The 143776-nt window shown below is 43.9% G+C and overlaps 1 protein-coding gene across 1 annotated transcript; it reads left to right on the top strand.

Annotated features, from left to right (window-relative positions):
• The first annotated feature begins 29839 nt into the window (after nucleotides 1-29839).
• EPHA4 (EPH receptor A4) lies at nucleotides 29840-133436 on the top strand. The gene is made up of 18 exons (XM_033068587.2): nucleotides 29840-29978; nucleotides 30910-30977; nucleotides 35301-35964; nucleotides 70590-70745; nucleotides 85807-86145; nucleotides 106691-106815; nucleotides 107983-108142; nucleotides 109175-109286; nucleotides 114405-114463; nucleotides 115232-115345; nucleotides 115526-115711; nucleotides 119552-119613; nucleotides 120143-120352; nucleotides 122862-123011; nucleotides 125350-125543; nucleotides 128730-128885; nucleotides 129173-130047; nucleotides 132256-133436. Exons 1-17 carry the CDS (start codon nucleotides 29888-29890, stop codon nucleotides 129285-129287), a joined length of 2961 nt encoding a protein of 986 aa, XP_032924478.1. The 5' UTR covers nucleotides 29840-29887; the 3' UTR covers nucleotides 129288-130047; nucleotides 132256-133436.
• Nucleotides 133437-143776: the final 10340 nt, after the last annotated feature.

Raw genomic sequence — 143776 nt, 5'->3', positions numbered from 1 at the left:
CCAGTCCAAATTTATTGCCAAAGATAGATCCCCATAGGAATGGCAAACTATCCACACTGTTTCTGTGCTGTCAGATACCACACTCTGCCAGCTATCCAAACAACTGCAGGCAGGGGGCCAGGGAAAACATATTATAGCATATTATAAAACTCTATTTTGACTTGCACCTTTGTTAAAAAAACAGGAGACTGAATTTTAAAGCAATAATAATGGAAGAAATGCTTTTGAATTGGAGACCTAGTAATCTGAAGGTAATTCAGTGACCCATCAGACTAATCACATATAAAATTCTGCAGTCAGTGCAGGGATGTGAAATGCAAACTCCTACACCTCACCATTAATTTCTTCTTTCCTTTATGATTTAATATTGGGCAATGATGAAATATGTCATCCATAACGGGAGAATTGGATGAAGTGATTTTCCAGTAATTAAAACAATGTATGGAATCTGGGTCAGTTTTCCAACAAAATACCCAACATAAATTGATTCAGAGATAGACTAATCCATGAAACATATGATTTCAGTTCATTATCTGATTTCTGAAATGCTGTAGTACCTGAGGATCTTGTTTTCATTATCTAGGCAGATGGAGAGTGACCCAAATTTATTTTAAAGTGAGAGGGGTGCATTGCAGTCTCCCCATGATAGAGAGCATGCTGGACATGATTGAAGAGAGTGTCAAAACTTCAGGAAGTTCAGTGTGCAAGGAGGGGAAAAGCATGTTAAATCTCTTCTCTGTCCCTTCTCTTGAAGGAATTTTCTGAGTTGCTGTGGTGTTCCCTTCCTCTCTCCAGTAGTGATGGGCCAAGTCCCTCTTGCTGTAGCCATGCAGTTGGTTTGCTTGAAGCCAACAGAAATATTTTTCTAAGTAACAAGAGTGGTCTCCAGCTGCACTAATTGCACTCATTTTTTTCTCTATTCATCCAAAAGACTGCCCATTGATTTCAGTGAGCATTAGATGTAGGCTTTATAGCTTATTTCATTTTTACTATGGTAAATTCCTCCTGGTTTCTGAAATGCTTTTCTGGCAGAAAGTCTGCAAGATCATCTAGACTGCAAGTAACTCCCTGGTAGGATATTTAAAGTTTGGTGTTTGTTTGTTTCTTTTGGGTTTTGAGGTGTTTGGGTTTTTGTTTTTTCTTTTCTTCATGGCAACAAGAGCAATAATCCTATTTGAAGCCAGACAGTTCCCCTGTTTCACTGTCAGTAATTTCAGCAAAGTAGATTGTGAGATTTTGTTTTTCAAAATTAGGATCTCTGTAGTCCTATTTCATTAGAAGAATTACAGATTTGTAATAAAGGATTTGAAATCACCCTAATTTAATGGAAGCTCTTTCTATTATGAATGATAGAGCCAATACATGACTAATCAAATATATTTGTGCACAGAAGGGAGATTGCACAGGCTCATTTGTCTTTTTATCCATGTTTTATATTGGCTATATTATACTATTTTTTTCCATTTTGCTTTTACCTTTTTTCTGAGCTTCAACTGAACAAATTCACTTAGGGTTCATTATAAGACGGTCCAGGAGTAGATTACATAGTGCTTAATGGATTGTATTTCTGCAAGACCATTTAAAATGCATTTATTAGGGAGGTTAGGTTTATAGAAAATTAATACAAATATCAAAAGTTTTGTAACATTATATATGATTTTGGGCTCCATAGTTTAAACAGTTTTGTGTGAAGGTCCATCATCTTTGAAGACCATGCAAGTGATATGTAAGTGAAACAATTGCTGCTTTCTGTAGAGCTTTCAAGTTATACTGTTTGCTCAAGATATTTTAAAAATTCAAGAAGTCTTATAAAAGTTAATTAGGTCTTTAAAAAAGTGAAGTGTAATCAAAGAGTTTTCGTGGCTAGATTTCAGTGCTAGTCTGGTGGCATCAATTGCATGATTAAAAGTCACTCTTCTAATTTAGCTATTAGACAATCATTAGCCTGACTAGTACGTATTGACTGCTGCACTTAGCTCTCCGCTCATACTACAGAAGGGGAAAAAAAATATAACAGCAGAAAGGAATAATTTACTGATGACAGCTCTGCTTAACAGTTCTCAGTGCTGTTTTGGTTTTTGAAACATTTTTCCTTTCACAGTAAACGCTCACCTTGGCATTTAGAGATGTAAAGCCTGGTGGTTGTTAGAGCAGACTGTGGCTGGGGCCAGGTTTCATGCTCTGGATGAGGCCAAATGCTCCCTTTGTATCTCAGGCTCTGAACTCACTCCAAAGTCAGGCTGTACTTTTATAGGAGGAGAAGGTAGAGTTTTATCCTGCTTCTGAGACCCAGAAAGCTTGAAAGCCGTACTTCAGAAACATTCCCAGCTCCTATTGAAACCCCTCCATGTAACAGCTTCCTCCTGGAAAGGACTGATGTCAGTTTGGGCTGGCTGGTCCTGCCAGGCTGCAAACCCTGGCAGGGGTCTGCAGCCTTGAGGCTGAGCAGAGTCCAGCTGCAGCCCCTGAGGATGGCAGCAGTAATAGGAATGCAAAAAGGAATTTTTGACTTGTTTGAAGATAAGGGGGCCATCTGCCTTCAGGTTTGCTTTTCTACAGGTGGCACAGCCAAGCTCTGGATGCAGTTTGCCTCCTGCCCTCCCTTCCCAGGGACTCCTCCTCTGCCTGAGCCTTCCAAACATCTCCTCCCAGCCTGGGAAGGAGATGCACTGGACAGGACTCTGCTGGCAGGAAGGCAGGAATCTTCCATCTCCCTCTTTGCCAAGCCTCCTCCTCCAGGCTGCTCCGAGCTCACCCAAGCCCTCCCTCACCTGGGACACCAAGGCACAGCAAGGGCCAGCAGTGGAAGTGGGTTCCTCCTGGAGCTAGGGCACTCCTGGGCAGAGCTCTGCTCTCTTTGCATCTCTTACAATATTTGTGGAAATGAATCTTAACTGGGCCCAGTGATGGACAGCCGAAACCCTGTCTGTTGTCAGTGCAAGAAATGGGTTCCAGTGAAATCTAATCAATGCCTTAATTTAATTTGGGGCAAATTTCTCCCTTCTGAGTTTGTAGTGCCCTGATCAGGCTATTTGAAGATGAAGCTCTGTATCACCTGTACCAGGGCTGATAGCTGCTGCTGACAGCTGATACTTCCATTCTTCCTCAGCCTGGCCCCGTGACCACCCTTTGTGCCAGGCTGTTTGTGCTGAAATGGAGCTCATCATACCTGGGATGAGCACAGAAAGCTTTATCATCCACTGCTTCTGTGAGGCTTGTTCTGTGACTGCACTCAGCAGCACAGTGAATATCATCCATAGTAAGTAGCTAATTTAGCATCTCCTTTCTGAAAATGTGGTAGTGATGAATAATCAGGAAAGATTTAGATGATCAGGAACTTAGGTACTTTTTGAAAGGCTGACAGATGAAACTGAGATTTCCTGTTACAATATTCTATGTGTATTATATAATGCTAAGTGCCTATACAGCAACTTATGTTATAAGATAACATGAACATTGTTGCAACTTAACCCCGTGTAATGCATTTTTATTTTCTCTGCAAGTAATCCTCAATTAGTTTCCTTGTCAGTATGATTGATTGATCCTGATTGAAGAATCTTTTCTTGTTAGAGAATACCTTTTTGTTTTATAATTTCCTAATTAGCTCTGAATCCTGCTACTCCTCTTTGTAAAGAACTGATGTCTGCCAGACGTAACTGCCCACATAAATGCAGATCCCTTTGAATATTGCCTCACAAAACTTTCTTTTCCATGTCAAGAGACATATGTGCCACACAATAAAGCTAAATGGCTTCAGCTAGGAAAATGATAAGCATAGAAATACTTGTCTCAGATAAAATACCAACCTGCCCAAGCCTCCCTGGCACACACAAGGCAGGAAGATCTACAGCTGCAGGACCCTTGTGAGCAGCATCCCTCCATGCTTTCCTTGGGAATTTAGTCCTGAGCCTCAGGTTGTGGGGTGAGAGCAGCTGGCTGCTACTGGTGCCTATTTTTACATCTCAATCCCAAAGTATCTCAGTTCTTCCCTACTTCTGCTTCCCTTCAGCTTCCTTCCTCACTGCAGGGCTTCTGCTGTTCAGTGGGCAGTTTGCAGCTTCAGGAGGGCTGTGCACAGCAGACGTGGTCAGTGTGCAGAGGGGCAGAGGGGGCTGGTGCCCCAGAGCCCTGCCAGGGCTGGGCACAGCTGAGCCACCCTGCCCTGTCCTCCCAGCACAGCACTGGGCTCCTCTGGTCATGCCACCAATCCGGACTGCTCCTGGAACAGGGACCTGACCCGCAGGAAACCAGAAAATAGGACCAGTCGTGGTTTTCTGAGGCTTTCAGCTGGATAAAGGGTTTAGATCAGCTTTGGACAAGTTTCTGAGCTCAAGCTTTTGTGGGGCATGAATCTTTTTTCTACTCACGTCAATGTGTTTTGGATCAGGCCCCTGGTTGGGATAGGCTGACGCCTTTGATATATTAGCCTGTTGCTGATTAAATGTATATTTCACTTTTTAATTTTCACTTTTTGGGGTAGCCATCACTCTAATGGAGACCCATTTAGCCATTGCTATAGATCAAAACCCAAGCTTGCTCTGTGCCGCTATGGATTTTCCATGGAGCTGCCCATAAGAGCCTTGTAGTTATTAAATCCTTTGTTTTGCTGTCAATTAATGATGGGTAAACATCACTCAAGGAAGGGTGGGTTGGTTTTTTTGGCTTGTTAATTAATCAGTGAGCCCCTTCTCTCTTTCCTCTGTGCTTTCCCTCTCCTTTCTGCGCTTTATTTTATATCTGTCCTGGTTTCTTTCTAATAGTAGCAGGCAGCTGTACAGCGTGGACTTCAGAGCTTTAGCAGCAGAACTCTGTGCCTGGATCAGTCACAGCCTTACAAATCAGAACAATCCCCGGTACGCATGTCCAAACAGGACATGTCCCTATTTCATTTTACTTTATTTTGCAGCACTGCTTTGCACACAGCACACACAATGTCCTTTCACATTAAGAAATGAGTTAGGTTTCCTTGATGACTCACTTTCTTATTAGGTTACATTTGGTATAACTGTTTAGGGCTACCTCTAATTATTCATATAATATTGTCTTATGTATGAGGATGGCCCATTTTCCACTAATTTCTCAACCCTGTTTTTCTTTCTCTAATGGCATATGACCAGCTCCTAACGTAAAAAGAAAGAAAGGAGGGTGAATAAAAGGATAGGGAAAGAAAAAGAACTCTGCTGTACAACCGAAACGGGTAATTATGCTCCTCTAAGCACATCGCTAGAGCCCAGCTGGCACAATTAAAGAAATAGCTGATCAGTTCCAGTTATTGATTCTGCTAACATGTTTGTTCACGGTTGCTTCTTGTCTAATTAGTTTTTTCTGCTTTCTTAGTCTGAAAGCATACCTTTTCAGTCAAATCTGTTTTCAGGCATCAGATAGCAATGCTTTATTTAGACCACTTGCTAGCCATTTATTTTAATGCAACAGTACTTCTGTTCACTTTTTTTTTAACCCTCTGTGGGGTTGGTTCTTTGGGATGGTGTTGAATTTCCTGGAGCATTTTGAGATAGTCTGAAATTTAAGATGAGGCTTCATAGCAGTGAAATGAACAGATCTGAAAGTAGGGGTTAGGACATCTCTTGGGAGCACCTAATAACATTTAGGTACCTCTTGCAGGTTGTAAGAAGTTAGTGGCTGTACTGGGCAATTAGGAAAGAATGAATGCTAAGGCCCCATGCTTGCATTCTAACTGGCAATTTCAACTGCTCAGAGACTCTCCTGTTTACCTGAATCTGGCTTTTCTTTTCTGTCTTTTGAAAAAACTGATCCTATGTAGAAAACAGTACTTTGACAAAATGGCCCTTCTTCACAAAATGGGGACTGGACAAAGAAAAGGGGAGTGGGAACTTGGTGAGAATCCAAGTGTACCAGGTTTTGTCATTTATGAAGTGTAAATACATAGCTATAAAATGCTTTTTATTTCAAATACAAATTTTACATAAACGTGAAGAGAACTGATACATCAATTTTAGCTATTATCAAACAAATAACAACTTCCCTCCTGTAGAATTGGATCAAGTGAAAACATTTAGAAATACAGCTTTTTGCCCTGACTCAGAACAGCAGCAACAACAAAGAAGAAGAAATCTTGGACTGTGTTGCAGGACATAAAATCTATTTTCTAAGCAGCCCTGGTTCTGGTGTTCCATTGTGCTGCTGAGCAGCTCTCACACTGCATCTCAAGCACAAATGCATTTCAGTTCTGGATAAAGCTTTATATATTTCAATGAACAGTAAATAGATCATTGTGGTCTGAATGACTTTTATATTTAAAAACACCAAACGGGAAAGAACACCCTGCAGTCTCCATGACACAATGTATGTGTCTGCACACATGAATGAACACAATAGTCTAAAATGGATAGTAGTAGCCTGACAGATTTAAAGGTGCAGAACATAGGAAAGATGCCATAACTCTCTAACTTAAAAGTGTTGTTCAGGCAGTGATTCCTTCAGAAAAGAGAATTGCTTGCTGCTTTATGCAAAGAGATTTGAGGAATTGCACTATCTGGACTGAGAGAATAAAAATTCCTTTTATGTCTGTTCAAATCATGTTGTTTTTAGGATTTCTTTTTGGGTTAATAGAACTGTGTAAGTGCAGGTTGTTTTTAACTGCTTTCAGCACCCAGATATATATATATATATATATATATATAATATATTGCTGTAGTCCTTGTCTTTGTGATTGACATAATTCTTTCCTGATTTCCCATTTTCCACTAAGGGGGAAAGCCAAAAGGTATTTCAGCAGTTAGCAGATGAAACCTGTACCCTACCAATCTGGTCATCATTCCAGGAGCACACAGCACAAACATCCAAAAGTTTTTGACACATCTTGGCTCCATTGCTTCTTTCCTGTCTGAAATATTCTGTGCAGCTAAATCCCAGCTCTTGTCCCAGCCTCCCTCCCTCTGCTCCCTGGGACTCTGTGCCCCTCCTGGCAGCTGAAGCCACCTCCTGCAGATACATTCCTGCAGCCACACAGCAATCCCAGTGTGCAGGTGTGGGGAAGGGAGGAAGGAAGAGGTGCTAAATGTAACTGGGGCAGGTGCTGCTGCAGACTGGGATGTGCTGGGGAGGGACTTGGGGGATGTGGGGACCTGCAGAGGGGGGCTGAGCTGGGCACAGGGTGTAGGACAGCATTACCTACTGCTGGGGGACTTGTGCTGTTTGGTGTGCCTGGGGAGCAGGTGACACACCGGGAGAGGCCATCAGAGAGCCAGCACCAGCCCCCCGGTCAGCCAAGGGGTTTGGGGAGCTGAGCCCAGCTCCCAGCTGTGTCACAGGCTGCCTGGGCACCTCCAGCAGCTAACCTGATTTCACTGTGCCTCGGTGTGCTGCCTGGGAGATACAGAAAGTGGAGCAAACGTGCTTTCCACTGCCCGAGGGGCTCTGTGGGGATGGAGCTGTGGGGTGCAGGGATGTGAGGGGCAGGGCAGCCCGGGCAGTGAGGAGCAGGGGCTGCCTTTGGCAGGCAGGGCTGGGGCTGGGGCTGTGCTCAGCCAGACGTGGGGCTGTCTGACCTGTCTGCATTGAGCCTGCAGCTCATTGTGGTGAAGCTTTCTCCTCTGCCTACCATAAAAAAAAGATGTAAATTGGAAGGGTACAGCACTTCTCATAAAAACTCTGTGCATTTATATTTAAACACTGAAGTCACACCACTCCCTATTGAAAAGCCCTCGGCTCCATTGTTGCACATGACTAGCGCAGAAAGAGGCCATTATACTCAGCAAAAATGTATTTTCCTTGCTCATTTTCCTGGAAACAAAACCTCCTGAGCTCTGGTGGCACAAGCCTCACCAAATGGTATTGATAAAGAGGGAGAAATTGCACATGGCACCGAATCACCGGCTCCGTCTGAGAGGGAGGGAAAAAAGCCCCGAAATATGGCAGCAGATGCCTGGGAGATTGCCTTTGTGGCTAAGCAGAACAGTTTACCAATAAAGCTCTCTCTGGCTGTTATAGTTGTGTTCAATAGCAATGACAGCTGTCAAGGAGCTCAGGGACTTGCTGGGATGCCTTCAACATTTTAATCACTCCAGCAAAGGCACGGAAAAACTGTTTGTGTTTGGAGCATTGTTGTTGTCATATGATGTTTAAAAAGAATTGGTAATTATTATTTACCTGAAAATGAGAGGGAGCTTTTAATTGTTGCAATGCAGCTCTTGTTTCTGTAAACAGAAAGGACAGGTCCTCTCTCATTTAAATGTTGAGCAGTTAATTGGTGAAATACATAGCCCCTTTTAGTATCACACTCTCAATCTTCAAAAGATGAACTATTTTTCCCTGTGAAGCTCAACTGACAGATTTTAATATTCCATTAACTTTACAGTTTTACTATAACATCGCATCTTGAGACACTGGGGCACTTTGATTCAAACTGCAGGAAATTAATTTTCTCTCTTTTATTATACCACCAATAACTACCTGAAAAAGAGAAACTTTAAAACTCCTGGTGACATGAGTATAATATGTAAAAATGACAGGAAGAATTATGAATTTTATTTCCATAAGAGAAGGAAAAAGGGAGGGGGGGGTTGTAATTATAGTGCTGAACCATTGTATTCAATCTGAAATTAAGATACTTTTCTAAGACATGAAATTCACATAGTCAAGAAAAGATTGTGATGGAAATCTCTGCAGTTGACAGGTATTAACAGTTGTTAACCCCTTTCCTTGCAGCCAAAATGTTTTGACTGAATATCTCTGCAAAAGAGAAAGAAAAATCACAAAATTTGGTGTTGGGAGGACTGAACTTTTTGATCTTGGCTAAAATGACCACAAATTTTCCTGGGAAGGAAAAAAAATATAGCTGCTGACTTGAATTTTAACTCCCATCTGAATGAGAGTTCAGCTTCTTGGTAATATTCTACTAGGGCAAGAGTCTGAAAATATGTTGAAACACTTGGTAGTTATGGCTCTGTCTTAGCTGTTGTTTTATAGGCAAATATAGATTATGTAGATGAATATAAAATATTGCTTCATCTATATTAAGCAGGAATATATATTTTAAGATATGAGTATTTACATATTCCTTGAACACAGGCAAAAAATAACCATTTTGGATTTAGAGAAACCAGATTTGGATTTAGAGAGACCAGATTTGGATTTAGGGAAACTAGTCTGGCCGAGCAGCAGATGAGAAAATGAAAGTTTCTGAAATGCAGTAGTGTAACCCATATTACTGGGCTCATGGAAGAACACATATGGGAGGATTTAAAATGTCTTGGTTCTATTTGCTTTCTAATTTCAGCTCAAATGGGGATTTCCAGGCTCCCATGCCATAGAATTATTTTTTAAATGGGATTACACACATGAAGGTTTCTTTCTATTTACCTTAAATTTACACAGAAAGGACTTTCCCATGGAGTATTGTGTTGGGTTGCACAAGGCTGGGATGTCTGCACACCATCAAAGACAGCAAGTGACATAATTGCTGCACAATTTGTGGCTCAGGTTGAGAAGGCACTTCAATTGCAGGGGGAGGGATCCTGCCAGCAGAGAGAGTTTGGTTGCAAAGTATTCACTGGTTCTGCTTTAAAATGAGAGTAGCTTGGGGAAATGCTTGTCCATAATAAGGAAGTGAGATTTCTGCTATGTTTTTGGAAGGCAGGAGAAAATATGAGCGTAGCTTCTGAGGAGATTCCAAAGAAACACTTGCTCTGTCTTGCTGGAATTAAGGCAAATAGAGACTAAATAATTTGCAGAGTCTGTCTTCTCTTTTTCAAGATAGTAATATCCTAATAATATTGTGTCCTCTTAGCTCTATCCTAATGAAAAGTTTGTTCACCATCTTAATTGCTTAATGAATTCTTGTTTACACATAATTTAAAAAAATGAAGAACATATTTTGCTCTTACTTTCTGTGACACTTACTCCATTGGATTAGGGATGACCTGGCAGTTACAGCTTCTGTGTGCTATTTTCACACAGCTTTTAGCAACCAATCCCTGCACCTTGATATCCATGGGTGAAGGATTAGTCATGTGGAGAGGAACCTGCGCAAAGTAAGCAATGTGACACTAATATTCCCTGCTGAGATAAGAACTCCACTTTCACAACAGGATGAGTGGAGAGGTAATTGAGATCTCAGGGAAATTAGTTACACACACACTGCAGGCAGTGACTCTGGCACTGTTGCTCTGTGTCACCATAACATGGTCGCTTTAGCATCACTTCCACGTGTTTCATGGGAAGACAAAGAGGGATTTACGAGCTTGTCAGTGCTGCAACGAAGTATGAACATACTGCTGCTTGAGAATTCCACTGAGATCTGGCAGATAAACTTGGGCATTTAGAAACAACTTGTCCAATGAAGTCTTCTGCCCCTAACCTATATGTTTTCCATAGCTTGAGAAATTCTGGTGTGAAAGTGTTGATTAATCTATATAAATTCTCAGGTAGAAGCTGTCATTCACCCTTAACCAGCCTGGTAGCCTTTGTGATGACTCTGTGTTTATTATTGATATGAAATGTTGTCTCTGAGGCCATAAAGGAGAGCAGAGGATTCTTCCATGGCTGTGTCACAACATAGATCTGCTGTCACCTCTCTCCTGTTTCTGCCAAGCCAACACAGTGGAGGGGAATGATAAATGCAACTGTTTCACAGTGAAGAAGTGGTTTTAAGTTTTGACTGAATTTGGGGTTTGAGGCAGTTGTTTTAAGTAGCTCTGACCTATCCATGCGTTTTCTTTCATAATTGGAGATCCAGCTACTCTTTCAGCTTAACCCCCATGAAATGCTGCAGTAAGTTCAGGTCATCTTACTATGGTAATTCTGAGCCCTGGAAATGTTACTCCTCTGTTCTGCTTTGATAACTAGAGAAGAACCAGCTTTAGTGAAACAGAATTGCATTTTTACTCTCAACCACAAGTCCAGATCCTGTTGACTTTAAGTGCCAGAGCTGTCACATGCTTGTGTGCCCACTGAGGAGCTCCTTGCTCAGCACCAGAGGCACCACTGTGCAGGGTGCTAGCAGGACAGCTATGCTTTCACTGTTTTAGTATTAACAGTACAGGCACCTGAAGAGATACAAGTATTTATTGCTTCCTTTGATTTATTTGTAAACGCTTGTTGTGAGGCAAGGCTGCTGCCAGGCTGCTTTGGAGAAGCTTCCAGCACTGACACGGCTGCAGAGCCTGGCAGGGCAGTGGGGGCTGTGGGACAGCATGTCCCTGCTCCTCGTGGGGCTCCTGCCACACTGTCCCCTGCCACGCTGTCCCCTGTCACTTGCCTGTTGCCATGGAGAGCAGATTTGGTCCTGCACACTCAAGGGTCCCGTGTGGCTCTTCTCTGCCAGGGTTATCTGCTGTCACTGTGGTCATCACAATAACTGAGCTTTTTCTTCTTTATTTTTTTTTAATACACTCTTCTCTGTACCTCGTCTCATTTTCAGCTGCCTCGATACACTCTTGGTGTCAGCAGCATGATGTGATACTGCTCGTTTTAGCTGGGAGACAAAACCCTGATGTGCTCTGCTCACAAAATTGCTGGGTACTCCTGTATATTCTGCAAGGTTACTTAGGGTACATACAGCACTGTTTCACCTTTTGTCTTTAAAGTGATGTAGGATGAATATCTTTCAAATGGAAAGACAGGCGACTGGAAAAAAAGGGGGAAAAACAAGTAACAAGATCAAAGACATAAATAGAACAAAATATGCACAAGAGATCTCATCTGAGATCAAAGATGTGAACGTAATTACCATGAATAAGACGTGCAGAACTCACCAGAACAGAATGGTTTGTGTGCCTGGAGAATTGTGCAGAAAGAAACCGTTCTGTGGGAAATGGAGCGCTCCGCAGAGTGACGAGGGGACATTTATTGTGCACTGGAGGGGGAATTGCAGCAAAGCCACCGTTCCAGCAGGGCTGCTCATTGCTGCCTGACCCTGCGCAGGGCTGCAGCCACCGAGGGAGCTCAAGAGAAATCTCTGAACCTTTTATGTTAAAAGATTCTCATCTGGGGCAAAACCCCAGCTCTTTAACCCTGGGAGGTGTGTTGTTCTTAAACAGACGTTTTCAAGGGCAAATGTAGTGATTGTGTTAGGAGTGCAGTTGGAAGAAAAACAATTGCTCTGTTAGGCTTAACACATAGAGGAATTGTGCAGAGCATAAATCATTTCTTTTCACCAACCCTGTTTGGTCAGGGATTGTGATTGTATTTTTGATTTTTATGGCTGTTATGTACACGTGTCCACTGGCCCTAACAGAAAATCCTTAGAAATGCAATAAATAAATAAGAGACGTCTAGAAGAGAGTGTAAGAAAAGTTACAGTGACTGAGCTGAAATTGCAAGCTGCTGATTCTTCTTTATGAGCTATATGCTGGTCATAGATAGAAGAATATTGTTTGATTTTTAGTGGAGTTACTAAATAAATGCCACTGAAAGTAGAAAACAAAAAATAAATCTTTCTTCTTCTTTTTCTGATAATGTAGACCTGGATACTGATGACTCCTTCCCATGTTTCCAGATAAGATGTGCCTTTGCCATGGATATCTCAATCCTGATGAGAGCATGGAAACTCAGAAAGTTGTAGGAGTGGATTTTGGTTTACCCCCTCTCTCTTTCTGTTGGCACAAAACAGAAATTCAGATGCAGGTCTACATAGCAGGCTTGTTTTCACTGGGAAAGGAGGTCAAAAAGGAAAATCCTGTATGCTGAGCCTACTGTCAAGGCTTATTTACATGGAAACATTACTAGAACTGTATTTAGCATGTAGATGATTTCAACAGTAGCCTGGTCATCTTTGTACAGAAATATTTCCTGTAGGAGCCTGAAAAGCATGTGCAGTCTCTAGAAATGGGTATTTCCACTCCATTCTTCCAACTGCTTTGTTTTTGGGAAGAGCCCACTGCTGCCCATAGGTTCTGCTGGCTGTGGCTTTGAGTCCAGCAGTGGGAGAGCAGCCATTGTCTGTGTCAGATCTCATGTGGATCTGTGAACTGTGCAACCTCCGATGGAGACCCTGCTTTCCCATGACAATTATTCCTGTCTCCATTGCAAGATCTCCAGCAGCAGTCAAGGTGTGGTACTGTGCCAGCTAAAGCCTTCAAAGGGTCATTTCTGCACAAGGCACATTTCCTCCTCCCATGGCAAAAAGGTGGGCTTATTCTGCTAGAGGTGCATTTGCAGGTACTGTAGAATTTTTATGGTCTAACAATAAATCGAGAAGTGTGTAGTTTCCATCAGACAAAAAATTTGTTTTCTTAATAAAAAATGTACAGCTTCTCCTATTTTCTTTGGAAGAACAAACCCAATTCTGCCTTCAGTCATATTCTCAAGTTCTTTATGAAATAGAGGGATACAGACTAGAGGTGTAGAAATTGAATTGAGAGACTATTCTGTCCTTTTACAGGAGATGTTACTTCACAAAAAGTGCTCTTTCCATCTTCGGGACAAAATTATGAATGATGCATTATCTTATCATCAGTTACTGTCAGATTGGAGACTGAGGAGAGTTTATTTGGTGATGTTCATGACTGTTTCTGTTCTCCTGCAAGCCCTTGCTTTGACTTCAGTTATCTCAGAAATCTGCAAACTTGCTCATAATACAAATTTTTTTTTTTTTTTTTTTTTTCCAGCTTGGAGGTGTTTCTAGTATTCACATGCCTTCAAAAGAGCAAGTATGCCCAAGATTGTGGGAAGCCTGTGGTAGGTGACTATGCTTGAGAAAGGGGCTGGATAAAATGACCTCCACAGGCTCTCTATTTGTAACTGCTCAGTCTCTTCATTTGGATTCAGGTGATAGAGCACCTGTCCTGTTTTATTCTATAAATGTTATCTGTTCTCAAAACAGGCTCCCCACAGCAATGGTGCTCACAAAATCTGTAAGTGTTTTAGTCTAGTATGTTTAGTTGTTTTCTTTAGAGAATACTATGGATTTTGGTTCAACTTAGTGCTTAAATGCCAAAGGCAGGCACACAAATAATCTTGAGGAAGACAAGAGTGGTGCTTTTATACTCAATACTTAAGCTTAAGGGCTTGGCTGTATAAAATCCATCCTCTTGATTTTCAGTAAAAAGTACTGAGAAAAGCACATAGTTTGTGCAGCAGAGAGGTGAGTGCATGGGAGTCTTTACCTTTTACATGGCCTTGGAAACTCTGATGCTTAACTCTGCATTGATGAGTTATCTCTCAAAAAACAATTTAGTAATGAAGTAAACTGGATTTTGGACAAACACCATCTTGTCCAATGACCAAATAGGTTTTCTTTTGTTGTTTTTATTTTGTTTTGTTTTAGACTGAGCTGTCTAGCCTGTTTTCTGGGCTAATACTGACTGAAGAGAAGCTCTCCTCCCCATCACCTCACCCTGCTATACAAGTATTCAGTCAGTTCAAATATTTTATTCTTACCTGAGACCTGCTGTAGCTCATGGCAACTCTTGGGGATCACAAGGCAGCTTAAACACAGTGTGGCAAAAGAAAGCCAAAGATATGCTCTCAAATATCCAAATATATTTCCCTTTAGAATTTTTTTTACTCATTACACCAAATTATATCACATACATCTGAATGGTAAGATTGAGATTACTGTGCCCAAAGCAGTAAATGAATGTGACGGGACACTGAGGGCTTGTCCCACCCTTGCAAAGGCAACCAGGACAAGGACCACTCACATTGTCAGGGCACACTGGCTCAGCTGCCCTCTTTCAAAAACCCACTCCCTGGCTTTTCTTGCATTTAAAAAGTTCTACACATGCACAGCATTTAAGTGAATAAAACCAGTGAGAGCTGGGTTTCAGAACAGGATCAGTACAGGTCAGGCCCTTGTTTCATGGGTGGCAGTGCTGTCTCTGCAGCATGGCACCTCCTGTTTGAGCTGGCACTGCCAAAATATTTTGATCTGCCCTCTCCCTAAAATTAAACCCTTCCTTGCAGTTCCAGCAATGAAAACAGTTTTTTACAGGGGGTGTTAAGATAATGCAAGCCTTAGTTTAAATGGGAATCAGACCTGGAGTGTGTGTATCAAGGACTATTTGAATTACATTCAGCACTGTTTATGGGTTCTCAGGAGTTGCAGAGCCTGTTAAAAATGAAATAAAGCTTATGGAAAGGGGCTTATGTTTTCTACTTTGCTGAAAAAGAAATACGGAGGAAAACATATTTGTGCCTGTTCAAAGGCTGCCCAAGGACAGCTTTCATTCTTTGTGACCCAGTTACATTAAATGCTTTCACAGGAACTCCTCAGATACTTATTAAAAAAAAAAAAAAAAAAGAAATAAAAAAGAAAGGAAAACATAGATCAGTGCTTCTGATCTTCACTCTGAGGACACATCCAGGCTTGGAGCCATTGACAGATATCTTGCATCCCTTGTTACCTGTACAAAAATTAAACAAAGCAAGAGATGAGCAACACTGAATGAGAAATTAACTCTGGCCATGAAACTATTAAATCCCATAGTTTAGGATCATTTAGTTTTTTAGAAAAAGTGCAATCACTTGTAACCTTGGCAGCACAAGCTGACCTATTGCTCTTACCCTCTTTCTTTGGTATTTTTTCCCCCTTTTGGCACAATGTGAATCCTTTGAGTATTTTGTCTGGTATCACCAGACCTCCGCAGTCCAGCTGAAAGTTTCCACTGACTTTTGACAGGAGGTAGGAAATTCTGCGTTGGGCACACAGTGGCAGTGGTGCTTGTCAGACAGGAGCCAAACTTCTTCTGAAAATGATGGGCTTCAGTGTGCCCTGTGACTTGAATCCTACTAGGTGTATACGGGAGCTGATCCCTCTACAGATATTGCTGATAAATGAAGTGTGCTATAGACTTTGTTACATGCTACCTAAGCCCCAAATTAGTCTGTGCTTGGAGGGACAAAAATTAAAACTCTTTCTGCTACTTCTTGGTATTGTATCTGACTAATGGTGTTTGGTGCTATTTGAGGAAGATGAAGCTGGAAGGATTTCTTGGGAGTTGTGGTACATCCCTTTCTGTGTGCCAGGGCTTCCAGAAGTGAGAGTGCACAGCGCTCCAGAGAGGAGCTGTGTAGGGCAGCAGTACTGCATGCACTCAGTGACAGAAAAAGCCTTCTGTGGAAACCTGAAATCCTTTCGGATATCTTCTTGTCAGTGACTGAAGTAGTTGCAAATATTTTCTTTTTGGTGGTGTTGCTTTCTAATGGAGGAGAAAATACAAAGTCTGTTGTAATTGCTTGCTGTGATTTGAAGAAGTTATTTGCTATTCACTATACTAATTCCCCTATTAGATTCGCCAAAATTAAAAGGACTTTTAAAAATTCAGTGTTTTCTTGATACACTGGATTCTTGTGTTTTTCCATCATATGAATATTGAGTCATTGATATTTTATGTGTCACACAGAATGGTTGAGATATCAGAGAAAGCTAATGATTTGCATAAGCATCCCAGAGGCATTTTTGGCTTCCCGGCATGCAGAAGCTTTACCCTGTTGTCTTCACACAGAGGCTGCTGTAATGCTGCATGCCAGAGATGATAATTCACTTTGTGAAACATGATCAGAAGAACCTTTATGGAGGTGTGACAGATGCAGCTGTAGCCATCACTTGAAGCACTTTTCCATAACCTTAAAAATGTGTCCCCTTCTGATTTTCTTTCTTGATGACTTTTTTAGGTATTGTCGAGTTGCAGCTGTCATGGGCTATGAAATTCCTAAGAGAGCAAGGAAATAAAAAGGTTAAAGTGCCCACAGCCACAGTTTCAGGACTTAATTGGACACTAGCTACTCAACTATGAGCATTCCCCCAAAGAATGGTGGAGTTCTTGCAGGCTTCAAACAATGGAGATGCGTGGGTTGATGCCATCTGCAGCCTAGGGCTGGTGGAACAAAAAGATGTTTGAAGAAGGGGGAAATTCTCAGAGATATGGTAGAATGGGAACGATCTGAAAGTAATCAATCATTAGGGTGACATAAATCACAGCACACAAGAGCCCAGAGCCAGGAGATGTCAAACACCGCCCGCAGCGCATCAGCCTCTGTGGCATCGTCACTTTTGTGTGCTGTGCCACTGCTCTTTTGTGGGCCATCAATTTGGAGGGGTGATGAAACCCGGGAGTGGCGGGCTGGCCCTGGCTGGCTAATGCAGCTTTGTGAATCCGCACCCAAATGTGCGCGTGGGGCGCGTTCAGGCCGTGACCCCAGCCAACAATCGCTCCTGAGCTGGGTGCCAAACCCGCCAGATGTTGCTTGATCTCATAATTACGTTAGCTCTGTTGCTCCAGTGCAGCAGCATCAAAACAATACCAGCCAATCTGGGGCACAAAGAGAGGCTGCAGCTCTCATGTGGTCATCTGGTCCACGCTTGACATTTTTTGCCTAAAGCTCTCATATGTTAAACTTAATTTCTTCTCCTTGATTATAAGCAAAATGATCTGTGCACAATATTAAAAAAACATTTATCAGCTGGAAAACAGCAAAAGGCATGGCATAAACTCATATAAATGTTAATGAAAGGCAGACAAAATTGAGCAATAGTATTGTATTTTTTAGGCTTTTGTACACTTTTACTTAAGAGACTCTAGGAGAGGAGGTTAGAACAGGATTGAAGGGTGAGCACAAATAATACTGTTTTGAAATTTACACTGACTCTTCTTATTGTTTAAAATACTGGTCTGGAAGTTCTGTTCAATGGAACAAGCATAATCATCCTTTAACTTATTCTGATATTGATCATCGGATCAATGTAAATCATAAATCCCTTTATTTCAAAAGAAAGGCTCCATCTTTCTACTTTTGCCCATAAAAAAACCTCATGAATTTTTGGCTGCCTAGCTCTTTCCAAGAAACCATACAAAGTGGTAAAACAAAGACTGTGATGGTTGTCTAATGAGGTCTGCTCCTCTGAGTTAGGGTGATGCTATTAGCATGGTCTACAGGGCAGTCTGAGCACAAGGCTCCAGGTCCCAGCACAAAAATACTTGAATGCATAGGACTCAAATTATCCTTCACTTTGTCTTATTGGTCTTTTTAATTTGCTAATGTAGAGCTGAAATACAGCAAGGGTGTTTTTATCCCATTTTTGTCAGCCCTCAGCCCAAGAGCTCACCAATGGGCACATTGCCCCTTTCCTTCCTTCCCTCCTGCTTTCCTCCAAGACCTGTGCCTGAGTTGTTCAGCACTGGTGCTGTACAAAGGAGCAGTAAGGCTCTGCACAGCCCTCTGTAGTTTTCTGCTTTTTCAAATAAATGTGGTGAGTTCTCATCAACAGCAACTGTTAAATTACAGCATTTTCCTTCCCTCTCAGTTGTGAGCTTCAACACATATCTCAGACTAGGCACAAGGAAAATTCTAGCACAGGATAGGAACTATCAGCTAAAAAGGTTTTCTGAACAATACAAGTTGGCCTCAGCATGCCCTACTAATATTCTCCATCTTGCAGTATTTTCATTTCAACTAAGAATATAAAGTCATGGCACACATAAGAGAAATTTTATTTCCTGTACTACTACAGTTTTTTAGCATAATGGCCCATGTAGATCGGTGGGCAAATATTACATCCTAAAGTTTCAAATAATTGCCATCTTTATGTTTCATATCTGATCTTTAATAAATGTTGTTTTACACAGTGCAATTAGACTTCAGGATGTAAAACTCAGGGTAATCCAGAACCTTTTTGCAGAGCTGGGTATTTTCAGGGTGCGCTGACATCTAGATTCTGATCTAACTAATGGCACAAATCTGAAGCAATTTCCTAGAAATCAGTACAATTACATCAGCACAATCCCCATAAAACTAGGATGAGAGTCAGACCTTTATTTCTTTTCCAGCCTGCTCCAGAGATATAGTATTTTCCATTTAGTCAACTGAGGAGAACTGTAAAGGTATAGAAAGAAATGATAGAACTAAATTTTACTATTTAACATATGGGAAACTCGGTTATTATTTTACCATAAGCTTACGCAGGAAAAAGAGCATGCTGCAGTAAAATGGAAAAAATTCAACTCAGGTGTTGTATCATGAAATCCAAGGAAGTGACATCAAAGATTAAACCTGGCCCATTTACTTTTAAGCTGTTTTGTTTAAGTATCAGATTTTACGTCTGGAGATTTTCTCTACTCTGTGAATTTTATTCCTTTTTGTAAGCATAAAACTGAATAAGGCTCAAGAAGAATTTATTTTGTTGCTTCAGTACCAACACAAGACCCTGATGTTGGCCCTGGAATTCTTTTGACAGTTTTGGGTGCTGGGTACGGAGCAGCTGCACGCTGGGGTCGGTGTGCACAGCAAATGTGGCGCAGGGTGGGTTTAGCCCAGCTAAAAGTGTTGTTTGCCCATGGGGAGCCCTGGCTCTCCTACTGCCAGAGCAGCCTTTTTGTTCCAGTTGTCTGCACTACCTGGTCACAGAGAGACAGTAATTTTGTGTGGGATAACGTTGTCTCTTGGTCATTCTCTGTCTGGAAAGGAGAAGTGGGAGTGCCAGTGCTGTCTGGGCAGGCAGAGGTGCCAGGGAGTCTCCTCACAGCCCCTGAAGCCACAGCCTGTTGCCAGCTCTGCTGCCTTCCTGGGCTGAGAATTGTTTCCTTTCATTCATCTCTCTAGCTCAGAAGAGTGACAGATTCTAGGGAAACTACGGGAAAACTTCCAAACTCTTGTGGGAGAAAGTACTTGGTACACGGAGGTCTCCTTTGGGACTCTCTGCCCTCACCCCATCCTGGTGTTCTCTGCAGCATTCACCTGGACTTTCAGGAGCTGCAGAAGTTCACAGGAGTGTACAAAGTTTGGTACCAGTAAGATGTGAATCTACCATGCTAAATTTTGTTCCCAGTCCAAAACTGAAAACTTTTTTTTTATGGGAAGAAGTTAACTGGAACTGATGAAGTTTCTTTTCATGGATTATTTAAGCAGTACAAGATGTTGTTAATGCTGAGTTTCTTCCATGTTATTTGGGAAAGTATGTCTGATTATGTAAATTAAAAGTTACTGCTTAAAAATATTTTGCTTGAGAGATTGCAAAGGCAACACAGTAAATGAATTAAGATCAGAGAGTCTTGCTCAAGTGAGAAGATTGCATAAGTAACCGCATGTGTTATTGAAAAATACATACTGTTTACAATGTATTCTTGCAAGATCCTTAAATATTTCACTTTGAGGTTTGCTTGATATAAAATATTGCATTTGTTCAAGCTGTCTCACAGGCTGGGACCTAAGCTGATTTGCAGCTACACGCGGATTAAAACCACTGTGCTGTCCCACTACAGTTTTGGATTTAATTTGGTTAGTTTCCGTCTTTTTAAGAGAAACAAGAGAGTTTTCAAACCAACAGGCATTGACTGCTTACCTAATTAAAAATGTATCCATCTGCTGGTGGCTGACTTGTTATTCAAAGCATGCAGATCTAAGTAGGTTGATTTATTTATGAAGACCTTATGACACTGAGAGATATGCACTCAAAAACATGCAAAAATAAATGTGGCTGCAGATGGGTAGACACACAGAGATCTTTATGGGGTTCTACATAACAGATAGAGAGAATTTGGAAAATGTGCTTGAAAGGGAAGATCCTTTTATGTTGCTTTCACGTGTTTAACATTTAGAGCTCAAATAACAGAGCAGCCAGAGAACATGTTGTGAGATAACTCCAGTCTAAATATCCTATAGTGCCTTTTAAGTTGTCACAATTTTTTTCTGAAAGCTTAGTGTGAGTGATAGACTCTGAAGCAGATGCATTTTAAGCAATGTTTTATTTAGAGAACACTTTAAAGGGAATTTTAATTAAAAGAGAAAAAAAAATCATTAGCACTCACAAACACCATGCATTGGAATCAGGCTAAATGCTGTCTTCTTATATTTGATTTTATTGGTATATTGGTAAATGTCTCCCAAATTAAGTTTCTCTGCTCAAGATTTGGAAATTTCCAAGTTCCAATGGATTAATTCTCAATGCTATAAATATTGTTGCAACCCTCAGGTAAAATTGGTTCATCAGTTTATGAGCTCCAGGAACTCCCCAGTGTGCTGAAGCCATCGGGTATTTCCAGGTGGGATGTGGAGCTGCTGGTGCCACACTTCACATCATTCCTGGGCAGTTCCACTGCTGTGGGACTTGTGACACTGCTGCAGAGGGAGTGGTGCCCCAGCTCGCTCAGAGCTCTCTCCAGGAGGCTCTGTGTGCAGTGGTCTGCATCTGCCACCTGAGAGGTTTGGGGAGAATGGAGAATGCTGTGTCTGGGACAGCTCTGGAGTACCTTTATGGCCTCTGGTTCTGTTTACAGCACAGTTTCTAGTGAGTCCTTTTGGTTTTCCTTCCATCCACGTGCTTGGCAGCATGTTTATTCAGGTTTTCCCCATTTGCATGCTTGTTTGTGTTCATTGGTAAAAAGAAAAATATCAAAAATAGACTGAAAATACTTCTTTACAGACCACCTTGTCATGCTGGTATCCTCTTAAACTGAAACTGTCTTGCACTAGATGATAAAGTTGCTTTCAGAAGAAATGTATTTCTTACCAAACCATGCATTGACAATTGTGCTCAGCTTCACAAAAAGATAATTCTCCAAGGTCAGTTTAAGCTGATTCTCCAATATATACACTTTCAGATTCCCTTTGAATTGCTTTTTGTTTCCATGTCAAGACAAACCTGTGGGTTTTCTAGGGCCAACAAAATATAGAAACATGGTTTGTATGTAGATTAGCTAAGGAGGATATTAGACTGAGCTGCCTTTTGGTAGGAAGCCATCCTGGCATTTCTTTGGAAAACTTGAGAGCTGTTTGAATAATCCTTATACTAACAGATGTCACCACTGGGGATCTGTTTTACTTTTGCAGTGCTTTGTTTGAGTATCTTGCTGGCATTTTTTTGATATTTTGGAATGGGGTGTGGATGTGTGTGAAGCTCAAATAAATCTGTATTTTCTTTTACTTGATTTCTCCCAAAGATACATTTTGATGAAAGCTTCAGATAGCAATCAAGGGGGAAAAAAAACCCTATAAATTTTGCTATGGGTGTTCCTTTTGTGCATAAGGGAGAGGACAAAAAAATGACCAAGAATCCTTTTCTTTTGTTTCCAACACATTGCAAATGACTGTTTGCTGTTTTCCTGGTCCCTTGCAAGCCCTGGAAATGGGGGCCAAGGGATCACAATGGGTCAAGGCAAATAGTTAGTCACACTCTCTCCTAGAATTGAACCCTTTGTTCAAGCAAGGCAAGCAAGTTTTCCACTACTAATTTTGGTCTGCACTGGAAACTGTGGCCAGTGTGGCTGTGTGAATAAGGATTAGTAATGGTGAGTGGGCACGGGGGGTAGCTGAAGGGGTGGCATTTTTGTGCCTGTAAAAGCTGTAGTGGCTGTGCATTTCTCCCCAAACTTAATATTTTTGCTGTTTACCTCAGAATACTGCAGGACAACTTCATTGGAAAAAAAAATATCACTGGGAATATCAACTGCATACATGTTAGTAAAGTCTTACAATTGACTGTCTCAGTAAAACAACACCAATGAGTAATTTCTAATGGAAATCTGGCCTTAATGTAGAACTCAGGGAGATGTGTCCCTTCTCTTTATTGCTGTTACCAACCTGTGTACAAGAAAATATACTCAGGGTTTGGGTCTGACTTCCATTGAAAGAATGAGATGGTTACTGCTGAAGGAAAACTCAGAAGGAAATGGGACACACAAAGAGTGTTTGCAGCTGGAGAAAAATTGTTTGTGTTGCCTTTGGTGTAGAGAATAGGAGGAACTAATTTACAGGTCAGAAATTTAAAAATTCTTAAAATGAGGTTCATGACTGTGAAACGTGTAATGCAGGTATAAGACCTGTGAACATCTTTTGTTCTAATGCAACAGTGATGTTCAACTCCTTGAGAGTGGATTTGAAGTCTGGTTGTGCTAAAAGCTGTATAAGAATATCTCAGTGCATGACAAGACCCAGCAGATGGGTATAAATAAAAAGAGAACAAGGAAATACTCTGGCAGCATTAGCCGGCACTACAAACCACCTTATTCTCTGAACTCTTCCAATATCAGTGACAGCAATAAGGAAAATAATGGCTGCCACTTTCCTAATATAGAAGTGAGGGATGTTTTCTTTTTCCATTGTCCTTGCAGTTTTTCATCTCTGTGCCTACTATTTTGCTTACATGAAATTAATCCAGAATTTGCAGTATTCTGCTATAAAATCAGTGCAAGTACTGAACTAGAGCACAAATGCTTCTTTCAGTTAGTGGTTCCCTAAAATAGGACAAGTAGTTTTTTAGATAATAAACAACCATTCTTTGGTATCTACAGGTAATCTGAAATCAGGACAGAGAAACACAGGCAATCTTCAGATCCTGAGTAAGCTCACCATTATTAAAGGCTGGCCAACCTCTAGACCACAAGTTCCACACTTCTTAGGGATGTTACCACAAGGAACTGCACATCTCCACGTTCTTGGCAACAATGGCACAACAGGCACTAGATGCCTACAGACCCCTCTGGCTTTATTTAGTATCACTGTTTCAATGTGGGCAATCTCACACATCCAGCTTCAGTGGCTGTTTCAAGGAGGTGTGTGCACAACTCAGAGCAGAGCCCTTCTCCCAGAGGCAAACTCACAAAATTAATCTTTCTGCAAATGTATCAATCATGCCTGCATGTATAGAAAAAAAATGTAAAACTGCCCTCTTTTTGGAACAAAAAAACAATTATTATTTAATTGTAAAGAAGGGCAAAAAAGAGTCTTCCCTACTATTTAAAACAGCACACATTAAAAAACAAGGAGGGGATTGGTATTTTTTCTTACTTTGCACAGTTTTCTCCTATATAGTTGCTAATATTTTGTTCATAATAATGGGTGGACCATCTCAGATAGGATGGTTTAATCTGAGTTAATTAGGATTTACACTCTATTAGAAGTGCCAGAAAGCTTCAGTGCTCTGTAGGGAACCTGTCTCTGGTGCAGTTTGATTGGTACCATCATTGCATAAATAATCTCTGAAAAGATCACTGTCTCTGAACACAGAATAAAAATGAATTAGAGCTCTGACACTCTATTCTTTTGACAGTTTTACAAAAAAGACAATTCAAAGATTTTTGCACAAAAATCATCTTTATTTATACCAAAATTTTACTGGTGCAATTAAAGTAATGCTTTATTCTTTTTAATAATACCTGCAGTAAATTATGGCAGGAAATTCCAGTATTAAAAAAAAAAAAAGCTGGGAAACACTTTGTTTTAATTTATATTAATTTTAGATTTATTCGGTTTTCACATGAAGGGCCCAATTCTGCCTACATATTAAGCTGTTAGTAAAATTCAGCTTTACTTTAGAAGCTGGAATCCGGTTCAGAATCTTAAACTGCGACCGTATTCCTGACAGAGAAAATCCAAGTCTGCCTGACTGATTGTTTTTCCCAGCGCAGAAAAACGGGTGGGTGCTTTTAAGGAAGCCTAGATGCAGTTTGTGGTTTGAGCTTTACCTTTCCCAGGCAGCTGAGGCTGCTCTGGAGCTGCTGCAGCAGCTTCCCCGCGTTTCTGGCACAGCTCTTTGGCTGAGGTGGTTCCACCAGGGATGGCTCACGCTGCCTCCGAGGAGCCCTTTGGAGGAGCTGCCCGTGACCACCTCTGGCTGCTGAGCTCTCCTGCCCACATCTGCATCCCTCCAACTTCTAATTTCTGGGAGCTGCTGCCGCTCCCAAATGATCCTGAGCGAGTGAGAAGCACAGGGCTGAGGACGGGCAGTGCAGAGACCGAGATATTCGAAAGCAGTTTGTAATAATTAAGGTGTCTGTTAACCTCCACAGCTTTAAATAACCTTTCAGTGAAACGTGGGCAGGCACATTCCTCCCTGTGCACTGCAAACAACCTGCAGCCTTAGACAGTTATTTGCTCTGGTTTATTGGTCACACTTTCACAGGAAAAGCCTGCAGGTCTCTGCTTGCCCCTGGCCTTGCTGAGGGTGAGAGCTGTGGTGAGCTAAGCCAACACCTCTGCTGCAGAGGTGGGAGCTTGAACTGTTACATTTGGTGGGTTTATTCAGTGAAAAGCAGTAATACCTGTTCTGGCATTTTGGTGCATTTATTTCTCTGCTTCATCCCTACTGATTTTACCTTTTGCCAGTGTGCCCTTTTATGTTTATTTATTTTAGGAAACATAATCTGCATTGTAAAGACTCCCGGATTTGTAAATAGCTTTGCTGATAGGATTTCGTTTCATGGAACTGGTAATGGCATATTATAAATTTTAGACTAACTGTGAGATTTGAGTTGTGTTGCCAGGACCAATGTAATAAAAGATACGACTTCAATTGTCATTAAAATCCTGTTACATTTCACTTAACGCTTCTCTAGTTTCCCTTAGCACTGCTGGTTAGAAAAGGCAAAAAATCCATGCATCTGTCTGTCTGCATATTGTCAAGTCACGCCGTGTGCCTGCTCTGAATAAAGACACTGTCACAGGTCCTGTAATCAGCATCAAGGCAGTAATGAATAGGAAAATCTTGTGATGATGATCATGATTAACAAAAGGAAATGTAAATAATCTACAGTGCCTAAAGCTCACTTTTTTTGCAGAGTGGATTTGCAAGTGAGCTATAAACCTGATCCTTTTCTTATTGAGGTCAGCAGCAAAACTCCTGCTAATCCCAGCTGAAACAAAATCATTCTGCCAGCTTGATGTTTATAGAAATGCATATTACCTTCACGGAGATGTTCTCCCGCTACGGCTTTTTGTGTTACAGCCTGCAACTTCATCTAAAGCAACCACAACCTGAGGAACAAAATCTTACTCGTATCAAATAAAAAGCTGTTATTCAGAAATAGCTAGCAATAAATTTTGTCAAGTAATCTACTGGCAAACGTTCAGTACTCACAGATCCAAAAGAATCAGTAAATCCAGGGAGGGAAAGGCTGGGCACATCTGAGCTCTTGCACTGGGAAGGAGCTGGCAGTGACTCTCTGGTGCCAAGCCTGATAAAGGTGCACCTTTGGGGCATTATTTCCTTTGACAATGGGACTCTGTGTGTGAGTCTTACACTTCCTGGGGTTATTTTACACTCTTTTGCAAATAGCCAAGTAGTGTGGAAGTTGTGTGGGAGTGGAGTAAATAGGATCGAATTTTTGTAGGAAAAGGCTTTTCAGAGGAGACTGGGTGAATTTTTCCTGCAGGCTGTGCAATTGCATACTAAAGGAAGAGCTTTTTCTTTTTCTTTTTTTTTCTCCTTTCCCCCTTCTAAATGTAGTGCTGGGCCTCAGGAGGCCCATGAACACACAGAGCTTCCTACTGAGGTTGTCACTTGACTGACAGCAAAAAGCTTCTGGGGAGATGGACGAGCCTGAGTAGGTGGACATAGAAAAATGGAGAATGTAAAGATAAAATAAAAATAGAACCGAATGTTCATCCAAAATCACAGCCCTTTCAGTGGCTTAGTGTAACGTATAAACGTTGTGTTTGTGATTGGAAAAAATATAAAGCAACTCTGCATGTATAAGCATACATGTGTGTGAGACATTTGATATCCATTCAGTGTTCTGTTAGAAATTATATTAACTACAGAGATACATCCAAGACAACGCCCTTGTGTCAATGCCCAATTATTTATACACCAATATATTCCCTCAGTGCTTTAAAATACGAGGAGAACAAATTGTGAGTGAGTAGGAAATATAAAAATATTTCAGTCCTTACATTTCTAGATGATTTACAGTTTCTCAGAGGCTCCGTGTTTGTGTGTTCATGTGCCTGTTTGTCTCTACCCCTCGAGTCCTGATCTCTAAATAATTCGGCTGGGGTTGACCTCGCTGAAGCAGACAGGATCAAACATTTAACACACTGTCATAATTATTACAGCGTCTGCTGCAAGTGAACACAGTTTCACTGAGGAACTGAGACAAATACAAGGTCTGAGACAAATACCAGAGACGCTGGCTGTGCTTTATTGAGCTGCATTAAATTGACCGTTTAAATGGTGTAAACTTGATGATGGTGCAAACATGATTAGTTCCCATCAAAGCCAAATCACTCCTGATAGTGAGTTACAATAACACGAGTTGTCAGGCTGGCAGCTGCGCAGCCTGCTCAGGTAATAGGCGTTTAAGACAAATGTAACAGCCCCAACGGCTGTAACAAAATTTTAAGGAATAAATTTTGATGTCAGATACTTTGTTGAAGGGTGGAGTTACTGGCTGAAGCCGAGAACAGGATTTAGTCCAAGTATCAATGACATCTGTTAAAACCAAGCTGGGCTTTTACGATTCGTTGAAATGACACAAAGTAAGGAAATTGTGATGATTTTGGCAAGACTTCTTAAAAAAATCCCACATACTGGAGCCAAAATACAGTAGATTTGGTAGGACTGCAAACATTTTATTTTATGACATTTGCAGGCCTTTTTTTTTTTACATTGTCTGTGTTTATTTTATGCGACTTTTCTTAACAAATTAAAATTGCATTAAATTACAGAAAAAAATTTAAGGTTTCAAAGCATTTTATATATTTTTAATGACGACTGACTCTTCTGGCATTGCCACAAAAATAACTTTAATTAAAAAAAGAAGGCGTTTTGATGCTTCACCATTCCCATAAAGTTTATCCTGACTAGTAGTAGATCTGTCAGAAGCATCAAAGATGTGAAAAGAACATTCAGATAGTTTTAATTGAGGACTGCCTATATTTCTGTGTAAATAATAAAAAAGGCACTAAACCTTTTCTTCCTTCTCATTAGGCCAAGAATTCTTGTAGATAATTAAAGTCAGGAAGTACAAGTTTTAACAGTTGCATTGACTGCGCTGCACTGTTTTCTAACGCCCATTATCCAAGCAGCCGCTTAAAAGATTTATTTTCTACGGAAAGAGAAAAAACCACCAGCTATCTTTGCAAGGTTATCTTTAAGCTTCTGCCAGTGGGAGCTCCAGAAGAAATGTTCAAGGCTAAGGAAAACAATCTGAGCCTCAGAAATAGGAAACTCATTGTAAACACCGTGTTAACAAACCTTCTTAACAGCGGTTTTGAGTGCCAAAAAATGCATCCTCCCTAGATCTTGACCTGAAATTAAACCGGGTGAAAGATATTTTAAGCAAAAAGTGTCAGTAAGGGTGTGTTTGTAAGTATTGTGTTTCACAGATATTTGAATTTGGGGAAAAGTAGAATGATTTAAAGAGAGAAAGCAGCAAATTCTGAGCAGGCGTGCTCCCTGATGCACAGAATTGTTAGTCAAACTTTAAGTCGCTTTCGAAGTATTTTTTTAGCTAATCGAGCCCGTAAAGCGCTTCTGTGCGGAAGCTACAGCTAACTCTGGCAAGGATTCCTCTCATCCCAGGCGGAGGAGAGCTCCTCGGAGAGTCTGGGCGCGGTTCCTGAGCGCGGGGATGCAGCCGGGGGCAGGAGCCGCTCCCGCACGGAGCGGGGGGTGCCGGGGGTGCCCCCAGGGGAAGGAGGGCTGCTGCCCCCAGGGAGAAGGAGGGCTGCTGCCCCCAGGGAGAAGGAGGGCTGCTGCCCCCAGGAGAAGGAGGGCTGCCCTCAGGGAGAAGGAGGGCTGCTGCCCCCAGGGGAAGGTGGGCTGCCCCCAGGGCTGCCACCCCTCCGAGTCTGCGGGAAACTGAGGCAGCGCCGCCAAGAGCCGCGGACGGGAGCGCGGGGGACTCGAAGAGCGAGGAGCGGCCGGTTCTGGAGCTTGCCGAGGCTCAGGCGGCGGCACGGACAGCGTTGGCACGGACAGCGTTGGCACGGACAGCGGCGGAGGGACAGAGCACCGCGGGGGTGCGCTCGGCTTGCGCCTGTCCCGCAGCGCTGTCCCGGACTGACACAGGTCGGGCTGCTCAAGCACGGTGCTCAGCCCACTGACGCTGCCTGACCCACCCGAGGCTTAGCGGGCTTCTAAAAACTACGGTTTTGTCGCCAAGGCGCATTTAGAGAGTATTTTTTAAGAAGTCAGGTGTTCGGAGCGCTCAAAGCAAAGCGGGGCTGTGGCTGCACAGCGCAGGTTCCCGGGGACAGCCGAAGGACATCAGCCAACACAGGTGTCCTCGGCTGGGCGCGTCCCGGGTACGAGGGGGAAGTGCACGAGCTTGAGCGTCCCGGTGGATCTTAGCGTAGAGAGGGAATCGCCGCGAACCCGGCTTTCCCAGCAGCCCGCCCCGCCTGGCCGCTGCCCGGTGCATACAGCGTGAGCGATTGGCACCTTCGCGGCGAGCGCCGGGGCCCGTCCTCTGCCGCTCACCGGGGAAGCGCCGCTCAGAGCGGCCCATCCCCGCCCGTCCATGCACATCTCTGCCCGTCCATGCACATCTCTGCCGGTCCCTGGACACCTCTGCCAGTCCCTGCCCATCTCTGTCGGTCCTTGTCCACTTCTGCCCGTCCCTGCTCCTCCCTGTCCATCCATCTCTGTCCGTCCCTGTCCATCCCTGCCCGTCCCGCTCCCTCCCGGTCCGTCCCTGTCCATCCCTGCCCGTCCCTGTCCCTCCCGGTCCGGCCCCGGGGAGCCCTGCCGCGGGAGCCGCTGCTCCCGGCAGGTGGCGCTGTTGCTCAACGGTGGCGCGGGGCCGGGCCGGGCCGGGCCGGGCGGGGCGGCGGCAGCTCCGGGACGCTCCCAGGACGCTCCCGGGACGCGCGGCCGCCGCGGGCTCGGCGCGGAGCAGGTCCGTGTGCGCGCCGCGGCCGCAGCTCCCCCGCCAGCCTGCCTCTCCTAACTTTGCCTTTTCGCCTTTCCCGTCATCGTCCGGAGCCGGGACGCTGCTGAGGTCGCGGAAAGCCCGCCGGCCGTGCCCGCCCGCTGGGGCAGCGCTCCCGCACGGCCCCGCCGAGCGCCCCGCAGCGCGGCTCCCCGCGGGGGCGGGGCGGGGCGGCGCGCGCGGCGCGGAGCGGGCGGCGATTGGCGGCGGCGCCTGACGGACGGGCGGGCCCCGCCCCCTTGGCAATGTCTAGCGCGCGCCGCGCGCCCCATGTAGGCAGTTATTCCGCTGGGATAGCGCGGCCGGAGCGCGGCGGCGGCATGGCCGGGGTCCCGATCTGCGCCCTCCTCCCACTCCTCGTCGGCGTCTGCGGCGCCGTCACCGGCTCGCGGGTCTATCCCGCCAACGAAGGTGAGACTTGCCGGCGGCCGCGCCGCGCGTTCTCCCGGCGGGGTGCCGGGGCAAAGTTCGGTGTCCCCGGGGCGGGCAGCGGTGCTGTCCCGTCCCCTCCCCGCCTCGGCGCTCCGCTCGCCGCCGGGACGGCGCTTGTCCCGCGCTGCCCCGGCCGGTCGGTGCCCGTCTGGTCGGTGCCCGTCCGGCGGCCGCGGAGCTGCCCGAGCGGCGCTGCCGGGGCTGCCCGCGGTGCCGCACAGGTGTCGCGGGCGGAGCGGAGCGGCCGCCGCCTGCCCCGCGCGTCCCCCGAGCCGCCGCTGTCCCGGCCCGGCTGCAGCGCTCCCGCGAGCGGCGCCGGGGCGGCCCCGGAACGGAGGGCGGCTCACGGAACCGGTTCTCCCGGGAGCGCTCGGCGGCTCCGCGCCGTTCCCCGGGGCCCCGGTTCAGCCCGTTCTGCGGGACGGTCCGGCGGCGGCTCCGCGGGGGATGCCCGCGGCCGTCCCGCGGTGTGGGCGGGCGGCGCCGGTGGCCTCGGGAACCCCTGGCAGGTCTCTCGGTGCCCAGCCGTGCTCTCAGGCTCCCGGGAAGTGCCGGCTTTGGGCCGTGGCTGGCATGCGGGCGCGCTGTCCCCGGCGGCAGGCGGTGCGCGGTGCCCAGCGCCGGGAGCGCTCCGAGCGGCGCTGCGCTGCCTCTCGCAGGTGCCGCCGCTCCACGCTCCGCTCCGCGCCCCGAGCGCCTCCGCCGCGCCGGGAAACGAGCGCGGGGATCCTCAGAGAGAGTTTGGAAGTGTTTGTAAGATATCGGCGCGGTCGGAAATAACATTTCATTTCAAGGGGAAGGTGGATGCGATCGTGCTCCGCACATATGGAAACGTTCAGGTAAACCATTTATTTTAATATTGCCTTCTGGCAGCTGGAATTTAATCTCTTTTATTTGTACCTTTCTGCAGTTACCTTGCTGGATTCCAGATCAGTTCAGGGAGAGCTGGGGTGGATAGCAAGTCCCCTGGAAGGAGGGGTAAGTTTTAAACCGCTATCTGATCAAAAGGGTAAAGGGGGTGATTAGTAACTTTCAGAGAGTCCTAATGGCTCGATTATTGTTGATTGTGGTGAGGAGGTCAGATTTCTTCCCTGGCTTACCAAGTGAATTGCTCTTTGTTGGAGAAACTCTATACTCCCTTTGGATAGTTCTGTCATGGAATAAGTGGAAACCAAAAGGGCAGAAAAGAGGTTTCAGAATTAAGAGATTGGTTGAGGCATGGGCTTAGATGTCTATTTAAAACTGAAATACCAACAAGAAATGTGATCTGCCGGCTGAATTGGCATTCTTGACTGCTATTATTTTATCTGTGGACTGTCTTGGCTGGGAGATGTTCAGGGCAATTGCTGTTCTATTTCTGGATGAAAGAGTAGGGATCAATATACACGATAGACCTTTTGTTGTGATGGGACAGTTGTCCTGTTTCAGGGTGTAAACATCGTGTGTTTTGGGTTCTGAGCAGATAAAGTGCAGCACCCAGTGCTTGACTGTGTTTCCTTGGAGTTTCTTTGTATGTACTTTTACAATTATCTTGTTGAACAGAAGGCTGCTCCAATGCACTGCCCAGCGGTGATGTGATGATGTTAAGAGGTTCATTGTGCGCTTAGAGTCCCTTTGCTTAGACAGCTGCACATAAGGTAGCTTTATTTTTTGGCTTAACTCTGTATTATTGGATGCTCCTTGCTGCTGCCTCATCTGTGCCCTGACCTGCAGGGTGCCCAGTGCCTCTCTGGGAAACTCCTTCGAATGTTGGACTCTGGAGTTGCTGTGATCTGGAGGAGACCGTACTTCATGGGACATTTTCTTTTAATAAGCAATTAGAAAGGCTTTTTCTTTCTGTATATGAACAATATAAGCAAAAATGCCAGCAATGCCCACTAAACATGAATGTAAAAAAAATCTCAATTCCTTTTAATATTAAATGACTAAAAGCAGCTTGGACTCCTTAAGCAGAAGTAACTAAGTCAAAGTGTTTGAAAAAGGAAAATCTCAAAGATCAGGACCTGTGCACAAGATAGCACTGGATTCTTCAGAAAACCTACAAATTTACTGTTTTTTTGTGTGCGTTCCCACTCGTAATTAGAAGGAGCAGAGCTAAGGAAACAGCAGTGAGCGGAAGGAATCCGAGGCTGCGTTGGCTGGTGATGCATTATGCATAAGCTCTGAATAACCCTAACACGGGAGAATGGGGGATTGTTCTGCTCCCCCATTGTTGTTCTGGGTGAACTTGACTACAGTCCTGGCTTGTGCTCCGCCGGAGCGCGCTGTGCTGTCCCCGAAAGTCGCTGCTTCAGAGAGTGGGGATGTGATTGGCAGGCCCCTGGCAGCGCCCACGGTGCACATTCAGTGCTGATTGCAGGCAATTGGCCCCATCTTTTGACAGCGTGGAAAGGTACAGCTCTATCTGGGTGAGTCGGGGCTGTGTTAGTCCCGCACCCTGGAAGTGTTGGTTAATGAGACGGGATCTTTCGGACAGCTCTCCGAGGGAACTCTGCACTGTGCGTTAGAACAGAACCCAAAATACAAGTTTTAATAAGTCAGCAGTGGAATCAATGATCAGAGGACAGCTGGATATTATTAATGGCTGTTGGAGTCCCCCTTTCTCCACGTGTTTTATTCTGAAAGCGCCATGCAAGCTTGAGAAGGAGCAATGTGTGCTCTTATTGTGGACGTGACTCGTTTCACTAAACCTACATCCGTGTGTTCTATTTTTAAGCCTGTAGTGAAAAATTTAAGAGTACATGGTCTGTTTCTGAGATACAGTGCTTGGAAAGCATTTATTTTACTTCATATGCTGCAGATTTATTTCAAGCAGCAGAAACAAACTCCTTTATCTTCCTGGGAAGAATTTGTCCTTCAGTATTTTTCTTTAACTGTGCATACTTTATTGTCTGTTAAAAAAAAGGTATTTTTCTAGATCCAAACCACATTGTTCTTGGGGTGTGAGGATTGTGTGGATAGGAAGGGCTGAAGATAAAAATTTAGGCATTTAGCAGTGACTAGCTATATAGTAGCCCCGGAGGAATTAATGAATTGCATTATAAATGTAATTAATGATTTACTCTTGCATTTCACAGTTGAAAAGCAGGTTTTGTGCTCAGAATGTTTTAATCTGCATCATTAAACTGTGGGAAGAGCTCAATTATAAAATTTAATTTCAGCTTGAAAGCAGAAAGTTACAGCTTTGACCACATACTTAGAATTACGAGTCATTTACAGTGTCTGGAAATCTTGGGCTGTAGTTATTTTCAGCTCTGTCAGAAAGATGCACTTGGGTTTGTTTTGTATATGTGTGTTAATGAAATAAGAAACCCAGCTCTGTACATTTGTGTGTCGGTCAGCAGATGGGTGTGTTGAGAACACGATCCAAAAACTGGCTGAATTCGGTTGCTGTGTGTCTGTTGACCTCAGTGGTCTCTCTATTGAATCCTATAGCAGCATCCTCCATTGTGTAAATGCACTAAAGGAAATCCCATCAACAAGTATTATTTCCCTCTGCTTCTTCCTTTCTCTTGTACCACACACAATATTGGTAGCATAGGCAATCTGAAGATAAGCAGAATGGAAAGTGATGGATCATAAAGACAATATTGTAACAGTGCACTAGCTCTGTGGTGCTCTAAATTAAACAAGGCTGTCTTCTTCCTAACAACATGTTACACTTTACATTGATAGATGACTTTTTAAGATTTATTTCTTCCTTTTCTCTGGAAAGGAGTGACATGCTGAGTATTGATTTCCCCCCTCCTTCATTTTAATTTGCAGTTATCTCTAGGCAGCAAATAAAATATTATTCTTTCTGCTCCTAGTGACTCATGGTGCTAACTGCTGTCATTCTATAAACGGATTCAGCTAAGCTGGAAGCTTTTTAAGTAAAAATCACTTGCATAAGAGCAATCCTTTGGAGAAGAATGCAGGATATTATACAAGAAGCCCCTTCATCTTAAGAAGGCTTCTGTTTATCAAAGCCATGGCTTCAGTAGTTCTGAAAAGCACTTCTGAAAAGTCTCTTTAAAGTTTTTCTAAGGATAATTTTATATGCTTCATTGTATTGCCTGCAAACCTAGTCAGCATATCATTATCTAATATTTGTATAGGAAGGATAAATTGAATAATATAAATGGAAGTGCTATGGTTTTGCTGTTTGGTTTTTTCCCCCCTGGAATGATTTCTTTTCATAATGCTCCTACTTTCCCTTCTCTCCCTGCCAGTAGAGCACTGTGATAAACTTTCTTCTGTCTATGATAATACTTGGAGCAATTTTTTTCAGAACTCTTGAGTATGTGTGCTTTCCTTTTCTGAGTTCATTATGCTGAACACCTGCATCTCCTTCTTCCATACCCACCTTGGATTACAGGTTGTTGTTGTTTCATAATCATGTGACCTGGTTGGCACTTCTGAAGGTGCCTGAACTTGATTTGAGGGGTGTAACGATTGTAAAGAATGCTGCTATCCTGATCTTTCAGCCCTTTCCCTCACTGCTGAACTTTTTGGGATTTTGATAATATGAATTCGGCAGTACCCTGACTTTTCCTCCAGAAAAAAAGATGTGTAGTATTGCTTCTTTTTTTTTTTTAATCTTCCCACTAGTAAGAAGCTCTGGATAACCAAGTTATGGTGGTGCTACTGATAGACTGATGATATTGTCTTTTTACCTGTTTTTCCTTCTCTAAGAGTTACCCAGGGCAAGGACCCAGTTCTCTGTAGACAGCTATTTCTGCCCAACTGCAAAGTAGAATTTATTCAGTCCGTCTGGGATATTGGTAGCCCAGGAAAGTAGTTGGCAGCTTAGAGAAATAAGGAATGGCTTAAGAGTTTTTAAAGTAAGTGGTAGTGATGCTTGAAATGAGGATGTCACTCTCTTTGTGGCTAAGTTGTACTGTGTCACCTGTTGGATATTCCCAGGTGCAAGGCAGGGTCCATGAGATATCTACTGCAGAGAAAACACTGTTCTGTGAGTCTGCAAAATTCTGTGTGCAGCCCTGCTCTAGGCAGTGTTCTGTGGACTGAACTGTACTGCAAGTAAACCCAGTCAGCTGAGGGAACATCCTTGGATTGGTTCAGAGGCCCTTAAAAAGCATGCTTGCTCCTCGAGGCATGAGGATTTGGAATTTGTTTCTCCTGAACAGATGCTTCCTTTAATGTCCAAGTTGGAGTCCTGGCTGTGGCTTGGTCTGCCAGGTTGTTTTTTGGTCTGTTTGTTTGTTTCCCTGTAATGGAACAAGTGCATGTTGTTTGTTGTGAAGCTCTGCTGTTCCTTTTAATCCTGATGTCCATTTCTCGCCGTTTTCCTCCCTGCAGTGGGAGGAAGTGAGCATCATGGATGAGAAGAACACTCCTATCCGCACCTATCAAGTCTGCAACGTGATGGAGCCCAGTCAGAATAATTGGTTACGAACTGATTGGATTCCCCGTGAGGGGGCTCAGAGGGTTTATATCGAAATCAAGTTCACGCTAAGGGACTGCAACAGCCTGCCTGGTGTCATGGGAACTTGCAAAGAGACTTTCAACCTTTATTACTACGAATCAAACAACGATAAAGAGCGTTTTATTCGCGAGAGCCAGTTTGCCAAGATCGACACCATTGCTGCTGACGAGAGCTTCACCCAGGTGGACATTGGTGACAGGATCATGAAGCTGAACACAGAGATCCGGGATGTGGGCCCGCTCAGCAAGAAGGGGTTTTATTTGGCTTTCCAGGACGTGGGTGCCTGCATTGCTTTGGTCTCAGTCCGTGTGTTCTACAAGAAGTGCCCGCTGACGGTTCGGAACCTGGCGCAGTTTCCAGACACCATCACTGGGGCTGACACCTCCTCTCTGGTGGAGGTTCGCGGCTCCTGTGTCAACAACTCGGAGGAGAAGGATGTGCCAAAAATGTACTGTGGGGCAGATGGCGAGTGGCTGGTGCCCATTGGCAACTGCCTGTGCAACGCTGGCTACGAGGAGCGCAACGGAGAATGCCAAGGTAGGATGAGCCATATTGTACTGTTCATTAGGGCTTAGTGGAATGCATAATTGAATTGGAGATGAGAGCAAATGGACTGAAGCCAGTGATTAGCAGCCCTGTGGGATGTGGTGGGACAGAGGGGTTTAATGAAGAAGTCCAATAGCTCCAGGTGGCAAGGCTAAGAATTATATAATGCAAAACAAATGATAGTGCTGTAATAGGCAGAAGGTGAAACACATTTTCTAGCAGACGCCGAAATTTGATTTGGCTCGTGATAGTCACCAAAATGTGGGTGACTGCAGAGCAGTGCAGTTGGGCTACTGCTGTTTGAAGAGACAAGTCTTTCACGGGAACTTTGTTAAACACATGAAATTCTGGCAAAGTTGGCTTTGGATAATGCAGTAGGTTAAGAACCAGTCTGGGAGGCAGGACAGGACTTTTAGCTGGATTACTTTCCTACTCTAGGAAGTGAAAATCTTTGGTGTTTTACTTTGTTGCAAATTTTAGCACTAAATACCCTTTGATATTTGACACTGCTGCCTTTGTTAAATATTTTCATTTCTCGGAGAGTCTCTATTGTCTGTTAAATAATAGAGGTGCTAGGATACTCTTAGAAATGCTAAAAGTCTCCACCCCACCCTCCCACACACACACACCATCCTGTGTGCTGCAGAATTAGGGATTAAAGTTGGTATAAAAGACAGATTCGCCTAAAAGAAAAAGCCTCAATACCTATATTATCTTTGCCTCCCTTTTCTGGCTAAAGAAGCTGTACAAGGTTAGGGAAGGAGAGAAGAGAGTTTATAAATAAAATATCTTTAGCCTCTGCTTTGGAAGTCTTGCTCATGTAAGCATAAATTAAGATCAAACTTAAATGGATTCTTGCACAGGTCAGTGAGCTTAATTTTGCTGGGTGCTGAATTGAAGGTGCTCAGCTCCTTTAGGGATTTGGAACCATGTTTATAGAAAAGCTTCTTTGGAGTCGGTTGCCTCATCTTCTTGGTGTGTTTTTTACTAGAGCATTTTTATCATCTTGAGACTGAGAAGAAGTTAGCAAAGCAAGTAACTGGCTGCTTTTGTGATGGACTCCTGAAAAAATGGTGTCTTTTGAATGTCCTACTTGATTTCTTTTAAATGGTAATTTACAGTCAATATGAAGTTCATTATTATGCATCAAAATTAAATTTTGTTAGGAAAGAACTCCTTTGTGAGAACTTCAGCCTTCATTTCCCGTGTTTTTGCTCAATGGCAGAAACCTGATGTGGCATAGTGGCAACAAAATTGCCATGGGATGAAATTGGAGGAGTGAAAGATGAGGGCATCCTGTCTGGGGTAAAATATTCTGGGTTTTTTGGTTGGTTTTTCCATCCTGTGAGATGGAGACTTGAAAGCCTGTTTGCCACAATGAGTGTGAACCTGTGGCTGTGGTACTGCCTGGGTGCTGCCAGGGGAGCCATTGGTGGCTGGGGAGATGCTATTACTCTTTTACAGCTCAATAACTTCAGAGCAAAGCTTCCTGACACCTTAGCAGCCTGGGTTGTGAGAGCAGGAAGTGAAGTGGGGAGGCTTTTATTGGTTTATTGCACAGAGATGATTCCACCTTCTCCTAAAGACCTGTTAGGTCAGCACTGCATCACTCTGATTGACACAGATCATCCATTTCTCAGTGTCAGCAGCCCAGGTGGGGTGAGCTAATTGTCCAACAAATCCTGTGTTCTTCAGGGGAAACCTCTTGAGGTTTTGCTGATGGGCAGTGGTTATAGTGGCATGCTTTTAAAGTTTATTTTTGTAGTGTTGGACTAGACCTTGGGGATGACTGTCAGCTTACCTCAAGGCTCTCAGCTGCATCTGGGGACATTTGGGCTCATTCTCCATTTCCCAATTAAAAGAAGATCAGGTGATGCCATATTGACAAAGGTGTTGGAGTTGTTCTGTCTCTTGGGCTCTCCAGAGTGAAGTTGGCCAGTGCTAGTCACTTTGAGAGCGTCCGAGCCAGCGTGTAATTGAAAGTGCTAAACCCATTTCATCAGCTGTTGCTTGTGGTTTCCTCTTCTCACATTTGCCATTCTCCAGCCAGAACAGTTAGCTGGGAAGCTCCTCCTGATGAATTCATGAAGCTCACCAGAACTGTGCAGCTCCTCTCTGGTTTCCAGTGAGGCTGTTAAAGCAGTTTGGCCTTTGACACTACTGAATGAGGTTTCCTCTTTTCTTTCCACTCTTAACTTAATCGTTTAGCTAATGTTCTGCTCTGACAGGTTTTTGGAGGGGAGGAGGAGGATGAAGTGAGGAGGATTCCTGTGGTTTTGATACAGAGGACTGGGGGCAGGGGAAGAGACTTTGAGTTTGGGAAAGGCTGTGAAAGGGCTCTGGTCTGGGACGGGAGCTGGTGAGCAGGTTCCACCTCAATTGTTTTTCAATAGGTTGACTGTGGCAGGACAAATACAAGGAAAGGTCAGAGGTTGTCCATTTCCTCATCCATCTTCCCCTGTGATCCTGGGGTCAGAGTTAGGATTGATTAAGATCTTAAATGTTTAACAAAAGCTCAGTGGGCAGGAATAGCTCGGGCCAGTGGACTGGGGATTTGCACTTGTTGGGAGATGGCCAGTCTGTGCTGGAGCTCCTGTTCCTCTCCTGGGACCTGCTCCCTGCCACACACTGCTGGGACAGACCAGCTGGCCCTTGGCTTGTCCTGAAAGCTGCTTCAAGTTCACTCACCCTCCCCAGTTTTAAAATATGTTTTCCTTGAGATTCTTTTGCCTAATTTCTGATGTGTGTGTGGGAAGCGTAATGGAAAGCCTTTTCACATCTGAAGTTCTTGTAGTGGGAGTTAATGACTTTCTGACCTCAAATGGGATTTTTAAAAAATTGTGTTGGTGGTATGGAGGTGTTTGAATATGATGACAAAAAATTGTCCTTTTTCTGACTGCTGTTTTTTTCCAGTTGACTTTATTGATGATGATTGTCTTACTGAATATCTCTAAGTGTGTGTCTCTATGTATATATGCAAAAACCTGGGACAGGAAGGAAAAGGAGCAAAGTACTTAATCCATATTTATTTGGGAAGCTTCACAGGTGTATGAAGTATCAGTGGTTCTGCAAAATTGGTCCCAATCAGTAGAAATTTTAGGTGAGCTCTGATTCTTTGTGTGCAGGTGAACGTGTAGCTGTGAATTAGATGCAAAAAAAATCCCGATTTGCTATTTCTACTACTGTTTATTCTCTCTCCAATCTTCTACGTTAGTGGCTGTCCATTTAGGAGAATATGAATGTGGAATATTGTTGATGGAAGATGACTAGCCCAAATAGTGCACATCTCAAGGCTAAGGCAATTAGTGCTTTAGGGCAAAGCTGAGACATAAAGTAATTTTAAACTTCACTTGTACTCATCATTGTTATGTAAATTGTTTTGTTACACATTAATAAAATGTGGTTTGGATTTAGTTACGATTTCCTTATGATAAAACACGTATCTTTCTAACTCAAAGGAGGAGGGAGGAAAACAAGCTGGAAGGGAGAAAAGACAGATTAAAGAAGCAATAGACTGTAGCCATCTGTGATGATTTTGATGCTGTGAAATTACAAATCTCAATTTTAGACCTGCCATTTAGTATAAATATGTGAGACAGTTGAGATTTTTACTGTGATATTGTAAAGGTTATGAGAGCCAACAGCTTTGTCTTCATCTACACTTGCTTTTTCTGAGTTGTGAATTGGCCAATTGGCAGAAAATCCAGTGTCATTTAAAATATGGCTCAGTCCTGGTTTCATAGCATTGCTGTTTTTAGAATTTTCCCTCAAACTTTGATAAGAGCATCCCTAAGAAGCAATAATTTGAATGATAAGATTCTTTTTATCTTGGAGGCTTTGAAGAGTGGCTGTGATCATTGAAAGCAGCAGTTCAGTTTACATCAGAAGTGTACAGTCTAATTATATGTTTTTCTGTGATAAGATTCTTGGATGGTGGGTTTAAGGGTGGAGAAGTAATTTGTGTGTACTTTCCCATTTCAGTCATAGATAACTTTGTCAAAATAGCACTGATGTACAGTCTGTCTGCACAAAAGGGTGATCAGAAGGGTGACTAAGACTGTGCAGATTTGAGAATTCAGAAGGATTTTTTTTCAGGTTGATTATTTTTGGCAGGGGAAAAATGCACAGACTCAACATGTTACGTTTTAAAAGGAGCTGAGAAGATGGAAGCTGCAGGCGGGGCCTGAGAGCGACACTGAAACACAGTCTGTCTGAACCAAATTTAGTTGGTTCTCTTCTCTGCTGGTGTGGTTATGCTATGTTCTCATGTAGCTCAATAGATCTTCCAAGGGTTACTCCCTCTGTGATTCTCTTGTACCACCTGGTGCATTTCAAAACCTGCATTTAAATGTCATTGCAGCAACTCCATTGCTTTTCTCCTGCCTGGCCTCCTCAGAAGTCAAGTTACAGTTGTCAAACAATTGTCCCTTGGTGTATTGCTTGGAGAAGGGCTGTGATTGCTTCCTCTTGAATTTCTGACAAGGCTTCTGCTGTCATGCAGGGGAGCAGTGCCTGCTCCTTATTCTGTGTTACTGGTGCAAAGCACAGCCCTCAGAATCAGGCGATGAGCTTTGTGGTGGTAATGAATTTCATGGTAGGTCTGGGTAGTCCTCTGTGGGACTTCCAGCCTGTCTTCAGGGTTGTGTGTTCTTTTGGGATTAAAAAAAAGGCAACCCAAAACTTTCCAGACAACTCATCCAGTGTGTGATGTGTTCAGTATTTAGATCCTGGCTGGGTAAGGGTTATTATCTGTCTAATAATATGCTCCACTGAGCTTGGTCTTTACTGTGCTTGTGAGTAGTGATTAAAGAAATACCAGCAGTACTCTAAGGTCTTTTAAGACTGCATCAAAAAGCCCCCCAAACTTGTGAGATAAATCTTATCTGGTTTCGTGCCATTATGTGACATCCTTTTCACATGTTGCAGGGAGCAGGTAAGGTCACACAGTGTTGTGAATCAGAGACAATTAACACTCCCATGACTAAACGGCCATTTTATGAATATTCAGAGCCTGCTTCACCTCCCTGGGAAGCAAACATGTTGGTTCCCTTCTCCTTCCTCCTGCTAGAGACCAGGGAAGCTCTCCCTGTGAATGGGGATTGGCAGCTGTCGGGCTTTGCCTTTTGCATGCAGCAAATTCCTCATTTACATCATTTGTATACACCCTCATGAAAAGTAGCACACCCATTTCCCCATTTCACAAAGGAGATAAGAGCTTCCTTTGGAAACACCAGCCAAAATCTTCTGTTTATGCACCGCTCAAAAGATTTGGATTTAATGCAAATGAATTCTGTTTTGATTTTTTTGATCTCTTTGTTTAAGAGACAGTGTAATATTTGCTCAGCGTGCTCCTCATGCCTTGGCCATGGCTGGCTGTCCCTCTGGCCCCCTGTGCAGCTCCCTTGCAGCTGCTGTGTGGGACAGGGCTGTGCTCACACCCTGGCCAGCCCTGAAACCTTGGCTGGGTGTGGAGCACCCCTTGCCATGCCTGGAGGGGCTGCAGGCCCTTGGGTGCCGTCTCCTCCAGATGTTCACCAGGGATCCCCCAGCCCCTCTGCAGCTGCAGCCCCACTGGGGCATGATGGGGTTCAGGGGCTGGGGTCCCCTCTGGGCTGCAGGTGTGCACTTAGGACATCAAAAAGCAGCATTGCATTCTGACATTTCCTGTGCTTTGTGCCCAGTACTGCTCAGGCCTGGGCTGGAGCTCTTCCCTTTGCTGCCTTGGCCCATGGCTGTAGTGTGGTGAAAAGGGGCTCCCAGCACTTGGGTAAGTAAACATGCAGAAATGCTCTGCTGTCTTTATTTATTGAATGAAAATAATCTGTGAGAAAAGTTCTGCTTTCTTAAGCCTCATGATTATACAAGAACCCATATTTTATTTTATTTTTGGTTTTAGTGGCTTTCATTTCTTTTTAACTTTTCTTTATTTCAACTTTATTTAAAATTGCCTTTGGCTTGAAATAAAGCTGAGGCTCATTAAATGCTCCCAAAACACAGGCTTGTTCAGAATGGATTTGTTGAAAGGTTTATTGATATAAGTTAGAACACATGCTGCATGAATGTACTGTATTTCTTTAAAGGACTGGTTTTCATTTTGTGTCTTTATAAATCAGTGGTATGAAATTGGGACCCCGATCGTGTTGGGGCTACATCCTATAAGAAACCAGAAGGAAAAACATGGTTGTGGGGGGTTTTCGTTTTTGTTGGATGTCCAATTAGTGTTTAACTTGAAGGTAATTTCACAGGGGTAGTAAACTGCTCAGTGTGAAACCTGGTGGCATAATTAAATGGAGGAAAGGCTCTTTAAAACAACAAAGGAACGTGCAAAAACTTTGCTTTTGTCCTAACAGTCACCCAGAAGGGGAGGTCATGCTGTTCAAAGTACAATGTGGATGGGCTATTAAGGTTTGGAGGGGAAAAAAGCAAAAAAAAAAAAAGCTATACTATACAGTTGGTATTTACTTTGGCTCATTTAGTCATGGATGCCTAGAAAAAAACCCATTTGCTGGTCTGCTTTTTACACTTCTCTTAGATGGTTGAGTTTAAATCTCACCAGTGTTGGGTTAATCTGTACAAACCACTGAGAGAGGTGTGCTGGGAAACAGGATTTACATTCCCGGGGCCTGGTGCTGCCCAGCCCAGCTGAGAGGCAGCAGTCTCAGCAGCCTGGGCTGGGCAGGAGGAGCAGGAGGAGGAAGGATGCTCAGCAGGCAGAGCATGGAGGGATGAAGCCTGGTAACTCCCAGAGGCACACAGGATGTCTGTGGCTGAGATAAGACCAGAGTGAAGGCTGGATGTAGCTGCAGATAGCTTCTACCCCTCCTCAATTGTCAAAAGTTTTTGCTCGCCTTTTCCTAATGAGGGACCCATCTTGCACATCCTTAAAACATCATTTGAGCTAAGGCAATCAATACTTATTGCTTCTGCTTGTATATGTGAAAGCTTTGTACAGCCACACTACAAAGCTGCAGTACAGTGTCTTAATTACCCAGATAATCCTGTTTGCTTGTATTTTTAAACTATGGAGCGCTGGGTAATTATTCAATTCTTAATAGAAGGCAAATGGCAATGTAAACAATAATTAGGATGTTAGACTAATGTGCTTCAAAGCAAATTGGATTTTTTTTCATACCGTTCAGCATGAAGTCCCATAAAGCTGACAATTTAGTGGCAAGGAAGCAAGTTCCATTTTGCTTGTATTTTCTGGTGTTATCTCCTCATGCCTTGTTTCTGTGAATGGGTTTGCTGTGATGCTGCTGCCTGCTCCAGAGCAAAGATGGGCTGATAGTCAGTTCTCCCCATTTGCCTGTTCCCTCCTGCAGGGGCTAGAGGTGAGCAGCATCCCCAGCTCCCTCCTTTGCCAGGGCATGACAGTGTGGGGGGAGCTGGTGCTGCTGGTGTAGCCAGCACTGGGCTCAGTGGGCTGAGCCCACAGGGCAGGGAGCAGGTTGAGCTTGGTGACTTAAACTCTTCCTGCATGTGGAAATAAAGACATATTTCAAGGGAAATTCAAGTTTTTGGCTCTTCCGTCTTTGCAAACAGGGTAACACGCTGTGGGTCAGAACTGCAGCTCTTTATCTCCCCCAGCTTGGAGAGCACCCTTGGTTTTCACAGCTCATGTCAGGTTTTCCTGCGAGCACGATGTGAGCCACAAACACTGATGCAGAACACTGAATAGGTTTCTGTTCTGCCTGCAAAACTTGTGTAATGTAACACATTTCAGTACTTGGCCAGAGCGTTAATTAAACCCTGCCATTTCATCCATTCCTCTCATTGTGTTAGCCCGTGATTGAAAGGCCAGTGTTGGTAGCAAAGGCGTCAGTCAATAACGCTGCTGCTTCCCGAAATACTTTAATAATGTCTCTGTCACACCGAGGGTTTTGTCTGCCCTTCTCTGTGTGTTCCCAGCAGCCTGAAGGGAATGAACAATTGCCTTTATTTTCCCCATTATCAATGCTAAGAAAGGCCAAAATGTTCTCCAGCGTTGATGTTGAATTACAGAAATTGAATTTCAGAAATTTAATTTTAAATACATTTTATTCTTCTCCTAAGAAATGTGTGTGTGGAAATCAATGGAACACTTCCAGAGGTTATGGCTGAATATTTTTGATGCAAGTAGAGGTTATCTTTATAGTAAGGTGTGCACTTAGAGGGTGTGGATTTTCTTATTTTAAATCCCAGAGGGTTTTTTGCCAGGCCACATTTTAATAACCCTAATTAACAAGTCTGTCTTTCCATACATCAAACATCTCTGTCTGGGGAGCTGAAGAATACCTGCCAGTGCTTCTGTGAACTTGGGGCTTGAATTCATTTGTTTTCAGTTTAAGTTTTTCTGCTGCTGAAAAAGACATCGCTGCTTTGAAAACAGTTTCCTTTTGAAGTGTCCAGCCTGGCAATGACTGAAGCAGCCACTGGGCAAATTAGCATGTTAAAAGAAGTGGATCGATACTTTTTCTTTGCCTGATCTCTGCCGGGGCTGGGTCTTGACAGCCCTAGCTGGGGTCTGGGCTGCTGCACCCCGGCATTTCAGGGGAGTCATCACTAGTGCTGTGGCCAGTGTCAAGCTGAGAGTGCTTGATCTGCTGCCCAGGATCTTTCAGGGATGGCCATTTGAAAATGGATTCCAAGGAATTGATAGCTTTGGGAAGATCAGACAGCTTGTGTAATTATAAACAGGATTAGAAGGAAAGTGGAGGGAGAAATAGGAGAAGATCAGTCACAGGGCACAAGTTGGCTGAACTCCTCCTCTGATGCTTGAGTTTTGTTGTACTTAGCTGCTGTGTGTAGAAGATTTCTTCGGGCTTTTTGAAGAGACAAGTAAACACGAATTAAAGAGCGAGTGTGTGGGCAGTCCCTGCTGTTGCACAGAAGTGCTTGGAGGCAGTGGCTGCTGGATAAGAGCAGCAGGAGATGCTTAGATCCAGCTGTGTTTGCTGACAAGCTGCAGAAGGTGGTTCTGGCTTCCCTGTGTGAGCCCAGCCCATGTGCCTGCACACCTGCAGGGGCACCCTCCGGGAGCTGGTGTGGGATGCTCTCTCGTGCTTTCTCCCGTCTCTCACTTTGCCAGACTCCTGCCCACCGACACACACCTCCCTGGGCCTTGGGCAGAGCCCAGTCTGCTCCCTGAGCAGAGACAGCCCCTGCCTGGGGAGTGCAGGCAGCACCAGAGGTTCCTCCTGTCCTCTGCTGCTAGAACAATGAACAAATGATTGCAGCAATCAAAATGGCTCTGGAGCTCTTCTGAAATGGAGACTATTTCTGGAGAGGCTTCCTGCGGTCTCACTCACCAGAGGTACCAGAAGATAGCAGAGTTGTGTTGCTGTTTCTTTTTAGTGGCTTCAGTGTTTGCATCTTGCACATCTGCCAGCCTTCCCTTAATCTCTGAAGTACCCCAAAGCAGTTATTAGGTTGACACATTTTGTTCACTCATAATTAGTTCTTGGATTTCCTCATTTATTTTTGTGGCGATCAGTAGTGTCCAGGGTAGAGCTAATAAGACAGCTGAAATCAGGACCAGGTCCCTATGCACACTCCACCTGCTCATTAATCAAGGACTCTGCAGTTAATGAGTGTAATTTCCAGGTAATATTTAATCTTAGAGTAGCAATAGTTACACTTAATGTGAAAGAACTTTTTTTGTGGTTTGTTGCTGAAGTCATTCCCATGGCATGTTAGAAACCTCTGCTACTCCCAGGTGCAGTTCTGTCAGGCTGGCCCAAATTTGGACTACTTCCAAAAATCCATACAAGATGAGAATACTGGATCCAGTTATTTAGGCTGGACATGACATTTTGGTGGGTGCTGAGTGCAACACACACTCCTATAGATGTGGCTGATAATGTACAGTTTCGTAATGCTTTGAGGTTCAAAGGCCTCTCTACATGGGGAAGAAAGTTGAAAGCATCAACTAAAGGGGTGAAGTCAGTGTATATAACTGAAGGTGCATCACTGTTTCCATCCTTTTTGTCTGAATCTACCCCGTGCAGATCCTTTATCCATTTAGTTGATTCACCTTAAAGCTCTCAGTGGCTCTTTGAAGACATGCTCTTGGTGCCCAGTTTTAATGTGCCCAGAATTAATGCACTTGGTAACCTTGAATTCAACACACCCAATAGCTTGGGAAAGTGAGCTCAAAGGGTTGTGGGCACTGTGAAAGCATCCATTTGTAGCTTTAGGATTCTTTAATTTGGGAGAGAAAGGAGAACCAAATGCACCTACAGTCCTCGCAGCAGAGGGGAAAGGAGCACAGCCACAGCTTTGCCAGAGAAAGGGGCAGGAGCCCTTGTCCCCTGTGAAGAGCAGCACTGGCTGTGACAGAGGCTGGTGGAGGTGCCCTGTGGGTTGGTCCAGCACTGCAGGGACCTGCCCTTGTCTTAACAGGGGTGGTGCAGTCCCAAGAGCAGTATGTGGCCTTATTATCTCATCTCCTTCCCATTAGGCTGTGCTGGGGTGGTGACTGTGCAGAGCTGGCATTTTTGGCTCAAGATGAGCTGTAATTGGGGTATGAGAGTGCAAAAGGAGATCTCCTCCCCCTTTCCTGTTTGGCTGGGCATTGGTTTGGCTGTCTGTGCAATCAGAGTACCCTGCTGCTCTGACTTGTGCTGAGTTTTTAGTAGCTCCCAGCTCACTGTGGGGATATGGGGACAGGAGTTCTGCCCTGCATATTCCTCTGCTTCTTTAAAGGTTGCCACTAACTCCTCTTTCTTGTGGCTTTGTGTTTAGCTAGACTTTTGCAGTAATGCTAATTTGACCTCTCTATACACCTGTATTAAAGTTTGAGTCAAAAATGTAGTGTAGCAAAGGAGAGACATTTTTCCGTGGGATTGTTGAGCTCTTTGAGAATGCCGAATGACAAAGTTAACTCTTGTGCAAACATTGCCTTTTATTTGACTTTGTAGTTTACCCTTTGAAATACAAACATATTTGTGTCAATCAGCAAGTCTCCTTTCCGGAGTTCTGGTTGACCCTGTGGAAAGAAATGTGACTGTGCAATTATTAAAGGTGAGGCCTTCTCTTTAACAAATGCTGAGTAATTGCTATTCACTCCTCTCTGTGCCTGTGCCATAAATGACAGTGATCTGCCCTTCAGCCTGGCTAAATAACAAGGAAGATACTTGTTTGGAAGGAATAATTCTTCAGAAATTTGCAATGTGTCAGAAGTATTGTGTCACAGGGACTTGTGGGTAGAAGAAAAGTTGTCTGTCTTGGCTTAGAGTGCAAGAACTTTAGTTGGGCTTTAAAATGCAATTAGGTCAAATACTATATCTGTGTCACTCAGAGCTAGTAGGGCTTGTCACAGTATAGAAGAGGGCAGAATTTGCCCATTTTAAAAAAAATCTGAAGTGTTTATGGAGGTGTGATACTCTGACAATTTACCTGCACCTCTTTATGATTAAAAGGATGAAAGCCCCTCCTCTCCCCTGCCAGAGTGTTGGCAGGGATTGGCAAAAGGCTCCTGATGTATCCTGGGAGTATTTCCACAGTCTGGAGACTTGGCCCTGCTTGGTGCCACTGCTGTGATTGATTTTGTCCAGGGAGGTTGTCAGCCAGATAGTGAGGCTATGGATGAGTTGTGCCAATGAAATAGAAAATTAGACCTCATCACTATTTTTGGAAAATGGCCCTTGTCCTTTGCCAGGTATTTTTTTTCTTGCTTTTTTTTTAATGTAAAAGCCTTCTGAAGAGCCAGAAGTATGGCATAAATTCAAGTTTATTAATCATTACTAATGCTTTATATAACAGAGATACTGTCAATCACTGCTGATTTGATCTGTGTCTTCTTTCTGTATTAGGTTTTAATTCCTATATTTTCATTCAGTTTATCTGTGATTTCTCAAAATAAATTGTCTATTGCCCTGAATTCAGCATCATGAGTCTTGCAGGCAGGCTTTCAATAACAAGTAAGTCCTGCTGGTAAGGTAAGGGGAAATAAATTCTTGAGAGCTCTTCTCAATTTATTTCTTGAAGAGATTTTTCAGAAAGTAGTAGATTCTGTTTTACCTATTCACATCAACGAGCTTATTCTGGCCTTTCTCCAGAAGGAAGTAATTGAAGCACTGTGCATTGGCTAAGTAGTCCAGAGCTTGATTGATGGATTTGTAGCCCTTAAGCAGGCATAAGAGACTAAAGCATCCCTTCTGCCTATGTTAGGGCTTATTGTCCAGTTCAGTTTCAGTAGTTCAAAGGTTGGAATTGCTTAAAATTGAAGATATCTTGAAATGTCTCTCACCTTTCTTCTTTAACCAGAGGTGCACAGAATTTGGCTGTAAAGATGGAGCTGATAAACAGGGCAAGAAAAAATGGGCTTAAATGGCAAAAACAAAACATTAGGCTAGACCCAAGGAAAAAAAATTCTCATAATTCCTGAGATCTCTAGTGCCAGTGCAGATTGCCCAGGAATGTGGGGGAATCTCAGTATCAGAGGGTTTTCAGAATAAGTTAGACATCCGCTATTGTGGTTTAACTACAGGTTATCCTCCTGTGGGACTGGGAATAGGCTGACTGGGATCATCTCTATCCGTGTCTCTTGTGCTAAGTGCTCTTGTACAGTTGTTAGGGGATCACCATTGTCTTACAGGTGGAAAGCAGCTCTTGAGGTCTGACCTAGTGAGAAAGCCTTGATCAGACTGTCTCCTGACCTTCCCTCAAGAGAAACTTTTTCATTCTGAAGAGGTCTCTTGGCTTCTAGAGCTCTTGCTGTGCTATTCAGCTTTCCAGTTTAACCAGCTACTTCCAGCTAAACAGAACCTTCTTTAGGTGTCTTGGACAACCCTCTCTGTTTGTTCCAGTCCTTCTTGGAGCCAGAGGGATCCTGGACAGGCCCTGGCTTTTTTCATGGTCCTACACATGAGATTCACAGCTTTGTTTTACTGGCCTTAGTATTCCCTCTGAGCATCTGAGCCATGGAAATAATAGAGAATGTCAGGGATGGTGTGGAGTAGCTGTGAAGAGCTCTGCCTGTTGCTGGCTCACCTGGAAAGATGAGCAGAAATGCTGCTTCTGCCTGGGTCCCTCCCCCTTGCAGCAGCACTGCTGTCCTCGCTCTGGAGCCTCCTGGAACAGCCCAGAGCAGATGTGTGCAGCAGGAGTGGTGCTGCCCTCCTTGCTTTGTGGGTCTCTGCTGTAGTTTGGTTGATGTTGCACTCCCTCCTGTGCACCTGAGATAGTTGGCAGATGTATCTCAGCTGGCTGGAAGGTGGTCCCCTCAGCCAAAGGGAGCCTTCTCTTTGCATCCAGGGTGGTTTTAATGTGGAGCACATGTGCTCACTACACATTGAATAAACAAGTAACTCCTGAGGAGATATTGTCTGCTCAGGTGCAGTCCTGTATCTGTGAGGATGTGGAGAAGGGATATTAAAATTGTTTATGAGGTCAGAGCTATAGTGAGCCTTGCACCACCTTTGAGTTACGATATCATTACCTGAGCTGCGGGAACCAAGAAATAAAACCTTTTATAGTGAAATATGAGGAGTGCTTATGATTTTGAAGTATAGAGAGAAAGAAAAATGTGCATTGTGTCCTAGTACCTTTTTTTTTTTTTTTTTTTGCAGGGGTTTGTTTCTGCTTACTGGTGACACACATAAAATGGATATGGCATTTGTTAATAATGTGTGTGCTAGAAAAATACTCTTTCTACTAGTTCATTTCTTTTTTGGGTCAGGTTAGGAAAAATGTTCCTTCCTAAAAGGAAAAAATTATTCAAGTTTATTTACATAAACATGCTATTATGTATCTACCTGGTCCCTGCACTGTTGCAAGTCCAATCCCTTGGTTTCATTTAGCACGCTGTGCTTCCTGTCCTTTCTGTGAACAGGTTTTTTTTCTGCCCTGGAGTAGGAGCCATTATGACATTCATGCCATATGAAAAATTGCACCTAAATCATTGATGGAACAGAACAGAGATTGCTGAAGCAACATTGATTAAGCTGATTATTTTCAAACACATGAGAGCAGCTAGCAGTTTACATCTTTTATGAGACCCAGAAACTGTTTTTCAAGGACTGAAAGCACTTAGTGATCTGTAGGTAGTGACCTATCAAAACATATTTTGACAGTTTTTTGTATTGTCCTGCCTAGATACTTGTCTCATAAATCACTTTTGTGGAATTAAACAACACTGTTATGAAGTTATGTATCTGGAGAGTGAGAAAGAAATTAAAAGCCATGAAGAAAAGAGAAGAAAGTGTAGATGTAGAAATGGAATGAACGTGGGCTATCAAACAGAGATGTGCTGTGGACAGCAGGACAGGCAGCAGAGGTTGTCCTGGGAGAAACTGAGAGACAACTGCCATGTAGCAAACCAGTATTTAGCCAAGTTAACTTTCGGTTTCTTTTAGAAAGTAGATTTTGTGGTCTTGCTGGTGTGCTGTTATGTCAATGACTTGCATCAAAACTTCCTCAAGTCAGAACATCTGTTGCGGCCAATGGAAAGATTCCTCTTGACTTTAATGTGCTTTGGATCAGGCCCAAAATGCAAATAGTTTTTCTCTCATCCTTTGAAGTCTTTAACATTTCATGGGCTCCCTTATGTTATTGGTAATTTGCACCAGAAGTATTTTGCATGCAAATGAAATTTTGGCAGTAACAATGACTGCATTGGTGAATATGCATGTAGGTGTATCAGTAAAACAAATTTTGCTTTTCAGTGTATCAAACTAAAAATTTCTCTGTAACAATGAGTTGTTCACAGTATCTACAGCTGCAATCAAATGTATTGACAAATGCATGTAAAAGACTGTATAAAACTGTCAAAGTACATTTTGATACATCTGTATAGAGCTGATTGATTTTTTCCTTTTTTTGTGGCTTGTGCAGGTTAATACATGTTTTCTATATGAAACTGGCATTTGTCACTAACTTCATAAAGCACTGTGGATGTCATAAATTTGAATACTGTAATTGAACCTGAATTTACTATGGATTTATTTAGCAGATCAAAGAGTAGCTTCAACCTACAACACTCATTTTGTTTGGTAGCATAAACTCCTGAGCTTAGGGAAGTGCCAGAAAGGACTGTTCCTTTGAATTATGTGAATGTGAGCAAATCACTGGGTTTCTAGTTTTTAATAAAATTGCAAGTGTATTTTTTAGCTGAGGGATCATGCTGATTTTAGTATAAACATTTTGAAGTTTCTTAGACTCTTAAAGACTATTGCAGTGGTCTCATGGGTGAGTGCAGTACCCAATATAAGGCAATAAAATATGACAAGTTTAACATGCCCCTGTTTGCTTGTTATTAGGAGCTCACCTTCTCATGTGAGGTGGGTGCTTTGCTCCCCAGTACCTGCCCAGTAAACCTTGTCTGAAAAACACTGAGTGCTAATGAGAGTAACATCTTCTCATCGTGGGTTGTCACCTGCCCTGGCCCCTGGGATGCTGTTCCCCATTTAAAAGTCATCCTCTCTTGCTCATCTGCTTAGTTTCACCTGGTGCTGGCCCAGGTTTCTGCCTGAGCCCTGATTTGCAGAGCAGTCCTGCTGAGTCCCAGCAGGCTGAGCTGAGGTCTCATGCCCTGGGGCCTCAGCCCTTCCTGCTCCCTGCAGCAGCTGGCCCTACCTGTCCTGCCTGGGCTGGCTCTACTTCAAGGGCACAGCCAGCCACTGCCTGGCAGGAGAAAGGGAAAAACAATTTGTGTTTCTAATTGCCCTAAGATATGATTACGAGCATCTTTCCATAGCAGAAAATGTCTGCTGAATAGAGTATTGCAGGCAGGGCTTGTCAGTGCTGTTGGGAGATCACCGTGTATGACTGGAAATGTAAAGAGTTAGTCACTCTTCTTGTACCCCAGGCTGTTATTTAAAGCTCTTGCTGGGAATGCCATTGCAACAGGGAGGGAGTAGCAGGAAATAAGGGCTGGGGTCAACAGTGATGTTTCCCAAGCAGAGAAGGAGGATGTGTCAGCTGAGCAGAGGTGGCAGTGCCCAGAGTCCTCACCTGAGCTGCAGGGAGGGTGCTCATGGCAGGGCTTGGCTGTGGGAGCTCCTGCCTGGTTTTGTGCAAGAAAGAAGCACATAAATAACCAAAACCTGAAAGGGGTCTTTTGTAGAATTGTATGAGATTGCCCAGCTCATAAAAAACACCAGTTGCCAAAAATACTTGTCTGTTGTCAGTGAAAGTCTTTAAAGGAAAGAAGTGTCTTCTTGGTTCTCTGTGTTTACTTTTATGTTGATTTTACCAAGTTTCATGTTGAGAAAGAGGAAAGGCAATGAGTATAAGGGGAGGTAGCATTTCAAGTCACAGTATGTGGCCGGTGGCTTTACTGGGACAGAATAACTCCGGCAAATTGATGTACCTGAAGTGCCAAGGCCAGCGAGGGTTTGGCTAGCACAGGCCTGGGGCAGATGATGCTGATGGGAAGGGAAGGAGAGGAGTGGGGCTATGGGCCAGGCTTTGCTAAGGAGTGGGGCTGGAGGTGCTGCAGAGCCATGGCTTTCCCACAGGGCTGCTCTCAGCCTTGCAGGGCCGGTGCAGGGGGCAGGGCAGGCTCTGGAGGAGCCAGCAGCAGCCCCAGGCTGCCCCGTTCCAGCCCGGAGCTCCGGGCTCCTTGAGCAATCCCCAGCTCAGAGGGCACCGCTCTCTGCCTGCAGGTGCTGCTGTGCAGGGTGGGGCCCGAGCCGGGCTCTGCTTTCCCTCCCCAGCTCCCTGCAGGCTCCTCTGGGGCACAGCCTCAGCCATGGCTTCAGGAGAGCCCGAGGGACGGGTGCAGTGCCATCCATGCAAATCCCTGCTTTGAGCTGCCCTGCTCCAGCCCAGGCGGGGAGCTTTGTGCTTCATGGGCTGTTCCATTTGTTTAAACATGCTGCTTGTATTTTCTGCAGGCAGGCGGTGTCCCAAATTATTATGTACCATGGACTCTTTAATGTGAATTTGAGGGTTAACTTTGATACGAGCTGCATAAGCAGAGATTAAGGAGCTGCTTCATTCTTGGCACAGGCTTGGTGGTGGATACTGGCAGGGTTATCTAGTTAATTTTTGAACTCTCTTACTTCACCTGAAGTTAAAAGCTGATCCCAAACTGCTGATGACATCTGCCTCCTAAAACTAGGTGGTTAAATCTCAACCCATCAGCTTTGGTAGTTCAGGGACACTGCTCAAGCCCTACTGTGACACCCAAGCATGTTTGAAATTCCCCTCACAAATGTGCTGTTGTGTTCCTGAGTCACTGCCACCCCTCCAAAGAGTCAGCAAGTGACAGTGAGAGCTGGGTTCTGTCCAAATTAGCATTCCAAAATAAGTGTGAGGTATTGCCCAATTAATATACTCTGCATTACCTAAGACCATGAACAGCCTCTTTTGTGAGGACCAAAGATGTCTTTATAGAGAAGTAATACAAAGATGTGTTTAAATATGCGTGGAATGTGTATTGGTTATTTTAAACACTAAAAAAGCCTGGTTATCTGGGAGACCAAGGACACTTGCTTTATTGTATTGAGTCTTACAACATCTTTGAAACTTTTCAGCTGGGTAAAAGTCTAGAATGAGAATGTTCTCTTAGGGCTGAATCACATCAGCAGTATTTTATTGGCAGTGCAGAGGGCAGGATGGGAAGAGGAGGGTTGTCCACCCAGTAATGAGATAGGTTTAAAGTGCAGAAATTAGGGGTTTACATGGTGTTTGTTCCCTTCTGCAGTTTGGGGTGGGGGTTGTTTGGTTAGTTTAATTTTTTATTATTATTTTTAAAAAATTTTAAACCCACTGTTGAATCATTCCAGGCTTTTTTTCACTGCCAGGAGGGATGTGCTTTGCCTCTAGGATGTGAGTGACAGTGCCCACTGAATTGCCTTTAGAGGGTGGGACTGATAAAGCAGCACAGCTGCAGGCAGTGCAGTGCTGGTAGCTGGCCTCTGGCTCCTGCAGGGACCCCTGATGGGGCCAAACTCAGACACCCTGTGGTGCACAGATCTGCTTTCCTGTGAGGCTTCTCAGTGCATAGCCCTTGGCTCTGCTTCTCCTGCCTTACAACTTTTCTATCAGTGAAACCCCACTGATAGATGATGAGAATTTCAATTTGCTGCTTAATTTTATGGTGATAAAATTAAGCAAGGTAAGGAGACTCAGGCCATGCATTATGAGGGTGGTTTTATGAGAGCAGTGATCAGGCTGTTGAGTCATTACATCTACTTTACACTTTGGATTTTAATTGCTTTATGGAGCTTGTTAATTTTTGTTTAGTTTACTTGTAACTTATGAGAGGTAGTTGTCTTTTTCAAAAACTTCCACCAGCTCTTTCATCACTACTTCCTTATGGTACCACAGTTCTTAGAAACACACAGGCAGGATTTTATCCCAGGTGGCTATTACAGTGTAGCTTCAAAAATACCATTGTGGTTTATTTTGGCTTGTTTTCCTCTTTCAGTTGCTAGGAAAAGATATAACACTGAGAACAGTGTGAGTAATAATCAGAACTTCTTAAATATCAGCTAATGTGGGAGATAAAACGCTGGTGACATATTTGTAAGTGCAAGCAGTAGTAAAGCCATATGAGAAGTCATTATCTTCACATTTTTAAAATCATTTGTTGAGATGTATGTTGCTGTTAATTTAAAATACCCTTAGTACAAAGTTCCTGGGAATAGAATGTGGCATGCAAGTCTCTCTGTGTGGGAGTTTCCATGGGCAGCTGCTCTTTGACCTTGCCCTACACGAGGAGTTTGAGGCTTTCATTTCTGGATTACCGACCGTCCTCTCTCAGTATCACACATTCACCTGAGCTTTCTCAGAATGCAATGGCAAATCAGATTGCATTAAAGGAAAATGCTGTGGCCTAGAAAACAGCTTTTACTGCTGACAGAATGGGCTGTTGAAATCTGGGCTGGTAAGGTATGCTATTTTTGACTGTGAAAAGTAGCATTTTCTGAAGGTTTGCTGAATGCAGTAATGTGATTTCATGTTCCTCTTTGTTAGTTATCTCTAGCTGCTGGTGATGGTAATGGATGTTGTTAATGTTCAACATTTAATCAGCTAAGGTATGTGTCTGTCTGCTTTTCATTCTTGAAATTTGCTAGGATTGTTATCAGCTCTGTGTATTTTCTAATAAGTCAAGAGCAGCTCAGAGAAGATGAACAGAAGTCTGCTAAATTTATTTGAGAAGCCCACAAGTAAAAATGAATGATTATGTGAAAAAATTCAGTCTTCTCTCTGACTAAAGAGTCGCTTGCAGTCACTTCCCAGGCTTGCACTGTCTTCCTCCAGCTTTGCCATAACCATTTAGTGAGGTCTGATTCAGACTAAAATTCCCACAATCTCAGGTTTTATTCCCTGCTGAGGCTGGAATCTTTGGATGCTTTTCAGACACAGAGTTTACTTTCTAATTAGCACATCAAGTGCCTTTTTTTTTTTCTTTTTCTTGGCTTTTTTTTCCTGAAGGCCACAACCTGTTGTCCCGATTGGGGCAGGTGAAATTTCACAAGCAGTTTGTCATGGCTCATACCTCAAGCATCCGGACACACCTTTCTGATTGTCATTCATATCCTGCCTGCCATTGCCTCTGGCATTTGCTGAGTTCACGTTTCCATGTGATTTACTGCAAAACATTTTGTTTAACGAGTCACTAACACACACTGACAGGGAAGTCCCCCTCAAGAAGCTGAACTAATCATAGCTTTCATCTTTGCTTTCTTCAGGCAGATACTAAAAAAATCAATCTGTTGGTATCCGTTCTTTAGACTTTGTACTTACGGAGAATTCTGGAAACTTGGACACTCTGACCTTGAATCTGTGAGTTGCAAATGCTCTTTGTCATGGGCTCTGTGTGTAAGGAGGTGGAGGAGCTCTGAGGCTGCCCTGTGCTCCCCAGCTGCAGAATTTCCAGTGCAATTGGGTTATGAGTCAGCAGCAGCTCTGTGAGTGTTCAGGTACCACTGAGGTGTCTGGATGCTGAGGCTGCTCCTTGACAGCATTTCTGGGAAACCTTTTAATACACCAGAGCAGCTGCTCTGTCTTTGGGCTCTGGCCTCTTTGGTGCGTGCCTGAATAAAGTCACTAAGTGTTTGCAATACCAAAATCCACTTAATGTTGACAAAAGTGATTCATATGGGTCTTATAGAAGATTGCTTATCTCCCATGATGAGTTGGGTACAACCGCGAAAATAGCTCTGTCACATTCACAAAACACAAGCAAATGCATAAGAACAAAATATAGCCAAAAATCCCATCTCCTCTCTTCTCCCAGTTGGTTGCTGATCTCATGTATTTGGGGCTCTGCCTGGCACACTGTAGATTTACTGATCCATTAGTGGCTGCTGTTTGGCTGCACCTTCACATAGGAAAAATATGTCTAGAAAATAAACTTGGCACATCAGACACACCATGACTAAATCATTGCAGCCAGCACATTTCCTCCTGTTCTGCTTAACTGCCTCAAGTTTTGATTATGTACAAATTTAATGGTTTGGTTCTGCTAGAAAATCTGGGGTTTGTTTATTTAAATTTATATTTCTTAATGAATGCATGCAAGAGAAAGCACTAAGTAATTACAAGTGAGGAACATGGAAAACTAGTATGCTGAACTGAGCATTAGTTTTTGAAAGTACAGGCTCTCCTATGTTGGTTTTTTTTTTTTTTTAGTCTAATAAAAATTTTGGTAAATGAGTGACAAAGTGCTTGCAAATTCAAGCAGATGGTGATCCCTGAAGGACTCCTTGCTGGAGCAACCTAACAATCTCCTGGAGCTCAGTTTTGGTGGCTAAAGACAAGTAACCCTTCTGTGGGGTGGGCACAGGGAAAAAGGCTCTGCTGGCCTTAGGTGGATGCAGGGGCAGCTCTAGAGGATTATCTATCTGTAGTTGTGAGATGCCTCACTGTATGGAACTCGGCAGTCAGGGGAGCACCAGGAAGACAATGAAGTTATGCAAGGTATTTTTTTCTATTTTGGGAAGACCCTACTGCTAGTTGACAGAGGCAGAGAGAAAAAGGGGAAAAAATCCATTTCTGCCTCAGGTCTTCTGTCTTGGCTGAAGATGGGAGTGGAGGTTACTCTGTATGACTTTGGGATCTCTTGAAAAGTGAGAAATATATGCTGGAAACAGATTGTCTCGCATACCCAAGCAAATTTGTTTAGTTTCTGTGAGATCACCATGTGGACAACATTTTAAAACCTTGTTCTCCTAGCTATCCTCGATTGGGATGTTGGTGATAACATTTTGTTAATTGTTGAGGCAAAATTAAGTCTTGATATGGTTTAGTGAGATAAAGTAGATAAAGTAGTGCTCATAAGAACTCTGAGCTGATAGCTTATCATTTCAGGAAGAGCATGAGGTGATCAGGGAGGACGTGAGTCACACGCCAGCTCCAGCCTTGCCACCAGATTTTTTTGCTGGAGTGGATTTTTGTGGCCTGGACTGAAGTCAGTGATGCTTTTGGCCATTTCTAAATAGCTCCATGGTCACCACAATTAATTTCTTTGTTATCTTGCACTAATTTACGTATTGTGTAGATATTTGAATAAATAGCTCTATTGTGTCAACCATGGGGGCCTCTGAGCCAAAATGGAATGTTTTCATCGAGTTTATTTGCCAGCAGTTTTGTTGGAGACAATTGCTTTTCCAGATTAAGAAGCAAAACTGTGTTTGTTTTGTCACTTTCTCCTAATTAGCAGCTGTAGGACATCCAGCAGGAATTGGAAGGGAAGCTTTCCCTTTTGTGTCATGGTAGCTGGAGTGAAGGCTCTGTGGGCTGGCTGTGTCCTGACCTGTGTCCCAGCCTGGGCACTGTGTGTTTGGCAGTGTGACAAAGCCCCACTGGGAATGGGAATATCTCATCCTGGGATCTGTGTGGAGAGAGGGAAGAAAACCCCTCATCAGCACTGGCTGACATGAACCCACTCACCTGAGAAGTCTCCATTTGCTTTAGCAGCTGGCTCAGCTGTGGGCTCATTCCTCATGCTGGAGCTGGAGCTGCTATCATGCCATGGTCTGTGCCTCCTGCAGTGCCCAGAGTGAGCTCCATCTCCCACAGGAGCAGCAGGCACCTCTACCGTGTAGGCTTTGCTGTGGTACAGGTGGATTCACTCTGGATGCTTCCCCTGGAGCAAGTCAGAGAGCCCTGCCATCCTCTTGTAATTCATCATTTCTGCTGCTCACTGGTGTGTCTGCTGAGAGCCTCCCTGGAGCTGTCTGGCAAATACTAACCTGGGAGAGAAGAGACCTATCACAGCTGGTTTTGGTCATGCCTGACATGGGCTTGTTTTCCCCAGGACTTCATTTAATTTCCCTTCTCATAAAAAGGGAGACTTTCTGCAGGACCCTTGAAGAGTTCTTACAGCATTAAATGTCTGCCTCTGTAAAAACCCCTGCTTTAAAGTTTTAGCAGGTGATATGCCCATTGCACAACTGGGCCAAATCCTGTACTCCTGGAGCAGCAGCTGTGTTGTAAATCTCTGGGTTGCCAGGACCTGGAAGATGGATGGGCAGAGCCCTGACTTAAAGATACCATACATCTTATGAATTCAGGATAGTAGAGGATTTAAAAGCTGAGTCCAGCTCAAATTGTACAACTTGTCCAGAGCCCCCAGCAGTCACTCATAAAAGTGGTCTCTCTTTGGCTGTTCTTTTTCTGAATTTCTTGCTTGCTGGGGCTGTGACAGCAGGTCCTCAAATCAGCCTCTGTACATCAAGTGCCTCTCCCTCACTCTGCAGGGACGTGTGAGGATAAAAGGAGGCACTGAATGCAGGCTGGGGGAGACATCTGCTCTCTGCAGAGCAAGCACTGAGGAACCAGAGTGGTGCAAAGCATTCTGCATGCACCTGAATGGGATCAGCAGCAAGAGCTGCTCACCTTCTCCTTCTGGACTGGTGCAGTGCCACTCCTGGCTCATCCTTCAGAATGTCCTGATGCCCAACTTGACAGGGGTTCTGCTGTGCTGTTTCTGTTGGTGACCTAACAGACTCTGCTTCAGAGCTATTTTGTCCCGAGGTAATTCCCTGTCTTGCTTTTATTTATTGGTGATAAAAGACTATCACAGATAAATAGGCATGTTCTCACTTGACTTGATAACTTACATGGCATTGCTGAAGGTGATTTACAATTTATACATGGAAAGGATTTGCTGATCTCATTAATAACTTTCCAAACATCTAGATAAACACGCTATTGCTCTGAATCAAATGAGCATGAAACAGCCAAGGTATTCACCTGCAAGGGCTTCTGGCACTCTGCTCTTTCCCAGACAACAGAACTTTGACAAAAGAATGTGGGAACTGCCAAAACGCGTTTCTCCTCCCAGCCACCAGATCACCCTAAGGTGGGAGATTTCAGCTATTCACGCTAAATTATTCTTCTCTATTGGAAGGCTTGTTGACAGGAGAAGATTCCCAGCTCTTTGATTTTCAAATAGGGGCTGTATTTCACGTCTCTGAGAGTGCAGCCCATGCTGGCATTTTGCTGCATCTTCTTGAACGTCCTGCCAAAGCCTGAGATGCAGAAGAGCAGGTAAACAATCTCTACAAGCTTCCTCCATCACGGCTGTAAAAGGAGAGTTGTGACAACCCTGGGTATTCCCTGCTGAGCAAGGCTGTTGCCATGATTTGTTTCATCAGAAATAATCACCTCCTCTTGTTTTATGGGCATCTTGTTATCTGGAGATCTCCAAGTGCTCTATTGCTTAATTAAACCTCACAACAGCTTTTAGGTGTATCTATTGTGACTCTTATTGCTGATTCCGAGTGGATAAACTGAGGCAGGGATATTGAAGCATATACTCTGGGTGTCTGTGTAGGTACTTTTCAGTTTAGGGGGCCCAAAGGAATAGCCCTGCTTCCTCTTCTTCTGCTCCCTGCTTCTTTCATGCCATTAACTGCTGTGAGAGGATTATCCACACCACGGGAATCTCCCACGATCTGCAGAGAGGTGAGGCCAGACCAGCTGGGAGGGAAATGAATGATCTTTCCTCTCTAAGACAGTGACACACACAGTTGTGTCCATGAATGCCAGAGGCAGGTCAGGCAAGCTGTGCTCAGCCTCTGTGCAGAGCCAGGAATTACACCTGTCTTGGTCTCCCCTGTAGCTGTGAGATTGCACCTCACTGTGAAACTTCAGGCTGTAAGGGGCAGTGAGTGTGGATAAACAGCTTCCAGATGGCTCCTGGCATGTCTGGGGGTTTGTGGGCTAGCCCAGTGAGGGGCAGATCTCCTTCCCTGGAGACACTCAGAAGTGGTCAGGACACAATCCTGAGTAATGTGCTCTGCAGAGCCCTGCTGGAGCAGAGAGCTTGGAGTGGAGAGCCTCCAGTGGTCCTTCCAGCCTTAACCATTCTGTGGAACTTCAGCTTGATTGTCACATCTAGGAGAGAGCTGAGGTGAAAAAAAGGCATCTAGGGGAATCCTGGGTGGTTTGAGTCTTCCTCTTTCAGAGCCTCTTTGGTAGCTAGTGCCACATTTAAACAAGGGTGCACCTGCATGTGCCACAAGTCCAACACTTCTGAAAAGGTGGGATCTGTGTAGAGCAGAGAAACATGCAGCTCGAGCAGATTTAGGGAGAAAAGGACAAACAACTGAGCTGCTGTTTTCCTCTTGCTGAAGTCGGGCTTTGTGCTGAATTTTGCATTGGTAATGAACTAAAAGTGCTCGTGTGTTCCAAATAGCAAAGGGCAAAGAGGAGAGAAGCAACTCATCAATGTATGACCCTCTCTAAAGTGTCGTGGGTAATCAAGTGTGAAGTACTTAATGGATCATGATTTGCATGCCACTATTTTGATTGATGTACTACTAAGTAGAGGTTTGATAGTTTTTTACAGTGGTGTTGATGGGAGTCTCTCAGAAGCAAAGGTATTTAAAAGATGTGTAGATGTGGCACCTAGGGAGATGGTTTGGTGGTGGACTTGGCAGTGCAGAGTTGGCAGTTGGACTCGGTTTTTTTCCTAACTCAGTGACTCTGTGAGCACCTCATCTATTTTCTTTAGTGCTGGGGAGAGCCAAAGCAGTGGTGTTTTGAAGTCATTGTGTTCTCAGCATCCTTGTTAAACAGTCAAAAATAGTGCAGAGTTGTTATCTTGAATAGGCCCGGATCTCACCAGAACTGCCTATATTTAGGCATCTTCCAAAACCTTTGTGTCAAGCAATTCTCTGGGGAGACCAAAATAGCTTTTTTTTCTGTTGTTTATATATAATGTTGTACAACCATCTAGAGAGGATGTGATGATTAAACCATATTAAGACATCTTGCTGTAGCTCTGGAGATAGGAGATTAAATGGTGTTCCAGGCTGCTCACAGTTAAAGCAAGAATAACTAAAGCCCAGGAAAATGCTGTAGTTTTTAGTTTGCTGGTGTGACATGGCCCCATCACGCTCATGATACAAGTTCAAACAGTAGCAGAAAACATTACAGCTGTGGTGGTTCTGTTGTGCAGTGAAATTCCACTTGAACAAAAGAGGTTGCATTAAGGGATTTAAGTGCAGGATCAATCCTCAAATTCTTAACAATAGACAATTTGTTAAGGGGTATTAATGTAATAATTATTTCAGCCAACTTGCATTGTCCTATTAGCCTGTTTAAAATAGAAGCAGTTTTAAAATAACTAGGAATAACATGTTAGATGCTCTGTAATACATTACAAGTACAATCTTTGCAAATTCCAGGACCCTGAGCTGATGCTTGTGTTAGGAGCAAATAGACATTTTAAACAGTAATGTCAGAACTCTGTGTAGGGCCTTTCTTTCTTAAAGTGCTCAAGCTGATACTGTGCTCTATCACAGGCTTATCTAACTTTGGAGGTTTAATTGCCTTTCTGCAGAACTGTTAAGATTTAAGAGATGAGAGATAATCCCAGGCTGGCTGGACAGTGCTTTTGAGATAACAGATCTCTGTTCTCATCAGTGCTTTTACACCACTGGGGAGAGAAGCTTGTAAGCAGGTCTCCTGACAAGAGGATTAGGGCTTGTTAATGTGGAGATTCAGGCCAATTAATCAGCTTTCACTGGAGTATATCATAAAACTTCAGTAGGGATTTTTTCCCCCCTGTAAAACGTAGTGCTGAAGAACAAAAATCACGGTTTCCTCTTTTTATATATATTTAAAAAAGCACCTTATCTTGGATTTCCTTGAAAATCTGTCAGTTTTGTGATTCTCCTTGTGCTGCCTCTGTTCAAGGGAATCCATCAACTTGTTTTTCTAATTGAGTAATTATTTGAAACTGATTAGTTGACTCATCCCTTAAATCTCACGGCTTGTATAAAGGTGATTAAACTTTCAAAGTTAGATGAAGTCTGTGATAGAGCAGAGTGCCAGCCTGAGCACTCAGAAGAGCAGAACATCTGACACTGGCTCAGGCAGCAGTGTGTGCAGGATGCCCATGGCTCTGGGTCAGTGTGCTGGCAGTGCTGCTGCCCTCTGCTCCCCAAAGGGACACGGCTGCTCCAGCTCTGAGCACAGGGAGCTCTGTCATACCAGCGCATCTGTTTGTTCTTAAATACTTTTAAAAGCAAAAATGCAACCAGTGACCTGCCAAGCCCCCGGTTCAGCAGCACATTCCTCATTGTTAAAGCACTTAAACGTGACCTGTGTGTGCTTTTAGTGCTGTGTGCCTGCAGGAAGGGACATGTCCCCGTGCACTGTGCAGGCACAGTGTCCCCAGTGCTTCCTGCTGCTGGCCGTCAGCTTCGCTCGCCACTGCCAGTCCTAGCAAATATCTTCCTGTAGAGAGCAGAGCAGGTTGGGATTTCCACTCCTCGTGGAAAATGCTGACTTCTCACTGAGAGAGGATTTTTTTTTTTTGGTGGTTATTTTCAGTCATGAATTTTTTCACCTAGTCCTTGAATTTTTAGCTTTCTAATTTTGTTTTAATTTCAGACAAAAACCCAGTGCAGCAGGTGTTCTATCCAGGGGCTGATTTTCCTTGGTGAGGTTTTCCAGCTGTTCCCCCCTTTTGTGCAGGGCTGGAAGCTCTGTGTGCTGGCAGGGTTGACAGAGCTAACATGAGATCAGGATGCTGTCAAAGACCAGGAGTGAGCATGATGTGAGGAATGTCAAATTTATCCCCAGCTGTTCCCCCCTCCAACTACCACAGCCGTAGCAGAAGAGAGGGTTGCATAGCTAAGCTAATATTATTAGTAGTACATAGAAATGTGAGATTTTCAAATTCATATATTTTTAAGAAGAGGATTTTTTTTTAGCAGTTGGGATCTATCAGCTATGTAGCAAAGTTCAGAATAATTCTTATTAATTTTTAAGAATAAAAGCTGATTTTTCATTTTTATATGTATGTACCTATTAAACTTAATGCATGAATTGTATATGTATTTATTTTTTTGGTTTATGATTTTGACTATCTAGTTTCTTTAGAAAAAGGGATCTGATGAAGCAGATTTCAGCTTTTGAAACAACTGTGTTATCAGCATGATTATATTTCTTTTGCATGAGGTACAAGTTGATTTGTAATATTTCTGTAGAAGACAAGCAAAGCATTTTTCTCTGCGCAAAGCACAGGAGAACTGATGCTGCTTGGGAGTGGCACTCCAAACCCACAGACCCTGTCCCTGCAGAGAGGATTTGGCAGCGTGGCCGTGCCAGCAGTGCCCACAGTGTTCAGTGCCCAAGTGCATGGCAGAAACATCCTGCAGTTGGCTCTGGAGGCTGTGCAAAGAAATGATACCCAGGGGAACAAGACCTCCTTGGCTGGGATTAACAGGCCATTCTGGTTCTTGTATCACACACCTGGGAGCTCTGTTAGTGCCTGTAGCTCTGTCTTGAGCAGATTGCTGTGTCAGATGTCCTGACCTGTTGTGCTTGTGCCCTTTGCTGAGCTGGAGACTTCACTTTTCATGGTTTGTTTCCCTGGATTTCATGTATATTTAAAAAAAATAAATAAAGGTTTGGAATTCAGGTCAGAAGATTTTGGCTTGCTCAGGAATGTTATCAGGAGGGTGCTGAAGAAGCCCACATGGTGGGTTTTGAGGACAAGCTGCTGCAAGCACGTGCACAGCAGCTGCAGAAGCTAAAGGGGTGTTGCAGAAGGCCAAGGTGGATGGGCAGGGAGCCCTTGGCACAGCTCAGACACACAAGAGAAGCACCCAGGAGCATTCTAGAGTCTGGCCATTGCCTGAGGATGCAGAGGAGGTGTTAGGAAAGCCAAAGCTTGGCTGGAGTTTGTGGGATATGAAGGACACCAAGGACACCTGCTCCTGCAGGCACAATAAGGAAAGCTGAGGAAACCACAGTCCTAGTGCTCAGTGGGGCAGGAGACCTAGTGAGCTAGGACATGGCAGAGGTACTAAATACCTTTTTGTCTTTGCTTTCACTGGCAGTGCTGGCTGCTGGCCCTCCAGGTCAGCCAGAGTCTGTGGAAGTGTTGCAGGAGAGGACTGAGCACAGAGGAGACTGAGTGAAGTGGAGCTGATGGGCTGTGCCTGATGGTGCAGAAGGGTTTGGCTGGTGTCAGTGCACTGCCATTCCCTGCTGTCTGACAGGCTGTGGCAGTGGGCACCTTGCAGTTAGCAGGGAGTGCCTCATCCCTTTCCCTCCTGAGGGTTCAGCAGGAGACCTTGCATGGTCATGGTGATTTGTTCCCACACCAAAGATGACTTTATCTCCTCACTTAAACTGAAGTAGGCAATTGACTTTCCAGTCTCCCATAAGCCAAATAAAAATCTGACCACTTATCAACAAGGTGATCATCATGACTCCATGGATGCACATCAGGCAAGTACTTCTGGATTAGCCAAAGATGTTTGAGTCCTGCTCTGGCATCATGGGATCACTCCCCAGCCTTAAATCAGCAAACCACAGCACTTGCAGCAGACCTGTGGCCAAGGAAACTATACTGGAGAAAAAAAAAACACAAATATTTTTGATTTTTAGGGGTTTTTTTATGGTTGTTCAGATAGGATGTGTGAAAAGCTCCTCCACTTGGTTTGTGCTGCAGCTTTGCAAAGGAGGACTGAGTGCTTAACCTGCCAGGGTATTTGCATGTACAGGTCCAGTGGCTTGGATACTCAGAGTTTGGATTTCAAATCATAATACATTTGTGTTCCAAGGTCCCTTTATTTCTGTTTTGAACTTCCTGAGTTTTTACCCAATCATGGAGTAAAAGTGCTCTGCAGCCAAACAGTCTAGACTCTTCCCCAATGGGATTGTGTTTGTTTCCTTGTCACTCATGCATCAAAAGTACATGCTTAGTGTGTGGAAATACTGGTTTTCTCATCAGAGATACGAGTTAAAGATGGGGAGCTCCTTTTTATGTGTAGCAATAGTACAGTCATTATTAACAGGAGGCAAAGATCTTACAGTGTGAACATCAAAGGAATCTGACGTTATTTGGAAAGAGCATTTGGTACATCACATCACATTCTACAACTTGACTTTTAAGAAATGCTCAAGAGAAACCTTTTTTTTTTTTTCCCTCCTGCTTGGCTTCTAAGGATCTTTATTTATCACCCTCAGGGGCATTACAGTGAGTAATTAGATTGGACCAGGAGAACGACTTAATTTTACAAGAAACTCATTAATTCATCCTATTTGAAATCTTCTCATTTCACCCCAAACCCAATTATGCTTGTAGTGGCAATGATCTGGAAAGGTATTGTCTCGTAGGTATCAGGGGGCCACTGGGACTGCTGGGGTATTCATGCTGGGGAGACAAGGGTGACTCCCTTTCTTTGACTTTTAGGTCAAAAGACCTAGTTGCTGGGACAGCTTGACAATTAGAGAACCCTGATGAGCATTTGGAAGTAAAACAGCTGTACAATAACAGAGGGGTTCATGGTGCGGGGCAGAAAGCTCATCAAAAGAGACTATCCAAACAATTGAGTTCTATAATTAACACACAAAAATCTGTTCAGAAATGGTAATAACAGTAAAAGTAAGCTGAGGAGATGCTACCTTCTTATGTGGCAGATGTAGTTTTGTTACAATGAGAGAGAGAAGATTCATCCTCTTACAGACTAAGAAGAACATTCAAGGGAAAAAGTAAAAGTAACTTTTTGTTCCTAAGGGTGCAGTTGAAACATAAACTCAAAATATTTCCAGAGAGAAGAGCTGTAGAAAAAGCAACCAGTGATAAAACACATCAAATGTGCTATCAAAGTATTTTTTCAAGTATTTAAACACAAACTTCTTTTCTCACTGAAATGTATAAACGTGATATTGAAATATATCTTACTAAATTATTTGCCTTGTCCTTCATTTCACCAAGAGTACAGTTTTGAAGTCTTTCTCTAAAGCTGGCTACAATCATTGACTTAAAAGTAGTTTTCCCTCTTTTGTTGTGTGCAGGGGGAGATTTGATTCAAAACTGCTTCTCAAGGAACTTAGAAGTTTTCCTAAGTATGTAGCTGACATATTTTTGTGCTTCAAGAAATGGAAACTGGAATGTAGACTTTCTGACAATTGAGCTGATTGCACAGTTTCAGTGGCACTGCCCACTTTCCTGTGATAACAAGTGTTGCTGGGGGTACAGAGGTTCCTTTTGGGCAGGGGGTGCAGCAGGAGCGTGGTTTGGTTGTGGTCCTGTCCTGTCCTGCCTGGGGGCCCTTTCCTTGTGGTGCCTGTGTGAGGGCTCAGCCTTTGCTCAGGGATGTAGCTCACGACCATGGCTGTGCAGGCAGGGCTGCTGGCCTGTGCAGGACTGCATCCCACTGAGCCTTTGTGCATCGAGCATCCCTGTCACATTTGCTTCTGATAGCAGTTTATTGACCTAACTAGATTTACTTGAGCAAAACCACATTTCTGTGCTTGTTTTTCTCCCTATTTGCTTTATTAGGTCCTAATCAGAAATCAGGATTTATTTCAGGAAGTCCTCCTCTTCAGCAGAGGCTGAGCTCCAGGCAGGATTTTTCCTGGCCTTGGTCCCTGGTGTCCAGGGCTGCTGCCAGAGCTCCTGCCCAGCAGTCTGCAGCTTGGGGCTGGCCCTCTTGGGACCATCCCAATCCCATCCCAATCCCATCCCAATCCCATCCCAATCCCATCCCAGCCTCTGCCTTGCAGCTCCCTGCAATGTCTTTCAGATATGCACTGCATTTTTAATGGTTTAGGAACTTGTCAGCAAAGAGATGATTTCTTTATCCAGCCCTTTGCGAATGTTACACAATTTAAATTTTTTTCAAAAAAGAACTATTAGGTATGTCAAGCCTTTTCCAAACTCAGATGGAAGGAATTATTGCCATTTTTACAAGGATGAAGGAACAATTTAAGAGCAAGTAGTGGGGGATTTTTTTTTTAAACAACTCTTAAATTTGAAAGAATAATTTTCTTAAATATTTCGCCCACCCCCAAATAAAACCCCCCCGCATAGCTTATTTAAAAATAGTTAAAACCAATTTAATACATGTATTTTGTTGTAGCAGTGTTTTAAAAGAATGTGATTAGAACCCCATCCACTGACATGGGTTTTTAAATTCTAAAATTGCTGTCTGAAATGTTCTAGTAGAAAATTCAGCATTTGGAGAGACCAAGCAAGCAGACTTTGCAACCCACACGCATATTCTTTCTCTTTTTTTCAGGAAACTTTAAGTCTGAAAATCAGGTTTTAATGTGAAATTGGAGTTGGAAAAACAGCTTGAGAAAATTTACATCTAGATTTGACTGAAGTTCCATAATTCCTCAGAGCAATTTTTGCAGTTTTGACATGTATCACTCTGATATATTTGGAAAAAAGAAAGAAAAATGCATGTAATAATGACCAGCAATATTTGCCAGATCTTGCCTTGCTTTAAGAGAAATAAAAATCAAATGGATTTTAATATTATAAGTCAAAGGCATCAACATGATTATTTCAAGCTGATGTCCATTTAAATCAGTGTGATTTGTTCTGAGGAAAAACTGTGAACTGAAAATATTTTTGTTTGAGAATTTCCCGCGAATGTGATGTAGTCGATTGTAACCGTGTTACCCTTGTGGGTGACCTGAATGTGAGAAAAGGTTTTTCTCCTTCAAGAAAAAAAGAAAGAAACCTAACAGAAAGAACTAATTAAGGCAAAGCTAAGAAATTGAACTCAAAGTTTGCATTGCACATGTGAACTAATCTTTTTACAAAGGCATCTTTCGAAAACTGTGTAAGAACCCCATTCATGCTGGGTCTCACCCAGCAAATCCTTCCTAGAAAAGCAGCTGCGTGAAGATTTGTCATGAGCAAGCAATAAAGACTTCCAGGGAATGAGTTCTGTACAGGCTTCTTGTTTGCCTACTAAATCATTACCCTTCAAAAAACAGTCCGTCCATAGTTGTAATAGGTGTGTCAGCAGCACTCCATGCTAAGAACAGCTTTTACAGGATTAGGTTTGAGGTTTTAAGTGGCGGTACCATGGAGCTCTTGGGGGCAAAGAACTCCTGGTTTAATGCAGCACATCCTCCAATGCCCTTTCATGTCTGCTGTGAAATGTGGTGAATCTCTGAGCACACTAAAATGAAAACTGTCTTCAGGAGTAGTCGATTTTTGAAGCAAAATGGCTGTGTGTGCTTTAGGAGAGCTTTCTTCAGGTCTTGAAATATTAAACATCTTGACTTAATATAGTAGAAAACAAAATAAAGTGCATGAAACGAGGGGGAAAAAATCCTTGAGTTGCAGAGTATTGACCTTGCAGTACCGACTGAATACATCTACTCCCTTTTAAACCACAGAATATGAAAGGACAGTGAGGAATGGTCACAAAAATCTTTACCTATGTGTGACATTTTCTTGTCTTTCTAGAAGCATGTTATAGCCCAAATAGGATAGTCAGCCTTGAGCTAGATTGTTGAATAGATAAGTGTTTTAATACCCCAAATATGCTAAAGATGGCTCACTCTTTAATGATTTCTGTGGGTTGTGGTGTTCATATTAAGAGTAATATTAGAGTTTACATGTTTAGTTTTTAAATCCATGAACAATAGAAAGAATTTTGTGGATTAAAGCAGTCAGTTTGGTTTCCTCCTGTATTCCATTTTTCAATGCCTTGTCTTTATATACGGCAGCAAGATCCTTCCTGTGGGTGAGTGTCCTGGTCATACACAGACTAAGGATGTTTCTCATATGAGCTGTGACACTGAAAACCAGGAGGAATATCTAAGACCAGCAACTGCCACTTGCTGTTGTTAAACCCAGGGACATGTAGTGATATAGCAACTTGCTCACCTGATAGTGCAAATCATATATAAGAGAAGGGTTATTTTCCTTATCTGTTTTGCTGGGCAATTCCCATCCCAGGCAGAATAAGCTGTTTCCAGGTGTTGCCTTTGCATCCTGCTGGTACCTGGCTGATGGGCCAGACATGCTGGGTTTGAATTTGTGTTCAGGGGCCAAAATAATTTCTGAGGTGGGCAGGCTGGATTTAACCCCTGCGATTCTCCCTGCTGGTTTTAACTGAAACCTCGAGGCTGTTTGAAGCATGGCCAAAGCACACCTTGCAAGTTGAACCTTATCAAGCACCACGATGCCTGTGAGCTCTGGAAGTGTAGCTCTCAGTCACTTGAGCAGTGTGTTTTCTCTCTCGAGGTGCTGTGCTCCCGGGACAGCCCCATGAGTGACAGCGGGCTGATCTCCCAGCGCTCTCGCGGGCGGCGTGCAGCATGTCGTAAAGCCAGGACTTGTTAAGGACATTGCATTAATGGCTTGGGCTAATAAGAGTGAAGTAACTCGCCCTTTTATAAATGTGTTACGAACATCTCTCTCCGTTTCCCACTGGAGGGCTTCGTAAGAGCAGCAGGGAAAGAGTGAGGGGGACCGAGGGAAGGTTGGAACAGCAAGAGTGAGCCCTGGCCATGTGGGGGCTTACGCCCTCCCAACAGGAGCCTGTGTGTAGCAGGGGAACCCTAAAGGTAGTGTAGGTGATAAACGACAAGATGTGGGAGTGAGTCACACCGTAAATACTGGGGACAGCCTTTCTTTTTCACTGGTTTGCCTGCCTGGGAATTTTCTCTCTCCTCCTCAGTGCTAAAAGCCAGCGGTGATGATGGGCTTTTTTCTCTGGCCAAGGCAGAAATTTCTAGGATGACATACCTGTTAGCCACCATGAAAATGTGTTATTAATGATGCTAATGGGTTTTTTCCAAGTGATGTAAAAGTAGCCTTTTGTGTAAGTCCTGCTTTTATGAAGCTGATGTCACGGAAAGCTTGCCAAGTGCGCGTGGGCCCGGGTGGCAGTGGTGCAGTTACTGCTGAGCTTTGAGCAGGGCACAGCATTGCTGATCTCCTCCCTTGGGGAGAAAGAGCCAAATGAATTCTGCCTTGCCAGGAGGGAGATGAGCCATTTCCGGGCATGTTGGGTTCCTGTCCCACTCCCTCGTAAAAATTGGCAGTGTCTGACTGTCAGCTGCCATTCCTTAAGTGGTCATAGAATAAACCAATTGCACCCCTTTTGTCGTGCTCTGTGTGTGTGGGGTGCAGGTGGACATGGGTTAAGCCACATGCAACTCCACAGTAAGCACAAAGAGGCAGCTGATTTTCTGGCAGTGTCAACAGAAGAGTATAATTTATTTTTTTTGCCATCTCTAAGCCAGCTTTTAAAATGGCTCTTGTTGGAATTAGAAATCAGTATCCCCTGATGTAGGACTACTCATTAAGAGTGTGTGATTGATAATTCTTCACCTGGGGCTAAGAGGACATCATTACATCTCTTTGAAATGTCTCCTGCCTTGATTTTGAATGAGTAAACTAGCAATTGATGATCACAGCCCGGGCCAGTAACACTCTCCCTTCCTGTTCCTCCATCTAGCTTGCAAAATCGGATACTACAAGGCTCTCTCGACAGATGTGGCCTGTGCCAAGTGCCCTCCTCACAGCTACTCCATCTGGGAAGGCTCCACGTCCTGCACCTGCGACCGCGGCTTCTTCCGCGCGGAAAACGACGCTGCCTCCATGCCCTGCACGCGTAAGTTGGGCTCTGCACAGCCTCTCGCCCCTTGATCACCCATTTCTTCTCTGTGTCTCTGTCCTGCTTCTGGCAGCAGCGCTCTGTAGCTCTCATGGCCCTTTGCAGATGCAGTTTGCATTTTGGCTCCCACTTGTGAGTGGCAGTGCTGGTTCTCAGCTCTCCGTTCCTGATGTGGCATGGTTATGCTGAGCCTTGTGAGCTTGCAGTGTAAATCAAAGAGGAGGCACAGTTACAAAAGAGGGACTTGCACACCTTTGTAACACAGGTAGAAGTAAAATACAGGCCTCAGTTCCAGTCTGAGCACCTGGCCAGTAGATCACATCACCTTTCATCTCTTTAAATATGGATATTTGTAGAAATTGTGGAAACTTTCCTTGTTATTGTATGACCTCAGGTAAACAGGTAAAATTTATAATCCCATTATATTTCTGATCTGCTTGAAATATAGCTGGTGACCCTTGGGAACCTAAGTGTTCATCTGAAAGGAGTTGTAATAATAAGTCTTACCTTAAACTTTAATGAAACAACCACCCAATGCATGGTTTATTTTATTCTGTGCAGGTAAATACATCATGTGCAGCAAATGGAATTTGCTTTAATTCCACCCACATACTTTCATCAGGGAGAAGGAGAGATGCATTGGGCAGTCACAGGGTTGCTGGATGAACTCCTTGTCCTCTCTGTTGGTTAATGGCTCATGCAGTCAGAGACCTGGGATTCCAGGCATGTCCTGGTGTTAAATTGTGATCATCTACTTCTTTGGTTTTCACTTTCTTAGGAGCAGAGCAGTTTGAAACAATAAGTGAAAGGGCTGTATTTTACCAGGGGGATATCCATGTGTGGCATTCCCTGAAAGCTATTGGAAGTGTTTCCAGATTTTTGGAGTTCAGCTGTATATTTATGTAGTGAGAGTCTGTGTGTGTCTGAGTGAGGGAAGGCCGAGATATTTCTTTTGTAACATTTTAATATATTGAGAATTAATTTTGTGAGAGATGACTCACATTTATTTAAACCTTAATTTCTCCCTTACAAGGCAGAAACAGAGTGTGTCCATAACTAAGTTAGCACTCATCCCTTCCCCACAGCCCCTTGCTTCCAGCTGTTCTCCAGTGATTTCCTTCTTTTCAGCAGTGAGTTTTGCTGGTGGTGGTTAAGGAGGCCAGGGCATAGCCAAGAGCAGCTGCTTTTGCTTAGTAGGAAGCAGAGTGGTGCATATATCCCTTGCCAAGTATTGACTGGGAAAGGAGTCTAACTGTATTGTGAAACCTTTTCTAAATGGGCAAGAACATGCTTTCCATAATATAATTTACACTACTAGATCTCAAACGTGACCAGTTTGATAGGAAAAATGTCTTTCTGCAACAATACAACTGTTGTTTGGAATGTACACCCCAAACAACATTATACCAACAAAAGTTTTTTCAAAGCCTTGCTCCTTGTGAATGTATCTTGACCAAATTGAAATCAAATTAGTAATCAACTGGTTGAATTTAAATAGGCCTGTGCAGTTAGTGAAGTATGAGGAGAGAGCAAAACATTTCCAGATGGGGAAATTGTAAGCAAACGATATGTATGTTTGCTGGTACTGCAAAATGTACCCCTGCAAGTTTAGCCCTTTTTTGTCAAGCCTTGGCAGGCACTCTTCCCCATTCCTGTCTTGGGAGGTCAGACAAAGCTGGAGTTCCTGATCTTGGTCTTTTACCCCAAAAATACAAAGAGGGAAGGAGAAAAGGCAAAGGCTGTGGTGCTGGCCTCAGTCTTCACCCCTGCAGCAGCCTAGGATGCGGAGGCAAGCCAACATCACAATCTCATGGATACCCACTCTTGGAAAACAGGCCTGTCTCTGGAGGTCCTGCTTCATAACTTTGAATTTTCCTGTAGCTGAAGGGCTTCTTTTTCTGTGGTGCAAGGTGAAGGATGTGGCAGGAGCAGTTTCTGGCTGTCCTGTGGGGCAGCTGTGTCCCCCAGCCCCTGGTGCTGCTGGCAGCCCCTGCCGGAGCTGCCTTGGCTGTGCTGGAAGGATGCTGCTGCTGCTCAGGACAGGCTGCAGCCCTGCCCCGGGGCTCTGGGGCTCCTCCTTTGCCATGCTCCCCCTCTGAGTGCCCTTCTGCCCGTGGTTTGAGGCAGGTGACAGCATTCCAAGGGTCTCTGCTGAAGGAGGACCCTTCAGAAGGTCCCTGTTTGTCTGACTTTGCTGAGGGGTGTGCAGACAGAAGGGAGCATAAACATCAGAGAGCCTTTCAGGTGGATTCAGACTGTAATCAGTTCTTACCAGTTGGTTAAACCCGGTGACAAACCCAATTCCCTTGTGCTGACAGCCATAATAATCAGGCACCTTCTTTGTTCATTATGCTCTTTAACTCTGGTATTCTCATTCAGGCCTGCATTTGGTAATCGCTCAGTGTGACGGCACACTAATGAAGAAATAAAACACAGTATCTGAGATCCATTCTTCTAGCAAAAAGATAGACTCTGCTCCACTGGCTTGTAAAATCAGGTTTCTGTTCACTTGGAGAACTATTAGACCAGGTGAATAAAAGTAGCATTGGATAATTTGGAAAGAACACCTGGAATGGGCTGTGGATTGATCCCTTCTTTATTATTCCTAAACACTTTTTACGATGAAGAACTTCAGCCTTCTTAAGACATGTTTTTGTAAAGCTTTGACCCTTGGCTATTGATTTCCTTTAGTAGTAAACTGGCTGGCCTTGTCACTTATCTTTCCTTCTAGGTTGGGGGAGGAAGACTGTTAGGACTTTCCGTTAGCCTGATTGTGCTAGTGGATGAAAGGGAATTAGAGGATTCCCCTTCCTTTTCCTTTCTTGCAGTTCCCATGATAAGTAACAAAAGCAGTAGCTTCTTCCTGGTGTGTGGCCAGGAGAGGTGCTCCAGAGTTTCACCCTTCCATAACACTACTCTCTGACACTGCCATCCCTTGTTGAGCTGTAAAAACTGTCTAACCTCAGGTAAGCCAGGCATCAGGCTCCTAAACAAGTTACTCAAACTCTGGTTTTAGTATTCTGCTCTATTTCAGCTCTGCTAGAGTGAGTAATTGTGTCTGGTGTAAAGTTTGTGCAGGTAAGGGCAGAATGTGGCAGGGTGGGTTTAGGGACAGTGGAGTGGGCTGTGTCACAGGCCAGGCAGATTCCCTGACAGCCACGTGTTTACTGGTGCATCTTTCCCCTCCAGCTTGCCTCCTGGGGATCATCAGTGTGTCTGTCACCACCGCGGGGCAGAGCCGCTCTGGATCTGCTGCTTTGGCCAAACTTGGGAATTCGGACTTTGAGCTCTGAAGCACACTGGGCTTGTCAGCTGTGTGCTTGGGCATGGAGATGGCATGATTGACTTGTAACACACCTGAGCCCCAACCATGGGAAACACTGATGCCTTTCCCTTTTGGAAGCATTGCAAAAGCAATGTCAAGGCAACTCGACAGACCTTCATTATATTTCAGTACTTGCAGAGAGGAAGGGTCTTTCATAAGGTTAGCAATGTAATGGAGAATAAATTGCCTTACCCACACATTAATCCATGAGGCAGGAAAACAAATCAGTCTCAATCATGGCCCTTGTCCCTGAATTCCCTTCTCTGTAAGGAGATATTTCAGCCTGGTGCAGGCAGGTGCAGTTCCCACCCGAATTAAAGGGCGTTGCTCCTGCGTCCCCACCATTAATGAGTTGGGTTTTCTAACTCTTCACAAACAATGCTGGCATTATGAGTGAGAATGGGACGATTTTGTATTGTTTATATTGTCTGTTGAATTCAAATTATTAATGATTTTTAATTGGGAGCCCTTTACAAAAGAGAGATTACCATCATGGACTGTCCGGCTTGAAATCCGCCTCAGTAAATGACCCTGAATAATTTAGTCAGTTGTGTCACCCAAAGAGGGACTGGTGGATTGATTGATATTTTGTCATGGCCTGAAATATTTCAAAAATGGTTGCATTTAAGACAGTTAATACTGGAGGAGCTTGGAGATAATAAGAGCAGATGTAGTGAGATGCAAGAGAGTGCCTGCTTTAAAAAGACCTTCTCCAGTCTAGGTTATCAAGAAACTGAATAGCCTGACTTCAAACAGCAAACATCACTTACTTGTCTTTACATTCCCCTCTTCTAATTGAATTTAGTGCACTGCTGTATTTCCTTCAGAAAGTATATTGTTTTTAAATTACCATTTCAGTGCTATTACTCAAGGCTCCTGCTTCTAATGCTTTCTGACAGTTATCAGCATAATGAACCATAATGAAATGATGAGCAATCTACAGTGGAAACTCAATGTGAATTCCACTAGAGCTGTGTGACTGTGTTGTTAAAATTTGAATGCACATTAAAATAACACTGTCCTTATTTGTTTCCAAGGTCAAGGCTTTAAAAAAGGTCTGAAAGGTCTAAACACTTCAATTTTGTTAATGTTGCAGTCTAATATATACCCTTAATGCAATCTTGTGTTACATTTAACATATCTCAGAGATAAATATTTGACCTGCATTTTCAGAAAAGAGTGAATTTACCTACTTAATAACTGTGGCTGCAAATGAGTAATTACATAGGAGCTGAATATTTGAGCACATGTTTATAATGATTGCTTAGACTGTAAACAATATAAATAAGCAAATGTGCTCTTTTTACTTCAACTTAACTTGTTCCTTTTCTAAGTTTCCAGTTGGATGTGGGTTATCACCATTGTGGCTGCTAGGAAAACAGAAAGCAGGATACACCACACAGTCGTGCTGGCTACTGCATTGTAGGTGGCTTTGCACTGGCTTTGCCACACTTCCACACTGGTGCTGGCACTGCTGCAGTCCTCTGCTCTTGGAGCCTGCTCTCTGTAGTATGAGCTATATGCCAGTAGAGCCTCTGATCTTCAGAATTTAAATTTATGACATAATAACTCTTCCACATCTTCATATATATGTCTGCACCTTCAGTAAATATTTTGTTCTTAAAACATCCTGTGATATTGTTCATTAAATAGTTCATGTAAATAGTTCATGTAAATAGTACATCAGAATGCCTTTTAAGCTGCAGTACAGCAGTTACAAGAGCAGAGGGAACAGTGGGTAGGCTGTAGGGAGAGAATGATTTTTCTTCTCCATGTAGGCTGGGAAAATAGACCATCCATGGGTGCATCGGCTGCCAGAGCGAGAGAAAGGGATTGTGAGTGATGGGAATCTCAAAGGAGAAAGCTGTCTCCCCTTGTGTGTGGTGATGGGCTGAAGGAATTGAATAAGGAGGGGAGTGGTTATGGCTTGGAGAGAGGAGACAGGAGTAATTTGACAGTGTGTGTTTATAATCAGCAGACTTGAAATCATCACTCCTTTAAATACAGCAACTGTTTATTAGCTGTCTTCTGATTTTCTGGCCAGAGCCTTAAATTAACAGAGACATTTACTCAATTAACTGGGGGCTTTGATTTGGTTAGTCAGGACCCAGTTCTGTAGAGTTGTTGAAGTAAATTAGAGGGCAAACAGAATAAGAAATTCAGTTGGGCCAATTACAGAACAACTTATTTTTCTGGTTGGATTTCTTTCCTGTCAGACTGTCAGATAACTTTCTGGTTTCCGCAGTGGAATTCTTTTTATCTCGAAAGAGTGAGTGAACACAGGTGACATTGTCTGCAGCACAGTGCATTAGAGCAGATGTGATAACATGTCTTAGCATACATGACAATGCAAAACGTTCTTACATGGCAGTTCTTGGAAGAGAAGCCTAGAGCCCAAAGGAGTGGTACCTGCAACCATCAGTTTTCCCACACCTCTGCCATTGCTAACTGGACTTCTTTGCTTAACTTCTTTAGACTCTTTAGGAGAGAAGCTATAATTGGATTGTTCTCTGGGTGAAAGGAACAAAGCCTGTTGTGAAGCTGGTAGCCAGGGTACTTTTGGCAAGTAAATAGGAAATCGTACATTCCAGTGGAATGGGCATTTTGTCACTGGCGCTGGTCCAGGATCCCTGGCTTGGCAGAACTCCCACTGAAGTCAAAGGAATCTTGCCCAAGTAAATAAATGAATTGTTTACCAAATCATTTGCCTTATTATAACCCAGTTGTTAGGCTAACTATGCACAGAGAGGAGAGAGGGTGGAAATGGAGCAGATGACTGGTATTTTAAGTGACTGCTGCATCTCGTGGCCTGTTGGCTTTGGTCTCGCCAGCTGTAAAACACATAATCTGTAATGATAAATGGTCAGGAATAGCCAGGCAGACAAGAAGTGAGGGTTGTCCGAGCTGCCTTTGCTTGTGTAAATTAGCCCACAACAACAGGGGACCTGTCCACAACTGCTGAAAGAAGCAATTAGTGGCAGCAACATCCACAGCTGTCACGGGAAAGTGTGGGCTTTATTTGCAAGCTTAAATGTACAGGACCCAGGCATTTACTCTGTGTTAGAACTTTTCTTTCAGGTGGTTACAGATCAACAACAAAGGCATATCTGAAGGGCATCACAGCTCCCATGCTGAAACATCACTGACAGCTCCACTGCTGCACAGGTTCAGTGAAGCCTCATGAGTTGGAAAGAGGCGGCCAAAGTGCTTCTTCCTCTTGAGCACTGTGCCTGGCACTGCTTTGCCAGACGTTTTAGTCAGTGACTTAAGGCATTTAAAGACATTGATTATTTAATAATTACTTTCTTTGCATCCTCTCTGAAATAGCGAACTCTCTGTTTCACGCTCAGCCCTACCCCCAGGGAGATGATTCTAGAGCCATGATCAAATTAAAGAGCATTGATTAGAGCTGTTAAAGGCCATCCATACAGTGCCATCGTGGTGAGCCCTTGCCAGTGGGTGAGGCTGGACACGACCAGCAGCCTTAGCAGAGCCCTAGTGCTGCCTCTGTGCCTGAGCCAGCCCCTTCAGAGGCTGTACCTGAGGTGCTTCCATTGGCATTTCATTGCTCTCTGCAGATATGCTCTGGAGATCTTTGGAAGCGTTCATTGCGTGGATCCTTTTTTTTGTGCACCTCTTTATTTGGTCTCTTTATTCTTGCTGCGTTCTGCACAAAAGCTGGCTCTCAGATCTTGTACAGCAGATGTGCTCAACTCTTCCCTGCTTCTGATAGTGCATTTCTAGTCAGGTTGCCTTGCTATTAGACAGTCAGATGCTTGCTCCCAGGTGCCTGCTGCTCCTTTAACTTATCAAAGACTTTGCTGCTCCTCTGTAGTGCAGCCAAGGCCAAGCTGCCGATTCAAAACAGCCCAGTTCATCCCAGGCTCCTTTTAAACCACCGTGAGTCATAGCAACCTTCCCTCTTGTATGAATCTTGTTTATTATGTAGCAAATTAGCTCAAGATTTCTGAATACCCTGAGTTCTCTTTGAAACCACGGCCGATGAAGAGGGTCAGTGTCTCTGGAGCAGGCTCATAAAGAGGATCCTTTTGTCGGTGCTGGTGCAAAGCCCATTGAGCCCTGCTGGTCTGCCTGATTGACTTGGATTAGCAAACACCCATAGCTGGCACACAGCTGCATTTAACAGTATTTTTAATTGTATATTTAACTGTATGTTTAACCATTTTAGGGTGAAGTTAGAAAGCTTTGAACTGTAGCAGGTTATTATATTATTTTTAACACAATATTTTAATACTTTTTGTTTGTTAAAATTATTTGGAATCCTTATCAAGCTAAGGTTTGCTTTTTCTGCCTCAAAAAAGAAGTGATATTTTCTTCAAGGAGAGTGGGGGAATGGTTAAAGAAGATTAAAGTCTTTTCTACATGCTTGAGGTTTTCTGATGTCTGGTGGGAATTGCCAATGAAGCTTCCTTCCGATTTCACACTGTCAGGCGAACGCAGGCTGAATGCAGTGTGACAACCCACTTGAAAATAATTATCCACTGCCCTGGCTGCAGAGACATCCGTTACCTGCTGGAGAAATGTGCTTTTGCATATGTGCCCATGCAGATGGAGTAAATTATTTTTTTAATCATTTTCTCCTTCCAGGGCTCAAAAGTTTCACCCTGCTAGTTACTTAGTCACATCCATACCTTTAGAAAGCATCTTCCTTTTAAAGGAGGTACATTTTAAATGCACTGATCTGCTGACTGACAAAGATGCTCCTAACAAAGGCTTGCCTTCTGGAGGATATATATTTGAAATATCTCCATTAGCACTTCCATGGAGAGTGTGGGTTTCAGTTTGCTGTTTTAATAGATCTCCTCCCACAGCCAGATCTTTCAAGGTAATAAATCTTAACTATAACATAGGCTAGTAGTAAACAGATGTGGTTACAGTTCTAATACTGATAATATCAGTTCAGTCCTTAATGGGTAATGTTGCTGCCAGAATAATTCACTGCCACTCTTGATGGCTGAAGACTAAACTGGCATAAAAAAGGGAGCTCCTGCAGGAGCCCTCTGCCAGACTGTGACAGAAACGTGCAGACAGGCAGCTATTTGTGGCTGAGTGCTTTATTCTGGGTGCCACCTGAGTAGGTTTCTTGGAAGTGTTAAATTCACTTTAAAGGAATTAAGTGTCAGAACCGTGTGCTGAAGGGCTTTTTGGTTTGTTTTGTGATGTTTTTGTTTTTCAGCATAAGAAAATAGTATATAAAGGCTACTTGTATCTGATAAAATTGGCCAAACCAAAGCCCTCAACTTTACCTTCAGTCCTGTGGCTGTAAGACCTCTGAGAAAAGGAAAGAGGAATTTTTTTACTCGTGTCTACCTTTGGCAAACAAAAGTCGTTTGCCCAAAATTTGGAGCTGCTTGTTGTCTAGAAGTGGGGTTCTGGAGTTCTGTCCACCTGGGGCAGCAGAGAACCAAGCTGTAAGGTCTTTCTTATTTCTTCTCATTTTCTGGGCCAACAAGGTCACTCAGGAGCTGTTTTGCTGGGAATCATTTCTTTCTCATCTCCGTTCTCTGTGCTTTAATCCACGCCTCCTAACCATACACTGTTGCTGAACTAAATTAACTGGTTTAGTGAAGGCAGTATTCTTGATGTCAAACAAGTCTGTCTGGTCTCCTTGTAGAAAACTGTAATTGAATTTACCGCATACACCCACAGAGACTTTTAGAGAAACATCTTGCTGGGCAGATCAGTAATAAAAAAGGAAGATGTAAAACCAGGGATATTAAAACCTCTGTCATAACCATTTAAATACAGTTCCTCAGCACAGTGCACTTACAAGTCTACCTTCAAATCCCAGGGTTAGTTTTCAGGGATATTTTTTGGTTGACCTGTCTGGTTTGCAGCTGTAGGGAGGAGGGGAGGAGTGACTTGGCTGGAGTGTCCCTGCACACCCAACCAACCGTGCCTGTCTCCCTGCAACCCCTCCAGCTGCAGCATGTCCTCTGCCCTGGCTTTGGGTGGGTTTGTGGCGTATGGCATTTGTCAGTGAGGGGCTCTCTCCTGCCCTTGTGCCTTTGTGGTGGTGCTGCACTTGCAGTCCTGGCCTGCCCTGGTCAGACCCTGTCCTTGGGCACCTGCAGCCCTGGGATCTGTGCATGAGGGGCTGGGCATGCTGACCCCCCAGGGCAGCAGGAATATTCACTCAGTTGTAGCTAATCCCCTTTGTGCTATCTTTCTTTGAAATCGTTCATTGGTTGGGGTAGACATTCTTTCTCCTTGGCAGAATGATTTTGCCAGATTCCTGAGGCTGAGCCTCCTACATTTCTGCTGCTGTCCTTTGGGGACAGGAAGAAGGGAGCTTTGGGATAACGTTCTCAGCTGGATAGCACCCAAACAACAGTCAAACAACCTGTTGGTGTTTGACTCGACTATCTCTGATGCCCCTTAGTCTTTAGGGCACCTGATTTAAATGGAAAATAATGTACTCCTTGCAAATAAACAGTTTACTAAGGTGTTATTATGCCCAGTGTTAGTCTGCAGCCTGGTTCCCTTCCCAGCTGTGTCCCCTTGCCATCTGCACCCCATAGGGGCTGCTTCAGTCCTGGAGAGCGAGCTCATTACTGGGCCTTCACTGCAGAAACTGTCTGTGAGTCACTGCAGGGCTTGGACCAGGCTTGGACCCTGGTATGCACCACCAAGGCTCCTCCAGTGTGCCCACAGAGACCTGTAATCCACAGAGAGCTGGCACACAGGGATCTCCTGAGGTCTGGAAGGGAGGAAGGAGACAGCCAGGTGCTGGTATGTGCCCTTGTCATGGTTTTCACCAGGTCCTTGTCAGTTGTGCAGGCGTGTGTGGGAGGCTTCTGACTGGAGACAGACAAGTGTAGGAAGGGAGGGAGAGAAATGTTGATGGATGAAAAGTTAAAATACTGCCTGAAGTTGTAGAAAGAGTGCTAAAATGCATCAGCCCTTTCAATACAAGTAGTGCATATGCTATTGACACCTTAAAAACTCTTGTTTCATGAATGTTTGTTTGACACGGGGTACAACACTGTCCTTCAGACAGACAGATCTCTCTATCTGTGGATGAAAGACAGATAGCTGTAATGGCTATAGCCTATTGCAGCAAGAGAAAGCCAAACAATCCACATTGCCCAATACATTTAAGGAAATCTAATAGGAGGGTTGAGGAAGACAGCAAGATTAGCTTGATGAAGATTATTTGTTGCTAAACAGACTCTTCAGTGTTTCCCTCAGCCCTGACACACACAATGAACTGCTCCACCCAGGGCCTTCCCATTTGCTTCATGGCTCACTTGAGTTTGATGGGTTTATTGTGAAGCAGGATTTATGGAGCCCCAGGAAGGAATAAAATTGAAAACTTCCGTTCCCTATGTTCCCACAGAGTTGCCCCCTGTCCGTTCAGGGTGCTGGTTAAAGGGGCTGCAGAGAGATCCGGCTTTCAGCCCTGTGATCAAACTGTGTCCCCTCTGCAGGCACTGACATGAGAAGGCTGAGTGGCTCTGCAGGTCCACCCTCAGATTCTGCTGTCCTGTGCAGGGACAACAGCAGCACCTGCCTTCCTAACATCATAAAATTAATTTTTAAATTAATTGTTGTTCAGAATTAAAATGTTCAGATTTAAATTTTATTTCCTGTAGGAACTGTAGCATTTTCAAACTGTTCCAGGCAGTGTGGCAGTATTAGCTCCATTCTTCCGCAGTGCCAAATAGCAATAGCATGCAATGCGTGCTTCCATTGGCAGGAGATCTATGAAAAACGCTGTAGATCATGGGACTTGTGACAGAATTGCAGATGGTGGTGGTGATTCAGAGGCACAGGTCCTGTCTCCTCTCTCATCTGCCCCAGAGCTGGATTTTTGTGCCCGAGGACACAGGTTTGTGTGAGGGCGATGCTCTGGCTGTCAGGATGCTGTTCCTGTGGGATCCTGCTAGGTTTATCCAGGTACCATCCTGGCCTTTGCAGCTGCCATGGCCTGAAAGGGTTTGTCTGCTGTTGTCAGAAACAAAGCAAATCCTGATCACCATTGAGGGAGCAGATACGCCCTGTGTTTCAACATCTGAAACCAGGCCCATCAATCTGAAGCTAGTCCCACTGCCTGTGCCAACAACTCCATTGATGACTGTGCTCCAGGAAGAAAAGAAATTGCTGCTTTTCCCCTCACTGTAATGTCAGCCCACCACTTGGAGACTCCCCCACATCTTCCTTTTCATGCTGGAGGTGGGGCACTCATCTCTGTGACCTGCAAGCATCTGCTTCCCTGGTTTTCCGCTCCGTCGCATCTCTGTTTAGACACTGCGCTGCCCTGTCCCACATACTAATTACTGACTTTTTGCTTCTGAGGAGCTTGATTCATTCTGGCACATTTTCCCATGTGAAACTGGACCTAGAGCCTTGGAAAATATCTTAATGGACATCAGACTAAGTCTGAGTTTAACCCCAAACTGCCTGCTGTATCTGAGCTAAGAGGCACATCTTTCAGAGTGCAGCTGTGGCAGTATGAACCCTCCTCCCATGGAGGTCTTTGCTTCAGGAATTCCCCCCTGAAATGGGGATATTCTTGGCTCTGGCAGAGCTGGTGCTGCTGGGGAAGGAGATGTTTGCAGGGGCACCACCTCATCTCAGCCCTGCTGGCTGCACTCCGGGCCGATGCTCTCTCGTGTGTGTGACTGCAGTGAGTGAATGCTCTCTAAGAAAACCCCTTTTCGCTTTTTCTTACTATTAGGCTCTCCATGTTCCCCACAGGAGCAGTTTTTGCTCAGGGCTTGCTGCTGCCAGGTCCTGACCAGTCTCTGGGAGCATACCCAGCCTCAGCTCCCAGTGCCTCTGGCTGCTGCTCCGGCAGGGCAGACCTTCTCTGTGCAATGTGCACCTGGCTCACAGCCTGCTGAGGCTGCTGTTCCCCCCAGAGGCTTTGGTTGGTTTTGCTGTTCCCTTGACAGTGCAGAGGGACAGGTGCTGTCCCCTTGTGCACCTGCCTGTCCTGAAGAGAGCCCAGGTGTGAGGCAGTTTGGGGAAGCCTGGGGTGGAGTGGAGGGAGTTTAGTTCAGCTCCTGCTCAGCAGGTCCTGCGCTGCCGCTTGAGTACACGATTTCAGGAGTGTCTACCACCTCATTGCAGGCTAAGCAGAGACCGCTTTCTCTTACCTAGGGGAGCTGGCAAAGCCAGCTTTTGGGGGAAGGAGAGCTGGTTGTGGGACAGAGGCATTGGGTTGGGACTTGGGGCACTTTTGACCATTGCCCAGATGTGCAAAGCATGTCTCGTGTGCCCTTTTCTCACCACATCTCTGCCTCCATTTCCACATGACAACAGAGATTAAACCCAGTTTCTTTCCTTTTTTCTTTCTCATCTAGTTTTTGGACCAGGAAATGTCTCTTACTGCGTTCAGTAACTGATCTCTGAGTAGAAGGGTTTTGTCCTTAGGAGTCCGAAATGCTGCCAGTGCATAAATAACAGCCATGAATGGCAGCCTGGTGGTGCAGCAGGCAGGAGGGCTCCCTGGCTCAGGGGCTGGACTCAGCTCTCTCTTCTTGCAGTAATTCTACCTGTCAACCCCAATTAACTCAGAGACTGTTTCAAAGGTTTGGCAAGAAGGGAGGATTTCCCTCCTTTCAAAATAAATACAATAATTTCGTATTTTTGATGTAAACACAAACAATCTTTGCTTAGCTACTCCTGCAAGAGAGACCTTTCATTTAAATACTGAAGACCCATTTGCCCTCTATGTCATTTAGACTCTTTTCTTAACCTCCCTACCTCTCTCGAAATAAAACTGTCTCCTGTTGAGCATGTGTTTCATCCTGTGGCTTCAAGCACAGACCCTAGGAGGTGATGCAGCCCTCAAAACCTTGTCCTATGCAGCTTGTTCAGGCCTCAGGCTTCCTTTGAGATGAGCCTGATGAATTGAGGAAGGAGCCACAATTAATCTTCCCCATAGTCATCCCTTTAACAGCTTAATCTTTTTGCTGTTACACTTGATGAGTCACTTTGTAATTTCAGTAGAATTTCACATTTTCAATGTATTTGGTTCCTGTCTTGCCACGACAACTTTTTTGTACCTTTGGCATATGAGAGATTATGACTTATTTATTTGTACACTTAATGAAACTGTTGGTGCTGTCTAATTCTTTTTTGCCAGGTTCATAGTTTCATAACGTTTGACTAATTTGCCAGAACCTTCTCCTTTCCTTCCTTTTCTGCAAAGAGATCTAGTTGAACTTCTTTTGATTTGCAACCATCAAATGTATTTTGATGAAATCTAAGAAGCTTTCATGAGCTTTCTTGCGTCTTGAATTTGTGACTTTCTACAAAATTATTTCCAGTATTTTTCAGCCAATAATATTTGTATGTAAAGCTCTGACTATTGGTAGTTAGTAAGCACATCTATTTCTACTGTGTTCTGTTTTGGGCTGGTACATTTTGCAGTCTTCATTTTTCCCATCCTGTTTCATTTGTGTTTGGTGCAGTGCTGGCCTGTAGCCCTATCCCAAAGCACTGTGTGTGTCAGAGTGCCTGTGTGCTCTGCCCCAGAGCAGGCTGCCTGGCAATGGTCAGGGAAGCTTTTTGGGATGGATCAAATACCCATCTCTTTCATGGGCTCTCTCTGAATCATCTGTCTTAAATGTAAGGGTGCAAGAAGCGTGTCTCAACTGTATTGAAATTAGATGGAGAGTTGCAGGATTAGCTCTGCAGCATTTTCAATTTGCCTGTGGGTTGGGGCCCGTGGGGATTGAAGCACATCAATAGGATTTGTGCCCGGGTGTTGGGCAGGGCTGGCCACAGCAGCTCTGCAGAGGTGCAGGAGGTGCTGCTCCCTCTGGCTCTGCCCTCTCCTGCCCAGAGAGGTCCTGCCCAGCCTGCCTTTGGTCTGTGCTCTGATCCACCGTCCCTGTGTTGGAACCAGCTGGGAGCTCTCTGTTTGAGAGTCCTGGGTCTCCCGTCCCTGAGGTGGAAAAGCTTACCCTGTGTCTCAAATCCAGCCTCAGTGCAAAGCTTTCTGTCTGGTCTCTTGTTTCTGACCAGATTTCTTTGCTCAGCTCTTCCTTCAGATGCTCACCATGTTTTCCTTTCCAGTTCTTTCACTTTCTCCAGCACTCCACTGTTGTAAGCTTTATTTTTTTATCCTTCAAAGCCTTAATTCTGTGTCTGGCTTTTTACTCAAATCTCCATTCTGCATGCTGAAGTGTCATGTTCAGGTCCCTGCTTGATGGGCTTCAGTATTCACTGAATGTCATTTGACATCAACTTGTCTGGAAAATATTGCACTTATATTTTTCAAAAAAATATATAATGAAATATTTCTATAATAATTTCAATGAGAGTCTGCCTGTAGGTAATAGGGGACCTTGAAAATCTCAAGTGAAGTAGAAGTTTGTGCATTTGATGCTTTGCTTAGGAGATCATGGAAAAAGTGACTGTAAGATATGTAAATTTAATATTTTTTAATAACAAGTATAAACAGTGAGAGGGAAAAAGTCCCACTCCTGTTTAATTGCAATACTGAGCTTTCAGGCTCACTTAGAGCTGGAAAATACTGTTAGTTCATCAGATGAAGAGAACCGAGTTAGACTTACCACTTATTTTTTTTGCCTTCATTATGAACATAGAGAAGTAAAATTCTGCTTGGTCTCTGCTGTCCTGAACATAAATGGGAGTTGCACAGGGTGAGGGACCCTTAACTCCTGTGTTCCTATGTAAGCTTTATGTTATTTTATTTTTTTTTCCTTAACTAAAACCGCATGGATTTTGTCGTTTTAGGCCCTCCATCTGCTCCCCAGCACCTGATTTCCAACGTGAATGAGACCTCAGTGAACCTGGAGTGGAGCCCCCCCCAGAACAGAGGTGGCCGTGAGGACATCTCCTACAACGTGGTGTGCAAGAGGTGCGGGGCGGGCGAGCCCAGCCGCTGCCGCTCCTGTGGCAGCGGGGTGCACTTCAGCCCCCAGCAGAACGGCCTGAAAACCACCAAGGTCTCCATCACCGACCTCCTGGCACACACCAACTACACCTTTGAGGTCTGGGCCGTGAATGGAGTGTCCAGGCAAAACCCCAGCCAGGACCAGGCTGTGTCAGTCACGGTGACAACTAACCAAGCAGGTAGGAACATCGACAGCAGTGCCCTTCCGATCTCTGCTGCCTGTTTTTTAGGAAAGCTGTGATTTCCATTCCATTTAGCATTACCAAATGAGTGTGAGGAGCTGTAAGATGTGTAACTGGGTCAAACCCTTATTTTCTGGTGATTTGTATGGATAGTTTAAATGCTTCAGCGCAGGGAGAGGGGAGGGTTTGGTGCTGTGCCTGGGAGCAGGCTGTGCTGCTGGGAGGCATTCTGCAGAAGCACAGCTGCACGGCTGCCCTGTTCCCCCCAGCCCACCAGCAGCTCTGCTCCTTGCAGGGACACCCTGGGCAGGGACACAAGCACGTCCTTGGTGTCTGCAGAGGGCAAAAGGGTTGTGCTCCTGCCCCCCTTGAAAAAGGGCTGTGTAAGACTCAACGAGCGGAACGAGTGGGCGCCTGCTCGCTCTCCTCTCCTGGAAAGTCAATTAGATTCTGTCCCCTAGTTAAATAAATACCTCCTTAACCTGCTGCTGACAATGTTTCGATTGATCAGAGCTGGCATTGCTGTAGAAATCCTATATGAGCTTTCAACTTCATGCTGACTGATTTTTGCATTTCATTCATCTGGGAGACTGAAATGCTATTTCTGTGTATACGAGATTATTTCAGATACCCCGGGCAGCTTTGCTTTTTTTGGTACCCCATGCTTGACCTAGTAAGGGCAAAGGCTGCAGCAGCAGACTGCCATTTCGTTTTGATGCTAATTTGTTTGATCTTTTTCTTTAATTACATGAAAACATTTCTTAGTTTGCAGCCAGCTAGGGTTTAACGCACAGGGTTCCAGTTGAATTTTTAATTTAATGCACAAAATTATATACATTTGAATATGACAGACTTGTAAATGCAAATGAGATATCCAGACTGTCAGACTGGCTACAAGACCGTCAAACCTGTTATCTGATGGCTCAGAGTGCTGATTGCCTTCGGGTCCCACAGATGTTGCAGGCACTCAGCACCTCGGAGCGTAGCTTACAGGCTATTATTTATCACCAGGCTTACGGGCTATGAGACAATATTAATACTGCATATTTGGATAGTACCAGACCATATAAATATTTAGAATTCTCTTTGCTAGTAGGTGTGTGAGAAAAATAGGTAGGCATGGTCTAAATCTGCGAATTGTAGCTGTGGTCCAGGGCATGTCAGCCTTACCAGGAGACACTCAGCCGTGCAGTGACAGTTACAAGCGAAATCGTCGCGTCCGGGCTGAAGCGCCTTTGAAAATCTGGTCTGGTGTTTTTTGTTCTTCATATACAGTTGACAGCATCCCTTTTAAATTATGATTCAAAAATTCAAACTACCACTTTGCCTAGTGAAAAGAAGACTAATAGAGAGCAGGGGCTATTAGGGAGTCTGGGGAGAAAGCCGTGGGAGAGTGCTGTCATACGCTGCACGAGAAGAGAAGGTTGAGAACAGCAGCAGGGACAGTGTTTTTGTGCTATGAATGCCTAGCAAAGAGAGTATTTCTGACTGATTTTGGCATGTGTAAGGATTAGTGGATGCATATATGCATGAATAAGTGAGCAGGATCCATCTACCGTGTGAAAATTCTACCATTTTATGCTTTTATATGCAAACCAAAATCTGATTGAATATGCAAATAAGAATTGATTTTGTTTATTATCCATGAGTAGTATTCTTCCCATCAGGAAATTTGTATTTTTGCCAACATTTCCAATTTTTGAAACATGCCCAGTTTATCAAATGCGTCAGAGGGACGGAGAAAATTATACTGGTGTAAATGAAAATTAACTCCAAGGTGCAGTGTTCTCTCGCTCTTCATACTTTGTGGTTTCTGCTGCATAGATGATCTAAATAGAAATGTGTGGCCTAAACCTACAGATCCCAGCTGAGATAAATAGCCTTACATATGCAAATTATCCCATTGATTTTGGTGAAACTGCTTGCTTGAGTAAAGGTTTGTAAAGTTAGACCCTTGGGTTTTACAAGTACTGATCTGTTTAATCATTGTAAATGTGTGTCTGGGGTGCATTAAAATCCTTGTGCCACTAATTTTCTTTCACTATATTTCATTATAAAGAAATCATGTCATGATGGAGCACTCCCACAGGCTTGGTTTTCATTTTGCACCTTTCTTACACTAATGTAAAGCTACCTTGGTTTCTTTAAGGCAGTTCTAAATTCAGATTAGAGCCAAGCTCCTCCCTTAATATAATTTCTTCCCTGTTTTACTAATAAAAATGAAGCCACCAGCACTGAACATTTGTAAATTACTTCATTGGTTTTGTTCTCTCTGCTTGTGCTTCCCAACACTTAATAGGAAAAAAAATGTTGGCAGTGTGGGTACTTTTTTTTAGTTCTTTACATATCAGCAGTGATTTGGGGTTGTCTTCTGGAGAATTTGCTAGAACTCTTTGCAGGGGGTGCATCTCTGAGTTAAATTCAGTAGAAATGATAAGTATGCAAGAGACCTGGGAATTCTTCCTCATAACAACTTGACCTTCCAAATGTGCAACCATATAATCTGAAGAAAATAGGCAGAAATTTTCAAAGCAGTTTTTGATGTGGAATGAGGAATCTGGGTGTCTGTTTGCCTTGGTGCCAGCCCCTGTGGAACGTGTGTATTTGGAGACAGGCAGAAAGCAATGGGAAATCACTGGTGGTGTATTCAGCACAAAGCTGATGGAATGCATTGCAATGGTATAAAAGGTGCAGTTGAAAAGCACAGGTGGGTTTTTGTTTGCTTTTGTCGTTTTACTCCTGAGATAATGAAATGAGCCAGTTTATTTTCCACTCTTCATTTAGAAAGTCTTCTCAGTTTCCAATACTATAGAAAAGTGTTTAAATGAAAATAAGATTTGCCATTCAAAGTAGGATCAAAAATCGTTTCAAAAAGTATTTTTTCTGCTTCTTTGGAAAAGGTATTGGTTTTTATAGCTTGCTTTTTTCCCAAAAAACAGCTAAATTTCAGGCTTTGAAGCAAGTAAAAATTTCTATCTCCTAGTGAAATATTAAGTGTTGTGACATTTTAAGAATTTTGAATGAATTCAGGTCATTGTTCTATGTGTTTAGTATAATTTCTTGGGGTTTTTTTGGGGGAGTATGTTTGTTGTTTTTTGTTTTGTTTTATTTTTTGGTTTTTTGCGGGTTTTTTGGGGTTTTTTGTTCGTTTTGTTTTGTTTTTGATTTTTTTGTTAATTGGGAATCATTACTCTTTTCCCATATGGGATTAAAAAAATAGAAAAAGCAAGGATGGAACACTGAGCTGCTGAAACTTGGAGCCAATGTCCACAGCACAATGAGTACTGTAAGTGCTGATATTGGGAGGGTCTCACCAGCAGCAGTGGTGGCTTTTGGGCTTTCAGTTTTCAGTGAAATGCAATCAGCACTTTGTCCATCTTTGAAAAATCGTGAAATCATGTGTGGAAGAGATGCAAGCCAGCAATTCTCACGTGATGCTGCTAGGAGAACTAATTTCAATGAGGAACTTGGGCTGTTAACTGTGTAGCTCAGAAATCTTTGGGCTTCTTGGCTGGTTTTTCGTTTTTTTCTGACAAGGATAATGCTGCAAAGCTGTTCAAAATTAAAAGGAAAGCTCTCAGTAAAGAGATCTTGTTCACAGCATGAAGGAAGAGCTTGTGTGGGGTTTTTTTTTTTTTTTTTGTATTGAAGTGGGGCTGGACAGTTTATATTTTAATAAGGACTAAACAGCTGAGCTGTTTGGGTGTCCTGCCTGAGGGGCAGGTTCCCTGCTCAGTCCCTGTGTGTGCCCATCCGAGGGGGCAGTGCCACAGGGACAAAGTTTTTGAGTGAATGCTAAAGGGGTGTGGGGGCAGAGCCTGCACAGGCTTAAATGAGATTTAAAATCCCAACTTATTATCCTGCTTGCTTGGCTCCCTTTGTTTTGTTTGCTTTTTATGAGGGATGGGTGTCCTGCTGGCTCCTTTGCTTGCTGGAGTTAAAGCAGTTGATATTTCTGAATAAACAAACTGCCTGGTGATTTGTTGCCTTGTTAGGTTACCTTGGGCTCTGTGTTTCCTTAAGTGGATCTAGCAGAGCTAGATGGATGCAGGATGAGCCAATTAGGATGAAAATACAGTCTAAATAAATAAACTTCTCCCATTGCATCACCCTTGAAGTTTTCAAGCTGCCTGTGCTCAGGATCAAGAAATGATCTTTTTTACTTTTTTGAGAATGTCTCGGGCTGTGTGTCCCAGTTATTCCCCGTGCTGTAGTCACTCCTCTGCCCAGCCCTTGGTGTGTGTGATGCCCCACTCCTGGCCTGTGCAGCTCTGTGTTCACAGAGCTGCCCCATCCCTGGGCAGAGCAGGGTGCTGGTGGTGCTGCATTTCTTCTCCTCTTCTGTGTGCTCCCCCGGCACTCAGAGCCCTGCAGTGCTTCAGCATCCCTTTCCAGGCACCAGCTAAATTGCTGCCACCAGGATTTCAGCACCCCCCAGAAGATCCATGTGAATTGAGTGTTCTTCTGGGACAGGCTGCATTTGTGGTGAACCCAAAATACTGACTTTGAGTGCAGGGAAGGGAGATGTCAGCTGTAGCTCAGTTTTATTTAGCCTTTGGGTTTATTTGTTGTTTATGTTCTTAATTCCTTTACTAAAAGGAAAAAAAAAAACTAAACCTGAAAGATCCCAATCCTTTGAGGATGATGGTATTTTAAGTCAGAAATGTCAGGGGTAGAGGGGAAAGAAGTGGGAGTTATGACTCATAAGTTCTACTGGACTTATTGGTAGGGGAATATATATTCCCATTTTGCATTTTGGTGGGTCTTCTTTGAAAGCTCAGGTTTCCTTTCAAATGCTGATTAGCATTCCTCACGTGTTGTACAGAACAGCACAGAAAATGCATATAAGGTCTTACATTATGCCAGTGTGGTTTAGCCTGTGCTGAGCTACATTTGCAGTCAGTAAAAATTCATGGACATACATTGCCCTTGGTCAGTGTGTGCTCCCCGTGTCAAAAAAATAACTGTGGCTCAGGCAGATCAAAAGCAATGCATGCCAAGGCCAGGAAAGCTAAGGATTTTAGTATTTTCTTTTTAATGTACTATTTTCCTGGATATTTATAACTTACCTATAAAGAATTGCTCTGTAGTGAAACATCAAAAGACATTGTTAAGTAGGTTTCAGTCACAGGGCTTTCTTTAGGTGACTGCATGAACACCCTTAAACTACTACTGGAAAATAAAATTAACAGTTACTCTGGGGGTTCATCGATCCATCTGATTCTTTAAGCTCCCTCATGTTCTTTGAGTATAATCCAGGTTACAATATAAGTAATAATAAATCATTTCTGTTTGCTGAGAGTGAACATAACATTTTTTGATTTTGTGTGTGGTGATATTTATGTGCATATTAAGAATCTTATCGATAGGGAGGTGCTGGAGGAAGTTAATTTTGATTTTAAAAATGGCAAGGTCTGTAGTCATTCAGACTGCTCATCTCTTGCAAAAAATGTTCCTTTTTTAAAATGCAGTCCTAGTGAAGAGCTATTTATTGTTGTGTTGAAATATAATTTTTGAAGGGCTGTATAACCCCAAGGAAGACTTCATCTGCAAATAGCTGGCAAAGGAGCTCTGTGAATGCGAAGACAGAATTCATCGTGCCCTCATGTCACAGTTTCACAGACCCCATGAAATAGTGTAAGCTAGAAGATAAGTGATTTTGTGTGCTGGCACCCCCTTCTCCCCTGTGCCTGTGAGGCTGTGGGGATGCTCGTGCACATCAGCTGCTGTCCCAGGGTGGGTGGGCTCTGCAGCCCCATTCCCTGGGTGGTGTGGGCTCTGCTGGGCTCTAGGGCTTTGTGGAGGGAAGGGATAAGGTGCTGCTCCTCAGGATCTTTGGGCTTTTGGGGGGTGTTGAGGTGACACCAGCTGGATGGCCCAGCCTGTGAGAGAGGTGCAGGAGGATGAGGAGCTGGTGGCACTCTGGATGCTGGGCACAGCTGCTCTGGCTGTAGCCTTTCTTCACAGGCATCCAAGAGTCTATTTAGTTTTTTATTTTTGTTCTACCAGCACAGTCCCACCCTTTCCAGTTACTTGTTCCCCACAGCCAAAGGATACAAATAGCCTGTTCCAGTAGTCCTTTTTCAGGCACACAAACCCGTGAGGAAACTCATGCACGTAGCTGGGTGTGTATAAACAGTCACAGCACCCTGGCCACCCAGTTCCCTACAAACCTGATTTAAAATAATCTCTTGGCAAACATCTGGATGCCTGCCAGCTGTCCAGGACATGGGAAGTGTGTGTGATACTACTGGCTGCATTCTTTTTTCTGTAAAATAATGTAAATAATGCAAATAATATAAATAATGTAAATAATGTTTTACCTTTCTGTAGAAGGATAATGGGAAAGAGGAGTTGCAAAGGAGTGTTCTTACTTTGCTTTAAGGTGCTTGCACTAAGGATGATAAACCAGCAGTTTCCTTATTCCCCAAATGGAGCTGTGCCAAGCCTGAATTCAGTAGGGAAGAAAATCAAAACTAGTAAGCAAGGACTTGGAAAAGGGGTGATCCACGAGTGTGACACTCTGAGTGATTTCTTACAGCATCTTGTAGAATTCCAGGGTAATCATAAGCAACTTTCTCATTTTAAATCTAAATCAGAGAGATTTCTAAGGCTTCCCATTTTTCTGCTAGCCATGAGCAGCAATCCCCCCTGCACACTTGTTCAGGCAGGAGGGCTGGGACAAGCTGCCTGCTGCTGCTGGGTCTCACCTGCCCTGATCAGGGAGGTGAATGCCAGGATGTGCAGGACAGCCACCTGCCTTTTCTTCCCCTGCTTTGGTTTTCACAGGGACTTGTGTTTTGGCTCGGGACATCTGAGGATTTACATTGAAAGGAGTTACTGTGGAGACTTCTGAGGCAAACCAAATGGTGTCTTTGGAGAAACCACAGATTTTTAAATAATAATGCAGTGGGAGATCCAGAAAAAAAAGTGATCCTAGTGCTAGAAATTTGGGAATTGTGTGGAACTGAACAGTGGGGAATACTTTTGAACGGGCAAATTTCAACACTGTGCATGAGATTTCTCAGAGACTTGAAGATGTCATGTGTTGAGTGCCTCAGGTTTCTTCTGCTGCACGTTTAATTACGTGTGTAAGTTTAAGTGTCTGAGTAAGGAGCTTCTCCAAGCTGGCAGATGCAAGTGGGAGTTTCTTCCTAACAACTCCATGTTCCTGCAGAGACTTTAACTGATGGTCTGTAATAAACGTGTAGTTATAGGCATACGTGCTCCCATCTTAAAAACAAAACTGGGAAAACTATTGTTGAGAAGGATTAAATTATTATTTTTAAGGTAACTGCAGCATTCCACAAAGAAATAATAATTAAAATAACAACTGCCTGCTTTCTGGCAAAGCTGTCTGCACCACCCATTTCCATGAATTTGTATTCAAGGTGGGGGATACAAGTCTTGGTCGGAAGGAAAAAAAAAAGTGCTTTCTAAAGATCCTTAGTAAATAACCAGCTTCAGGGTTCAGTGAACAGCTTAGACAAGCTGCATGTCAGATAGAGCCAAGATGTAATTGCAGCATTTAAATAAAATTTTAGTCACATTTTTATAAAAATCTCATGGTTTGCTATGGAAAATGGAAGTTAGTTAAACATCCTCCTAGGGAGATACTTAATTTCAGCATTGGGTAGCACTGATCGTATTTAAGTAATACAAATTTATGTCAAGGAGGCATAAAATTCTGGTCTCAGTGATGTTGGTACAGATGAATAGTTACCAACCTGACAGAGATGGAGATGCAGTAGCTTTTATTTGCCCTGAACTATTTAACTGTGTGCTCACTTTCCCTGGCAGCACACTGACATTTCCCATTCATGGAGCTTGATGATAGGTGTGAGCACTTTCCCTGAAATAACTGGAACAGAAATATATTCATGTGGAAGGAGAATTTGGCCAAGAATGTTTGTGGCTACTAAATTTTGAGATGGACTTCTAAATTCTCTAGTTGTTTTTGCAACTGACTAAATAAATTGGAAGGCAGCCAGAGAGACAGCAGAGTCCAGTCGGTAGTTCAGCAACAATAAAAGGCTTTGGAGAACTTTATCAAAGCTTCCATTAACCCCCTGCTGATGTCCTCAAACAGGATTTTTTTGAGGGAGGAGAAACACAAAAAATAGGCTGCACAACTGCCCCTGTGTGTCCATTCACAGTTTTTAAATCCACACAGTTACTAATTAAAATGCCATGCAGAGTAGCACAAATAAACGTCACTAGCCCCTGAAGCCCAAAAGTTTCTGCATGGGCTCATAGTTTGGAGGGCAGGATGCTGAACTGACCCCAGAGGGTGGGAGAAGCAGCCCATTCTGGTTCAGATGCTCGGTCCTTGTGAAATGTGTGTCAAGTCCATCCATATGCATGAAATCCCACTCCCAGAATGCCATCCCAAGGCAGCCCGTTATATTTTATTTATGTGTTGCATAGCGTTGTGCTAAACCGTGAGGGCTAAATAGAGCTGTGGCATGCCTGCTGGCTCCCTATAATCATGTTTGCCAGATTCTGGTGGACATCAAAATGCTGAGCAGACGAGTGAATAGTGCTTCTTTCATTGAGAAATGTCACTTCAGATTTAGCCCCACGTGTGAACTGGTGTGCAGGGAGCGCTTTATTATCGTGGCAGGGCTCCAGTGGGCTTCCCCTCCCAAACAAAGTGGGCAAAGGCACAGCCTCCCTCTGCATCCACTTGAAGGATTTCATGGCGTCTCCTTAGATTAAGGTAATCTGCCTTCATTACTAAATTCAAGAACCAGAGCCCCAGAACTTCGAGTGCACTCTGAGAATGGATCCAGGGTCTCTGAAAGTTGGGGTCTGGAAAGTGGTGATAACAAAGAGATGTAGGAAGCTTGAGCGTTTGTATTTTATTCCTGTGGTCATTTGTATTTCAAAACCATCCCTTATGGAAAAATCCTACTGTTAATTTAAAAGGAAATGATAGCTTTTGTCTCAGCCTTCTGAACTGTTCCTGCAGAGTTTATTAGGATTTTTATCCCTGCTATCGAATTCTATCACCTAGTCTTTTAAAGACAATTGACTGATTCTGATTTTTTTTATTAAATTCTTCTACTGCCGCATAAAATATCTTTGGTTTTGTCTGTATGAAAATCCATTGAAAGTATCCATGGATTATTACAGTCAAAAAAAAACCCCTTAAACTGTAATGTGCTTTGGATATAAATGTCTTCCAATTCCACAGATTACCAAAGGCGAAAAGGAAAAAGGAAAGTGCTGAAATTTTTAATTAACTTTTTAATATTTTTTTTTACATTTTCTGTGTTGCCATTAAGTGGTCTTGTCAAGAGATAATAGAACAAGACAGTTTTGACTAAGCAAAATAGGAAAGTATAGTGGGCTGGAAGAGGTGTCTCGTATATGAATTGGGTTTTGTGTGCTGTCCCATTTATTTTAGCAAACAAATCAAGGCATGATCTGGAGACAGCCCGTACAAGGGCTCCCTGGGAAGATTGCGCTTGTCTTGGTAACAGACTGCGTTCTCTAAATCTGTCCTCTGAATCAGCCCCAATTTATCTTCCCAGCATAAAAGGGAATGCAGATGGAGTAGCCACAGCCTCCCTCATAGTTTATCAGGATATTGTGCATGCACATAAATAAGGCAGAAAGTGACTGGAATGTGTAAGTGGCTGAGTGTTAAATCCCATGTTTTTCAAGCTCCCTGGGCACTTGGGAATGGAGCAGCCAAGGGGAGTCCTGGAGGAGCTGCAGGGATTTGTGGGCTCTCTGTGGCACTCCAGACAGGGTGCAGACCCTGTGGTGCCTTTGCAAGAGCCTCTTGCTTTCACTGCTGCCTGTGCTGAAGGTTAAAGCTGCAATTGTGGAAGGACTGGGAAAAAACTATGTGAAAGGGGTGGATTGGCTCAGCACTGCTTGCACAAGCGGCATTTTGCTTTAACCCAAGAATATTTTTATTTATATTTGTTGCACTGACAAGCTGTAGATTACAAGGGCTCTGTAGCACAGGGCTTCCCTAGCTTATTTCTGATTTGAGTGATCCTTAAATAGAAGGTACCAGCTTCACCTGGATTAAATGAGAAGATGATAAAATATTTGGACCTTGATGACAAAAATGAACTAAAATCCTAACAGTGAGCCTTTCAGGGAGAAGAGAAATAACATTGAAAAATTCTCTGTGTGCTGTTGCAAGAAGAAATGATTGTTGAATTGCAGGTTTTGGAGGAAGATGGTTTTGAGTCCATATCCTGTGCAGGTCTCAGTTGCACCCTGCAGTGCCCGTGGGAGCCTGGCTGCTGTGGGGAGGAAAGGCTGCTGGAGAAATCATGCCAGGAGCTGGGATGGGCTCCTCTCAGTGCCGTCCTGTCTGCTGGAATGTGGCACTGGAAACAAGGGTCCAAACTCAGAATAGAGACCAGTCTGTTCGACTGCTGCACAAATCATTGTTTTCATGTCTTTTATTTGCCCAGATTGTAGCTCACTACTCTTCCAGGGCATAAATCTGGCTGGTCTTTGTACAGCTCAACATCCTGATAACCTCACAAGGTTAATTTTTTTTTAAATTATTTTTTTATTTTTAGGATTGAAATTTTTCAGACTTTGTAATGGCTCTTGCATTGCACAGGAAACCAATTATTCTTTGCAGTGTTTTCCACTGAGGCAGTCACCTTTAATATTTAATTACTGATTCCACTTGGGGTTTTTCCAATTGACACAATTTTAAAACAAATAATGCGCTGGTTTTCAGTATCCAGCGTAAAACCGAAATAACGAAACCCCTTTATAAGTTTAATTATGTGCCACCTATGATGTAATTGGCTACTGACATCATGAACTAAGATTTTAATTTTAAGGTTTATGTGTTTCAGGAAGCTCAGGACTCTTCCACAGTTTGTACCTCATCAGTTTTGTTGGGTTTTTTTTTTAATGAATGGCAAACATAGGTAATTTTGCTTTTTGCAGCAACACTGTGTGCAGAGTTTTTTCTCTCTCATCGGGTCTATTAATGATTTTTAATTTCCTGAACAAATCTCCCTGTTGTGGGTGGAGGAAAGGGGGTTTAATTCAGTTCCAGTGAAAGGGCCTGGTGGGAGAGCTCCAAGTGTGAGTTAAGTGTGCTGCAGTCTGATTCTCTGTGGTGCTTTCCAGAAGCACAGGATATCTTTTTTTCCCTGGAGAAGAGATACTTTGGTGGGGGAGTATGGCAGCATCCTAGAAGAATGAGGATCTCCAAGTGCTGTAGGAGCAGTGTCCTTCACAAAGTGCTCCTAACCTGAGCCCAGAAAACCCAGACCTAGATTCAATCTCAAGCATTTCTCAACAGCACAGAGACAGAGATCATATCATGTCAAATCCATCTAACCTTTGTACAGAAGATACTTTACCAGAGTTCCAACTGGAAGCTCTGAATATCAACTATAATTAAAATTTAGAGCTTGTTCAGCTGGAATGTAAATATGTAAGTGCAAACCTTCTGTACCAGCCTCTTCTGTGTGATGGGGCTGAAACTAAGTTTGGCTGAAGTTCCTTGCCTTTGGTGGCTTTTAAGCAATTCGTGCTCTCAAGTATTAAGGTGAGAATTGTGATTGTAACTGTTGAGTGGGTCCTGGGTTTGGGTTCTGTTGGGTGCCAGGGGCTCAGGAGGGCATGGCTGAGACCCAGCCTGCAGTTGGGATCACAGTGGAAGGAAAATGTTTATAATTTTATTACTTTTTCTTCCCTCAAGAGTCTTGCCATTTCTGACTTTAGATGATTGATCTGAGAAACCCAAATGGCAAAGTCTAAGTCTGTGCTATTACTGAAGCACTTCAGAAGCCAGGATGAGGCAATGTGGCCAAATCTATTTATTAAAGTAGCGAATGCTGCTTTAGCAGAATGAGTCATGCCATTTATTTATTTATTTTGTTTGTTTAGAAGATACTTCAGTATTTCCAAGGCATCTAAGTAGCAAATAGGGCAGAGGCTTCTGTTTGTCTGGATTTTAGAAAGGCTTTTAAGCAGCACTTTTTACAAAATCTAATATTCTTAATGCTGAAGATAAGTGACAAAGGACGTTATTTAGCACATGTATATACATCATCTAGACATCCATGCTTCAAGTAAATAAAAAGTAACTGTGTGGGAGCCAAGGAGAGCAGCATTAGGAGATGTGTTGCCTTGAGTGCCAAATCACACATTTGCCCCATAATGGATTGAGCTTTGTGCCATAACTGTTGGGGTAACCTCATACTCAGGTGACTTGGTGGTAAGTATAAGAAAGGGCCAGGGAGCAGAAGTGAGGCTTTCTGTTAATGGATAGAGACATGGGGCATCAGCTGAGAGCTGTCCTATGCCCTGTGAGACAAAGCCCTTTGGGCTATTACAACAGCAGGGTCAATATTTTTAATGTTGTTTTATGGATTATTGAAACACTGTTGTGAGAGGTTTGCAAGCTGCCCACAACAAGTGGTTTGCAGGGCACAGATACTGTAAGTTATTTTGTTGGTTCTGTACAGTTTGAGAACAGGTCTTCCCCTCTTGTGTGTTGACTCCTGATGTGTGTCCAAATGTCTTAACTGGGCAGGAGGATAGCAGAATGAAGGAGGAGTAGCTGGATGGTTGTTTGACTTGAGGAAAGGCTTAGAGAACGGGATGGGGCCTCATTTGAGGGTAAGTGTTGTTTCTTTAAGGGTAGCTTTGATTTCCCAGTGGAAGGGGCTGGGGGGAGTGGAGTGCATTTAGGACAGGCAGCTCAGCAGGTCCCCCTCCTGTGCAGCAGTGCAGGGGTGAGACAGGCTCGTTCTGGGGAGGAATTAACTCTGGTGGCTGCTTCTGGCTCCCTGGGAGGAGCAGCAGGGCAGGGGTAAGGCGGAGTTGCCCTGAGGGAAAGATGCTAAGTGGGGCATTTTGCTGCAGACTAGTTATTTTGAACTGTTGGGAATGCTCCAATTCCAACATTATTATCTGCTTTAATAACTAGGGGCTATGATCTCTAATTCCTCCCTTCAGCTCCCCCAGAGCCACTGTCCTCGGGGGTGCTGTACATTGTGTCACAGCATCAGGGGTTTCTGGTGGTCTGTGCTTGCTTGGACCAGCATCTGGGAAGTAAGAGGATGATTACAGCATGTCCTTCCCACGAGTGTCCCACCCAAATTCAGTCCCGGGGTCCCACCTCTAAGTGAGACAGCTCTGTCCCACAGCAGTCTCTCTTTGTCTGGACTGCCTGGCCCATTTTTTCTGCTTCTCTCAAGCCAATATAATGCAGTGGAGCATCAGTGTTGGCTTCTTTAGGCTACAAAATTTATGGTTGTTTATACTGGGTCAGATTCCAAGCTCAACTAGAGGAAGAGTGACTGCAACGTGACCTGCTTTGTGACCAGCGGCTCCAAACCTGCTCAGGTCAGACAGCTGCTGACTAATTCCCCATCTTAACAAATTACTTACAGCTCTGGAGTTTCTAGAGCAGCTCACAGCTCAAAGTATGTTCACCCTTCCATGTTAATCATCCTAGCATTTAGAAATGTTTTGGTGCTGGGGTTTTTAAGTGGTTGTGATGTTCAGATAGATTTTATAAATTGCCTTCCAACTGAAAGGCTTGTTTTCCTGTTTGTTTTAAACTGGCATTCATACATACAGGAAATACACAGTATTCTGCCATGTTTCTGTTGGCAACTATAAAGTTACCCTTGTCAGAACATGCCAACAGGATTTCTTAGCAAGCTAGCAGAAAGAAAACAAGCAGTTTTCAGACGAAAACAGACCCCATGCTTGAGTTGCAATACAAATCTCTTGCTAAATGCTACGTGGATTCTATAATCTTTTAGTTTAAGGCAATCTTTGGGATTGTAGGTTACAGATTCAGATCTTTGGAGTAATTCCAGGCCTGCATTGCATAAGCTGACATCATTATTTGGCCTTCAAAATTGGAGGAACCAGTACCTGGAAATAATGTATTGCTGTCAAGAGCTGGCCCTCTGATCACCAGAACAAGCCATCCTCTGGGCTTGCAAAATCTTCTTCATCCTCCCTTCATTTCTGCTGTAAACCACAGGGAACTGTGGCCACATCTCAGTTCCTATAATAGTTTTGATCTAAATTAGAGCAGTTCTGGTATGTTGGATTAGTCTGTGCTAAAAGTGACACAGAACTGGATGTGCAGCCCAGAAAATACACAGGCTCTTTGTGGATCCTCAGCAGCCACTGCATTGCCAAGAAATGAAGCTGGACTTAGGTGGTAAAAGTACAGCACTCTAATAATCCTCAGCTACTACTATTTGTTGCTGCTGAGAGCCTGGGTTTTCCTTCAAGCTTTGATTTGATGCAAGTCAGAGCCAGCTTTTGTGGTTTGGCAAGATTTGCAGCACAGGTTCTTTTGGGAGAGGCAAGAAATGAAAACTTTAAAACAGAGGAAATGTTTAAAACATAATAATACTGTGTTAACAGTCTTTAAAATCTCATTTTCTTGCCCCTTTCTTTATGAACACATCATTACAAATAGCTGGTGTGAGCTGGTCCCTAGGTTTGAGAGCGTGTCACTTGGTTTTTCTCAGAGGTCTGTGACTGGGTTGCAGAGCCTGGAACGTAAGGGAAGATCCCTCGTGCTGTTATTTTGGGATGAGGGCGTCCTGTGAGAACATCCCGTGGCCAAGTTGGTGCTTTCCCTCAGCAGCGTGATTTCTAGCAACAAGGAGGGGAGGTTCAGTTCAGCAGCATTAGGGCTGCTTAAAGGGACTGGGGGAGAGAGGCCAAGCTCAGCTGTCCCCTGTCACTGTGCCCTGGCCAGGGTTTCCAGTGTGGGTGGATAACCTTGGGCGCTTGCTCCACAGAGATTTAAAGTCTTTGCTTCAAACACTGGAAGTGTGAAAGTGCTGGCCTGAACCTCGGTGTGTGTCAGTCTCCAGGCTGGGAGCTGTTCCTGGCCACTCTCATTCCTGGGGGAAGGAGAGGCAGACGTGGGAAGACAGAGGGCTCGGGAATGTCTTGGGAAGCTTCCAGTGGCTCGGTTGAGCAATCAGGCCTCTAGATCCTTGTCCAAGTCCTAACCTGGTCCAATCATCACTAGTACAAATGTTTTCTCCACTTTTACAGAGGGAATAATGAAAAAAGCCTCAAATATGCATGTGGTTAGTTTCTGAAGTGCTCAGGCAGCCGCAGACTCTGGCAGGCCCCCGGAGCAGGCGTAGCTGTCACGCTGACAGCGAGGAATGGGAATGCCAGACCCCGACTTGGCTCTCCAGACGTGCACAGACATCAAATCTGCGAGTGCACATCGCCTCACACATCTGCAGCAGCCCTTCCTGGGCTTATCCTGATGGGCATGCATGGCTTGTGCATGTGCTTTGCATATGTTTGGAGCTGTGGTCATGCTAAAAGCTTTTCTGGTCCTGATGAGGCCACATCTGGAGTGCTGTGTCCAGTTCTGGGCTCCTCAGTACAAAAATGAAAAGAAGCAACGAGAGAGAGTCCAGTGGATGCCACAAAGGTGATGAGGGGTCTGGAGCATCTCTTTTATGAGGAGAGACTGCAGGGTCTGGGCCTGTTAGTCTGGAGAGGACTGAGGAGATCTCATTAATGCAATAATGACATCTCAAAGGGGTGCCAAGAGGATGGTGCCAGGCTCTTTTCAGTGGTGCCCAGTGATGGGACAAGGAGCAATGGCCAAACACCAAAATACAAGCAGTTCCTCAGCATGAGGAAGAGCAGCAGTGGAACAGCTGCCCTGGGAGGTCATGGAGTCTCTCCTTCTGGCAACATCCCAAACCCATTTGGATTAATTTCTGTGTAACCTGCCCAGGTGACCCTGCCTTGGCAGGGGATTGGACTGGATGATCTCCAGAGGTCCCTTCCAACTCTAACAAATCAGTGGCTCTGTGAAAGAGAACTGCCCTCTGCTTAATTTATTCTGGTATGTGTAACTAAGGAGGGTTGGACGTTTCTCTCTTCCCTCGATTCGAAGCCAGTGTGACAGCTAGTCAATTAAGATGCCCTCTTTCATGAATAAAATGATCAGAATCTGATCAGAGCCCAGAGCATGGGCCTTTAAAATTATTAAAACCATATTTGCTTCTTTGTGTTGCATATCGTTTTCCTGCTGTGAGATTATTTACTAAGGCAATTTACAAAATCCCATGTAAACACCCACAGTATTACAAGGTAAATAGTCAAAGAGAAAACCAGAAATGTGCTAGGTTCCCTTAAATCTGTTGTATCTAATCAGGAGAAGATTTTTTAAATGGAAGACCTTTTGTTTTCTTGTTTTGATTTCTAAGAGGACTCTTAAGATCCTCAAATATTTCTTTTTCTTTTTTTCTTTTTTTAAGTAATTAATAATGGAGCAGGCTTTTAGTATCTACCCTGGAAGGTAAAAACCCTTAATCACAGTAACATCATTAGTGCTTTCAAGCATTTAATTTTGATGCTTGACAAAGCACATAGCCATTGATAAGAACAAATAAGTGTTGTGTGCAATTGAGGGAATAAAGAAAAGCATGAAAACCCCTAAGCTTCAAGTAATTAAATTTAAATATGTTATTTGAATTTAGCTGAGATAATGTACAAACTGTGGGTATATTTTTCAGTCAGTGAAAGACCCCTTGAGTAAACATGATCCATTTAAATTCAAATCATGGGGAGTGGAAAGTAAACCCTGCTGTGGGCAAGAAGGCATCTTCAATAAAACACTGGGCATTGTGTATCTTTGATATCTGAGTACTCATGTGCTGTAGTTTTATAAAAAGGGCTGTTTTCACTCATGGATGCCTACATGCCAGAGACTTTATTGCATCTATTTATTTCCTGTTTTTTCCTCTTTCCATTCTCCCCCACCCCTCCTAATTTGAACCAGTAATGAAAAACTGACACTCTGCCTCTGCCATCCTTTAAAGTGCCTCAAAACTGCTACAATTCAGCACTGGCTAGCCTTGGGATATGGCTTTATGGCATTTGGGTGAAGTTTTTGTAGTACATCTGTGCTCTTTCTCTCTCTGTAGGCCGCAAGCTCAGAACTGAGGTAATAAAACTACTAGTAGGTGTTTAATGGCAGGTTATTGAGGAAGTAGATGAAAGAAAATTGCAACATTCACATCAGTAGGGAGCTGGGTTCTTAAGGGAGAGGAACTGCTGAGCTTTGAACTCAGGAAAGTTACACTTGGTGCTTTTGTTCAAGGAGAGAGCCCTTTTTAGACACCAGAATACCTCATTCTGTGAAATGGGCTGTTCTGGTAGAATTGGTGCTTGGTGTGTGCAGTCTGTGCACGTGTGGCTGAGAGCTTGCTGCTCTAAGCAGTGATGGTTGAGAAACAAGTCATTGCCTACTGCTCCCTTCCAAACATAAGGGAGCAGGGTGGAGGGAAGTGCAAAAAGTGAAAGAAAATGTGATCTCTCTCTCCCTTCCATAAGTTTCATGGGAAACTGTGAACATCTTAATTGTGTACATTATTCTTTTTGGTCAAGCTATCCTCAGTGTGTTTTATGTAGGAATGTGTGCATCTAATGAAGTTAGCCCACGCACATAGAAGAGAATATTCTGTCTTTTATTCTGCTTGTGATCAAAGCATCATTTTACAACCTGTTATATGTTTATCTTCACATCATCTCTAAGAGGCAATTTAAAGGCAAAAGGCAGAAGAACAAAGAATGTAAATATTTTGCAGGAGCTCACTCAGAAGGCTGTGTCTGCTGCCTGAAGTGCCATGTTGAGCTGGCAGTGCTGGTGTCCTCTTTGTCCTGGTCAATGTTGACCAGACTCTTATGCCCTTTGGTAATACATGTGCAAAGAGAAACTGTTGTTCTTCCAGGAGTCCAGTCTTTCAGGTCAGATGGTGAAAATAAATCTGATTTGTAGGGCTACTTGCAGAAATAAAAGGGAATTGGTAGCTGAGGACTGTGTCCATGCAGTGGGGTAACTGTAGTATCCTGTGGGTACTGGTCCAGTTCCTCGAGGTGCTCAGTTTCAGCTCACCATCCTACTGCATCGACCCTTGTAGGTCTGTGCTGCAGGGATGGGACCCCTGAAGAGCTTCCTGCAGTTCAGTAGTTGGACTTTGGCATTCTTAGGATTTCTGTATAGCATATGGAGAGGCAGGATGTGCGTTCAGAACAAAGTCAGGAACAAATGGCTCATCTGCAGAATCCAGGACAAAAGAAGATCCTGAAAGTTACGGAGGATGAATTTGCGTATAAAGGGCAGGAAGGAAAAAATAGGGCCATTCTTAAAAGTGTAAGGAGTAACAAAGGAGTTGATGTACAAATCCTCTTTGTGTCCTGGAGGCCAGGAGCTGCTGCTTATTCCAGTGTGGGGTAGTGCCTGAGATCAGCTGTCCATTTTTGGGAAATGCGAGAAAGCACTTGTTAAGCTATATAAAGCTGAGAGTCTTTCACAAGAAGGCTTAGTTAATATAAATTCTTCTGCTGCAAATAGCCATTTTACAACAGAGAAGAAATGTGTTTTCATACAGCACTTACCAGCCCAATATTGAAGGACTCAGTAAATTCCGATATAGATGCCTGCTGAAATGAAATGGGAAACCAAGGAGGTTAAAGAGCGGATAAAGGAAAGAAAGTGAACTTTCTCTCTACAGTTCTTGAGGTCAGACCAGCACAAGTGATGGATTCTCAGTAAAAAGAATTGCTTGTCTGCCCTGCATGAGGCAGCGATTAACTAAGCAGATTTCTCTCCGCTTGGTTTATCAGTAATGGCGTGTGCGTGTGTGTTTTAGGGTAACAAATCCGAGTTCTAATTTATTAGCTGAGCAGTATTCTTATTGCAGAAGGGAATTAAAAAAAGGTTTGATTCTCTCTTGAGGAAGTGTGAGGTTATTAAGCAGGTTTGCAGTCATGCCACAGATATAATTTGATGGAGCACACCTGGATCCTCCCTGTTGGCAGTGTTTATAGTCTCCTCTGTCATTCAGTATTTGCCTTTGCCTGTGAGAGACAGACAAGGAAAAAAGAGATAAAGGTTTTGGAGGCATTTCTAACAGAGATGCCAAACTGTCAAATAGTAAATCGGGAAGCAGCTCCCTGATGGTTTCACATCAAGAGGAGACACCCTTTTGTGACTGCAGCATCTACCGGTTATTTTCACTTCCATCAGAACTGTCTGATATGGTCAAGTAGGTTTGAGGCTTTCAACATTCAATTTTCCTTTCATTTATAGTGACTGTTTTATTTCTTTGCCTTTCTTGGTAGTTTTCAAGGATACCTGTTTCAAGGATACTTTTAACTTTATTATATTTTCATGGATCGTCATCCCAAAGTTTAAGGCAGAAAAAGAAACAAAAAGAAAGGGAAATGGGGAAAAAAGAGCAGCTACGGCATCAGGGGACAAAAGAAGAAATATATTCAATTTAGGAAGACCTCTAATCTCTGGTTATACAGGACAGCTTTGTTAGATAAGATTAAAAATTTCATGAATGTCCCTTTTTATCCCTGGAGACTCCGCCATTTATACCAGCTATTGTCAGCATCAAAAGAGCCTGATAACAGCTGGCTAGAGATGTGACCACACAGCAACACAACAGCAAGAAAGGGGCAGCCGGGTTCATAAATCTTCAGAAAACCCGTTCCCCAGCTCAGCCATGAATCTGCAGCTATCACAGGCAGAGGGAGAAGGCATTGTCCTCCAGCCAGCCAGAAACCTGAACTTCAGCATTAGCAGGGGCTCTTTAGACAGTGCCTGCTGCACAAAGAGATGTTTTCCATTATCTTCTTCATTGCAGCCTTTATTACTGACACAGATACAGTTTAAAGGGTCTTGGAGTTTAGCTTGTTGCTAGGTAGAGTTTTTCCAAAAATGCTGCAGCCCTTACCCTGGGTGCAGTCCTGATCTTTCTATTGATGGCATCAATGCAGCGCCGCGTGGGACAGGGTCAGGAGATGCCATTTCAGCACACACTGGGCCAGTCTCTGCTCTCTGTTGGCTGGGAAGGAGCTGCCAAAGCCAGAATCTGGCCCTTGGCTGCTCACAGATTTGGGCAAGTTGGGAGACACAAATTGGCTCAGACTCTTGAAATACAAGTTTCCTGGTTTTGATGGGAGGGACCAAATTCATATGTATTCAGCTTTACTCTGGCCTTACTTAATTCAGTGGCAATATTTTCTCAGCTTTAGAGAAAAACAGATTGGAACCTCAGGAACTTCATAGTTCCTTTAAAGTAAATAGCTAATGGAATAGCATCAGTTAATTTTATGAGATGGAAGAAGAGAATTACTGTGGACCAAAATGACACAGGACAAAAAGAAAAGATCCTTTTAGTACATGATCTCTTATGAAGGTTTTAACCTGGGCATCATGAACATTTCAGTGTTTCGACAACTGTGTTGTTACTTCAAAATCCACTTGTCTAGTACTATTCAGAATCCAAACCCAATCTTTCTTAAAGATGATTGAATGTAATTTTGGTAGTGAAAACAGGAAAAATCTTTAATGCTTCTAATTTCCCCTCACCCCCACCCCCCAAGATAAATACAGTGTCTGAAATGTGCTCACACTGTGAAAGTTACAACTAAAAATACCTGTTCCTCATTAAAACTATTAAAACTATTAAAATTATTGCTTATAATGTTTTTGTTATTTTTTGTTTTCTTCTGGCAGCTCCATCCCCGATTGCATTGATCCAGGCGAAGGAGATAACAAGGCACAGCGTTGCCTTGGCTTGGCTGGAGCCTGACAGGCCAAATGGAGTCATCCTGGAGTATGAGGTCAAATACTATGAAAAGGTACTGCTCAAAAATGGACAAGCAAGGAGTTCCCTTTGTGCTGGGGCAGAGCTTCTTTACTTCATTCCCCTACTGTTTATTTCCAGATAGGATTCCAACATTCGAAACCAAATAGATTCAGTTTAATAAAATCCAATTAAGGATTTCATGCACTTGAATGGTTGCTTGAAAGAGTAAGACTCATAGGCTGTTCTGCTGTATGGTATGAGTTTATTTTGTTATTTCTTTCCTACCTAGAAACTGAGCTTTTATAGCAATCACATTTATAATAAGAGTCAATAATGTTGGGCAGAAGTGAGACATTAGCTGTACTTCATAGACAGAAGTATAATAATGAAGTATATAACAGAGTCATAATAATAAGATCTGTTTGCCGACAGCCTCTGCTTAGAGTGATAGTGTGGACTGGCTGGCTTTTAATAGAGAATAAGGAGAGAAAATTAGATTCTTCATACTTTCCAAGTTAGAGGGAGATGTTATTCCTTCAAATAACTTCTCAAGTAGGGAATTATGAAAAGAGCTATTTTCTTTGAAAGCTCTCTGCAAAAATGAACAATTACCTGCTCTTGCTTGTGTGCGCTGTCTCTCACATGCACACGCATACTTCTAATTATTTTTTATTAAAAAAAGAAATCACTTACTTGCTTTCCACGTACAAAAAAAGGCACCTGATTTGCAGGGAACTGGAATATTACATTTTCTGATAGATTTTCCAGCCAAAAATAGAACAATTTTTAATAATGGACTTTCTGGAAGACATTTTCTAAGTCTTTTCTTTTTAAAATATTCTTATCATTTTTTATATGTCTTCTGGCTGGTAGGAAGAAAAAGAAAGTGCCAGCATGTGTGAGTAAAATGTGCTTGTTCATCAAGAGGATCCTATTTAAATGCTTGGCTGTTTTCCAAAGGTGTTCATTGTGTGACTTCTTAAGCAATCAGTGATACATGAGCATCATACCTACTGCCTCATCCTCCTTTTTTGGCCGGCTCGGAGCCCCATGCAGCACTCAGTACTGGGGGGATTGAGCAAGGCCAGCAGCAGGAGCCCTCAGGATGTTTTTTGAGAATTCCTTTGCTGTTACTCCCCTTTGGCAAGGCGGTGGGGTTGCAGGTTCCCGTGCAGGGAGCTGCTTTCCCTCCATGCCCGCTGTGTTGTGCTGTTGGCAGGACCAGAACGAGCGCAGCTATCGCATCGTGAAGACGGCCTCCAGGAACACAGACATCAAGGGGCTCAACCCCCTGACCTCGTACGTGTTCCACGTGCGCGCCAGGACAGCGGCGGGGTACGGAGACTTCAGCGGGCCCTTCGAGTTCACCACCAACACAGGTGCGGGATGGCCTCACCCTGCTGCTCCTCTGCAGCACAGTGCAGACACAGCTGGGCTGTGTGCTGGGAGGCTCCTGGGGGCTGCTTACTGTGGGGTGTGTGCTCTGAGAAAATGTTCCCCACGGGGCTGCTGGGGATGCCGTGGAGCTGATCCTGTTTGGGCATGCTGTGTTGTAGATTCTAGCAATGACAGTACTTCACTGTGGCACAAGGAAACAGGCACCCCGGAAACACTCAGAAGCAATGGCTACACAGATTTTGTTTTCTGTAAAAGCAGACATTTGCACCATTCTGGAATATCTTATTTCAAGGAGAATAGAGCCCTGTTACTCCCCTTTACAAGCTATCGACATAGATCAGTTAGGTGTCCTACATCAGCTCCCATATTTGCACTTTTTCTTAGACGTTATGTAAAGACAAGAATGTTCAAACTACATTGTCAGTAGGGCTTTTCACTTTGCTCAAGGAAACATGCAGATTTATCCCCCAAAATGTTTGCTTTTCAGTGGCAGAAAGGCGCTGTGACCAAGCCTATTTTATTTTGGACATACAGGTCTCCTTAAATCAAGTTAAGGTCATGCTAGTTAGTGGCAATATCATTCAGGATGTTAACAAGTGAAAACAATCCATCAGGAGGAGAGTAGACATTTTAAAATAACTTACTCTCCTACTGTCAGTTGCAGAGTGATCATCTGCCCCCCCGAGAGAAAAAGGAGGAGAAAAGAAGTGTGGAAAACAATTAGAAAGGCAAAAAATGTAGTCATTATACCCTCTGAGCAGCACTGGAGGGGAGAAGGAGAGGGAATCCTTGTTCCTGGTGAACTGAAGTTCCCCAAATCATTATCAAACATCATGTCTTCAGCTCATTAGCACCCTGTTGGAAAATTGTGTCAAATGACTATATAATAAAGGCCTGAAAGTAGATTGGAGTGCTACTCTAAACTGCCTTGGTGAGCCAGAGGGCTCATTGAGTGCTACCTAGGTTGATTTTTTGAGGTTGTCTGACACAAATGCTCCCTTTTCTGTTTTCAGTTCCTTCCCCCATCATTGGCGATGGTACCAATCCCACAGTGCTTCTTGTTTCGGTGGCTGGCAGTGTTGTCCTTGTGGTCATTCTCATTGCAGCCTTTGTCATCAGCAGGAGGTAAGAACTTAAGCTTCTCTCTCCTTCTCTCTCTTTCATCAGGGAGCTTTTTGTCTCCTCCAAACAAAGCTAAATTCTTTGATTAGCATCATAAACAGTACATTTGCATTACAAGCCTTCTCCCATGTAGCTTTGATCTTCTCGACATTAGTACCAAGCAGCATGTGATGTAATGGCAATAGTTCCAGCTCTATTTGCCCTTCAAATGCAAAGCTGATTCCAATAACTGGCACTGAGAAGCAAGCCAGCTAGAGACTTGTGGTTAGTGTAATTTGAAGTTAAGTTTAATGGGTATGGGTAGATTTTCTTGGACTGACTCCTGATGGACAGGGAATAAACAAGGGCAGTTTTGTTAACGAAGCCATCAGACTGCTATGCTGTGATTTTTGTGTTAGTCTGTGAGTCTGTGCTAGTCCTTCCTGTGTGAGGGGATATGACTGTTAAATGGAGCCAGTCATTCAGCATCAGATGCAGAGCTGGATCGATGGTTATTTCATCGATGCAGCGCCATAATCTTCTACCAAGTGCTCCTTCATTCTCCCAAATTCAACCCAGGCATCAGGAACAATCCTGTGAGTGGGAGGACAGAGTAGCAGAAACACAGTGGGAGTGTTTCTGTCTTCATTTTTGTGTTCAGTCTCATTTAAAAAGATCAGCATGATCTTGCTTCAGTGTAATTTTGAGATAAAACTGGTGGTATCATTACTGCATCTGAAGCCTGGTATCTGAGGGATGCACATTTTGTCAGTCTCTGTTGGTCAGTTTAATTGCAAGAGCTGTAAATGTGCCCAAACTCCTCTTGGTTTGCTCTCTTTAAATTGTCCTAGAGAGCAGTTAAGTGACTGTGATTGTAATATCTGGAAAGTAGACATGCATTGTGATCACTTTCTGTGGGTGTTCAACTCAGAGCCTCTATGCTGGCAAGAGGAAAGAGGAGCAGAACTTAGGAAGATGTGGTGTGGAGAGACAGGTTTATTAAAAGCCATTGCAACAGAAAATAGCATCACTGAGCTTGATGACTTAATCTCCTCTTTGCTTTTATTGATCACTTTATTATTTAAGGTAGGATTGATAGCAGGATACATTGGATTTCTAATTATGAGTCGCCACCTTGGAGAATTGAGCCTGTCGAGCTGCTTTGAGATGATTCCTTCCCCTCTCCCCCTATAAAAAAATGTCTCTTCCCAAGGCTGATAAACACTGCTTGGTGATTGGCCCTCAATGGATCACTCTTTAGAAAATGAACTGTCAACCCCTTGCCCTGGTATTGATTCTCGTTAGGATCGGCCATAAAGCTGTCAGAGGAGAGGCTGCCTGGAGCCAGGTACTGACAGACCTGCTGGGCTCAGACAGGTCTGCCCAGGGCTGTCTGCTCCCTCATCTCTGCCCAAAAGGCACCACAGAGCACCTGGGCAGCAGGGGCAACAGCCTGGGCCAGGCACTGGTGGCAGTGGAGATGAAAACATCCTGGTGGCCATGGGCTGGGGATGTCCTGTGGCTCTGCACTGGTATCAGAGAGGCCAGGGAAGGGGAAAGACACAGCAAAATGAATGAAATTCTAGGACAGTGAAACTACTCTGTGCATACTAATGCAAGGTGCCTTGCTAATTAATAGCCCTCAATACACAGCTCTCCAGAAGCTGGAAGTAGCTCTCAATAAACAGAACCTACTTTAACATTCACTGTTACTCCAATGATTTTAACCACTATCACAATGTCATTTAGAGGTGTGGACTTTGGGGATATTTCACAATGTTCTACACCAGCAGTAGTTAATAGCAAAATAATTATACTTTGTTCCAAAATTACTTCAGATGAGGAAAAGCTTTTCTGTCCAGACAGTCCCTGTGAGAAGGTTTTGTAATCTAACCATGACCTAAAAGTCATATTTGTGCAATCAAACCTGTTGCTTTGGCCTGCAGACATGGCCTCTGTGCATCCAGGAGCCAAATGTGGGAGCTGGGCATATGCTGTGGGTACCCACTCTGGAACCCTAGGTTATTACTGGTAATTTAGCTCACACTTTTTTCAAGACATCATTCAAGTCCCAGAGTTCATCTTTACAGCAGAATTAGAGAAAGGACTTTGCCTTCAGGCAGCTCAAGCTGTTTGGCTCTGTCCTGCCATGTGAGAGCCAATCTGCCTAATGCTGGTTAAACTTCCCAAGGTTTGGATGGGGACATCCTTGGAGCAGCAGGCAGGACGTGGCTGGGTGTTCCTAAACCCCACTCTGAATGCTGGGGGAAATTGCAGCATCTCAAAATGAGTTGTAAAGGATTTGGGGAAGTGTAAAACAGAGAGAGACACCTTCTAAAAGGCCTTGTGAGGAGTAAGATGGTCTGACCAAATCCTCTGGTCATCTGAAAGTTTCTCTCAGAAATTTTTCCAGCTGATAGATTGCTCTGTCTTTGCCCTGCTGGTGCATTTGCCCACGTTTTGCCCGTGGTGGTGGAGCAGGTGCTGTGCCAGCTGTGCTGTGCCAGCCTGTGCTGAGCCCCCCAGCCCCTCTTTGTGTGGGCAGGAGCAGGTGGGAGCAGGGGCATGGCAACCAGGTCCTGCTGTTTCACCCCAGTGCCTGCTAATTCCCCCTGCTGTTAACTCCTCTTCATCACCAGCCCCACCTGCAGCTCTGCCTGTCTCTGACCCCTGCAGTTCCTGAAAGCTTCTGTGTTCTTTTCCTGAATGCCGGCTCCTTAATCAGCACTGCCCAAATCCCTGTAATTAGGGCATTCAGGTCTGTGACAAAGGCTCCCTTCTGGCTCTCAGGTGAGCTGCCCCAGAGGCAGCCCCAGCCCTGTGCCCCGTGGCCAGGGGCTCCTGGGCTGCTCTGCAGGACAATGGCACCCAGCAGTGTCCTGCCCAAAGCCAGGCAGGAGAGGTCAGCAGGTGACCCGGCCAGAGGTGGAAGTAGGTAGTTAGTTTAGAAGGTATTATTTAAACTTAATAAGCTACAATTACATTGCTTGAACAGTAATCCCTTTGTTTCCCTTTGCTTTTTGCTGTCTTTGAGTTTTAGTGGGGGAAGGTTATTTTTTAATCTGTTGTGAGGGTGCTTGTACTTTTTAAAAATAAGATAAAGAGAATTTTTTCATACTTAGAATGCTTTCATGCAAAGTCTGTTTGCATTTTGTATTTCCCATCTGTGCCTGAACATTAATAAAATTAATTTGAAGGTTCCCGATTAAGATGCAGAATCTTCTTTTTCCCTTTTTTTCTTTCTTTTGAGAGAAGTTGTGTAATACCTGAAACCATCTCTTCAGTCCCCTTAGCTGGCCTGATCTTTTGTGGCCTTGGGTGAGATTTGTGCTGCTTCCTTCTAACTCAGTTCAGTAGCTGGGAGCAGAACATCCTCCCATCATTTCACTCAGCTCTGTTATACCAGTGCTGTAAGTTCTGGAGCAAATAAATGGTTTAAATGGCTGTTTGAATCCAGTGTGGGTTTTAATAATGCTCCTCTTGTGATTGGAGTGATTTTTTTTCAGTTAGTTGTGTCAAGAAAAGACACTCCCACTGGTTTATGGTTGTATGTGTACCTGCTTTATCTGTCTGAACACAAGTCCTGTCAATGTTGGGAGCTGTGACACTTGGTTCAAAGATCAGGTTGTCTTCACATGTCAAACAGGATTTTTTCCCCTCTGTTTCATGGTTAATTCGTGGTTTTTTATTCTTGGCACAGTGTGTTGTATGACATGACCCAGCACGAGGAGTGCAAAGGCTGGAGATGGGCTCCCAGCTGACAGCAGGGGGAAGCTGCCATTCCCCACAGGGCAGGTGCAGAGTGGGAAGTGAGATGCCTTTTGCTAAGGGCCAGAGGGGTTTTGCTGACAGGAGAGGTATGGTAAGACTCAGGGAGATTTGCGGCAAGTGAGGCTCTCAGTTATGTCTTTTCTTCCTGTTGTCTGTGAGTTTTCTGACCCCTTTTAACTCGCATCTTACAGGTTTTTGTTGTACCTGCTCCCATTTTCCTCTTGTCCTTACTCACCATTTCCAGCCTATCAATTAACCCAGTCTCACCCTGATGTCCCTGGCAGGTCTGGTTGTCCCCTGCCCCACTCCAGGCAGCAGCTGCTCATTGCTGGCAGTGCCAGCCTCACCTCCTGCTCTCCAGGCTTGGTTTCTCCTTCTGCCCTCCCTCTTCTCTCCACCCCAGCTCTGCTGGGTCTGACTGGGAAACTTGGATTTCCCAGAACAGGCAAACTGAGAGTAAGCAACAGTCAGCCCTTCTCTTCAGCAGTGTCTGTTCTGTGCTTGGTTCTGAACATTCAAGGATGGATGGGTAAAAGCCCAAATCATTTCTCTGCATCTGCATACCTCTGGATGCTGGGCAACTTCAAATTCCTACACATTTGGCTGAGCAGACTCCTAAATGTCCTCCCTAATGGACTAACTTCTTGTATTAGCTTTTCATAGTGCTCCTTGTCCATTGAAGCTGAAAGCTGAACTAATTAAATACATAACTAGATTACAGTATCGCAGGTGTAGGTGTAGAAGTAGTAATCTATAGAATTAACATACTCTGCTATGTTATTGCCTCCAGCTCAGAGAGTTAGTAGAAGAGGTCTGCCATCAGGAGTTCTTCAGCCCCTGCAATTAAGCAGTGATTAAAAGAATAAGCAAAATCCTTGGTATCTTAATTTTTGATGGTCAGGGTTGGTGGATTTCCTTTTTTTTTCTGCTGAGATCCTGATTTCTGTGTTAAGAGACTTGTTTCCAGTTTTAAATTTGCAGTTAAATAAGTGTATTGACGTTGGCGTTTACCTAATGATGTCTGAAAGTCAATCTACCAAAACACCTCTGTTGTAGCATTTAAATCCCTGTGTGGCAGTGCTAAAAAGCAATTTGGTCCCTCAATTCCAAAAGCAAGTTTGACGAAAAAGTAGCCAAAGCATGAACTTTTTTTTCCTTTCTTGAAATGCTGAGATATAAATGGATTTGTGTTTCCTTTGGTGCTCTGTTGATGCCAGTGGCACGTGGAGGAGTGTGAGGATCCTCCTGCCCTGGTTGTGTGTTGTGTCATGGCTGTGGCAGGTGCCAGCAGCTCAAGTCTCTGCAGGTCAGGAGCTTGTTTGGGAGTGAGATCCTCATTCTGAACTCACATGCTGTGCTTTGTTCTGACAGGCGCAGTAAGTACAGCAAGGCAAAGCAGGAGGCAGATGAGGAGAAGCACTTGAACCAAGGTAAAGGGCCTGGTGCTTGGGGCTTTTGGTTTGGGCTGTAAAACATGGCTCATCTTCTGCTGCCTGGGAAGTAAGGGATTGCTTCCTCTTGAGGCAAATTGGTTTCTGGTTTCCCCTCTTGCAAACATCCTGCTTCAACATTTATTTACTCCAGTAACAGGGAAAACAGAACTATCTGGGTGAAATGTTCTGAGGGTACAGACAGGAGCAGGGTTTGTGAAATGTTTCCAGTGTTCCTTGCTATTGAAAGATACCTGTTCCTGGCCACTTGATTTCTAGGCAGGATTTTTCCCCACAACACTCTGCTAAAGCAGTTTCTGAATGTGCCAAAGGCATTCCTGCAGGAAAGGGAATGTGAACTTCACTGCCTCTTTTCCAGCACTGAATCCTATTGTTACTTCCATGAACCAAACCCAGGACCTGAGCTCAGAATTCCCTGGCTCCCATAGGAAAAAGAGACATGTTTTAGTCTCACAGTCCGTGACAGGCTATGCTAGTGGTGGCAGTGATTTGTGAAGCTCATTAATTGGCAAACGCCTGATTCCTTACATCGATATTGGGAAATATTAAATGTTTACACTTTAAAATATTGCACTGGGGGGAAAAATACTTAAGTCCTTCCTTCCTTATCAGTCATTCCTGGCTTACAATACATTTTTATTGTACACTCTCTTTGCTGTTGTATATCATTAAGGCTTCAGTCTCATATGTTCTGTGTTCAGCAGCATGTAGATCAGTGACTTCAAATAAAACATTTCTGCCTTGCAGGTGTTAGAACATATGTGGATCCTTTTACATATGAGGATCCAAACCAAGCTGTGAGGGAATTTGCCAAAGAAATTGATGCCTCCTGCATAAAGATTGAAAAAGTTATTGGTGTGGGTAAGTGCCAGAACTTTTGCATTTTTTTCTGTAAATACACTTTTAAATTTGCTTTTAGGGAATGTGCGATCCTATGATTTTTGTATGACAATTCTCCCAAGTGTACTGACATAACAGTTTGACAACACAAGTGCATGCTTCAGGCTCGTGACCATGGATTCTTGTGCTGTTTTCTTTAAGGGGAGTTTGGTGAAGTGTGCAGTGGACGCCTCAAAGTGCCAGGGAAAAGAGAGATCTGTGTTGCTATCAAGACTCTGAAAGCTGGTTACACTGATAAACAAAGGAGAGACTTTCTGAGTGAGGCCAGTATCATGGGACAATTTGACCACCCCAATATCATCCACTTGGAAGGTGTTGTTACTAAATGTAAGTAGGTCATTTTCATGACAAGTCCAATTTGGAAGTCACTGAGAAATTAAGTCTGTGTGGTGTGTGCTGGCTTTTTGTTTTTTTTCCTTCTTACCCTCTTTCCTGTAAAATGACAGATGGAACAGATCCACTGATAGCTAATAGGAGGAAATCAGTGCAGGACAAGTCATTAATCTTGTTGTCAGCTATAAATGGGTTTATGGTTTCAACTGATACTCTATCTGTAGGCAGCTTGTACAAGATTTTGTAGAGGGAATTAATACTGCAGGGGTTGGCTTTTTTTTTTATCCCTTCTTGCTATGCCAAGCAGGCATCTTTCACATCTTTGCTAGACTGAGATGATTGTTACAGGATAGGCAAAAGCAGATGGTGAGTGAAGAATTCAAAATGATGGGGGAAAAATACCAAAACAAAACTACACAGTCATATGTTGAAAGTACAAAGCACAGATGTAAGGAGCAAGCCTTTGAAATGAGGCAGGCTATTTTAGTGTGAAACTTGCTTATTTGTTTTCTCTGATTTACAGGTGTGCTAATTTCACTCAGCAGAATTTACCTGGATGATCTTTTGTTTGCTTGGTTTGGGGTTTTAAGTGTGACAGTGGCAGTGCTTGCTGGGTGCTGTCTGCAGGCTAGAGCTGGAAATGCACCTGTCAGGCACCAGTGCTTGGTCTGACCTGACAAAGTACCACTGCCATGGTGCAGGTAGTGTCTCTGCTCCAGCTGCCCTGGGTAGCACGGTGGCAAAGCCTGGCTCTGATTGCTAATCCTAAAAGACCCTTTGGATGCTGGAGCTCAGGGTAGCATGGAAAGCAGGCAGTGGTCTTGTGAGCTGCTGTGAAGCTCACCTTCTTCAGCATGAAGAACATGAATGCAGGGTATTAATAGTGGGAGCAATTAAAATTCAAGATGGATGAAAAGTTAAAAAGTAAAATGTCACTAGAAGAACAAAGTGCCTCTCATAGTGGGTTATCAAAACCATCAGTTCCACTGTAAAACTCTGTTCCTCTTGAATGTCAGTGAGAGCTGATACTTACTCTGCCACTTTTGTTTCTGGAAATCTTAGCCCAGCTCATTTGTGCTGCTGTCTCCTGTCTGCCTTCTCTCAGCAGTTGGAAATGGCTCATACAGCGTGTGGCAGTTTGCTTTTCAAGGCAAAGAGCAGTTTGGACTAATTCTGGCCATCCTGTACTGAGAGCCTCCCTCAAAACTAAAATTAAAATACAGTACTCTGTTTAAATTTGGAAGGTCTGAGTGTCTCTATCTGTGATGGCTACAACAAAGGGAGGAGGGCTATGATCAGGCCGCAGTGTTTGCCTCAGACAGTGATTCCTTTAGCACCTCAGTAAAAGAGAGACAACAGGGGAATCTTTGTGCTGAAATCCCACTGAGGCTGGAAGCCCCTGAGCTGCTAGAGCTCCAGCACGTACAAATGACTGTGTGCATTTGCATAATGCAGTTGTCAGTGAGTTAAAGTGATGGGGAGTTTTCAGCGAGGAGGTGGCAGTGTGACCTGGCAGGGTCTGCTGCTGGCTCCCGGTAAGTGATGCTGGGCACAGCCCGGCTCCCTTACTCGGGCTGCCCTCCTGGGGAAACAGGGCTACTTAAGAACACATTTATCTCCATTTCTCCACGGGCCTGCTGAACATTGTGATAAATGAATGCATTTAATAAACTGAAAATTAAAATGTGAGATAAATAGTGGTATAGATGGGGGTTGAGAGAGGCAGCAGAAAACCATGAATAAATTATTGGCTGCTAGTCAAGTACTTTAATAATTGACTCGCTGATGGTAACTTCTCCCTCCTCTCTCTATCCCCCCTCCCCTGCAAAAGAAGTGCCTGAGTAATGAAATTACATGTTAATGCACTGAAAGAGTCTTCCTTTTTTCCCTTCTACATTGACATAGTATCTTTTGATTGAAGAAGGTTAATTAATACTCATTTAGCTGTATTTGTTCAGTGGAAGGGTTGCTGTCGCAGTTGCAAAGGATAAATGAAACAGTGCCATATGCAGATTTGGTTGAAGTTTTTCCTCTTTCTATCAAAGAATGCTTTCAAAGGTGAATTAGAGGGAGGATGATGTTTTATCACACCCTTTTACTTAAGAATGTGCTCAGCCAAGGTCACTCAGCCCACCATCCAGAGCAGTTAGGTTTATGCAATACCATTGCTTCCCTGCAACATTCAATAATGGCATTTCACAGGCTTGCACGGGACCAAAACAGTGAGAATTTGGATACCAGCAGGGAAGGGAAGTAAAAGCAGGAGCAGTAAAAAGCCTGTAAAGGATAGGTTGGGACCAGAAAGGTGAAATAAGCAATGATGAGTGAAGTAAGTTATGGATCATGCATAGATGCTGCCCTGAGTGAAATGTGGTAAAATGTTTCTGCAGTCAGTCCTTATAGCATATGGTTTTCTAATTAAAAAAAGGTTACTCAGAACCAGAAATCCCTGACAAATGAAGAGAAAAGAATCTTGGTGAAAGATGCACTGAGGTAGAAACTATTAGGGGAGCTTTAAATGCTGCAACATTTCACGGTAGGGTAAGTTTTAGAGATGGTTGTTCAGGAGCAGATCCTTGCTGGTGACAGAAGCAAGGAAAATTAAATAGCTCTGACACCTCCCATGCCAAGATGCAGTGGTGCTAACTACAGTCTAGGTGGCCTGGCCTTTGAAGCCTTCTTTCCCCTATAATGTTCCCTTATTCAGACCTGCTCCAGGAAGTAAGAGCTGAGTTTCTCTGGGACACCATCTTTTATTAAGGAAGAAAAGTTTATAGGTCCTGTAGGTAAAGCATTAGAGAGAGGAAGGTTTGCCATGCCACACAGCACTGATTGTCACATGCTCACTTAACAGTGCTGATCTTGGGGCTGAGCCTTTGCCATTCAACCTTTGCTGAGTTACTGCTGTACTTCTGCCATTGCTCTTTGGTGATATTATCAGACCTATTTCTACAAATATGTCAAATATGCAGTAGGATTTAACTCCATGAAATTATTAGTGTTCCTTGTATGCACCTAAATATTCTCAGTTTCAGCACTGTATGACCTTTATAAAACTCTTAAAGACAGCATGAAGCATTATTTGTGTGTTTGCTGCTGTTTTGGGCAGGAGAGTGCCTAGAAAGTGTCCCCCTGTCAGTAACACTGCCCTTCTCCTCTGGCTGCCCAGCTTGGCCCCTGCTGCAGCATGGGGAGCTGGGTGCTGCTGAGCTCTGTGCCCCACGTGTGACACTGGGCTCTGAATCAGTTTGCCCCTGGCTGACTTCAGGAGGCAAATGACTTTGGCTCATTTATAAATAATGAGAGACACAGAGTACAAATTCGGGACAGAGAAGGTTGAGAGGAACAGACTGTATTTTTCATTCTTGAATCCAGTTGTCTTGGAATACCTTGTAGCTCCTGGCAGCTTCCAACTTGCCTAAAGCACTGATCTTTCAAAAAAGACAGAGAGACCAAAGCATTCACAAATTCCATTTTCTGCTCTGCAAGCAATTTATTACAATAAAGATTTTTGTCAGGTTTGGACAGATCTTTGTTTCTTAGTTCTCAATTATCAATTCATATATTCCTTAGAGAACAGGAGCCACTTTAGTTAAAGACCTTGTCAATGAGTCAACCAAAGGGTTAACCTTCCAGATGGGCCCTTTAAATGTTTCTGTCCTGTAATATTTCATCTCTTGCTCCCCACAGCTGAGGCATAAGCTTGGTGCTTTTCAAATTAAATTAGATTGTGTGAGCCAGGTGTCTTGGCAGTAAAATCATGTGCAAGCCATTTTTATCCCATTAACATTGGTGTTCATCAAGGAATTGTGTTTTTCTTTCTGCACATTCTAGGTAAACCAGTAATGATTATAACTGAGTACATGGAGAATGGCTCCTTGGATGCCTTCCTCAGGGTAGGTGATTTCTTCAAAAGCTAAGGAGATTTTATGCTGGGGAACATTTTCTGTTTTTCTTTCTTTATTTTTTTTCCAGAATGATACTGCAACTTGTGCAGTTTTAAAGAAATGTTTGTGCTTGGGAAATTCTGTTTTCTGGTGTTGCTTCTATCGAAAACCAGAATAAATATAAAGTGGAAGAATATAAAATAAATTAATTTTTAAAATAGCAGGATCTTAAATAATCCATGTTTAATGTGAACAGTTCTGACTTGCTCCGTTTTTGAAAGCATTGCAGTGCTGTAGACTCATTAAAATCAGATTCATTGCAAACAGGGTACTGCATCACTGAAAGCTGTGACAGAACCTCTGGGTTTTTGCTTTACTGGTGAATTATAGGCACTGGTGAGGAGAGTGAGGAAATAACTTTGCATTTTATCTGAGAGAAGATGGGAATGCGTAGCCCTGCTCTTTGCCGATTTCAGCAGTGGCAATAATGCAGCTTTTAGCTTAATGCTCTGTGATTTTCTGCTTTGCCCATCTGCAGAAGAATGACGGCAGATTCACAGTGATCCAGTTGGTGGGGATGCTGCGTGGCATTGGCTCGGGGATGAAGTACCTGTCTGACATGAGCTACGTGCACCGGGATCTGGCTGCTCGCAACATCCTGGTCAACAGCAACCTGGTGTGCAAGGTGTCCGATTTCGGCATGTCCCGCGTCCTGGAGGACGACCCCGAGGCAGCCTACACCACACGGGTAGGGAGCCAGGGAATGCCCGTGCTGCTGTGCCTGCATGCTGCTTTTGTCTGACTCTGGGGGAGGTGACAGTGGTTTGTTTTAAAATAGTCTCAGTCACAAGTGAAAACCTAAATCACAACCTAAAAGTAAACATTGGCCCAGGCTCCGTAGCTCCTATAAATTGATGTGTTGTTGCTGCTACAGCAGTGGCCACTGCAGTATTTCTTTTCTGAGGATGTGACCCATGTATTCCTCTTGTTCCTTCATCATGATAAGGCATGTGACAGGAATCTGATGCCAGAAATTAGAGCCTGGATTCTGTTCCTTCTGATACCTACAAACATGGTTTCCAAGTGGCTGGTCCTACTCACATTTGATACAGCAGGTGTAAACACACCACAAAAATATAAAAAGATGCATCCACTTTTGCCCGTCACAAAGCCAGTCATAAATTTGACTTAAGTGATTTGGATTGGGAAAAGTGTTAGGCCTGAGTTCCCATTTTTTGTTTCTTTCCCATTTTATCTATATTTCAACATCCTGCTGTTAGGTAATTTTGCTAAAGCCATTTTAATATGCTGCACATGGAATAGGGCTAATGCAAGTATTCTGGCCACAAAACAAGATCCCAGCCATTACCAGCCTTTGTACCAATACCTCTGATATCAACATGCACGAAAAGAGAAAAATGTCGGTTTATAAAGTCTCCTTTTTTAATTGCTTATTTTCTTCGTTTTTAAATATCTGCCATTCTCCATCTGTTCTCCCTAGTGTTGAGTTTGTTTGCAGCACTCAGATCTTGCTGTTTAATCCCAACACTCATCCTTTAATGGATTCACAGCTCATTACAGGGAAGGAATAGACTCCTGTAGTATTAAATGCTGGCCAGCCTTGGTATCTCTCACTCATAAGGGTGGCAAGTGGAAGAAGCAGAAGCAGAGGTCTGAAAAGCAGTATTCAGGGAAATCAGAGTTTAGACAAGCAGACAAGGGCAAGACAGAAATTATTGAAAAGCTCCTCTTTGAATTTAGCAAGTGGAGATATGGTATTGTTTGCTCTCAGGGGTAAACTAGAGAGAGCCAATGACATTTGCTTTCCAGTCATTGTCTTCATGTGGTATCAGTAATGAAGGATCAGGAATATTTGGATTAACTCCACTGTGCTCAAGCAGCTAAATATAAAGAGCTTATTGACAATTTTTAGAATGACAGCCATGTATAAACAGTGTCAGTGCATCTGTGTCTGAAAGGAGGAATAAAGCTTTTGCATTACCAGAGAGGCTGCAGTAGAATGCAATTTTTAAAGCAATATTTTTTAAGAGAATGATGCGTTCTGCTCCTGTTAGTAACTCATTAAAGCGAGAGCATCTTGCAGTCACCAAGGCACATATTGCCACAACCTGATTCACAAAGGGCCTGATGCAAAGGCTGAAGCAGCCAGGAGAAGGACCCCTTTTGATTTCCCTTGGCTTTGGAACCAGTCCATATTAAACACTTGGGAGATATAGTAGAACAATATACTACTAAGTATGCACACACTGCACTCAGTTATGGATAAAAGCTATCTAGGAGATGGCTGGGAAAAAAACTACCAAAATAAACTTAATCAAAAAAGCATAAAAGCAAATGAAAAAAACCCTGAAAACCTTTGTTCAGCTTAAGTCATTCCCCAGATGGAACTGCAGGAAACCAAAGGCTCAATTAAAAACACCTTGCATATTAGCATAAACAAAAGGAGAAATCTCTGGCCTGGGATCACTCAGCTAAGGCAAAATCAGATAAACAGGATGGAGTGAGTTCCTTTTTAAACAGTGTAGGACCTCAGTGGCCCAAATCAGATGACCAAGTGTTTTTATTTGTTTAAAAAGAAGTATTTTAAGAAAAGGCAGTTTTCTCCAACAGGTATTAAAAGCAGCCTTGTACCCTGGTTTGGTGTTGAACTCCTCCCCAGGGTCTGGGAAGCCCAGAGGCTTGCTCGCCTTCTCACAACTCTGGTAGGAGTTGGGATGTTGCCCATGGGAAACACCACTGTATTCATAAATCTTCCCAGTTTATCCTCTCTTTATTTTACCTTTTTGAAAAGCAAAATGTTTATAATCCCATTTTTCTGAAACAGGCCAAACAGGTCAGACAGGCAAGCAAGGAAATAGTAATTAACAGCATGTACTTATTTGTTTTGTCAACTAAATCTCTAATATATACTTTGTAAAACCCCTGGCTCGTTCTCAGGCTTCAGCATAGCCCTAAGCAGAGATCCCTTGGAGGGCTGATAAAAATACATGTTACAATTTACTGGTTTGCCTCCTCATGACTAGAGAAAACAGATGGGCAGCATTGCCTCCTGGTTGGATCTGACAGCTTTATGGCAAGCAGGAGAGAAAGTGGAGAGAAAGTGGGTGCGTCTTTAAGAGGGGTTCTGGAGCTGTACCCAAAAAACCATTTAGTGTTTGGGATACGTAGAGCAGTGTCAGCCACACACCCTGCTGCAGGAGTGACTGAGCAGGCTGTGCTCCTTTCCTTGGTGGCAGGGTGGCAAGATCCCCATCAGGTGGACGGCTCCCGAGGCCATCGCCTACCGCAAGTTCACCTCGGCCAGCGACGTCTGGAGCTACGGCATCGTCATGTGGGAGGTGATGTCCTACGGGGAGAGGCCCTACTGGGACATGTCCAACCAAGATGTGAGTCTGCTTCTGAGCTTCCCCTGCCTCTTCTGTCCCTTCCCCTCCCCATGCCCTTATCCTTGTCCTTACATGTCTGCTGAGGTGTTTCTGTGGCAGTTGCTGTATGGCTGTTTTTTCAGGGAACCTCCCTGGAGCTAAAGTTCCTTGAGTATTCAAGCTTTGTCTAAGGTCATGGAATAGGGGATTCTCAAGTTAGGGTCTGTACCTTGTGCATGGAGTCTATTTGGTTTGGTCTTTTAAATTTAAAAAAAAAAAAGCAATTAAAGAAAAATGAGGAAAGGGAAACAAATATATTTAAATTGTCAAATCATTGTGCTGTCAAGAGAAGGAAGATTTGATTATTCGTAGTGTATCTTGAGTTTACTGAATGTCTTTAAGAGATGAGCACTTGAATTTGATTTGGCTTCCTATTGGTAGTTAATTCTTGAATCTCCACTATGCTTATAACTCTTCCAGGTGACTTTATTTCTTGTAGGATATCTAAATCAACACATAGGAAATGCAGTTGTGATTATCAGTCAGAGCATCCTTGTGGCAATGGCAGAGCTGCCCCCTGAGGGCATTAAAAAGCAGCTTTTGTAAATGACCATTCTTAAATTATGCATGTCCTGTTTAACCATACCATCTGGACTACTTCAGTGTGTTCCAAGAGGGACTGTGCACAATGGCTGCTGCTCCAGAAGAGTATTTAATAATAATGCTAATAAGAGCTTCTGCTAATAGAATTTTTATTAAATGGAAAGAAAAATCCCAGTGAGAAGTGAGGCCTAGATTATCCATAATTCTTTTCCCAGGGGATTTACAAGCAAATAAAGGAAGAAGAAAACAGTAATCTGAATATACAGCCATGGGAGTGTTTAAGGCATTTTACAAGTCATCTGCTTTCTTCTGTGGAGCTGAATGTTTTCAAAGAGTGTCTAGATGCGGATGGCATTTAATCTAAATGGGGGTTATAATTTTAATTTCCTTCTGATGTGAAATGTCTCTTCTGGCACCCAATCTTGCCTTCCTTTTGCTAACAGGAAGTCATCAAGACTTAGCAAGAAAATAAAACACCAGATGTGTCTTGGTTATATCAGGCATGTCTGCACAGCACAGTGGAGCTCCCTGCAACAAACAGAGCTGGTTTTATTAGAGCTGTTTATGTTAGGCTGGTGTTCTCTGTGACTGTACACTGTAGGCCATGTTGAAAAGCTGGCTTGAGCAAGACAGGGAAAGCCAATATTACTGTGTCTGCTCACTCTTTACAGTCCATAGCACATACATGCCTTTTTTTTCCTCCTTAATGATGGCAAGAGCAGTGCTTCTCACAACAAAGCAGAAGTGGATTTCAAATTATACTCAGTGTCTGTTGAATCAAGAGAAATCAAAAGGATCTTCATACTTTCTGGAGGAGTGAGAACCACTTTGTTTGTGGTCACTGAATAGCTGCTAATAATGCAAGCATATCTCTCACCTTGTCCTCCCAGTGGATTTTAGCCACTAATTGGACAAGTCCAGAAGGAGGGAATTTAGTGCAACTCAGTCTCTGAGCAGTTCTGGTCTCTAGTCTCATGGTGAGTCCTGCCAGCAGTGTCATATTGATTAATTCAGATCTGAAGGCATCTGGGTCATGTCCCTGTCATGTCAGAATTGAGTTCTGGTCGTGTCCCATTCTCCTGAGAGACCTAAGAAGCCATTAGAGCCTCTGGAGTGCTTTTTAGAGGGTTTGAAGTGACTTCAGTCTGACTTTCTCTGGGTTCTATAAAATACGAAATACACACTCAAGATGTGTTGGGCTGTTGTAAAGCTGCACAAAAGGGTTCCCATCTCTGCATTTTGTGGCTCAGAGCATACAGCAGTGAGAGAAAAGGTTCCCTGCAAGGCCTCTATTACTGACAGAGATGAGCTAGCCAGGGAGGACAGGGGGAGGAAGTGATCAGCTGGGCCTTAAAAATGGTGGGGAAAATACAGTCTCAACATCTTGCACCCAAAACTGACTGATAGTAAAGACTTGCAGTAGAGCTGGTGCTTCTCCAGCCCTCTGTCCAACAAGGCTAATTGCTTATTTCGAACCAGGGCACTTCTGTCATCCCTGTGTCCCATGTGCTTTTTTGTGACAAATTGCCCTGCCGTATCTGATGTCTTCTCTGGGTGCTGTACCCTTTTAGTTTTGAATTGCTGAGGAGAAATGACAATTCTGAGACCACCAGCTGTCTGAGTCCCAGTGCAATTTTCCATGTCGTATCACTTAACTGGGGATTTGTCGGCACGGCCCTAGGATAAACCCTGCTCAGCCGGCAGACTGAGCAGTGGGTGATGTCCTCTGATGTCTTGCTAATTGTGCCCTTGGCAGGTGATCAAAGCCATCGAGGAAGGGTACCGGCTGCCCCCGCCCATGGACTGCCCCATCGCCCTGCACCAGCTGATGCTGGACTGCTGGCAGAAGGAGCGCAGCGACCGGCCCAAGTTCGGCCAGATCGTCAACATGCTGGACAAGCTGATCCGCAACCCCAACAGCCTCAAGAGGACAGGCAGCAAGGGCTCCAGGTCAGCCCTGCTCCGGGAGGGACACAGAGCGCGGGGAGCGACGGGCAGAGGAGAGGTGGCACACACACAGTGCAGGTGGCACACACGGTGCAGGTGACACACACAGTGCAGGTGGCACACACACAGTGCAGGTGACAATAGTGCAGGTGGCACACACAGTGCAGGTGGCACACACACACAGTGCAGGTGACACACACACAGTGCAGGTGACAATAGTGCAGGTGGCACACACACAGTGCAGGTGGCACACACAGTGCAGGTGGCACACACACAGTGCAGGTGGCACACACAGTGCAGGTGGCACACACACAGTGCAGGTGATACACACGGTGCAGGTGACAATAGTGCAGGTGGCACACACACACAGTGCAGGTGACACACACACAGTGCAGGTGGCACACACACACAGTGCAGGTGGCACACACACACAGTGCAGGTGGCACACACACACAGTGCAGGTGGCACACACACAAAGTGCAGGTGGCACACACACAGTGCAGGTGACACACACACAGTGCAGGTGACACACACAGTGCAGGTGACAATAGTGCAGGTGGCACACACACACAGTGCAGGTGGCACACACAAATGCAGGTGGCACACACACAGTGCAGGAGGCACACACACAGTGCAGGTGGCACACACAGTGCAGGTGGCACACACAGAATACAGGAGGCACACACACAGAATACAGGTGGCACACACAGAATACAGGTGGCACACACAGAATACAGGAGGCACACACACAGAGCAGGTGACACACACAGTGCAGGAGGCACACACACAGAATACAGGAGGCACACACACAGAATACAGGAGGCACACACAGTGCAGGTGGCACACAGCTCTGCAGGGTCAGCCTGCACAGCAGCCACTGCTCTGCACGGGTGAGCACAGGGCTCTGCTGGCTCTGTGGCCCCTGGGGCAGGCAGGCGTGCCAGCCCTGCCAGGTGGGAAGGGCAGTGAGCAGAACTGCTGCTGGATCACACTGACGCTGAGCGAGTTTCCTGCACAGCATTAAGCATGTCCTGACTCAGGCAAGCTCTGTCAAAAGTCAGAGTTTGCTGCTTCTTTCCCCTTATCCTCCCCCCAGTGAAAGGGCTCAAATAGGTAGGGTCACCTCAATCAGTGCAGCTAGCAGGAGTGATGTGGTTTTCTGCAGGAAAAGCACATCATCAAGTTTTATAAACCCTAGATTTGTGTAGGATTTGCAAATGAGCGTTACGGCATTGCAGCCAATGCCTCGCGGGCATTGGGAAGGTGTGGATTAATTTTTATGTGAATTTGAATTTAATTTTGTGGAAAGCCAGTTTCATGTCTCCACCGATCCCGCATTACATTTGTTTTGTTTGCTAAGCATGGTGTACCTGGTACGTGCAAGAGAAGTGCAGCAGGAAGGAAAACTCCCAGAGTTGTAGGCTAAAACCAAAATATCTTTGTTGCGACAGATCAGCAGTTTGTTTAAGCTGGTGAAACACTGCTGAAGTAAGAGGAGCATTACTGATCTCTACCAGCTTTGGTCTCTTTTCAAATGCCTGTGCTTTGTCAGGTAGTTGTGCTTACAGCAAATATGGGAAAAAAGCTTAAATGAAGAAGATAATAGGAAAATGTTTTTTAGCAGGAGGGAAGGTGCAAAAATATTAAAAAATGCAAAATTAAGTTTCTTGAATCAGTGAGGGAGTAACAGAGATTCTGTCAGCCTCCAACAGAGCAACATCCTTTTTTAAAGTTGAATGTCCCTTTGTGAGTCTTGCTTACAATGTATGTCAGCAGAAGAGGGATCATTAACCCTGTGAGACCACTATCACCACATCTTCCAGATTGCCCTAATTGCACTGGGAGCCTGGCAAAAATGTATCTTCCCTTGAGGCTTAAATAATTTACGTGGTGAGGCTCACAGTATGATCTGATGTGATAATTTGATTGAAGAGTTGCAGTATGAACTCCTCCATTTTGCTTTCTTTTCAATTTACAGGTGGTCTTTGAAAATATATAGGTTTTCCAATAGTTAATAACCTGTTCAAGGTCATTCTGTGTGTGTATGTGTGTATGTAAGTCAGCAGCCTATTCAAGGTCATTTCACGTTCATGACTGCTTATAAATATTTTTCTTGTCTTCAGAGGGGGAATTTCAAATATGCATGTAACATTATTAATGTATGACTTTATGCATAAAGCATAATTATATATAAATAGGTTACCATCATTGGTCTTGTGTTAGATAATGCAGTAAAAGAGTTGAACCAAGTATTGCCAGTGTGTACTCAGTGCCTCAGGCAAGACCTAACCATGCTATTGCACACCTAGTCTTTGATGATGTGCATTTTCAAATAAATTGCTAAATGATAATTGTTTTGATTAGATAGATAACAGTAATTTATAGTGCTTTAATGAAACTGTGACTTATTATATACATGAAATAATAAGGGCAATATTAATAAGAGAAGAAAATGTTATAAAAATAATTATTAGCAAAACTGTGCAAGGCAAAATGAGAAGCACATTCCACAGTGCAAACAAAGATCAAAGCTCGTGTGATTCCCACCACTCCTGGCACACACTTGGTCAGGAATGGATTGATTAAAGAGGGGATTAACTCCCTGCTGTCCTGAGTTTGATTGAATGCACTGAGCAGACCTGGCTAGAAACAGGAGTTATCTGAACCTGCCCTGAGTTTTACCCTCCAAACCAGTCTGGCAGGGTGTGAGCTCCCAGTTCTTTGCATATACTTCAGTAGTGTTTCTATAGCTGCTGAGCTGAAGTCTGACACATGCAGGGTTGGCAAGGTCTGGCATTGCTGCCCGTGAGATACAGACCCAGCCGGCTGAATGCCTTCCAGCATTGCCATCTTCTTTGTTTTGGGGAGTAAAAGCATTTTCTGTGAGCTTGGTTGTATCTGAGATGGAAATCATAAGGTGTATTATGGTTCAAATTAGATCTCAAACCAAAAATAGAAACCTCAGGCCAAATTAATTCTTAACAAAAATGGACCCATTACTTTGCATCCTGTTCAGTTTCTTGCATTGATCTGAGCTGATGTGCAGAGCCACCAGTTTCACTGGGCACAGCCTCTTGCCCTTGCTTTCCCTCATCATCGAGGTTAATTGTTGCAGAGACCAAACTTTGGTTTGTGGTTCATGATCCAGCTGACACTGTTTCTCCTGTCCTTTCACTGTTTGGCATCCAGACCTAGCACAGCCCTGCTGGATCCCAGCTCCCCTGAGTTCTCGGCGGTTGTTTCTGTCAGTGACTGGCTCCAAGCCATGAAAATGGAGCGATACAAGGATAACTTCACAGCTGCTGGCTATACCACCCTAGAGGCTGTGGTGCATATGAACCAGGAGTAAGTACTCAGCGATATAACAAAAAAACTGGTAAATCTGGATTTAATCAGCCTCTCTTGCTTTGTGCTGCATATCATTACACTCATTAAAGGAATGGAATGCCTTTCATTTGGATGGAGGATAACTTTAAAATGCCTCCACAATGCTTCCACTTATTTAATTAAACATTTCTGTACATCTGCCTTGCTTTTGCTAATGTTGCTTGTGGTTGACTTTTAATATTTTTCTCTGCCCCAGCATCGGCTCCACGGTCCTCAACCCCTTGTTCTTGTCTTGCTTTCCACAGGGACCTGGCCAGGATCGGGATCACCGCCCTGGCGCACCAGAACAAGATCCTGAGCAGCGTCCAAGCGATGCGCACCCAAATGCAACAGATGCACGGCAGGATGGTTCCCGTCTGAGCCAGCACTGAATAAACTCAAAACTCTTGAAATTAGTTTACCTCATCCATGCACTTTAATTGAAGAACTGCACTTTTTTTACTTCGTCTCCTCGCCCGTCGAAATAAAGATCTGCAGCATTGCTTGATGTACAGATTGCGGAACCCGAGCGCGTGTGCTGGGAGGGGGCTCCAGAAATGACAAGCCGTCATTTGAAACCAGACCTGGAACAAATTGTTTCTTGGAACATACTTCTCTGTTGATCAATGATATGTAAAATACATGTATCTATATAAATATAAAGTCACATTCAAGTTTTGATGCTATGTTTGCTGCCAGATACTGTGCTTAAAAAACAACAGCATTACTTTCCTTCTCCCTGTGACCTGTAGGATTACAACCATAGTGTTTTATTTGTGGGTGAAACCACCGTTGTGTACCTTTCACTGGAATGAAGAACCTGCCCTAGGATATTCTTTGCAGACTTGATGCATCACTAACACCTTGCAGAAACCTCAGTGAGAATATCATGTGGCTAATCAGTGCCTGCCAATTAGTGATCTGCCCATTTATGGGCTTGAGACATGAAGTGACCCAGCTTGTGGATTACTGGGCAAAACTGGACTTCTGGGGAGGTTCTTGGCTGTTGTGCCGTGCTGAAGCCTACCATTGAAAGACTTTTGTGACCATCTTGCCAGTAATCAGCTGTGACAATCGTGGCTGTGGAGCTTTCAGACTTCTTTCCTCTTTCAAGAAACTTACTCCCTTTGCCTCACAGAAGGTCAGTGGAAGTTCAGTGTCCAATATGTTCATGGTGCTTCATTTTGTAAGCTGTGCTAGGATTTTACCAGTGTTGGGGGAAATAAAAACTGCTGTGGTATGTGTTATTTGGGGTTCCTAACTGGTTTGTGCTGGCTTCCCAGACTAATTGCTGAGTCTTTGCCATTGTTTGCTCTATTTGATGGCAGTGAAAATTGCACTACCTCAAATTGCTCTTAAGCTGTTGCCTGGTAAGGTGTGCAGACAAGGTGTAGGAGTGTCTTGGGGCTCAGCTCAGTGCTGAGAGCTTGACCCCACTTCACTCTGAGAGCAGTAGGGATGCCCTTATGCTGTGATTGGAAAAACAACACAAATGGATGCCATAGTGTAAAGTACAAATACTCATAAATGCACCAAGAAGAACCAGGGACTTCTCCTGCACTCTCATGAGCAGCAGTAAAAGCAGTATTTGGATTTTGGAAAGATGTGTTTCAGTTGCCAGTGGTTTTATGGGAAGGGGAGCAGAAAAAAATGGGATTGTGCCTGCAGCCTTGCAGGTTTTGTGCAGTTTGGGTGTCAGGCATGGTGGCAGCTCTGTGCAGTGCAGCAGTGTAACAGCTCATGCACCTGCTGGATCACTTGTGGGAACCAAAATCCCCTTTGGAAACCAGCCCTGTAGGGTGGGAGCTGGGATGATCAGGGCAGCTGTGGGTGTGAGTGCCAGGTGCAGACAGCACAGCTGGGCCTGACACCCCTCTGCAGGTATGGCCACCAGGAGGGATCATGGAAAAGCTGCCCTCTGCCTCCTCTAGGGAACAGATGGAAGTTGAGTGGCTGAAAGCATCCCCTGGGTTGCTAGGTGGAGGAGACTGCTATGGCAATGTGGTTGTCCTCAGTAGGTCACACAGGATAAAGCTTTTATCCAGTAAAGCTCTGAACACATTGAGGCTTGAGTTTATTTGTCATGAAGCTTTTATTACTCTTTTTGAAAAGAGTATGTAAGTTAGATTCCTTTAAAGTCCTTCTGAGGACCAAAGTGATGAGATGACCTTAGAAAAAAGAAGGGCCACTAACTCTGTGCTGAGTAGGAGGAGGATTTTCATGACATGTCCTTTAGAACTGACATTGCATTTCAGCTGTGCCAGGCACAATGTCAGAAAGGTGAGATTTATACTTTAATGGCACTAAGACTGGTTCTTTAGTCTATAATATTTTGGTCCTACTCCACACCTGACAGCAAATTCAGAAATGATTTAGTGGCTTTATGTGTCAAACTTTCTTAATAATTGAGTTTATCCTAAATCCAAAACAGTTCACTCAGTTGGACAAATCAGACATACTGTATTGTCACTCACATCACTTTTTGTCACTTTTAACAATAACTTGCTGATTTTAACCACTAACTCTCCCTCACTCCCAACTCTGAGAGAACAACTTGTTCTGAATATGAGATGCTAAATTTGGATCCTGTCAAGTCATGACAGCTCAGTAAAAACTGTTCTGCAGTATTACTTATAAAAGCTTTTCCTTTTCAAGAAATTTAAAATTTCTTTAAAAAATCTACTTAAACCAGCATGTTTTAATGTCACTTTGCCAGGCAACATAAGAAGTAGTTACTCATTTTAAAGACCTGACATTTGTACTTTCAGCAGGAAAAATTCTTCTGCCTCTCGAGAGATTCTTGAAGTTTCCGTGCTGCAAATCTGTTGTGTTCTGTTGAGATCATCTTTTTATCTCAAACCAAAATACACCCAATTTTCTGGCCAGTTTGTTAAATTGCTGTCTTGGAGTCTAGTAGTGGTAATTCAAAACAGTGCAATATTTTCCACACAGAAATGGAAAACTGTGTCCCTATAGAATGAAAACTGTGAAGGCAGCTCAGATGCTGGGTTTTCTGCACTGCCACTGGTGGTTGTGTTTCCTGTGATAAAATATGGCCAATGAGGGGCATCCACTGGAATGTGATTTTAGCTTGAAGAGAGCAGATGGAAGGAAAAAAAGTAAATAAAAGGCCCATGTAAGTATAGATAGAAATATAGATTGGTTGATTACATATGTGTGTGTAAGGTACGCCATGGAAGCAGGACTTTGAAACAGTGTGAGGGAAGGAAGGAGGACAGGGAAGGCAAAGGGGTCCCACTCTTTGAGTGCTGCCATTTTGGGAATGTCTGGGTGTCTCTCTTGGTGCATGTGGTTCAATACATTTAATTTGGGTTCTCTTTTTGTGCAGGGAAATGGATTTTGCTTTCACAGCCTCGTAGCCCGTCCTGTTGATCACATTGACCATGGAGGAGCACAGACTAGACATGAAGCCTCCTGGGCCTACAGTTGTCTTCCACAGCACTGATTCTGGAGAACACATGCTGAACAGTCGTCAGTCCCTGAAGAGAGTGTGACTTTTGCTTCCTCTTTTTTTTTTTTTTTTTCCTGGGCCACCCACTCTGTTGTTTTTCTCCACTGAGCGAGAACTGACTCGTTAAGACTCAGCACCCACTTGTCACTTGAGGAATGTACTGTGTCAAGGCCCTGCAGACTTCTGGATTTTGGTTTTCCTCCTCTTCTGCTTTCTCTGCTTACCTTTGGTTTTATTTATATATTTTGTTGTTGTCTCTCCTCCTTCCCCTGACTGTCACCGCTGCATCCCGGACAAATGAAGGTGACAGAGCACTCCACATCTTACCATGGACACCAGGCCAGGTGCCACAGCAAAGAACCCAGTTCCTGTGAGCTGCCTGTGTACATTGCTGAAGTGACATTTCACACAAAAGGTGCCATTGCAGTGATATGAATATATTTTTTTCCTTGAATGGATAATGGATTATTATCTCCTCCGAAAGGTGCGTACGTGTGCTCGTGTGCGTGTTGGTGTGCAAGTCACCTCGTGTACAACTGCCTGTGAATGTGCCCCAAACACCTCTGGAAGAGCAGGAGGCCCCTGTCCTGTGAGACCAGGCCAGGAGCTCATGTCTGAAATGACAGCAAGAACACACACATTAAGAAGTGTTGAAATTCCTGTATAAGTGTATTTTTTAGCTGCCACATGAACGTTGTTGAGTAGTTCTGCAGCCTGAAAACAGGGGCAATTTTGGGTCAGTTTTGGAGCAATGGATTGCAGGATCTAAAGGGTGCTAAAATGGTTTTTGTTAAGTGTTTATTCGTACTAGTGCCCTGCTCATGACCAAGAACAACCAGTTTCTCAGTGGCAAGGTGGTGGAGGCAACACCTGCATCTCCATCCACTGGTAATCCTGAACTGAATTCTTACGTAGCCTTTTTTATCTGCAAAAATAGGATTTTAAAGACTTGTTGAATGCTAACAAATATATGCAGTTCTTCCATTCACAGAAGCACCTTGCTCTGTGTACAACCTAATAATCAGAACACTTCCCTGGTTCCCAGCACAGATAAGGAACAAAGATGCAACAAGACCTGTAAAGTTAACAGTTAGCGAGAGTTGTGAAGTGTGTCCTGTTCCTTGTGCGGTTGAAGAGCAGTAGAAGACACTCCTTCTTCCATGGCCAGGGAGCAGTGCTGCAGCATACTGGTACTGCCTGGGGGAGCTGGCTGTGTTTGGGGAGCTCACTCTAGGGTGGCGTGGGGCAGCTGGAGTGGAGCTGAGTGGTACCCAGGGGACGCAGGGCCACGAGGAGCTGGCAGGGGACAGTGCTCCCAGTGCTCCCAGGGCTCCCCAGTGCTCCCAGTGCTCCCCAGTGCTCCCAGGGCCCTTCCCTGCCATGGGGCAGGGGCTGGCTCTGGCACAGGGGCAGGCTGTGACATGGTGTCCCAAGGCTGCTCCGTTCCCTCCTGCTGACCCTCCATGGTTATTCTGGTCTGGAAGAGGAGCAGCAGCAGGGGAGCAGGGGGAGCTGTGCTGTCAGCTGGGCATGGCAGGGCACCAGGATGTGCCAGCTGGGCCACCACAGGCTGCTCCAGAGGGAGCTGGAGTGAGAGGAAGGCGAGTGGCACGTGCCATGGTGCTGCTGCCCCTGGGGACAGGCCACCACTGGCTTGTCCCCCACGATGAGTGTGTTCAATTGTCCTGCTCACACACCAATGGTTGATGTTTGTCCGGGTTTCTTGCTGTGCTAATTTTGTGATGGATCTTATGTATTAAAAATATATATGTATAAAATAAAATAAAAAAAAAAAGCTGGTAAGTAACCAGTAAACAGGACTTAAAAAGCAGTATTTTTCTTTTATGTGACATTTTCATAACCAGAAAAAAAAATCTGAAATACTAATCAGACAAATAAAAAGAGAGTGCATTTATTTTTTTGTATCACTGCAAGTATGTTGGAATATGCAAGGACTGTGGTTAAAATTAGAATGTATGAGGCATATTATAATTTAGTTCATACTGAAAAAAATCTAACAGCATTTCTTGGTTCGTGCATTTGAACGATCTCTGGGTTAGATATATAGATTTTTCTATTTTGTTTTAATTTGTAATTTTTTTCTCCCTCTGTGAATTTTAGGTACACATAACTTATGTCATTTATTTATGGTCTTTTATACCTAGTTTGTAAAATTGTAAAATAGCAAACAATGCAAACATTTGCATTTGAAAATAATAAAGTAGTTGCTGTACAAACCTGAAATGGACTATTTCTAATTATTGCATGGTGTTTTAAATTTAAAGTTTATCCACAACAGATACATGTAGAGAATTCAGAGTCACAGTCCTGGTGTTTGCCCCAAAGGGGTTTATTCTCTTCAGCAGATTGCACAGGAATGCACTGCCAGAGTTCATTTGAGCTGTGTGGCTCCTGCATGTACCTTACAGCACATTGCTGTTCCTTGCTGCTGTCCTGAGCTGTGGGCAGGGTGCTGCAGCCAGGCTGACCTTGTTTAGAATATCACTGATATTTCCTTGGAGACCAGGGGCTATCCGTGGGCACTGTGCTGAGAAAAACCTCCAGGGCCATCATTTTTCATATTCATGGCTGAGATTGGCTAGGGACAGTGTTCCTCCCCTGCTCCCCAGCCTGGCCCTTGCCTAAGGTGAGCTATCCTTGGCAGAAATCCTGCAGTTGTCACAGTGTCCCTCGGGCCAGGCTGTCACCTGTCCTGCAGAGCCATGGCCTTGCTGCTGGGTTCCTGCCTGCAGTGCTCTGCTCAGGGCTGTGCCTGCCTCAGGGGGCTTGTGTTGGAGACCCATGGCCAGGGAGGGAGGAGGGGAAAGGTGTCAGGAGCTGTAGAAAATGGACAGGGAATTTCCCTGAGGAGGCCCAGAGCCAGAGCATGGATGCAGTGTGAAGGATGCTGCAGTGTGATGGATGGTGGATGCTGCAGTGTGATGGATGCTGCAGTGTGATGGATGGTGGATGCTGCAGTGTGATGGATGCTGCAGTGTGAAGGATGAAGGATGCTGCAGTGTGATGGATGCTGCAGTGTGAAGGATGCTGCAGTGTGAAGGATGCTGCAGTGTGATGGATACTGCAGTGTGATGGATACTGCAGTGTGATGGATGCTGCAGTGTGATGGATGCTGCAGTGTGATGGATGATGGATGCTGCAGTGTGATGGATGATTGATACTGCAGTGTGATGGATGCTGCAGTGTGAAGGATGCTGCAGTGTGATGGATGCTGCAGTGTGATGGATGATGGATGCTGCAGTGTGATGGATGCTGCAGTGTGATGGATGATGGATGCTGCAGTGTGATGGATGCTGCAGTGTGATGGATGGTGCTGTGTGAAGGATGATGGGTGCTGCAGTGTGAGGGATGATGGATGCTGCAGTGTGAAGGATGCTGCAGTGTGAAGGATGAAGGATGCTGCAGTGTGAAGGATGATGGATGCTGCAGTGTGATGGATGCTGCAGTGTGATGGATGATGGATGCTGCAGTGTGATGGATGCTGCAGTGTGAAGGATGATTGATACTGCAGTGTGATGGATGCTGCAGTGTGATGGATGGTGGATGCTGCAGTGTGAAGGATGCTGCAGTGTGAAGGATGATGGATGCTGCAGTGTGATGGATGATGGATGCTGCAGTGTGAAGAATGCTGCAGTGTGAAGGATGCTGCAGTGTGATGGATGCTGCAGTGTGAAGGATGCTGCAGTGTGAAGGATGCTGCAGTGTGATGGATGCTGCAGTGTGATGGATGTGCAGTGTGAAGGATGCTGCAGTGTGAAGGATGCTGCAGTGTGAAGGATGCTGCAGTGTGATGGATGCTGCAGTGTGAAGGATGCTGCAGTGTGATGGATGCTGCAGTGTGAAGGATGCTGCAGTGTGATGGATGCTGCAGTGTGATGGATGCTGCAGTGTGAAGGATGCTGCAGTGTGATGGATGATGGATGCTGCAGTGTGAAGGATGCTGCAGTGTGATGGATACTGCAGTGTGATGGATGCTGCAGTGTGATGGATGCTGCAGTGTGAAGGATGCTGCAGTATGATGGATGCTGCAGTGTGAAGGGCACATGCCCCTGGGCTGTGTCCTGTGGGGGCCCAGGGTGCAGTGGCCTCAGCCATCCCCTCTGCAGGGCTGCTGCTCAGTTTGGGATACACAGGCTTTGAACTACCCAAATTACACATGTGCACCCTTCATGGCAAAGAAACAACTGTGGCTCTTGTAGAATTTTCCTTGAGATTTTGAGCTATTTGAAGAAGATTTTGACCCAAACTAATTGGAAATGCTGCAGTGATATCAGCAGAGCAGTATTGTGCAGTGCTGGTGCCCAAAGGCCCTGCTGCTTGCACTGGGTGGTTGTGCTTTAAGAGCAGGTGCACCTTCTGTAGCTGGGTGTTTCTGAGGTGCCTGCATTCAGCCAGTGGGGTATGAAGAGAAAATGTGCCATGGATGGAGAAAGTTTCCATTTCACACTCAAAAAGATGTTTTACAAATTGTTTCGTTTCATTGTGAACTGAAAGAAGAACCTTTACATATTTTTTAAGAAACTGTTTCAAAATGTCTATTGAGGATTAAACACTTGAGTCCTTCCCCTTCTTTTGCTGATTCTCTTTTCCCCTTTTAGCTCCCAAATCTGAGAAATCATCCTCTAGAAACTTTTTATCCCAATGGTTTAATTGACTTCCAAGTATATGGATTTTGCTGAAAGATTTCCTGGCCAAAAAAACATTTTTTCTCTCCCTACCCCTCATTCTTTCCACATATTCCTACAGTAGCATGAGGCAAGTGAACCTATTTCCATATAAAGCCTGTATATTTGCATTTCATTGATCATGAACATCCCTGTCCTTGAGCTGAGCATGGAGTAGTGCAAAAAACAGATGTGAGGGCCACATGTCAGGAAAAACAAAATGTTTTTTGACAATTGCAAAGAAAAAAAAAAAAAGGCACGTTATGCTCTAAATCAGCAACATGATTAAAACTAGAGCTGCATTTGAGGCCTTGACCTCAGTTATTTTACCCTTTCCTTTGCAGGGAAGTACCCTTGGGCCATTGACTGATCCTCTATTGAATGGGTTACAGACCCCTGACATACCCTATTCCTGGCAGTGGCCCTGAACATAATTCTTTGTTTATAGGAGCCTCCAAGAAAGTTATATGAATATCTAGACTTTTAAAAATAAAATTAAAACCTAAAGCATTTGATTCCAATCAGTTTAGTAAAATGTGTTCTCCAGGGGTGGGTGGAGAGAGTAGCCACAGGAATATGCTACATTGACTTACTTTCATACATATACATGTATTTATATATATGGGGCAATTATATTCCTGTAAGCTGCTGTGGATTACTAGCCTTTAACAAAAGATGATATGAACCCTTGTTTTTATAGTTCTCTTGAACTTAATCATTACTCTCTTCTATAAAATCTTGTAATTAATTAAATGGGCTGAGGCATTTTGAGACATCCATTTTTTGGAAGACTATTTTTAAAATGAAGAAAACCCCACTGGTCAGGAGAACAAAGCCATCTGAGGAACCCAGCTCTGGAAATGCAGACAGCAGGAGGGGAGTGGGCACTGGAGGTGCCAGTTTTCAGTAGGTTTAAATCCAAAAGCCCTGTAAGGATTCTGGCCTCAAGTTTTCAGAGTGCTGTGCCCTCTCATTGCCATGTGCCAGTGGAATCACTGCGAACTCAACATGACAGAATTCAGCCCAGGAGGCCCCAGGGAGTGCCAGCTTCATCTGCTGAGCACATTCACCTGTGTCTGAGACTTTACCCAGCCAGCAGTTAGTGCAGATGATATCTGATACCACAATGCATGACGAGTATAAAACACCATTTACTTCCACCTTTTTGGAAAATTGTTAAAATTCTATTTTTAAAAAAAAGGTTTCCAAAAAAAGGAGTGAAAATTGAATGCTGATATTCTTCCACAATTAAAGAGGCTGCTGGGTTGATTGAAGCAGCATAAATGAATGACCTAGGAAAGGTGACACTGACAATTAAGTAAATAAGGATAAATGAGTTGATCTGAGCCTCCAGGTGGTATGAACTGATTTCACTGGGAGTGCCCTGACTTGCAACATCTTAAAAATGTAGTCCTTATCTATGTGCCACAGGAAACTTAGGTAATTTTGTTTGTGTATTTCACCAGAAAATATATTTTAAAATGTGGTTTGGCAGTGATTCAAGCAGTGATAGCACATTTAGGTTGGTCTTTTTGTCTGTTGATTTTTTTTTATGTGGCCATTACTCATACAAATATTTGAAATACTTGTTGAACAATACAAAATAATGGTATCCAACAACAGACAGGAAGGTTTCCTTGGAGTCCTGCAGCTCCTGGCTTTGTCATCTGCTGTTTTCAGGTTCGATGGCAGAGGGGTTTTATTTGCCCCAATGGTTTGGATTGCAACGCATCCTCTGACATCATTTTTGTCATTTTTGCAGCCTCTCAGTGTTCCACTGTGTCTGCTGAAGAGGCAGGACATCTCTGTGCCTGCAGGAGCCCTGGGAACGGCAGAGCCAGGACTGAGGGTCTCAGCAGCCCTGAATAAGCTGTCTGTTGTGTTTTCAGCAGCACCAGCAGGGCACTGCTGTCCCACATTTAGGAGATTTCCCCACAGTGATGCTGTCCCACACCGTGTACGTGCAGGGTGGCTCTGGGGAAGGCAGGGAGCACAGCCCAGGCAGTGGCAGCTGCTGAGCATTTGCAGGCAGCAGCTCTGCTTTTCCTGTGCCCAGAGACACTGCTCTTTTTAGCGTGGATTCAAAAAGTGGTGTCTGTAAACATTTCTTCTGCAGATGCTCCTTCATGTTTCACCTGCTTTTGTCTTCAGACCAGGCTGTGCCCTGTTAGGAGCTACTTTTGACTTACACAGGGTTTTGGAAATTATTAGTTTTGGAGCCAGTTTCTCACCCAGAACAGGTGGAAGAGATCATCAACAATTTTTAATCAGCTTTGAAAGTGGGTGTAGTTGATCCAAGAACAAAAAAGCATTCACCAAGTACTAAATCCAATCAACCGTGGGTGACTGATTACTTTTAGCTTTCTTAATTGATTGACTGTGGCATTTCTATGAAGGAGCTATTCTCAAACCCAAGGAAGTCCACACAAGTGTTTCAATTCTCAGAATAACTTGTAAGTGATGTGTTAAACCTGTGTTTGACTTCAACAGTACTGTGTGCTATAAGCCAAATATACAGATGGGTGTGCAAGAGCTCTGCTGGGATAATGGGTGGGTTTTTCCTCTTAGTAACAAGTTAAATGGTGGAAGGCACAGGTTTATGGATCCTTTGAAAAAAGTTTGAGTTTTTCCCAGTTAAAAGCTCCTAGTAGCACCTAGCAATGGAGTTTTCAAAAAGAGGTTCCTTTCACCCCAACAAAGTAGCACAAAACCTACCTGTATGTGTCTGTGCAAGTGAAATTGCCTTTTACAACACGTGCATGAGAAGATCTTTGTTCTGGCTGGCTGTCGTGCTGCAGCTCTGAGCACTGCTGCTCAGCATCAGCTCCACCGTGGCTCTGTGGCACAGCTGCCCTGCTGAGGACATGTGGGACACTGCAGTGACACACTAGACACTGCTCTGGCACATGGGATACTGCTCTGGTACACTGGACACTTCACTGGCCTGTTGGATACTGCAGTGACACACTGGACACTGCTCTGGCACATGAGATACTGCACTGACACTCTGGACACTGCTCTGGCCTGTTGGATACTGCTCTGGTACACTGGACACTGCACTGGCACATGAGATACTGCACTGGCACATGAGATACTGCACTGACACTCTGGACACTGCTCTGGCCTGTTGGATACTGCTCTGGTACACTGGACACTGCAGTGACACACTGGACACTGCACTGACACATGGGTCACTGCACTGACACATTGAGCACTGCATTGACACACTGGACACTGCTCTGACCTGTTGGACACTGCACTGTCACATTTCACACTGCTCTGACACATGAGTCACTGCACTGACACATTCCACACTGCACTGACACATTCCACACTGCTCTGACCCATTCCACACTGCTCTGACACATGGGTCACTGCACTGTCACATTTCACAGTGCTCTGACACATTTCACAGTGCACTGACACTATGGACACTGCATTAATGCACTGGACACTGCACTGGAATGTTGAAGACTGCATTGACACACTGGACAGTGCTCTGACCTGTTGGACACTGCACTGACCCATTCTACACTGCACTGAAACGCCAAGTGGCCAGGGCCTGCTCTGGAGGATGTGGCTTTGAGCTCACTGTGCATGGGCTTATCTGTCCCAGGGCTGTCCTCAGGTAGGCTTTGTAACACCAGTGTCAGATTTTCCCTGCTGTTTTACCTTACTGACAGCTACTTTTACTCACACAACTGAAAATGAGCCTGTCAAATCCTGAAGTATGACTCCCCCAGCAACGTGTTCTAGGGCAAATCATTAATGTCATTATTCTTTTATTTTCAACACAGTAAGACAACTCCAGCTGGCAACCAATATGCATAATACACAGTGATGCCTTTGGTATGATACAGAGCAACCTGTCAGAAGGTGACTCAGATCCAAATAAAGGTACAAGCCCTCATTGAGCAGGGCTCAGTCATCACCCTCAGCTCTCAGACGTGTCTGCTGATGGGCTGGGACCAAGGCTCTAGTGGGTTGATTGAGAACTTTTTAAAAAATGCTTCTGAACCATTAGCCACAAACAATCAGAGTCCCTGGGAGCAATCACCTTCCCTGTAAAGCACAGACTTATTCCTGGGTCAACCTTGTTTTCCTAATAACAGTAAGAAATTCCTTGGGAGTATTTAATAAAAAATAACATCTTCTTGTCATAAAACAATATAAATAAGTCACATCAATCTGTTCCTGAGCTTGGCTTGAGAGTTGGGGTGGGACTGTTGGTGTATTAAAATGAAAGAAATTCAGTTGGTAAAATACTATCTCTGGGGCCATTTTTACTTGTGGATGGCAGTAGTTTGGCTAAGGAAAAAGACAAATACACTACTGAAATTGCATCTCTTTGCTAACTTTCAGCTGCGTTATTTTTGCTTCTATCTATGGAAAATACAACAGGTTGTCTTTAACATGCCGTTTCCAAGCTGTATAAAATCAGCAGTGGTCATTGTGTATCTAACCTTTGTCAGCTGTGGAAATTATCCAAGGTGTATCACAGCTGCTGGGCATCTTTTAATTGCAAGCCACAATCAAATTGTTCCCCTGCTCTTGGTTCCTCAGCCAGCAGCTGCTTGGAAGGGGAGAAAGAACTCACAAGGAGCCAGTTCCCTGAGGAAAAAAGGTAATTTGTCCCTCTTTGGGCTGGGTAGCAGGTCTGGGAGTTGATATGGTATCAGGACATACAAATGCTGTTTCTATGTGATGTAATAGCTGAACTGACTCGAGTCCTTGGTGGGCACACTGCGCTGCCAGGCTCAGCCAGGGATGCACCTGAGTCCTGTGTGTCCTGGGACATCCCAAGGGAGGATGTTCCTGGGCTCAGATGTTGGGGAGCAACAGTCGTGGTGCTCTTGTGGAAAGCAGGTTTTGTATCACAGCAAGCCTTTAGTTTGGCATTTGCTTGGGGAAAGCAGCAAGCAACAAACAAGCGTGGCTTAAATCAGAAACACCTGTGAAATTATGCAGGGTTTGTACATGTGCTTTAAATGGAAGTGGGGGCAAGTTTTTTCTTGGCTTACAGTTGTGCAGTTTGTTGAAAAATTACATGGTCTCCATTCCCTCCTTTCGAAGTTAATTGTTGTCAAACCCTGAGCCAACTGAAATAAGCTTTTGTTACTCACAGTGGAGGAAGAAAAGCTGAGCAGGATCTGTTTGTGTTCTGAAAGCACACACAGCCAGTTCTGGGCCTGAGCTCTGGTTTGTGTTGCCTTGATCAAAGACCCCAGATAGAGCAGCAGACAGAGCCTGGGCTGGGCTGGCAGTGGTGCCCTGGGCAGGTTCTACCTGACGTTCTCCTCTCTGCAGAAACCTGCATGTTCTCATTACACCCACTGTAATTGCTCCCCACACTGTTACCTGCAGTGCCAATACTGGGTTTGTTCACCTGTGCTTGGCTCTCCAGTCCCTCCATGCACTTGTGATGCAGACAGCCTCGAGTCCAGCTTTGTCTGATGAAGTGCTGCTTTATTGGTTTTCTGATTGCTTCCTTACCATGTTCATCCCAAATTAATAATATTTTCTGTTCTTCAGCTCCCATCTGTCTCGGTTTTTTTGTTTTCCTTCATTAAACCTCCTTCATCCCTCACTCCTGAGTCTCCACTGGTGAGGAGTTTCCCTTTTCCCAGCACCTGGGAGCACAGTGATTTCCTGGCTGGCCCCACCACTGCAGTCTCAGCACTGGAGAGGCTGGTACTTGTCAGCATGGCATGTGCAGGGAGCATCACCACAGCACCTACTGCAGATACAGACACATCTCGGGGAAAAAATGCTCTCAATAAATTACTGAGGAAATAAAGACATTGTGCTGCTGGGCACTGGAATGCTTCCTCCCTTTGCTCTCTAACAAAGCATTTGTCAAACACCAGGCTCGTTCTGCTGTGTGTGGTTCGTGTCCTGAGGAGGAATTTGCCCCTGTGTGTGACTGAGGAGCATTATGTGGCATTGTCAACACACACAGGGCTGCCCAGGCAGTTCCAAGTGTTTGCATAACCCAAACAGCTCCCCAGCACACAAAGAGGCACCAGATAATTTTTGTAATTCTCTTCTTTTGTTGCTGGAACATAATTTTTTTGTTTATTCATCCTTTTCCTTATTGGGTCTAATTTTATTGATTGTTGAACAAGATGGTATTAATGCTTTCTGCTTGTATTAAAGAGGGATTTCCATGGTCTTATAAGCTTACCTTTTTGAATCAGAATGCCATGTTGGTTTATCTCATAATCTTTAATATCTCATTACCAGCAGGAACAGCATATGGAGTCTTAAATTGAGCAACTGAAGGTCTTGGTAGTGAACAAACTGTGTTCATTGTAAAGTCTGAATCTGTGCAGAAAATCCCCGTGCCTCTCCCATAGGTAACTGCATGAGCTGCATTCCCCCTGTGGCTGCAGTGGCTTGCAGTGCAGTATTTACCAAGGGCAGTGTCAGACTGGTGGGATTGGAGCTGCCTTGCTTCATTTGTTTCATTTTGCAGCTTTTTCTCTCCTCTTTGGCATCAGAGTTGTGTCCTGGGGCTTTGGTTCAAGTGGAGCCCAGCTAAAGCAGCTGCCTTTCAGCTGTGTGCTCATTTGTAGATGATATCTGATATCGATGGTGCTGCTCTTGTTGTTTATGTATCATTTTGTAAACTAAATGGTATTGTTTTAATGGATCTGCTGAAGAGCACAGCCAAGCCTTCAGCTCATGAACTGTCCTCTTTGATTCATTGCTAT

This window comes from Catharus ustulatus, chromosome 10 (assembly GCF_009819885.2).
Source record: "Catharus ustulatus isolate bCatUst1 chromosome 10, bCatUst1.pri.v2, whole genome shotgun sequence".
Classification (NCBI taxonomy): Eukaryota; Metazoa; Chordata; class Aves; order Passeriformes; family Turdidae; genus Catharus; species Catharus ustulatus.
This window is presented reverse-complemented; position numbering and strand designations above follow the sequence as displayed.

Excerpts from the sequence above, each read along its gene's own strand:
- EPHA4 (XM_033068587.2), top strand. The coding sequence starts at position 29,888 with ATGGCCGGGGTCCCGATCTGCGCCCTCCTCCCACTCCTCGTCGGCGTC. Across the intron at positions 106,816-107,982 it reads AGGTCAAATACTATGAAAAG|GACCAGAACGAGCGCAGCTA; the intron begins GTACTGCTCAAA and ends TGCTGTTGGCAG. Across the intron at positions 115,712-119,551 it reads GGAAGGTGTTGTTACTAAAT|GTAAACCAGTAATGATTATA; the intron begins GTAAGTAGGTCA and ends TGCACATTCTAG.